Raw genomic sequence first — 125,583 nt, 5'->3', positions numbered from 1 at the left:
CTTAGCCTCCCAAAGTGCTGGGATTACAGGCGTGAGCCACTGTGCCAGGCCGAATTTTTTTTTTTTTTTTTGAGACGGAGTCTTGCTCTGTCGCCCAGGCTGGAGTGCAGTGGCCAGATCTCAGCTCACTGCAAGCTCCGCCTCCCGGGTTTACGCCATTCTCCTGCCTCAGCCTCCTGAGTAGCTGGGACTACAGGCGCCCGCCACCTCGCCCGGCTAGTTTTTTGTATTTTTTAGTAGAGACGGGGTTTCACCATGTTAGCCAGGATGGTCTTGATCTCCTGACCTCGTGATCCGCCCGTCTCGGCCTCCCAAAGTGCTGGGATTACAGGCTTGAGCCACCGCGCCCGGCCTGAATTTTTTTTTTAAGAGATGGTGACTTGCTATGCTGACCAGACTGGAGTGCAGTGGTTATTCACAAGTGCAACCATAGCTTACTACAGACTTGAACTCCTGGGCTCAAGTCATCCTCCTGCCTCAGCCTCTCAACTAGCTACAGGTGCACGACACCTTACCTAGCTAAGGAACTTTTATTAAAATATTCCAATGGCCGGGCGCGGTGGCTCAAGCCTGTAATCCCAGCACTCTGGGAGGCCGAGATGGGTGGATCACGAGATCAGGAGATCGAGACCATCCTGGCTAACACGGTGAAACCCCGTCTCCACTAAAAAATACAAAAAACTAGCCAGGCGAGGTGGCAGGCGCCTGTAGTCCCAGCTACTCGGGAGGCTGAGGCAGGAGAATGGCGTGAACCCGGGAGGCAGAGCTTGCAGTGAGCTGAGATCCGGCCACTGCACTCCAGCCTGGGCGACAGAGCAAGACTCCGTCTCAAAAAAATAAAAATAAAATAAAATAAAATAAAATAAAATATTCCAGAAAAATCACTTCTCAGGTATATTCCGCTGAAGCTGCTTTACACCTTACCCCATGTTCCTGTATTCTGAAATGTAGATCTCTTATTCTATATGACCCTTCGGAATTATTTAAGTGAGTTAAACATTGACTTAAAAAGGATAATTGTCATGGCTGGGTGAGGTGGCTTATGCCTGTAATCCCAGTGCTTTGGGAGGCTCACCCCAGTGAGACCAGGAGTTCGAGAGCAGCCTGAGCAACACAGTGAGATCCTGACTCTTCCAAAAAATAAAAGAGAGAAATTTGTAATGGAATTTTTTTTTTTTTTTTTTTTTGAGACAGAATCTTCCTCTGTCACCCATGGTGGAGTGCAATGGCATGATCTCGGCTCACTGCAACCTCCACCTCCTGGGTTCAAGCAATTCTCCTGCCTCAGCCTCCCAAGTAGCTGGGATTACAGGTGCCCACCACCACACCTGGCTATTTTTGTTGTTGTTGTTTGTATTTTTAGTAGAGATGGAGTTTCACCATGTTGGTCAGGCTGGTTTCGAACCTGACCTTGTGATCCGCCTGCCTCAGTCTCCCAAAGTGCTGGGATTACAGGCGTGAGCCACTGCACACGGACAGAATCTTTTTTATTGTGGTAAAAAAAAACCATAAAATTTACCATCTTAAACTTTTTGTTTGTTGTTTGTTTTGTTTTGTTTTGTTTTGTTTTGAGATGGAGTCTTGCTCTGTCGCCCAGGCTGCAGTGCAGTGGTGGGATCTCGGCTCACTGCAACCTCTGTCTTCCAGGTTCACGCCATTCTCCAGCCTCAGCCTCCAGAGTAGCAGGGACTACAGGCTCCTGCCACTACACCCAGCCAATTTTTTGTATTTTTAGTAGATATGTGGTTTCACTGTGTTAGCCAGGATGGTCTCAATCTCCTGACCTCGTGATCCACCCGCTCTGGCCTCCCAAAGTGCTGGGATTACAGGCGTGAGCCACTGCGCCCAGCCCATCTTAACCATTTTTAAGTGCACAGTTCGGTAGGGTTAGGTATATTTACATTGTTGTGCAACCAATCTCCAGAACTTTTTCATCTTGCAAAACTGAAGCTGAACCCATTAAACAACTCCTCTTCCCCACTCTCTCCCCAGCCCCTGGTAAGCAGTCTTATTGGTTTGTTTGCTTTGAATGAACACTGTCTGCTTTCTGTCTCTACATTTTGTCTTTTTGATTTTGACTAACTTAAGGACCTCATATAAGTGGAATCATGTATGTTTGTGTTTTTGTGAGTGGTTTATGTCACTTAGCGTAATGTCCTTCAGTTTCATCTATGTGTAGCATGAGACAGGATGTCTTTTTTTAAGTATTCCATTGCATGTATATACCACATTTTGTCCACTCGTCTGTCAATGGAAATTTGGGTTGTTTTCACTTCTTGGCTGCTATAAACATGGGCATGCGAATGTCTCTTCAAGAGTATCACGGAATCCTATAACAAAAAACCTTGAGAGCTAGAATAGCCTTAGAGTCACAGTAATTTGGTCCTACTCTGTCCTTTTACAGATGAGCACACTGAGGCAGGACCAGTTATGTGACTTACTCATGGTAAAATGATTTGGTGATAAAAATCACTAACACTTTTTCAAAAAAATTTTTTCTTAATTTTTTTTGAGACAGAGTCTCGCACTGTCACCTGGGCTGGAGTGCAGGGGCGCAATCTCAGCCCACTGCAACCTCTGCCTCCCAGGTTCAAGCAATTCTCCTTGCCTCAGCCTCCCAAGTAGCTGGGATGACAGGTGCCTGCCACCAAGCCTGGCTAATTTTTTTTGTATTTTTTAGTAGAGACAGGGTTTCACCATGTTGGTCAGGCTGGTCTTGAACTCCTGACCTCGTGATCCACCCGCCTCGGCCTCCTAAAGTACTGGGATTACAGGTGTGAGCCACCGTGCCTGGTCATCACTAACACTTTAAAAGGATACAGTGAGCCAGACGCTTGGCTGAGTACATGACCTGTAGTATGTTAGTTAGCCCTCACCAATAAAACCTCTGAAATAGATACTAGTACCATCTCCATTTTAAAGATAACAAAACTGAAGTGCAAAGAGATTAAGATTATATATATATATATCTCCACACACATACACACACACATATATATATTCGAGATAAGGTCTTGCTCTGTTGCCCGGGTTGGAGTGCAGTGGCGCGATCTTGGCTCACTGCAATCTCCGTCTCCTGGGTTCAAGTGATTCTCTGTCTCAGCCTCCCGAGTAGCTGGGATTATAGGCAAGCACCACCATGCCGGGCTAATTTTTGTATTTTTAGTAGAGACGAGGTTTCATCATGTTGGCCAGGCTGGTCTCGAACTCTTGACCTTGTGATCCACCCACCTTGACCTCCCAAAGTGCTGGGATTACAGGGGTGAGCCATCGCACTCAGCCAACACTATATTTAATAAGGGCTGGGACCTCCTCTCTGACCCTAGGGTGGAGGAGCAATTAACAATGATTAATTTTCATTCATTTATTCAGATAACATTTCTCAAGTGCCTACCACTGCCACACTGTACTAGATCCTGGACATACACAAACAGAACTGCATGTTTGCCCCCAAAGAGCTGACAGTGTAGGAGAAGACATTGGCTTGTCCACAATTTCAGTGCAAGGTGATTAGTGCTGTGCTAGTGTTTTGCAGGTGCTGCCACTGGGCACGCAGGAGGGGGACTTGTGAGGGATGGATGGATGAGGAGGCTTCCTCTCCAAGACAGCCCTTGAGCTGCGTGTCTAATTGTATGCAGGCGTTTTCAAGCTGAAAAAGTGGAGGGAACAGTATTTGAGGTAAAGGAAACGTATGCAAAACGTATGCAGAGAAATGGGAGTCTGAAGGATTGCTGAATTATTTTGGTAGGCTACAGCAGAGGTGTGTGGGAGAGGGCAGGGGATGGAAGCGAGGGAAGCCTACTCCCTGTGGTGGGGCCTCTAAGATGTCTCAAGCACTTGGCCTATACTGTTCATTTAATTCTCATAATGCTTCTGTTATTCTCTCTCTCTCTCTCTCTCTCTCTCTCTCTCTCTCTGAGACAGGGTCTTGCTCTGTCACCCGGCGAGAGTGAAGTGGCACGATCATAGCTCACTGCAGCCTTGAAATCCTGGGCTCAAGCAATCCTCCTGCTTCAGCCCCCTAGTAGCTGGGACCACAGGTGTGTGTCACCAGCTCAGCTAATTGTGTAATTTTTAGTATAGACAGTTGCAGGGCGGGGAGGGGGTCCGGGGAGGGGGGTCTCGCCCAGGCTGGTCTTGAACTCCTGGGCTATGGCAAAAATCCTCCTGTCTCGGCCTCCCAAAGCACTGAGATTACAGGTGCCGCCACCGAGCCCTGCCCGTTGTCCATTTTACATCAGGAACTGAGCCTCCGGTTAAGAAAAACACCCCAGGTCACACAGCTGCAGACAGACCGGAAATCTGAGCTTCAGACACCACCAAGGTGAGGCACTTGGAGCGGGATCGCGGGGCACCAACGCGGGCCCGAGGACTTGCGCCCTGACTTCTGAGGCACTGGAACCCCATGGAAGGCGTCTATCGGGACTCATTTGCCCCAGTTGAGACTGTTTCCTGAAGGAATGCAAAGGAGTTCAGCTCAGGGCAACAGTCCCAAGAAGGGACTCAGCTGGGACTGTGGAGGAGGAGGCAGCTGTAGGCCCAGGAGCAAGTGCCCGCCGGCCCAGCAGCCCCGCGCGCCCTGGAGACCCCAGTGCTCCTTCCTGGGATTTCTCCTGTTGTGCCTTCTGGAAGAAGGTGAAAATAAGAGGCACCAAACAAGGACACGTAGTGGTTTGCGAGCCTGCCTGAGTCCCCAGTTCCCAGGGTCCCAAGGACATCAGGGATGTGGCAGAGCTTGTATCTGCCCCCCGGCTCCGCCTGGGTGTCCTCCAATTCCTGTCCTTGCTGAGCTGTGACCGGAGCCAAAGGATATGTTTTTTTTTTTTTTTTTTTTTTTCTCAGCGGGAAGCTGGTGGCTGCATCACATGATGGTAGTGATTTTTTACCTGGTATTTGGGTAGATTGAAGAAAAAATATGTTTGTGTCCAACTAATTATTGACTTCATGTGTCCTTCCCAAAGCAAGGTGGTGTTTATTTTGAAAAGACACTCCATGCTACTATGCGATAAGATTTAAGATCAAAGCGTTCCCAGGGAGAAAATAAATGGCCTCAGCCTACAGGCTAAACTGCCTTTAAAATTCAGAGCCTGCTAACCAAACACCAGCAATGAGCTTCTCTGGGCAACATGCGAGATCCCAGGAAGACAGGACCAGAAGGCTGACCTTGGCCCACGTCCCATGGCTCCCAGCGCCTGCAGCCAGTTCAGGGCGAGGCCCTCCTCTTCATCTGCAGGAACCTGCCTCCGGGTCCGGAAATGCAGTAGTGGCATTTGCTCTCAGCGTCTCTGTTTTTTTGGTGGTGTGTGGTGTGTGTTTTGTTTTTGTTTTTGTTTTGAGATGGAGACCTTGCTCTGTCACCCAGGCTGGAGTGCAGTGGCGCAATCTCAGCTCACTGCAACCTTCACCTCCCAGGTTCAAGCAATTCTCCTGCCTCAGCCTCCCAAGTAGCTGGGATTACAGGCGCCAACCACCATGCCCGGCTAGTTTTTTTTTTTTTTAGTAGAAATGGGGTTTTGCCATGTTGGTCAGGCTGGTCTTGGACTCCTGACCTCAAGTGATCCACCTGCCTTTGCCTCCCAAAGTGCTGGGATTACAGGCATGATTCACCACACCTGGCCATCCTCGGACATCTGTTTACTGAGGATTATTATTATGTATAACATAGCACTGGGCACTGCGTGATGGGAAGGGTGAGGAGAAAACAAACGTCTGGAACATACAGGCCTGGCTCAAAGAGCATGGAGAGGAACACTGAATTCAACAGAAACTATGGGTGCCTGCCATGCGCTCAGCACTGGGGAGTTCATGAGAAGTAAGACACTTCAGTTAACAAAGATCACAAAACACAAACATTAGACATCAGTCTTAGATCTAATATAAAAGCAAAAGCCAAAAATCTTCTAGAAGAAAACACAAGAGAATTTCTTCATCATCTTAGGGTAGGAAAAGATTTCTTAACAAGAACACAAAACCATTCACTATAAAAGAGAAAAATGGGCCAGGCACAGTGGCTCACGCCTGTAATCCCATCACTTTAGGAGGCCAAGGCGGGCAGATCACGTGGTCAGGAGATCCAGAGCATCCTGGTCAACGTGGTGAAACCCCGTCTCTACTAAAATACAAACAATTAGCTGGGTTTGGTGGTGCGTGCTTATAGTCCCAGCTACTCATGAGGTTGAGGTAGGGGAATCACTTGAACCTGGGGTGGCAGACGTTGCAGTGAGCCAAGATCGCACCATTGCACTCCAGCCTGGCGACAGAGCAAGACTCCATCTCAAAAAAAAATAAAAGATAAAAAAAGAGAAAAATAGCCGGGCGCGGGGGCTCAAGCCTGTAATCCCAGCACTTTGGGAGGCCGAGACGGGTGGATCACGAGGTCAGGAGATCGAGACCATCCTGGCTAACACGGTGAAACCCTGTCTCTACTAAAAAATGCAAAAAACCAGCTGGGTGAGGTGGCGGCGCCTGTAGTCCCAGCTACTGGGGAGGCTGAGGCAGGAGAATGGCGTAAACCGGGGAGGCGGAGCTTGCAGTGAGCCGAGATCCGGCCACTGCACTCCAGCCTGGGCGACAGAGCGAGACTCCATCTCAAAAAAAAAAAAAAAAAGATATCATTAAGCAAAATGAATAAAATAGTCTCAAAACATGCATCTAACAAAGAAGTTGTAATCAACGTGCATGCTGGTAATGCGACATGTTGAATTTTTCATCTTAGGCATGACTCATTACAATGTCTCCCACTATACAAGGAAAGAATTTAACTTTTTTTTTTTTTTTGAGACAGGGAGTCACTGTCAGCTGGGCTGGAGTGCAGTCATGTGATCACGGCTCACTGCAACCTTGACCTCCCCAGTTCCAGCAATGCTCCCACCTTAGTCTCCCTAATAGCTGAAACCACAGGCACATCATGCCACCACACCCATCTATTTTTTTTTTTGTAGAGACAGGGTCTCACTATGTTGTGTAGGCTGGTCTTGAATTCCCGGGTTCAAATCATCCTCCCGCTTCAGTCTCCCAAAGCGTTGGGATTACAGGTATGAACCACCGCGCCTGGCCAACTTTAACTTTTAATCCCTCTGTCCCCAGTACTCGCGCTTGCTGTTCCCATCCTTCCACCTTCCTAATACAGTGCTGTCATAATTTTGGTGAAATCACCAAATGCTTTTGGTGCAGCATTCTCCCCATAGCTTTCATCACACCCTATGCGAATGGCTCGCCGTCTCCCAGAGGTGCATAACTGCTATTCTGGATCGCCCCCACAGCACCACTGGGATGCTTTCCTCTTCTCTTGGATACCATTTCTTGGACCTCATGTCTTCCTCCAGCTCAGTTTGTTTGCTGATTGTTATTTAGCTTTTATTTCTTTTTTGTTTTTCTTTTTTTGAGACGGAGTTTTACTCTTGTTGCTCAGGCTGGAGTGCAATGGCGTGATCTCAGCTCACTGCAACCTCCACCTGCCGGGTTCGAGCAATTCTGCCTCAGCCTCGCGAGCAGCTAGGATTACAGGCGTGCACCACCACACCTGGCTAATTTTGTATTTTTAGTAGAGACTGGGCTTCTCCATGTTGGTCAGGCTGGTCTCGAACTCCCCACCTCAGGTGATCCACCTGCCTCAGGTGATCCGGGAGGTGGAGGTTGCAGTGAGCTGAGATGGTGCCACTGCACCCCAGCCAGGGAGACAGAGTGAGATTCTGTCTCAAAAAAAAAAAAAAAAAAAGCATTATCCCCATACATGGACTTGTCACCAGTGTCATGATGGTGTGTGAAACCATAAATCCTAGCACATAAATCCTGGAATAATTCTGTGAAAGCAGATCTTATAGCCAAATCCTTTCTCTTTTTTTTTTTTTTGAGGCGGAGTCTCACTCTGTCGCCCGGACTGGAGTGCAGTGGCCAGATCTCAGCTCACTGCAAGCTCCGCCTCCTGGGTTTACGCCATTCTCCTGCCTCAGCCTCCCCAGTAGCTGGGACTACAGGCGCCGCCACCTCGCCCGCCTAGTTTTTGTATTTTTAGTAGAGACGGGGTTTCACCGTATTAGCCAGGAGGGTCTTGATCTCCTGACCTCGTGATCCGCCCGTCTCGGCCTCCCAAAGTGCTGGGATTACAGGCTTGAGCCACCGCGCCCGGCCAGAAATCCTTTCTCTTGAGGGCTCAGAGCGTGAAAGTTTTCTGCTTATATCATTGGAACTGCTATCTTTGGAGCTTTGTCTGCAAACAGCTTGGAGGAAATGAGTCCCAAGGGCTTGACAGCAATGCCTGGGAACATAGTGGGGTTGGCCAGGTGCACTTTCTCACACCTCTAATCCCAGTATTTTGGGAGGCCAAGGTGTGAGGATCACTTGAGCCTAGGAGTTCAAGACCAGCCTGGGCGACATAGTGAGACCCTGTCTTAAAACACACACACACACACACACACACACACACACTGGAGTTGACCATGACTGCTGACAGGGGCCTCTGGATGGTGTTGGCATCTGCAAAAGCCTCCATCGTGGTTTAACCTCTTAGTTTGGTGGAGCACATCTTCCAATAGCTTCCTGAAAATGTTTTGAATTTCGGAATGTCTCAAAATGTCTTTATTTTACCTTCATACTTAATAACTTATCTGGATATAGAATTTTGAGTCAAAAACAATTAACTTTACACATTTTTAAATGCCTTGTTTTATTGTTCTGTAGTGTCTAGAGTTGAGGTAAATATAAAGCCATTCTGATTATTGAACCCGGGAGGCTGGAGGTTGCAGTGAGCCCAGATCATGCCACTGCGCTCCAGCTTGGGTGAAAGAGTGAAATTCTCTCAAAAAAAAAAAAAACAAAGAAAAAAAAAAAGCGAGAACATAATATACCCCAAGAATGGTAGACAATATTTGCAAACTGTATTTCTGATAAGGCATTTATATCCAGAATATATACAAAAACTTTTACAACTCAATAGCAAAAAACAAATAATCCAATTTTTTAAACGGGCAAAGGATTTGAAGAGACATTTTTTTTAGAAGACATAAAAATGGCCAATAAGCACATGAAAATAGGCTCAACATCGTTAGTCTTTAGGGAAATGCAAATCAAAACCACAATGTAATATCACTTCACAACTGCTAAGATGGCTATAACAACAAAGACAGATAAGAACGAGTGTGATGGCCAGGATCAGTGGCTCACGCCTGTAATCCCAGCACTCTGGAAGGCCAAGGCGGGCGAATCACTTGAGGTCAGGAGTTTGAGACCAGCCTGGCCAACATGGTGAAACCCCGTCTCTACTAAAAATATAAAAATTATGGTCAGGCACGGTGGCTCACGCCTGTAATCCCAGCACTTTGGGAGGCTGAGGTGGGTGGATCAGGAGGTCAGGAGATCGAGACCATCCTGCCTAACACGGTGAAACCCCATCTCTGCTAAAAATACAAAAAATTAGCCAGGCGAGGTGGCAGGCGCCTATAGTCCCAGCCACTCAGGAGGCTGAGGCAGGAGAATGGCGTGAACCTGGGAAGTGGAGTTTGCAGTGAGTCGAGATCGCGCCACTGCACTCCAGCCTGGGTGACAGAGCAAAACTCCGTCTCAGAAAAAAAAAAAAATTAGCCAGGCATGATGGCAGGTGCCTGTAATCCCAATGACTTGGAGGCTGAGGCGGGAGAATCTCTTGAACCCGGGAGGCAGAGGTTGCAATGAGCCGAGATTCTGCCACTGCACTCCAGCCTGGGCAACAGAGCGAGACTCCATCTAAAAAAAAAAAAAAATAATATAAGTAAATAAATATGGTCAGAGTCACCTAAGGAAAGCCTGCAGCATGAAAGAGAAAGTTTGAAACAAACAAGCAGAAAAAACAAAGATAACAAAAAGCAATCCAGAGGAAGTACAACTTAGGAAGTAGAAGAAAAAAAAAAAAAAACTCTTGAAACAATAACTTCAGAGAAATAAAGACAAATATTGAAGACATAAAAGAAGAACAGATTGGCCGGGCGCGGTGGCTCAAGCCTGTAATCCCAGCACTTTGGGAGGCCGAGACGGGCGGATCACGAGGTCAGGAGATCGAGACCATCCTGGCTAATACGGTGAAACCCCGTCTCTACTAAAAATACAAAAACTAGCCGGGCGAGGTGGCGGGCGCCTGTAGTCCCAGCTACTTGGGAGGCTGAGGCAGGAGAATGGCGGAAACCCAGGAGGCGGAGCTTGCAGTGAGCTGAGATCTGGCCACTGCACTCCAGTCCGGGCGACAGAGCGAGACTCCGCCTCAAAAAAAAAAAAAAAAAAAAAAAAAAAAAAGAGAACAGATTGATTAGAGACCAAGAACGAGCTCTTAGGAACTAAAAAGATAATGGCTGCACCTAAAATTTTAATATAAAACCTGATGAAAAAGTCAATGAAACTTTCCAAAAAGTGGAATAAAAAGAGACATGGATGATAGGATATCAACAAATACCAGCGGGTCCATTGAGGAGATCAATATCCAACCTATAGAGACTGGAGAACAGCATGAGGAAATGGTTAAAGAAGTAATGGAGCCCGGCGCAGTGGCTCAAGCCTGTAATCCCAGCACTTTGGGAGGCCGAGGCGGGCGGATCACGAGGTCAGGAGATCAAGACCATCCTGGCTAACACAGTGAAACCCCGTCTCTACTAAAAACACAAAAAATGAGCCAGGTGTGGTGGCGGTGCCTGTGGTCCCAGCCACTCGGGAGGCTGAGGCAGGAGAATGGCATGAACCTGGGAAGTGGAGTTTGCAGTGAGCCGAGATCGTGCCACTGCACTGCAGCCTGGGTGACTGAACGAGACTCCGTCTCAAAAAAAAAAAAAAAAAAGAAGTAATGGAGTAACACGTCTCAGAACTGAAAGCCACAGGTCTCTAGGTTGAAAGCTTTGAGAGTGATGAGTACGATAAATGAGAACAATCTATATCAAGAAACATCATCATGAAATGTACAATACTGGGTACACAGAAATGATCCTAACTGCTTCTAGAAAAAAAGAGCAGGGGGATCGCTCAGACAGGCTCGAGAGTCAGGACAGCATTAGACGCGCACAGGAGCACTGGAAGCAGGTAAGTAAAGCACTGATGACTTCAAAATGCAGGGCTAGTTTTTATCCTAGAACTTTATGCCCTCTCATATTTTCAGTCAAGTAGAAGAGGAACATTTTCATACAAGCAAGAATTCAAAAGAATTCAGAAAGTTTCCAAGAGTAAATCACGAAAAAGGAAGATACAGCACTTGACAGCATTTCACAAAAATGCACTCCAATACAGAAAAGTGACAAAGAGAACTCCCAAGGTGACAGCTGTCTGTCAGGTTTGGAGAGCTGCCAGTGCAGACTGCAGGAGAAGGCGGATGGCATCTGCGCTCCTGGAAAACAGCCTGCTGTTTGACAGATCCACTGTAAAAAATAGAAAGAAAAAACCCCTTGTAGTTTCAAAGAAATCAACGCAAATGAAAGAAATAAGGTAAGCCATGTGCAGTGGCTCAGGCCTGTGATTCCAGCACTTTGGGAGGCTGAGGCAGGTGGATTATCTGAGGTCAGGAGTTCGAGACCAGCCTGACAAACATGGAGAAACCCTGTCTCTACTAAAAATACAAAAAAATTAGCCAGGTGTGGTGGTGGGTGCCTATAATCCCAGCTACTTGGGAGGCTGAGGCAAGAGGATCCCTTGAACCTGGGAAGCGGAGGTCGTGGTGAGCTGAGATCGTGCCATTGCACTCCAGCCTGGGCAACAGAGCAAGACATACTATCTCAAAAAATAAATAAATAAATAAATAAATAAAAGATAAAAGAAATGAGGTAAAAAGTCCAAGAGGAAACAAATTTTGTACAAATAAGAAACAAGAAACTATAATCACAATCTATGATTTGGTTCAAAGACTACTTTAGCAGTCAATAATAATTACATTGACAATTGACTTAACTAAAAACTGTGATAGAACTACATAGGGAAATAGAACTTGGGGCAGGGAATGTAAGAGAATGACCACAATGGCTGGGTGCGGTGGCTCAAGCCTGTAATCCCAGCACTTTGGGAGGCCGAGACGGGCGGATCACGAGGTCAGGAGATTGAGACCATCCTGGCTAACACGGTGAAACCCCGTCTCTATTTAAAAAAATACAAAAAACTAGCTGGGCGAGGTGGCGGGCGCCTGCAGTCCCAGCTACTCGGGAGGCTGAGGCAGGAGAACGGCGTAAACCCGGGAGGCGGAGCTTGCAGTGAGCTGAGATCCGGCCACTGCACTCCAGCCTGGGCGACAGAGTGAGACTCCATCTCAAAAAAAAAAAAAAAAAAAAGAGAATGACCACAATATGACCATATGGTCAGAACAGGTGGTTCTAGTAGGTACCATATGGTCAGAACAGTGAGGCAGGGAAGGACTACAGCAGTGAGGCGGCTGAGCCACCGTAGGTATTGCCGACTCCGATCCCTAAGGAATACAGTGTTCTCTCTATTGCCCAAGCGTCACATGACACCTAAGGGAGAGATGAAGACTACTTGCGTGAGTCCCAGAATTCAGCAAGATGCTTGTCAGTACAAAGATTCATGCCAAACTTGAAGACTACCCTCCCATGCCTGTGCTATCCCATATGGTAGCCATTACCACATGTAGCTACTGAGCATGTAAAATGTGGCAGGTGTGACTGAAGAACTGAATTTTTAATTCAATTAAATAATTAATATTTTTGAGACGGAGTCTCACTCTGTCATCCAGGCTGGAGTGCCGTGGGGTGATCTCGGCTCACTGCAACCTTTGCCTCCCGTGTTCCAGCGATGCTCCTGCCTCAGCCTTCTGAGTAGCTGGGACTACAGACTGGAGTGCCATCACGCCTGGCTAATTTTTGTATTTTTTAGTAGAGATGAGGTTTCACCATATTGGCCAGGCAGGTCTCTAACTCCTGACCTCGTGATCCACCTGCCTCAGCCTCCCACAGTGCTGGGATTACAGGCGTGAACCACCACGCCTGGCCTTTATTTGTTGTTTATTTTGAGACGGAGTCTGGCTCCGTCGCCCAGGCTGGAGTATGATCTCGGCTCACTGCAACCTTTGCCTCCCAGGTTCAAGTGATTCTCCTACCTCAGCCTCCTGAGTAGCTGGGATCACAGGCATGCGCCACCACGCCTGGCTAATTTTTGTATTTTTAGTAGAGACGGGGCTTCACCATGTTGGCCAGGCTGGTCTTAAACTCCTGACCACAAATGGTCCACCCACCTTGGCCTCCCAAAGTGCTGGATTTACAGACGTGAGCCACCATGCCTGGCCTGAATTTTGAATTTTAACTATTAATAGTTGCCATTGAAATTGAAATTGAAACCCACTTCCACTTCTAGGAAGATAGAGTGCGTGTACTGCTCCTTATTTCTCCTGCTAAGTACAACTAAAACTCCTGGATATTACATATAAAACGAAGCTCTCACTGAAAGGTGGAGAGAAGGCAGACCATTTAGGAATCTCAGTAGCTAAGGAATTACACGGTGGCGAATTTTCCCTCTAGAACACTCTCCACCGTGTAATTTGTTTTTGCCTCAATATCCCAGACTTGGAATAGAGACACTGGAAAATCAGAGATAGCAACAAGCAGACAAAAAAAAGTCCATATGAAAGACTGCTTTCTCTAGCCAAAGGATGAGGAAAAACGTAGACTAGCCAGGCAGCTCTTGGACAATTACTGCTGTACTCCAGGCAATCACCACAGAGAAAACTGTGGCTCCACCCAACCTGTGCCAGGAATGACTGAGTGAGGAGCCTAGGATTCCATCCTTGTAAGGCTGCAATAAAGCACCCTGATGTTCCTGCCTAAGTGATGTCAGAGAACTCCTGGTAGGGAGCTGGGATTTTCCTCCCCATTGGCTGGTGATACCTTTCCTGCCCTGTGGGGAGCCTGGACTTCTAGTCTACCAGGTAGTTATGAGATGCCCCTCCCACTCCCTGCTAGGGCAGCAGCAGAGGAGGCCCAGGAGAGTCAGGACTTCACTGACCATTGCCCAGTGGCAATGAGGCCACCCCATGGGGTGAACACAGCATGGAAAGCAGAAACTCCCACCCAGGCTTAGCAGTAACAAGCAGCCTCCCCTGACCCGGAATGTCCAAAGAGGCTGAGTGGGGACTTTACGTTCCTAGGGAATAATGAGGCAGCATGTCCACTTTCCCTGCCAAAGCAATGTCAACAAGTCAGCTACAACAAAAGATAAAAATTATCCAGGTTTCCATCAAGAATCATTCATCACACCAAGAACCAGGAAGATCTCAAAACTAAGTTAAAAAAAAAAAATACCCAATAGAAGCCAACACTGAGATGACAGAGATGTTAGAATTATCCAAAATCAGCCACAACAGAAAGGCTTTGATAAGCAATTACAAACACTCCTGAAACACAAGATAAAAAGCATCAGCAAAGAAACAGAAACTAGGAGGAAGAAATGGAAATTTTACTTTGCCTTTTTTTTTTTTTTGAGAAAGGGTCTCACTGTGTTGCCCAGTCTGGAGTACAGTGTTGCAATCACAGCTCATTGCAGCCTTGAACTCCTGGGCTCAAGCGATCCCTCTGTAACCGAGTACCTCAGTTTAAAAAATATATTTTAGGCCGGGCACGGTGGCTCAAGCCTGTAATCCCAGCACTTTGGGAGGCCGAGATGGGCGGATCACGAGGTCAGGAGATCGAGACCCTCCTGGCTAATACGATGAAACCCCGTCTCTACTTAAAAAATACAAAAAACTAGCCGGGTGACGAGGCGGGCGCCTGTAGTCCCAGCTACTCGGGAGGCTGAGGCAGGAGAATGGCGTAAAACTCGGGAGGCGGAGCTTGCAGTGAGCTGAGATCCGGCCACTGCACTCCAGCCTGGGTGGCAGAGCAAGACTCCGTCTCAAAAAAAAAAAAAAAAAAAAAAATATATATATATATATATATTTTAATCACTCACTTTCTTTGTCTTCCTTCCCCTCTCACCACTTCATTCCTTCCCTCTCTACACTGCCCTCTGGCAGTGCATGCTTATCTAATTACATTCTTGTTTAAGAAGCCCCAGAGGCTAATCTCAAACAAACCAGGCATGAAGCCCCCACTGCAGAATCTTCCCAGTTAGGGGGAGTCATGACAATTAGTCCACCACCACCAGGATGAAGTCAAGATAACGCCAATCAGACCTTTGGACAGGTAATTACCCAAGATAGCCACCAGAACAAGACACACAGGACCCTGTACCCTGCACCATTCCCACATTTCCCCTACCAAGTTTCCCTTTGAAAACCCAGTGGTAAATGTTAAAATGTAAGCCAGTATTTTAGAATGCTATTGCCATCTTCTTTGTTTGCTGGCTCTCCAGTTAAAACTGCTTTTCTTCCCACCTACCCCAACTCTTGTATTCTGGCTTTTTTCTTTTTTTGGAGAGTCTTACTCTGTCGCCTAGGCTGGACTGCCGTGGTGCCTAGTTGGCTCACTGCAAACTCTGCCTCCTGGGTCAAGCAGTTCTCGTGCCTCAGCCTCCCAGGTAACTGGGATTACAGGTGCGCACCACCATGCCTGGCTAATGTTTTGTATTTTTAGTAGAGATGGGGTTTCGTCATGTTGGCCAGGCTGGTCTCGAATTCTTGACCTCAAGTAATCTGCGCACCTCAGCCTCCCAAAGTACTGGGATTACCGGCATGAGCCACCACACTTGGCTTCAAAAATGGAAACTTTAGAACTAAAAGATGGCCGGGCATGGTGGCTCATGCCTGTAATTCCAGAACTTTGGAAGACTGAGGTGGGCGGATCACCTGAGGTCAGGAGTTCGAGATCAGCCTGACGAATATGATGAACGTCCAACTCTACTAAAAATAAAGAAATTAGCCAGTGTGGTGGCATGTACCTGTAGTCCCAGCTACTCAGGAGGCTGAGACGGGAGAATTGCTTGAACTTGGGAGGCGGAGGTTGCGGTGAGCTGAGATCGCGCCATTGCATTGCAGCCTGGACACCAAGAACGAAACTCCATCTCAAAAAACAAAAACAAAAAACAAAACAAAACAAAAACTAAAAAACTGAAATGAAAAGCTCAGTGAATGGGTTCAAGAGCAGAATAAAAGGGCCCGAGGAAAGAATTAGTGAACTGGAAGCTAGAACAATAGAAATTATCCAATGTAAATAACTGAGAAAAATGGAGGGGGATGTGGAGGTGGGAGAGCCGAGCCTTAAGAATTATAACAAAAGATCTAGTATTTGTATCAGTAGAGTTGTGGAAGTAGAGTTCGAGAGGAGAGGTGCGAATGAAAAACTTCTGGATGAAATAATGCCTGAAAACTCCCCAGACCCCAAATTTGGCCATAAAAATAAACCTACAGATTCAAGAAGCTGAGTGAACCAAAAACAGTAAAAACCCAAATAAATCTAAGCCAAGAATCTCTTAATTAAACTTCTGAAAAGTAAGCAAAGAGAAACGCTTGAAAGCAGCCAGAGTAGACGCCTTTTCTATGCACAGGGGAAAATCATTAGAATGGCTACAGATCCGCTTGAGACACCACGGAGAGCAGGAGGAAGCGGCACAGCATGTTTCCAGTGCTGAAAGAAAACTATCAACCTAGAATCCTGTAGCCAGTGGAAATACCTTTCAGGAAGGGAGGGGACATGAAGACATTTTCAGGTGAAGGAAACCTAAGGGAACGTCACCAATAGACCTCCCCTAAAAGAACGGCTAAAGGAGGTTCTCTAAAAAGAAAGAAAAAGATAAAAAGAAAAAGCCTTAGCACATCAGGAAGAAAAGAAAGACACATGGTAAGCAAAAATATCAGTAAATATGACAGACCTTCCTTCTCTTGAGTTTTCTGAAATGTTTGATAGTCAAAACAAAAAAATTATAAGTGTCTGATGTGAACTGAAAAGAACAACACTGCCATTTGAGTGGTTTTCATTCTAACAACAGCCTCCAATCACTTTGTACTTTTTAAGCATGATGATTGGGTTTTCACACTCATGTGGGATGTGTCTCCCTCAAACTGTTCCATTGGCACATTACTCATCTGATGTGAACTTAGGAAAAAACTCACAATAACCCATATGCATTTCATCCCAGTGTCCAATAAGATTTTTCTTTTCTAAGGTGAATAAGCTAATTTTGTCCACTCAATGTAGGCTTCTGTTGGAAATGGAAAATGCTCTTGTAAAGGAAAAGCTTTTTTACTGATGGAAAAAGATGTAATGGGATTAATACTACCAGCATAAGGATCACTTAAGCCCAGGAGTTCGAGACCAGCCTGGGCAACATAGGAAGACCCTGTCTCTACAAAAAATAAAAAATAAAAAAATTAGCCAGGGATGGTGGTGCGCACCTGTGGTCCCAGCTACCCAGCTCCTTGAGAGGCTGAGGTGGGAGGATCACTTGAGTCCAGGAGGTCAAGCCTGCAGTGAGCCATGTTCATGCTACTGCACTGCAGCCTGGGCAACAGAACAAGAACCTGTCCCGAAAAAAAAAAACAAAAAAACAAACAAAAAACAAAACCACAAAAACCTAGCATAGTACTACTTACAAATATTGACTTAATATCAAAGATCTTTTTGATTATGCTTTTTTTTTTTTTTTCCCCCAAGACAGAGTCTCGCTCTGTAGCCCAGTTTGGAGTACAATGGCACAATCTCGGCTCACTGCAACCTCTGCCTCCTAGGTTCAAGCAATTCTCCTGCCTCAGCCTCTCAAGTAGCTGGGATTACAGGCATGAGCCACCATGCCCAGCTAACTTTTGTATTTTAGTAGAGATGGGGTTTTACCATATTGGCCAGGCTGGTCTTGAACACCTGGGTTCAGGCGATCTGCCTGCCTCAGCCTCCCAAAGTGCTGGGATTAGAGGCATGAGCCGTGGCGCCTGGCCTTCCCTACTTTTATAAGGCATTAAATTAGCCTGTTCTTGAGTGGAGAGGTCCCCAACCTTTTTGGCATCAGGGACCAGTTTCGTGGAAGACAGTTTTTCCATGGACGGGGGAGAGATGGTTTCAGGATGAAACTCTTCCACTTCAGCTCATGCATTAGACTCTCATGAGTGCACGACCTGAATCCCTCACATGTGCAGTTCACAATAGGGTCCGGCTTCTATGACAACCTAATGCCACTGCTGATCTGGCAGGAGGTGGGACTCAGGCAGTAATGCTCACTCGCCCACCACTCTCCTCTTGCTGTGCAGACCCGTTCCTAACAGGCCATGGACTGGTACCAGTCAGCAGCCTGGGTGCTGGGGACCCCTGCTTTAATGGATGCTGAACTAAGACAAAGATTCCTGGATCAGAGACAAAGGACTTTATTTTTCATAGCACAGCAAGCAGCATGACACATGTTTGCATCAGTTTCCCCTTGTTCTCAAGTCCCACTGGGGCAAGGGGGAAGACCCAGATGATTCTGCTGAGGTATACCAAGCTTGGGGAATCTTTTTTCTGTCAAGCAGCAAGCAAACTTGCTCTTTGTCTTGGAGAGAGACATCATCTTACCCCTTAAAGTTGCTCCCTACAAATCCAATCCTGAGAAATGGCTCAGATAAAGAGCAGTCAGGCCTTGCCTTCTTGGCACATTCAGCAAAGTGTGCAGGAGGGAGCTGGGGAGAAACTGCTCACATCTGCACAGGGCAATGTGGCAATAAACCTTGCAAATACACCTTACTTTTCACCCGAGAGTTGCACCTCTAGGAATCTGTCCCACATAATTACTTTCACATACACAAATGATGGTTATAAGAGGTTATTTATTCTAACACTGTTTATAATCAGAAAAGGTCAGAAACTATATGTCTATCCATATGGGACTGGTTTGATTATAATACCCTCACAATGGAATACTACGCAGTAAGAATAAAAAAAAAATTTCTTTTTTCTTTTTTTTGAGACGGAGTCTTGCTCTGTCGCCCAGGCTGGAGTGCAGTGGCCGGATCTCAGCTCACTGCAAGCTCCGCCTCCAGGGTTCACGCTATTCTCCTGCCTCAGCCTCCCAAGTAGCTGGGACTACAGGCGCCCGCCACCTCGCCCGGCTAGTTTTTTTGTATTTTTTAGTAGAGACGGGGTTTCACCGTGTCAGCCAGGATGGTCTCGATCTCCTGACCTCGTGATCCGCCCGTCTCGGCCTCCCAAAGTGCTGGGATTACAGGCTTGAGCCACCGCGCCCGGCCGATAAATTTATGAGCTGCTATATAGCGTGCCAAGACATACTGCCAAGTGAAGAAAGCAAATGCAGAAAAATATGCCTAATATTCTCTCATTTCTGTAAGAGGCAAAAAGTATATATAATTTTTTCTTGGACTGTGTACACATAAACTTTCATTCCTCTAAGAATGCCCAGTAAATTATTAATAATATCATTTGTTGTCTGTGGGGAGGTGAATTGAATGACTGGAAATGAAGGAGAGTTTTTTTGTATATCACTTTTATGTTTTTTTTTTTTTTGAGACAGAGTCTTGCTGTCGCCCGGGCTGGAGTGCAGTGGCGCAATCTCAGCTCACTGCAACCTCTGCCTCCCGGGTTCAAGCGATTCTCCTGCCTCAGCCTCCTGAATAGCTGGGATTACAGGTGGCCACTACCATGCCCAGCTACGTTTTGTATTTTTAGTAGACATGAGGTTTCATCATGCTGGCCAGGCTGATCTCAAACTCCTGACTTCAGGTGATCTACCACCTTGGCCTCCAAAAGTGCTGGGATTACAGGTGTGAGCCACCATGCCTGGCCAGTATGTTTTGATTTCTAACCATGTAACTGTACCTATTTAAAGTATACAAACTCTTTTAAAAATTTTCCAGATTTCTTAATATCATCAATCTTTATCACCTATCTATCTATCTTCTTTGAGACAGTCTCTCTCTTTTTGCACAGGCTGGAATGCAGTGGCACGATCTCAGCTCACTGTAACCTCCACCTCCTGGGTTCAAGTGATTCTCCTGCCTCAGCCTCCCAAGTAGCTGGGACTATAGGCATACACCACCCACGGCCGGCTAATTTTTTTGTGTTTTTAGTAGAGACAGTTTCACCATGTTGGTCAGGCTGGTCTTGAACTCCTGACCTCAGATGATCCACCCGCCTTGGCCTCTGAAAGTGCTGGGATTACAGGAATGAGCCACTGCACCCAGTCTAATTTTTTAAGATGGAGTTTTGCTCTGTCACCCAGGCTGCAGTGTGCAATCTCAGCTCACTACAACCTCTGCCTCCCAAGTTTAAGCAATTCTCCCTGCCTCAGCCTCCCAAGTAGCTGGGATTACAGGTACCCACCACCCCACCCAGCTAATTTTTGTATATTTAGTTATTTAGTAGAGACAGGGTTTCACCATGTTGGCCAGGTTGGTCTTGAACTCCTGACCTCAGGTGATCCGCCAGTCTCGGCTTCCCAAAGTGCTGGGATTAGAGGCGTGAGCCACCGCACCCGGCCTCACCAACCATTTAAAATGAAAGGTCAGGAGCTATAACTGTCCCCTCAGTTTAACATATTATGCTGGGGAATGAGCTCTTATTCATGATTTATTTGATCACCCACCATATTTACTTGATATCCCACTTAAGCCACTTAATAATCCTAATGAGGCATATTTTGTTCCCATTTTACCTAAGTTGGTCACAGAATCACAGCCTGATTTGGACTCTGTGTGTCTACCTGGAAAGCCTGCTTTTCCACACCCCCAGCCATTCCTGAGACAGCCCTGTCTGTGCTGTGCAACCCTGGCTCATGTGTGTCACAGGGGAAACGTGGGGGAGTTAGAACATGCTGAGAGAGGCAAGGACTTACAAACTCCAGTAAGACATGACACCAACTACGGGATTTGGATTCAAAATTTTAATAATAAATTGTGCCAGTAGAAGCTTTTCAAAGGCAATGATATATCAATAAATAATAGTTAAACTGAGTTCCTGAGAAAGAACCTACCACATGAAAGTATGTCAGAGTGCTGTGAGTAACAACATGGCACGACTATAAAATAGCAAGAATACTGACAGTCATGACGACAGGCACAGCAGACTTCGGAGTATGCCACTCACACAAATGTAAACCAGTACACAGGAATCTTTATTTTTTTAGTTTAGACATTGATAAACTTCTAAGTGTTGTTGCCTAGATATATACTAAGTAATGGATACATTATGCTAAGAACTTCAAGGAAAAATATGTGGAATAATATAATGAAAATTATGAAGCATCAGATTTTTTAAAAAGCAAAAAAGAATCGAACTTTTTACTCAAATATAAATCACTTTAAATAGGAATCATACTAATTTGAAATAAGGAATAGTGTGTGTGTGTGTGTATACACACACACATACATCTATACTTCTAAGAAAATATGTATGGCTTATTTTTTTATTCCAATGTCATTTTGAAGAATCTTTGCTTTTTTACAAAGGCTAGAAATATGTATTGTTTAAACCAAGTTAAGATTTGACACTTCAAAGCACACTAAAATAAACAAACAAAAAAAGTGAGAGAACCGTTAGATCGCTCAGTTTCCTGATGGTAACAGAAGAAAACAGGAATAAGAACGTTCACTGAAGCTTTCAGTGTGGGCAGCCTGTCAGTAAAAAGCTAAGTAGTAGGGTCAGAGGTATGGCATTCCACATACCAGCTCTACCAAGAATGAAAGAGCATATGGACTACAGAAATGGACGTGTGTCCATGATTAATTTAAAAATTTTTGGCATAGCTGTATTAATCCCTTTTGATGTATATAAGTTCAGTATATGACAAATGTTTCAGTTTCCCACCCCACAAAAGAATCCAATCACACCCAAGACACACACACACACGTCACTTCTCAGTTACACATCTGCATTTCTTTAACAAAACAGTAAGAGATACAATCATAGCGAAGAGGTCACCCGCACAATACGTTATCAGCACACTGTCTACAACACCTCATGTAAAGACACTCAGTAAAACGTATTCACAGGACCTGCTGTCCACACAATACGTTATCAGCACACTGTCTGCAACACCTCATGTAAAGACACTCAGTAAAACGTATTCACAGGACCTGCTGTCCACACAATACGTTATCAGCACACTGTCTGCAACACCTCATGTAAAGACACTCAGTAAAAACGTATTCACAGGACCTGCTGTGAATGGCAAGATACGGTAATTTTATAATAGAAAAACTCTGCTCATGCAGTACTCTGTACACACCAGACGTCGGAAATCACAGCCACATCACCTTGCTCACACTTCCTATTATACTAGAATATGCAAAAAGCCAAAAAAAAAAAAAGCAGCTTTTAACATTATATCACAATGTTGAAATGTGGGAAAAAATAAAAAACAAAAACCACTGTGTGGATAAAATGGTCTCCGTGACACTGAGCAGAGGGTTATCTTTTTTTTTTTTTTAACATTATTGCACAGAGATTTCTTATCAAACGTTCTTCAGTTTTTATGTCTCTTCCTAAATGTGAATAAGTGCTATGGATAAAATACAAATGTAGAAAATAACAGCAGCATGATTTGTCAAAGTTAATCCCTATAATTTAGTAAGAAAAAATGGATATAAACAAAATAAGTGCTCTTTCTAAACTGTACTAAATTTTCAAAAATATTGTTTTAATGCAGTGAAGGTCCTGAAAAGCCTATTGAAAGCAATGCTGAGTTCTGTTTTCAAAAGTGTCTTGTTGTTTGGGTTTTCTTGGTGAAGACCAGAATTTCAAGTGAAGTAATCGACGGACTAATTTAAAACAAAACAGCCCTCGGCTTCCCTATTGGCCTGTTAGGGCACCGGCTCCGGGACCCTGACATGGGAGGCAGCGAGTGGTGGGGGTGCCTGGCCCCCATCTACACGTACACAGGCTGGCAGCCTTCAGTCTGATCCACCAGATCAGAGGCTTCTAAATCTGAGTTCTCAGACTGTGAAGCTTCTGCTCCTGAAGGCTTTGGACATCGAAAGGGGTAGCCATTGTCATCAAAGAACCGCCGGAAGGTGAATTCGTAAAACGCGTGCTCAGGATGCTTGTTACTGGGGGAAGTGAGCGTGTCCCAGGCCTTGGCGCTACCTTCGCTGGCATCATTCCAAGGGCTTTCTTCATCGACGGGGTCGAAATTCGAGGTGTCCATGGGGTGGCTGATGGTGGGAACGTAGGGGGCTGGCTGCTTCCGGATGTCACTGGAGAAGTCCATAGCGCTGAAGAAGGGGTGGGCCTTCAGATCGTCAGCCCCATTCCGCCCCAGGCGGTGGTCTGCAGAGCAGCACAGCTTCGTGATGAGGTCCCTGGCCTCAGGGCTCAGTTTCACCTGGGCTGGAATGTGGAGCGTGTTCTCCCAGTTTATCACCTGAGGAAACAGAACCAACGTGTTAGGTTCTCCTCACATCTTGGGCAGTTCTGGGACAGCATGTGATGATGTGACTTTCAAATAAGTTTAGTTTCACAACAGGAGAGGAGTTAGAATAGACACAGAAGCAGCAGTTGTTGATCTCAGCAGCCATAAAAAGTCAGTGTCATTTCAGTCGATGGCTCACAGCCTGAGGCCAGGATGACCAGTCAAATGCAGACAAAAAGATACTGATTTTCTTCTATCAGAAATACTGTTTAGCCAAAGAATTTTGTGCTTTCCATAAAAATGAAGAGAACGATGGTCTACGAGTTATTTATTTTATTTATTTATTTATTTTTATTTTTTTGAGATGGCGTCTCGCTCTGTCACCCAGGCTGGAGTGCAGTGGTGCGGTCTTGGCTCACCGCAACCTCCACCTCCTGGGTTCAAGGGATTCTCCTGCCTCAGCCTCCCGAGTAGCTGGGATTACAGGAGCCCACCACCACACCCGGCTGACTTTTGTATTTTTAGTAGAGACAGGGTTTTACCATGTTGGTCAGGCTAGTCTCGAACTCCTGGCCTCAGGTGATCAGCTAAAGTTATTTCTTTAGCTATGGCAATGGGTTTTTTTTTTTTTTGAGACAGAGTCTCGCTCTGTCACCCAGGCTGGAGTGCAGTGGCCAGATCTCAGCTCACTGCAAGCTCCGCCTCCAGGGTTCACGCCATTCTCCTGCCTCAGCCTCCCGAGTAGCTGGGACTACAGGCGCCCGCCACCTCGCCCGGCTAGTTTTTTGTATTTTTTAGTAGAGACGCGGTTTCACCGCGGTAGCCAGGATGGTCTCGATCTCCTGACCTCGTGATCCGCCCGTCTCGGCCTCCCAAAGTGCTGGGATTACAGGCTTGAGCCACCGCGCCCGGCCGGGTTTTTCTATTTTTCTTGAGACAGAGTCTCGCTCTGTCGCCCAGGTTGGAGTGCAGTGACGTGATCTTGGCTCACTGCAACCTCTGCCCCCAGGGTTCAAGTGATTCTCCTGCCTCAGCCTCCCAAGTAGCTGGGACTACAGGTGCCCGCCACCATGCCAGGCTAATTTTTTGTATTTTCAGTAGAGACGGGGTTTCACTATGTTGGCCAGGATGGTCTCGATCTCCTGACCTCATGATCTGCCTGCCTCGGCCTCCCAAAGTGCTGGGATTACAGGCGTGAGCCACCGCACCCGGCCTTACTAGATGGTTTTTCTAATTAAGGTTATTAATTTCGGCTCCTTGGTGATCATGGCCACTAGAACATGTGACAACTCCTAGGACTGTGTGTCAGCTGGTATGTCCACTGAAGACTGCAGATTCTTAATTCTAATTCTCAATTCAATCCTTAGTAACTCATTTCAGAAAGCAAATGGCTGCCATGTTAATACTAATAATTTAGTATTAAGTGAATGACAGGTTTAACTACTTTGAATATTAGGAATATGCACAACTAGCCTGACCACACAGCTGACAGTCTGCAAACAATGATATCATATCCAAATAAAGAAACTGATTTCTTTAGATATACAGTTGACCCTAGAACAACAATTTGAGGGTCACTCACACTAGCATTTTCTTCCACCTCTGCCACCCCTGAGACAGCAAGGCCCATGCCTCCCCTTCCCCAGCCCATTCCACCTGAAGATGACAAAGATGGAGACCTTTATGATGATCCACTTTCAATTACTAAAATAGTAAACCTATTGTCTCTTCCTTACGATTTTTTTTCTTTAGAAAGAGTCTCCCTCTGTCACCCAGGCTGGACTACAGTGGTGTGATCACGGCTCACTGCAACCTCTGCCTCCCAGGTTCAAGCGATTCTCCTGCCTCAGCCTCCGGAGTAGCTGGGATGACAGGTGCACACCACCATGTTGGACTAATTTTTTTTATTTTTAGTAGAGATCGGTTTCACCATCTCTTGAACTCCTGACCTCAGGTAATCTGCCCACCTTGGCCTTCCAAAGTGGTGGGATTATAGGCATGAGCCACTGTGCCCGGCCAGCATTTTCTTTTCTCTAGCTTGCTGTATTTTAAGAATACAGGATCTAATACATATAACATACAAAATATGTGTTCATTGACTCTTTATGTTATTAGTAAGGCTTCCAGTCAACAAACTATTAGTCAAGTTTTTGGGGACTCGAAAGTTCTATGCTGATTTTTGACTGTGCAGGGGGGTTGGCACCCCAACCCCTCCACTGCTGAGGGGTCAACCATAGTTCCTGGAGTTCCGTGTGTTCTCTGCAGGGCAGGTGTGGGGCAGGGAGATGGTGGGTCTCCAGCACACCTTTGCTGACCCTCACTGTTCTTGCCTGGAAATAACAAGGTGGCAGATGGCCAAGGGTTTAACAGAATTTCAGATATTAAAATGGGCCCAATTCCATGGCTTTGCTTAACAAAATAGAAAATTTTAAAATAGATAATAATTTAAAAGGTAATGAGATTACTTTTAAAAATCCCATCATATACAACTGTCATTCCTACCCTACTCAGAATAAGAGGGCGAATGCTGACCAAAGATTCATGGGGACATGAGAAAATCAGATGTCTGCAGCAAGCAGGCGCGTAGTTCCTCTCACATTACCTTCAGCTGGGTTTCTGTGGGAGTTGGTGCCAAAAAGGGCGGCTGTCCCACCAGCATCTCGAAGAGAATCACTCCAACACTCCACCAGTCACAGAGCTGAGTGTACCCTGCAAGACAAAGTTCACTCAGCCTCTACGCAGGCACGAACTCTCCTCCAAGGCGAGTTTCAGAAGATGGACCTTTGTAAGTACCTGGATGCTAACGGGTGGGGGCGGCAGCCGTGGCCGCTTAGGTTTTTGTATTTTTAATCATTGTAATAGGAAAATACTTTTTAATTTAAAAAGATTATTTTTAGTGTTCGCAACTAGTTACTAGCCAGAATTTTATGTTCTTAAAGATCACAGACAGAGGCACCCATTAAAATAACGGAAACTGAAAACCATAAAGTGCTGTAGCCCGTGAGCAGTCAGGCGAGGGTCCGGGCAGCTTGCTGGGGCTTCTACACCAGTTTTGGATGAAGCTGAAGACCATGGAGATGAGGAGGGCATGGGCAAAACCCACCGGACAATTCACTGTAAGCCGAACGCTCCTTGTGTGAGGCCCCCATGGAGCTAGGCCTCCCTCACAGACTCCCAGCTGTGCCGGGTCAGGGCTGGCCTCTGGGAGGCTGTAGGCTGAGCTCGTTTACCTTTCATTTTCTCCCACTTTTCCTTCAGGGCCTCATGGCCCATCAAGCCAGGCTCCTCTTGATGTCACCTAATCCTTGCCAAGTATAAACTGGGATGTTAAGAGGTCAGCCCGGGGGTGCCTGCAGCTGCATATGCCAGGGTAGCCCCCTCAGGCCCCTCTGTTATCTCTCCGTCCCACCTCTTCCTGCCCAAGTTTGGCACCAGAGGCTGCAGAAAAACCCCAAGCGATGGTTCTGTGGGAATACTGCACGTGGCAGAGGGAAGCAGACCCTCACTGGGCACCAAGGTTATTCACAGCCTCTCAAGGTCATTATTGCTATGTCTGTGGTCTGAGTAGTTAAGTAACTTGTGCTGGATTACCACAGCTAGCAAAGAAAACCCAGACTTGAACTGGGTCTGGCTGGCTCCAAAGACTTTAAACAACGTGTGGCAGCAGGGGCTGCCTGTCTCTGGATTAATTACACAGAATCAGATGAACACCCGCCGTCACTGTGGACCATGCAGGATCACTGAAGGAATCCTCGTCTACTGAACCAGATGTTGTATCTGATAGAATGGAGCATCCACCCAGGAGGCAAATTTTATGAGCACTGGTCATTTGACATAACTGGCACCTGCCACTGTTGCTATGGTCTGGCAGGGAGAATGAGAGAGAAAGGACCTTCCAATGCTGTCACATAAGCACCAGCTGCACATGGCACAACTCAGCCAGGAGCCTGGGACAGACGTGAAAGCCAGAGCCCGGAAATGTGTGGTCTGGGCAGACTGAGCAGAGGTCCCATGGCCCTCAGAGTGGTTTCCATCATTTGACTGTGAAAATGAGGCCTGGAGTCATTCCCTTGGGTCTAGGTAGAGACTGAGGGCCAGGAGACACTGTCTAATGCTGCATGTCTTCCAACCCCCTGAAGCAAGAGCATTTCCAAGGCAGAAGGGAGGCCTGTCATGTTGTGGAAATAAGTAGTTTTCAGGCTTCCATGAGGACAAAAATATGACTGGAAGCATCAGGTCCTTGGAAAGCTAGAGCTAAGGAGACTCAGCTCACAGGTCTGAAGAGACGGAGACCTCCCGCGGGGCAGCTGGCTGTGGCACACGTACCTTTGCGAAGGAGAACCTCGGGTGCGATGTAGTTTGGAGTCCCCACCAGTGAATGTGCCAGGCACCTCTGGTGCTGCTTCCGCGCCCTCTGCTCCAGGGTCTTCAGCCTGTCCCCACACCGACAGTTAGACACATCGTCCCAGAGGTCGCTGGGCTCCATGCTGTCCTGCCTGACATGGCTCCCTTCACCCAGGAATCGGGGTGGTGAAAGAAGAGAACAAAATATAAAGTGAATTTTCACTCTTCAACAACTCAACGTATCCATAGCTTAAAACAGCAAAGTCATTCCAATCAGCTCCTGCCATATCAGGATAGAGAATCCCCGCCGAGCTGCTCCATACGGGCAGTCTGCTGTCTGTAGTTCAGAGACACACATGGTGAGGTTGGCGCTAGCACCAAGGTGGAAACAACGGTGAAGACTCATAGGAAACCACGCACCGTGCTGAGCTGGCAGGAAGGCACTGAGGCAGGAGAGGCTGGAAGAATGGCGGGGACAGCACCCCTAGCACTTAGGCCATAATCAAAAGGTAACATCTGCCTGACACGTTTGAAGATGAGAATGGAAAACTTAGGAGGATTTAAACAACATGAACAAAGGTTACTTCAATGCCAGAAAATGAGAATGAATTACATGATTTAGAGTTAGTTTTGAGTTAGAGAAACAAGACTAAGTGATGATATTAAAATAACTATTTCAAGAATCTGAGCCATGAAGAAGATAACAACCAGCTGTTTTTGGCTTTTCCAAATGGCAGAACGATAGGAAATGGAGTTAAATGATACACTACGCAGATTCAGGATGGCTATAAGAGAGGACTTCTTGGGAGGCTGTGACTCTTTTATTTATTTATTTATTTTTGAGACAGAGTTTCACTTTTGTTGCCCAGGTTGGAGCGCAATGGTGCGATCTTGGCTCACTGTAACCTCTGCCTCCCGGGTTCAAGTCATTCTCCTGCCTCAGCCTCCCGAGTAGCTGGGATTACAGGCATGCATCACCAGGCCCAGCTAATTTTATTTTTAGTAGAGAGAGGGTTTCTCCATGTTGGTCAGGCTGGTCTTGAACTCCTGACCTCAGGTGATCTACCCGCCTTGGCCTCCCAAAGTGCTGGGATTACAGGCGTGAGCCACTACGCCCGGCCGAATCTTTTATTTTTTAAGGCTTGCTTTAATGAGGCAGGTGATGGTTCCCCACAAAGGCCCTGTAACACCTTGTAGCCTATTGTCTTAAAGATATGGTAGGCCAGGTGCGGTGGCTCACTGCACCTGTAATCCCAGCACTTTGGGAGGCTGAGGCAGGCGGATCACCTGAGGTCGGGAGTTTGAGAACAGCCTGACAAAAATGGAGAAACCCCGTCTCTACTAAAAATACAAAATTAGCCAGAGGTGGTTTTGTATTACAGTACGTGACTGTAATCCCAGCTACTCAGGAGGCTGGAGACAGGAGAACCACTTGAACCCGGGGGGCGGAGGTTGTGGTGAGCTGAGATCATGCCATTGCACTCCAGCCTGGGCAACAAGAGCAGAACTCTGTCTCAGAAAAAAAAAAAAAGTAAACCTGAAATCCACTAACTTAAAAAAAAAATTCATATATCATACTATTCCTTTTGGAAGGGAAGGCTGTCACACCCATTTATAAAAGAATGGAGTGACAGATAATTTCGAAATGATTAGGAGCCACTAGGATGGGATATTGAGTTGCTTGCCATGGGGTGAGTGACATCTACACATAAAAAATGCATGCGGCACACTGAAGACAATACCTTTCTGGTAATATTTGGAATTGTGAGTCCACCTGAACCCAGTGCAGAGGCCAAAATCGGTGAGTTTAATGTGACCATCCAGATCTATCAAAATGTTATCAGGCTTGATGTCTCGGTGGATAAAGCCCATCTTGTGGACGCTCTCAATGGCCAAAGTCAGCTCTGCGACGTAGAACCGGGCCAGGTGCTCGGGGAAGACCTCCATCCGGATCAGCAGGCTCATCATGTCCCCACCAGGGATGTAGTCCATCACGAAGTACAGGCTGTCTTTGTCTTGGAAGGAGTAGTACAGTTTGACCACCCACTCATTGTCTGCCTCGGCCAGGATGTCCCTCTCGGCCTTGACGTGGGCCACCTGATTCCGGTTCAAGACATCCTTTTTCCGTAGGGTCTTCATGGCGTACAAGGCATGAGTGTCCACCTTACACGCCAGGCACACTTCCCCAAAGGCACCGATACCCAGGGTTTTGATTTTGACAAACATAGACTTGTCCATCTTGGCCCTCTTAAGCCTGTTGTAATTAGACTCTTTCTGGTAGAGGATCTTCCGCATCTGTTCCTGCTCAGCTTCACAGAGTCCAGCCTGTGTAGAAGGAAAGGAAGGAGGAAGAATCACATTGGAGAAGTCCCATGATAACATATGACTGGGATGGGGATGCCCTGGAACCTAACTCATTTTACAGAAAGGAGAACAGAGAAGAACGGGTCTCATATACTACAAAGCAAGGTAACAACTGGTTTTGTTTTGTTTTGTTTTTGAGACAGAGTCTTGCTCTGTCACCTAGGCTGCAGTGCAGTGGCACAATCTCAGCTCACTGCAGCCTCCGCCTTCCGAGTAGCTGGGACTACACGCGCCCACCATCACGACTTGCTAATTTTTCTATTTGTAGTAGAGACAGGGTTTCATCATGTTGGCCAGGCTGGTCTTGAACTCCTGACCTCAGGTGATCTGCCTGCCTCAGCCTCCCAAAGTGCGGGGATTACAAGTGTGAGCCACTGTGCCTGGCCACTTTTGTTTTTTTATATCCATATATAGACATGAATTTGGAATGAAAAATTAAGACAGGCCAGGTGCAGTGGCTCAAGCCTGTAATCCCAGCACTTTGGGAGGCCGAGATGGGCGGATCACGAGGTCAGGAGATCGAGACCACCTTGGCTAACACGGTGAAACCCCGTCTCTACTAAAAAATACAAAAAACTAGCCGGGTGAGGTGGCGGGCGCCTGTAGTCCCAACTACTCGGGAGGCTGAGGCAGGAGAATGGTGTCGATCCGGGAGGCGGAGGTTGTAGTGAGCTGAGATCGGGCCACTGCACTCCAGCCTGGGCGACAGAGCAAGACTCTGTCTCAAAAAAAAAAAAAGTTAAGACAAAAAAGAGAGTTCTTTCTCTAGGAGACTTTTGGCTCTAAAAACTAAGGGAAACCTCTATTAACAAAAATCTGTGGGAAAAGGGACCACAGCAGTCCTAGAACTCCAAGAGCTATCTAATCTTTCAGTAACTTAGGGAAAATGGAAAAGCAGGAAGAAAAGTCAATGATCAGCATACAAAAATCAGTAGCACGTATTAGACAGACTTGTATATGGTGAGAGACAGGGTCTAGTTTCATTCTTCTGCATGTGGATATCTGGATTTCTGTACACCAATAACGAATACCATTTACAACAGCTACAAAAAAAAATCTAGAAGCAAACTTAACCAAAAGTGAAAGAGCTCTACAAAGAAAACTACGAAACACTGACGGAAGAAACTGAGGACACAGACAAATGAAAAAAGATCCCATGTTCACCGACAGAAAGATTTAATATTGTTAAAATGACCATACTACCCAAAGCAATCTACCAATTAAATGCAATCCCTACCAAAATACCAATGACATTTTTCACATTAATAGAAAAAAACAACACTAAAATTCATAGGGAGCCCAAATAGTCAAAACGATCCTGGGCAAAAAGAACAAAGTTGTTACCCAACTTCAAAATATATTACAAGCCTAGAGTAACCGACATGGTACTGGTATAAAAACACACACACAGACCAATGGAATAGAATAGAGAACCCAGAAATAAGTCCATGTATTTACAGCCACCTGATTTTTGACAAAGGTGCCAAGAATGTACACGGAAGAAAAGACAAAACTAGACATCCATATGCGGAAGAATGAAACTGGAGCCCAATCTCTCACCACATAGGAAAGTCAACTTAAAACAGATTAAAGACCTAGAAACAAGACCAGAGGCTACGAAAATATACTCTAGGACAGTGGTTTGAGCAAAGATTTTTATGGATAAAATCTCAAAAGCACAGGCAAAAAACCTCAAAATAGACAAATGGGACTATATTAAGCTAAAAAGCTTCTGCATAGCAAAGGAAACAACAGAGTAAAGAGGATACCTGTGTTGAACAGGAGAAAATATTCACAAACTATTCAACTGACAAAAGGCTATTATTCAGAATATACAAGGAACTCAAACAACTCAACAGCAAAAAAAAAAAAAAAAAATCAAATAATCCCATTAAAAAGTAAGTCAAAAGGCCAGGCGCGGTGGCTTATGCTTGTAATCCCAGCACTTTGGGAGGCTGAGGTGTGTGGATTACTTGAGGTCAGGAGTTTGAAACCAGCCTGACGAACATGGTGAAACCCCGTTTCTAGTGAACATACAAAAATTAGCTGAGCGTGGTGTCGCACCCCTGTAGTCCCAGCTCTCAGGAGGCTGAGGCAGGAGAATAGCTTGAACCCAGAAGGCAGAGGTTGCAGTGAACCGAGATTTCATCACTGCACTCCAGCCTGGGTGATAGAGCGAGACTCCGTCTAAATAAATAAATAAATAAATAAATAAATAAAAAGGTCAGGCGATGTGGCTCACGCCTGTAATCCCAGCACTTTGGGAGGCCAAGGCAGGTGGATCATCTGCGGTTGGGAGTTTGAGACCAGCCTGACCAACATGGTGAAACCCTGCCTCCACTAAGAATACAAAATTAGCTGGACATGGTGGCTCATGATTGTAATCCCAGCTGCTCGGGAGGCTGAGGCAGGAGAATCACTGGAACCCGGGAGGCGGATGTTGTGGTGAGACGAGATCGCACCATTGCACTCCAGCCTGGGCAACAAAAGTGAAACTCTGTCTCAAAAAATAAATAAACTAATTAAAAAAAAAAAAAAAAAAAAAAAAGGTGAGCTAATGACCTGAATAGACACTTGTCAAAGGAAGACACACAAATGCCTAAGAGGTGCATGGAAGGATTCTCCATTAACCATCAGGGAAATGCAAGTCAAAACCACAATGAAATATAATCTCTTCCCAGTTAGAACAACTATTATCAAAAAGGAAAAAAAAGAAACTAAAAATAGAACTACCATATAATCTACCAATTCCACTATTGGGTATTTATCTAAAGTAAAGGAAATCAGTATATCAAAGGGTTACCTGCACCCCATGTTTACTGCAGCACTCTGCACAATAGCAAAAATATGGAATCAACTTAAGTGTCCATCAACTGATGAATGGATAAAAAAAATATGGTCTGTGTACACCGCGGGATACTATTCAGCCATAAAAAAAGAATGAAATCCTGTCATTTGGAGCAACATGAATGGAACTGGAGATCATCATGTTAAGTGAAATAAGCCAGGAACAGAAAGTTCAGTACACACGTTTTTACTGATATGTGGGAGCTAAAAGAATTAATCTCATAGAGGCAGAGAGTAAAATGATAGTTAGCAGAGGTGGGAAAGGGTGTGTGTGTGTATGTTGAGGGGAGATGAGAGGTTAATTGATGGAAACATACAGCTGGACAGAAGGAACAAACTCTAGGGTGACTACAGTTAGTAAAAATGTATTCTATATTTCAAAATAGCTAGAAGACAGGACTTGAAATGTTTCCAACACAGAAATGATAAATACACTGGGCATACCTTGACTTGATCATTACATATCCTATGCATGTAACAAAATATCACATGTACCCCACAAATACACAAATACTATGCATAAATAAAAAATGAACTGCTGGGCGTGGTGGCTCACGCCTGTAATCCCAGCACTTTGGGAGGCCAAGGCAGGCAGATCACCTGAGGTCACGAGTTTGAGACCAGCCTAACCAACATGGTGAAACCCCATCTCTACTAAAAACACAAAAAAATAGCTGGATGTGGTGGTGGGCACCTGCAATCCCAACTACTTGGGAGGCTGAGGCAGGAGAATCGCTTGAACTCAGGAGGCGAGGTTGCAGTGAGCCAAGATTGCGCCATTGCACTCCAGCCTGGGCGATAGAGCAAGGCTCAGTGTCAAAAATAAATAAATAAATAAGCACATATAAATGAAAGGTAAATATTTAAAAAGTCAATGAATATGGGACACTGCAAAGAACACAAATCTGGTTTCTACGCTTTGGAATTACTGGCTTTGTATGATTTAAATGTTACATTTTAATTTACATAATTTCACCAATAATTACCTTCTTCAGCACTTTAGTGTCAACTAAGGTATACTTAAATCATTAGTTACTAATTAAACACTTAAAAAGAATAAATGGAATCACTACTATATTTTTCTTCCAAAATCCCACAATACCAATTTACAAAACCTTAAACTTTGTTTCTACTCATTCAAAATGTTCTATTATTAATCCATGATGAATTTTGTTAAGTGACTACATACCTTAAAACTCAATTTGCTAATTTACCTACAATGTAAATTGTAGATTATCTACATGACGCTGGCTACATTATGCACAGCTATCTCTGATTCTTCAGAAGAGTCAAGGGGAAAAGAGAAAGGGAGGTCACACGATTTGCAACTTCTCCAAGTTGTTGGCCCCAGAACCAGACTGTCGCCCGTTAGCCGTGTTGACGACAAGGGGTATACAGTCGAAACAGAAAAGGGTTTGTGCGTGCTTCCTATTACCAGTAGAGGGAAGAGCCGGGAACAGGAAAAACAAAGTGGGAAATTACTTTGGCCATTTCTTGCTCCAGCTGCAGCCTCCGGTTAACCTTCTGCTGGTAGGTTTTGATGACATTCTCCACGTGCTGCTCCATGAAGAACTTAAAGGCGTAGGGCGAGTAGCTCTTGATGCGTGACTCTCTCTTCTCCTCGTCTCTGCTGTTTTTGCGGACGGGAACGGGAGAAGTCTGGATCTGCTTTTTGTCCTTCCCGCCTTTGTCCCCCTTGGCGCTTTTGCGGCTCTTCTCACCGCCCTCGGGCTCGCTGGGGCCCGCGCGGAGGCTCTGCTCCACGCCCGCGCACAGGCTGTCCAGGTCGTACTGCTCGGACTTGCTGCGCAGCAGCAGGTGCCTCGGGTACGGCGGAGGCGGGCACCTCCGGTCTGGGCCTCCGTACTCCACGTCCAGCGGGTAGGCGCCTGCGCCGCCCAGTGCCAGGGCATGCTCCTCCTTGGCGTCCAGGCCCTCCGTGGCCGGGGCGGGGGCCGGGGCAGGCGCGGGCACCCAGGCGGGGTGCGAGGGCCCCACAGCCGTCTGCGGCTCCGGCCTCAGCACACGCACGCTCTTCACCGGGTGCAGGATGTGCGCGGCCGTGACAGCCGTCACGGTGTTGGGGGCGGGCAGGGAGGGCTCGGCCTTGCCGGGTGCGCCCGGCCGCGGCTGGTGGCTGTTGAAGGAGTTGGTCCTGCTGGGCACCGGGCAGTCAGGCCGGAAGGCCACGTGCGCGCGCGGCGGCGCCTCCAGGCCCGGCTTCTGCAGGGAGTCCCGGCGGGCCAGGGTGGCAGCCGGCCACTGCTGGACGGAGGTGCTGCCCAAGTCATACAGGTCCACGTTGAGGCTGTTCCGCGAGGGAGTGAGCAGGCTCTGCGGGGGGCTGTCGCTGGCGAACACCTGGCTGCGGGAGCCCAGCACATGCAGCTGGTGGGCCGTGGGGCCGGCCTGCTTGTGGTGTGGGTGCGGCACGTAGAGCCCGGCGGTGGGGGGCGGGAAAGCGAGGCCGGCGCCTGGTGGGCCCCCCTGGCCCTTGGTGGGCAGGCTGGCGTAGCCCCCGGTCTCTGGCGGCGTCTTGCTCTGGAAGGAGGGGCTGCGCTGCACTCCGTAGCCCAGGGGCTCCCCGTGCACCAGCAGGTGCGGCCGGCCGTAGTGCGCGCCCTGCAGCGGGAAGTGTGCCCCTGCTGCCTCCACGCTGGCGCCGTAGCCCTTGGGTGGGTGCTGGTGGTTGGGCCCGTGGGGGCCGACTCCGGGGAAGAGGTAGTCCACGTACGGCCGCGGCACCTCCTCCAGCGCAGTGGGGCCGTCGGCGCCGAAGCTCGGGCCCTCGTAGGGGGCACCGCTCAGCTGGTGGTAGGACGCGAACGAATCGCTGGTTCCTTCGAAGCTGGGCCTCCGCGTCACAGGGGCTGGCATGAGCCCCTTTCCTGCCGTGGAAAACACAGGAAGACAGCATCAGAGCGGGTGTGATCAGTGGGTTCCGGCACTTTCAGGCTGGTCCCCACTCTAGCGCTGCTCTCGGGGCTGAGGGTCTTGAACCCTGGGCCCTGACATGCTGCATTCTGCCCAGCACAGGGTCGGCGGACTCCCCTCTGCCCTGCCAGCAGGACCAGTCGCCCTAATGTGTTAAGAGAGTGGAGACCAGCTGGAGGTCAAAGGGCACATGGGAGGGCCAAGGGCAGGAAAGCCCGGGCCCGCAGGCTGAGGTGCACCCTTGCCCCCTGGGGACAGCACTGGGGTCACTCTCCTGTCAGGCTACGGAGCATCTGCATAGCCAGCTTTGTTTTCAAAACCCCATCATGCCCAACTTGTGGGAAGCTGGGTTTACCCCCGCACGGTTCCCAAAGCGCGGTTCCCTCACGGAAAGGGCAGGCCTGTATCCACTGTGCAGCAGCTGCTCCACTTTTCTTTCACCTTTTTTCCAAATTAAAAGATTTTCTAGTTTTTTTGGTATTAAAACAAAGCAACATATGCACAACAAAAACCACACAAAACCCCTCTACAAATATCCAGATTGATTTCATCTGCTCCTACCTTAATCCTGACCTCCATTTTGAACATCTCATCTGAAACAGACACCGGAAGGAAGGACAAAGGCTCCTTTCACTTCTTTAGGCCAACTGCTCCACTTGGCTCGACTTGGCAGAGGGTGCCGAAGAGTGTGCCTTGCCCACAGGAAGACCACCCCGATATGTGGCAGAGTGAAGGCCCTGACAGCCTGGCACTGAGCAACAGTCACAGGCAAACCAAGGCTTCATTTTCCCTGGGCTCAGAAGACATCAATGAACACACACACCAAAGGCAAGTGCAGAGGGAAATCAGCATGGAACAGGGGCCTAGCCTTCCCTTTGAGCTGTGCTCTGAGACCTCAAAACTGGAAGAATCCTGACATGGAAGGCCAGCTGGAGACTATTTAAGGAAGCTCCTTCTCTTAAGAAGAAGACAAAAATGTGTGTCCTCTTAACAAGGGAGATGCAAGTTACAAAGGTGAGATTTTCTCACCCACCACATGCAGTAGGTTTTATCCAAGGTCTTCTACAAAATAGGGAAAACTCTTGATAATTACTATGATTTTTTTTTTTTTTTCTGAGACGGAGTCTTGCTCTGTCGCCCGGGCTGGAGTGCAGTGGCCGGATCTCAGCTCACTGCAAGCTCCGCCTCCCGGGTTCACGCCATTCTCCTGCCTCAGCCTCCCGAGTAGCTGGGACTACAGGCGCCCGCCACCTTGCCTGGCTAGTTTTTTGTATTTTTTTAGTAGAGACGGGGTTTCACCGTGTTCGCCAGGATGGTCTCGATCTCCTGACCTCGTGATCCGCCCGTCTCGGCCTCCCAAAGTGCTGGGATTACAGGCTTGAGCCACCGCGCCCGGCCTATTTTTTTTTTAAATAGAGATGAGGTCTCCCTCTGTTGCCCAGGCTGGTCTCCAACTCCTGCCTCCAGCCTCTGGCCTCAGCCTCCCAAAAAGTTGGGATTACACAAAACAAAACAAAACAAAACAAAACAAAAACAAAACAAAACCAGACCAGACAGTGCTGGGATTACAGGCTCGAGCCACTGTGCCTGGCCATGAACCCCTTTACCACACCCCAGAGGCCTCAGGTACCAATCACGGGGCCCATGTGCTCCGTCTTGGGAAAGTAACATTCCCCCATAGCCAGTAAAAAGCAGGGGTTTGGTGTGGTGCCTCAGGCCCTTCACAGGGGATGCTGAGGGGGGCCCAGCGCTCTGCCCACACTGCCTGCCATTGAGCAGCCACTCTCGGAGGCTACAATGTGAGAAAGGTGTGTTTAGAATTGAGGAAAGAAGCCATCCTTGTCAAAGATCCCTCCACAGGCCCAAGAGAAAGTGAAAAGACCATTTTTATGCCCACTTGGCTGACTTTTTTGATCTTTCATAAAACAAGCACACACCGTTCCCTAGGTAGGAAGTACCAAGGTAATCTCAGACAAGGCTGGACGGGGCAAGCGCCAGGCATGTCCCATGGTTTACTACTTGGGGCTGCTCCCACTAGGGCCTGGCTCAGGACAGGGCAGGCTCAGCTTGCCCATTACCTGAACGAGGCAATGTGACAGGAGACTGGCTCCAGCCAGGCCAGGCTAGACCCTCTGCACATGGTTTTGTGTCCTTAAGCCACAAACCATCTTTGTCCCCCACGCTGCGGGCCTGGGCTCACCTGGGGAGGTTTGCTTAATGACCCGCACGATCTGCTCATTCCTGGGGTCCAGGTAGCCCATCTTGCTAATGTACTCCAGGGCAGCCTCGATGCTCCTGCTGCCAGTCTGCTTGAGAGCTCGGCCAGCCATCTCCTAGGAGGGAAGTAAGGGAGAGGTAAGTGCACGTCATCCTAAAACAAAGCCCCCAGGGACTCCCGTCCCCACTCTGTGCTGGGACACTTTGCCTCTGTAGCTGCTGAGAACCTGCGACGCACTGCAGGAAACCCTCAGAATGAGTGGTGGCTATGTGCCCTGCAGGTGACTGATGACAAAAGCCTAGCACAAGCCACACCACGGACTACATTTAGCCTTACGTCAAGGACATATGGGAATTTTGATGGGCCTGAGAGAGACTTAAATTCTGCTTCTCCTCAGAAAACTTTTGTGGTTGGACTGGTGAGGTCAGGATGAACCTAAAACGAGAAACGTTTCAGGGGAAGAACTGTGGGAGTCAGGGAACCTGGCTTTAACCTCGGCTCACCTCCAAGCTAACTTTGGGACTAGGAAACCTGTCCCCAGGGAAAGGGTGCAGCTGCACAAGAGTCATACATTACATGCCTGTTGTTTACAATGCCCCGTGGTGGCTACAGCAGCAGAGGACTGGCCCTCAGAGATGTGACTTGTAGAAGAAAAGACAGACACACCGGCCCAGGATAAGTCCCTCAAACTGCTTGTGGGAAGAACACAGAGACTGGTGGCCACCACAGGAGAGGGCAGGTAAAACGGATGAGGGCCAGAGGAGAAAGCCTCCTTCCACTCGAAAGATGAGGTGGTGGCATGGCTAGCTGTTCCAGACTTTGGGCAGGTAGAGAGCCCTGGGAGAGAAAAGGCATTCCTGGCAGATGGGACAGCCAGAGCAGAAGCCTGGGGAAAGATGGGCCCATGACAGCAGCACGCAAGGGTAGGTGGAGATGGGGGGATGGACCCACGGATGGGGGCCAGGCTCTCAGGGTTTTGCTCCTGTCTGCAAGGAGTCAAGGAAGCTTTCAAACTGGGACATGCAGCATCAGCAGGTCAGGCTGGGGGCGGCTGTGGGTGCAGAGCTGGAGGCACTCAGGTTGGGGAGACAGAACAGGCAGGAGGGTGCACAAGAGATGCAGCCCAGTGGGGCAGGGCAGTGAGGCTCTGATGACAGCGCCCCCTTCACCTTCAAGGACAGCTCCACAGAGCTATAGGCAAACAGGGAGGGTAAGCAGAGAGAAAAGACCGCCACTGAGGCGGGCTCTGGGACAAGGGTGGAGCACGCAAAGGCCACAGAAAGGGCTTTGGCAGGAGAAGGGAAGGCTGAGCCCTCTGAAGGTCGGAGAAGGGAAGGCTGAGCCCTCTGAAGGTCGGAGAAGGGAAGGCTGAGCCCTCTGAAGGTCGGAGAAGGGAAGGCTGAGCCCTCTGAAGGTCCATGAGGAGGGCGGCCAGGCAGGAGGACACTGAAAATGCAGAACCGGGAGCTCCGGAAAGGAGTCCACAGTTACCAGACAGCAGAGAAGAAAGGGGTGGAGATGGCTGGGCGCGGTGGCTCACACCTGTAATTCCAGCACTTTGGGAGGCCAAGGCGGGCGGATCAAGAGGTCAAAAGATGGAGACCATCCTGGCCAACATGGTGAAATCCCATCCCTACTAAAAATACAAAAATTAGCTGGGTGTGGTGGTTTGCGCCTGTAGTTCCAGCTACTCGGGAGGCTGAGGCAGGAGAATCGCTTGAAACCTGGGAGGTGGAGGTTGCAGTGAGCTGAGATCACACCACTGCACTCCAGCCTGGCGACAGAGTGTGACTCCATCTACAAAAAAAGAAAGGGGTGGAGATGCAGAAAGACCCCGTGGGGGAGGCCGTGCAGGGCTGCTCTGCAGCAGGAAGCCTGGCCGTGGTCCCAGAGCCGCTCTGCAGAGAGAGACGCAGCACTGAGTGTCCCCCACCTCTGGACAGGGCACTGCGGTGCCCATGACCTGAATCACACTCGGCTGTGCGTCTGTGGTTCCCTTAGGACAAGAAGAACCTGGCAGGGCCTGAAACCATGTTACTCATGGCTGCATCTGCCCACTTAATACAGCGCCTAGAACAAATTCAGCACTTATTATCCATATATGATGGTCTAATACGGAATCAAGCTTTCCAGTCCTGGCCATATGCCAGCAGGTGGGCAGGACAGAAAACACGGGCTGTAAACTGCCTGGGTTCTTAGTGATGCAGGCATGGGATGGCAAGATGGCAGGACAGGGAAGGGCTGCAGAGGAGCACGAGGTGGAAGGCCGGGGGAGGGGCCGCCACAGGGGCAGGCCACGTTGCAGTTGAGGGACATGAAGTGACAGATTGGAACATGGGAATAAGAACAGCCCTGTTTGTGAAAGCGGTGCCTGGACTACCAGAAAGGGCAAGTGTTTCCAACCTGGAAGAGCCGCAGAGAGAAGGCAGCAGTGGTCAGAAGGGAAGCACTTCCTGGCCTCACCTGGGATGGGAGATAAGACTCCCACCGCCTACTTCACAGCTGTGCTATGCGATGAGATCACGTCTGTAAAGACTCAACAGCTTGGAGGAAGACATGATAAGACCACATCTTTGTGGGATCACCCTGGAGCTTTCGGCACCCATTAAAAAAAATGTGCCAACTGGGGCCGACTCTAACCGCAAACCTTCCCATCAGCACTAAGCGTTCAATCGCTTCGTCTGAAACGTGACCAACGCTCTGTCTCCTGCGGGGTGAATCACCAGCCTGCGCTCATTAACCCAGTACCTGCCGACTGCCAAGGAAGGGCAGCTCCAGGACAGACTAGGTCAATGTGGATGTTCTCAAGCTCTCTGTTTGTGGAGCACCCACTACTCAAGACGTGTGTGTCTCTTGGGCATCAAATCTAGGAACTCAGAAAAATCGGCAAGGAGACCACAAGTGAAGACTCGTGTTCAACGGGAGTTTCAAGTCCTAAAAGGGAACCGCACTCCTGAGCCAGCTTGTTTATAAATACCCCACACCAGTTGAGGCTCGTCCTTGTTACCTGCCCATCAACCCTTCTTTAGCAAGTAAGTAGTTCCTATCTACACATTAACTCTCAGAAGATGCTACTGTACATACACATACAGCTATGTTTTAAACATTGAAGGAAATGGGAATGCACTTCTGAATCCATCAGAAATACATGACCTCTAGGCACAAAGTACATGCAGAGTCACAGAGTGAAGGCAAGCGCACAGTCTGGGGAATGGCAAGAGGTCGGAGCCAGGACATGGGAGAAGCGTGTCAGAGAGATGCAGCTGAAGCCTGGCCGAGGAGCTTGGCCACTCACCTTCCTTTCTTAAGAATATATGGAGACCAAGCTGGATGTGGTGGTTCACGCGTATAATCCCAGCACTTTGGGACTGAGGCGGGAAGACTGCTTGAGCCCAGGAGTTTGAGGCCAGATAGGGCAACACAGTGAGATCCCGTCTCTAAAAAAAAAAATAGCTGGGTGTTGGTGGCGCATGCCTGTAATCCCAGCTACTCAAGAGATTAAGGCAGGAGGATTGCTTGAGCCCAGGAAGTAGGGCAGGCTGCGCAACAAAGTAAGAATGTGTCTCAAAAAAGAAAAACAAAAAGAGTATTTTTTAAAAGAAGAATGTACAAAAATCATCATTTAAGAGTCCTTATCTAGAATCGTAGGTGGCTATACCCACACCCCTGGGTTCACCCCTCCTCTCTGCTGCTTAGCAGCTGTGTAGCCTTCAGCAAATCATTTCCCTGCTTCGAGTGCCCTTTTCCTCATCTGGGAAATAAGGCTAACAGGTTGCTCTAGGGATGAAAGGAGGTGTCATGTTTTGGCATCAGCATCATTTAAAGGTTAGCTGTTACAGTTCACAAAGGTATCTTATGTGTTTCTGGGAGAAAACATAAAAACTGCAATTGCAGGTTTTATGCATGTTTGATATTTAATGGCTCTAATGTTTTACTATGTATTCTTACAATAATTATAGAAAGAAATGTGATGAGTTCTTTTCACCAAGCCTCAATAGACACCTCCAGTCTCTTCCAGCTTACCTCAGGCTGCTGTGTAAACATTATCCACGTCTTACCTCAGGCTGCTGTGTAAACATTATCCACGTATATGCATGCCAACATGTGGAAAGGCTGAGCAGCCCTGCCCCAAAGCACGAGTGAAGCTGCAAGCCAACTGAAGGCGAGGACAGTTCAGGTATGTGTTCCAGTGTCTAGCGCGTAGAAAGAGAGCAGCAGATATTTGTTCAATGAATGAGTGACTGAATTAGACTGTGACATAGGATAGATGAAAGGAAGAAAGAGCTACAAGCAGGGAGTGAGAAGATACTGCCTGTTCCACTGGGCAGGCTGCCCTGGTGTGTGGAAGATGGAGATAAGGTACACAGCAGAGATGCACCAAGCACAGACTAAAGGGAATTTCAAATCAACATTAACAACAGCAGCAACTTCCAAGTTGTACTCCATTATCTAGTTTGCACACGTGCCATTCTTCAGGACAGAAGTTCACAAAATCTTAATGCTCCTTGAATGTGTGTGTCATGCACTTACTAGTTATTTACAGAGTAATGTGGTAGGCTAACAAGACTTTGATGACTTTGTGTCACCTAGCCACGTGCAACAAGAAAATCCTACACACATTAAATTTTTCTCCTGAAACACTCAAGAAAGCTCAATTTAGGATTGCTTAATGTCTCACAGAAAAAGGATGCTAATCCTTTGAACTTGGTTACCACGCCCATAAGTTAAGCCTTCTCTTCTAGACAGGTATCAATGCTGGAGTTGAAGCCATCATATGAGCACCAGATTTGGCACAAGATACCTGCAGTGTTCAACACTTGCTTCATCAGTGACCACTCCATGCCACCTGCTGCAAGAGTAAGATGACTCAACATGGGCAAAACCCAATCTCCTGCCTCTAACTCACCTGTTCTCTCAGGGCTCCCAATCTTGGAAGCATCTTGACTTTGAGATTTCATTCACATCTCACACCCAGTCCAGAAGCATTTTTTTCCTACTTACATTAGAGTGGTAGAAGATTCTGTTTTCTTTCCTTCTTTTTTTTTTTTTTTTTTTGAGACAGAGTCTCATTCTGTCCCCCAGGCTGGAGTGCAGTGGCTCACTGATGAAATATTGGCTCACTGAAATTTCATCTCCCAGGTTCAAGCAATTCTCCTGCCTCAGCTTCCCTGGGATTACATGCATGCACCACCATACCTGGCTAATTTTTGTATTTTTAGTAGAGATGGGTTTTCGCCATGTTGGCCAGGCTGGTCTCAAACTCCTGACCTCAGGTGATCCACCTGCCTCAGCTTCCCAAGGTGCTGAGATTATAGGTATGAGCCACTGCGCCTGTGCTGATAGAAGATTCTGGATACTTTGAAGGCAGAACTGCTACGATTATTCACACTCCATATCAAATTCAGCAAAACCTAACATGGCATAAACTTTACGCTTCACAGTCTGGGGAGCCACAGCGGTTAGAAAATAAGAGTCTGACGGGCTCTTACCTGGAGCCTTTATCTGCTACCCTGTGGGTTATTCTTGCAGATTCTTAAATATTCAATGAAAAATTATTTTGTCAGACTTGCTGCAGAACAGAAGCTAGTAGGGCTAAATACTACGGCACAAAGGGCGTGCCGAGGGGCCTGGCAGCCTCACCGCTTCTGGAAAGCAGTGACATGCACTGCAGTGGGCTATTCTCAGCTTGGGGTGGTGGCCCTGGACCTGACAGAGGGAATTCTTCCCACTCCATCCAAGCAGAGCTCCTCCAGAGGTTTCTGCCTCTCGGCTAAAACAAAGAGATTGGGGAGGGATTGAGAAGGGCAAGACAAACTGAGGTTTCACTGCCGCTACTGACAGCTCGTAAAACTCCACTTCAGGTGTGTGAATTACATATGAATGAAGCGGTTTTGAACATCTATACCTTCGGTATCTTTCCCAAGAGATTTCTCCTCTTATATGTTGTCAACAAATTGGTGTTCACTTAAAACCGGACCTAACCACTATGAGGCCTGGAAAATGTGAGATTTGCCCATATGCTATCTGATATAGAAAGGACTGCAAAAGAGGCACTTTAACAAAATGGCGAGGTGGTGGAGGTGTGGGACACCTCAGGCCCTGCCAGTATCTTGAGGCTGGTCCTCTCAATTGCAAGGACCACACCCCAGCTCCAACGCTCCCCATGGGATGATCCAGGCCTCTGTTGCAGGTACATCACCATTTAATGGTCTTCTCTCCTGTTCCTCAGGGAAGCTGCCCTCACCCAGCTCCCCAGCTGCTGACCAGCTGCCAGGCAGCCCAGCATGGGCTCCTGACACACCCTCTGCTCTCCGGGCTTGGTCCCCCTCTAGTAGGCACAGGGCTTATGAGGACGGGTGGGAACTGGAAGATGTTCCTTCAATCTACCGCTCAGCTCTTAGCAAGGCAGGAGCTGGGCTCACAATGTCTAAGCAGCAGAAGTATTTCACGTGCATTGCCATGTGAATGCAAGTAATTTAAATACAGTGACAATTATTATGTATGAGGGAAGGAATTTCCTATGGAGGTCCTCCCCCTCTCAGCCCTTCCTGGTAAGGAAGCATTTTTCAGGCCTTAGCAAAACCATATCCTAAAGTTTTAACATTCCAACTATGAGGTTTGGCTGAAAAAGTAGAAACAAGCGCTCTGGCCCTGTGGGGTCTGCGTGGGCCTGTCTGTGTCTGCCTGTCTCTCAGGCTTCCTCAGGTAACCTCCACTTCAGTCGTAGCTGACGCCTGTAATCCCGGCGCTTTGGGAGGCCGAGGTAGGATCGCTTGAGGCCAGGAATTGAAGACCAGCCTGGGCAAGACCCCCATCTTTGTAAAAAAGTAAGAAAATTAGCTGGGCATGGTGGCGGGTGCCTGTAGTTCCAGCTGCAGGGGAGGCTGAGGCAGGAATCACTGGAACCTGGGAGGTGGAGGTTGCAGTGAGCTGAGATCATGACACTGCACTCCAGCCTGGGAGACAGAGCAAGAGAGCGTCTCAAAAATAAATATATTAATTAACTCATTAATTAAGCAAAAAGGAGGACTGAGGGGAGAAGAGGAAGAGAGGGGCCAGTTGGCTGGCAGAAGAGACTGCACTGTCTGGTGGATCCTGTGCTTCCTTGGAGGATTGCCAGCGGGCTGGTCTTCAAAAGAATCTCTAACCCAAAGGCCTAGATTTTTTGACGAGAACATAGGAGCCGAGAGGCTGGAATTTCCAAAGGGTGTTCCAACTCCACCCCACGGACAGGCGCCTGGAAGAATGAGGCCCCTCCGGGCCCAGGGCTCCTCTACAGGCCCCGCTGCGAGCCCCTCCCCCGAGCGCGGTGCTCCCAGGCCCATGACCTTGTCCATGCGGGCGAGGCGGGGCCGGTTCGACAACCCTGGGCTGGTGGGGTAGAGGCCCATGACCTTGTCCACGGGGGGCGAGGACCGCAGCGACACTGTGCACGCGGGGTGGGGGTCCTGGCGACCTTGCGCACGTGGAGCAGGGGCCCCGTGACGTTGTCCACGACCTCGTCCACGGGAGTCAGGGGCCCCGGCGACCTTGTGCCGGCGCAGCACGTGCCGTGTGCGAGCCAATTGTGACTGGAAAACAGGTGGAGGACAAACGGAAGAAGCGGCCTTTGGAGTTTAAATGTCTGTGCGCTTGAGGAAAACGAGTCGCTACCTTGCAGGGATGCAGCCGAGGCTCCAGCCCACACAGTGCCGGCCTCCGACTGCTGGCGCGCTGCGGGCCCCGGAACCTTGGTACACCAGACTCGCGCCCAGAGGACAGCTGCTGGGCACATACAGGTATAAACATGTCTTTTGGAAAGGAATGAAGAAGAAATTTGGCATAATGTTTTGTTTTTGTTTTGTGTATTTTTAAGGGCCATGCTAATCTCTGTATCATTCCGATTTTCCTATCTGTGCTGTGCAAGTGAGCACCTTTTTTTTTTTTTTTGACTTTTGCTCTGTCACCCAGGCTGAAGTACAGTGGCTCGATCAGGGCTCATTGCATCTTGGCACTGCTGGGCTTAAGCATCCTCCCATCTCAGCCCCCTGTAGTCAGGAGCCAGTATGCTTGGCTAATTTTTTTAAAAATTTTATTTTTGTAGAGATGGGCTCTCACTGTAACCAGGCTGGTCTCAAACTCTGTAGGGCAAGCCATCCTCCCACCTCAGCCTCCTAAAATGCTAGGATTACAGACATGAGCCAGGGCGCCTGGCCTTAAATTTGTCCTAAAATAAAATGAACATGAAAAATCCTTGGCCTTGCCAATGATCAGGAGACCAGCCTGGACAATGTGGTGAAACCTCATCTCTACTAAAAATACAAAAAAAAAAAAAAAACAAAAATTAGCCAGGCGTGGCGGCACATACCTATATAGTCTAGCTACTAGGGAGGCTGGGGCAGGAGAATGACTTGATCCTGGGAGGCAGAGGTTGCAGTAAGTCAAGATCATGCCACTGCACTACAGTGTGGGCAACAGAGCAAGTCTCCATCAAAAACAAAACAAAACAAAAAAAGAAACACTGATAAAGAGCATTTTATAACTATTGTTAGCACCAAAATAAGGTCAATAATGATAAAGATAGGCTGGGTGTGGTGGCTCATGCCTATAATCCCAACACTTTGGGAGGCCGAGGCGGGCAGATCACAAAGTTACGAGATAGAGATCATCATGGCTAACACAGTGAAACCCCATCTCTACTAAAAATACAAAAAAATTAGCTGGGAGTGGTAACATGCGCCTGTAGTCCCAGCTACTTGGGAGGCTGAGGCAGGAGAATCACTTGAACCCGGGAGGCAGAGGTTGCAATTGAGCCGAGATTGTGCCACTGTACTCCAGCCTGGGTGACAGAGCAAGACTCTGTCTCAAAAATAATAAAGTAATAATAAAGATAAATGGGCTGGTAAAACTATTCTTGGTCATGTATAAACCAAAAATATTCAGGGGTGAATATTTATTATCAAAAGTTATTAAATTTTTTGTATCCTGATTTAACAATTTTACTTCTTGAAATTTATCCTCAGGCTAAAATAATTCAGTTTTTAAAAAATGATTTCCATAATCATGTCTGTCAGATTTAGCTATAATACATCAGCCTCTGAAATAGTAAAGTGTGGGATGGGAGTTAGAGACCACGTGGCCACTACTAAACAATAATTATAATTAATATAGTTCTCAGAATACACTTACCACAGCCAGAAATAATACTTTCTATAAGTAAAACTCTAACAAATCTACCACTGTTCTAGATGCTGAGTATGTAGCAAAAATAGGCAAAAACAAAATAGGCAACTTTCAATAGTGTAAACAACATGAAAAAATGTTGATTGTATAAAATGTTATGTCTCGGCCGGGCGCGGTGGCTCAAGCCTGTAATCCCAGCACTTTGGGAGGCCGAGACGGGTGGATCACGAGGTCAGGAGATCAAGACCATCCTGGCTAACATGGTGAAACCCCGTCTCTACTAAAAATACAAAAAACTAGCCGGGCGTGGTGGCGGGCGCCTGTAGTCCCAGCTATTGGGAGGCTGAGGCAGGAGAATGGCGTGAACCCGGGAGGCGGAGCTTGCAGTGAGCTGAGATTGCACCACTGCACTCCAGCCTGGGTGACACAGCAAGACTCCGTCTCAAAAAAAAAAAAAAAAAAATTTTATGTCTCTTAGTAACTATGTACACAAATCAGTTATGCCTATGAACAAGGGCTTGATTAGAACATGAAAAATTGAAGTATGACTTAATTTTACGATGAAAGAACAATAATTTCTTTTTGTTAAAGAGAGCATGACAGGCCGGGCGCGGTGGCTCAAGCCTGTAATCCCAGCACTTTGGGAGGCCGAGACGGGCGGATCACAAGGTCAGGAGATCGAGACCATCCTGGCTAATATAAAAATTTTTTAATATAAAAAAAAAAAAAGAGAGCATGACAATAAGATGCTTACACATATATCAGATTCCATTACAACGAAACTGCCTATACTATCTAGCTACATAATTGTGGACAGATCACAAAAATTCTCCGGATCAGTTGTGTCCAATAAAATGGCAAGATATGAATATACAAGTTAATCCCAAAGTTCCTTTTATCTGTAAAATTCCAGGATTTTGAGGGATGTTTGCTAACACAAGACTTAATTTTTGTCACAGTTGAGATAGGTGAACAGAGGCGAGCACAATCCACAGAAACCTAACCAAAAATTCCCTATTAGTTTACACACACACACACGCACACACAAGGCATGGTTTCAGGGGTCCTGGATCCTATATTTCTATTCATGTGTAACAGTGCTACCAAAAAATGGGCACTAATAATTTCTCCCATCCCTGTATGTACAGGCTGCAGCTCCCAGTACGAAGCGGAATCTACTTCCCCTCCCCTTGAATATTGGCTGGCCTGTGATTTGCTCTATCAATGGAATGAAGCAGAAGTGCTGCTGTGCAAGTTCTGAGCCTCACCCTTAAGAAACCTGGCTGCTTCCATTTTCACTCCTCAGATCCCACCGTGGCTGGAGACAGATCCAGTTAACTGTGTTGCAGTTCCAACCCATGAGTGAAGCCCTCTTGGGTATTCAGCCCCAGCTAAGTTCCCGGTGGAATGAGCTACATGGAACCCCAGCAGATACCACATGGAGCAGAAGAACTGCCCAGCTGAGCACAGCCAACTCACAGAGCCATAAGAAATAATAAGCCATTATTTTGCTGGCACACACCTGTAGTCCCAGTTACTCAGGAGGCTAAAGCAGAAGAATTGCTTGAACCTGGCAGACGGAGGTTGCAGTGAGCTGAGATCATGCCACTGCACTCCAGCCTGGGCGACAGAGTGAGACTCTGTCTCAAAAAATAGTAATAATAAAATAATAACAAATGTAAAAAGTCATTATTTTTAAGTCACTAAAAATTCTGGGATGGTCTGGGATATTGGTTACACAACAGGAGATAATTGATAACTGGCTCTACTTTGCTCTCTGCTATGTATAATCTGGACAAATGCCCATCTTCTAAAACATTAATTAATTAACTTTTTTTTTTTTGAGAGGGTCTCACTCTTGTTGCACAGGCTGGAGTGCAGTGGTGTGAAAAACGACTCACTGCAGCCTTGACTTCGCAGGCTCAGGTGATTCTCCCACTTCAGCCTCCAGAGTAGTTGGGACTACAGGTGCACACCACCACACCCAGCTAATTTTCTGTATTTTTAAGTAGAGATGGGGTTTCACCATGTTGCTCAGGATGGTCTGGAACTCCTGAGCTCAAGCCGTCTGCCTGCCTCAGCCTCCCAAACTGCAGGGATTAAAGGTGTGAGCCATGGTGCCTGGCTATTTTTTTTTAATTTAAAATTTATTTTTTAGAGACAGGGTCTTGCTCTGCCACCCAGGCTGAAGTCCAGTGATGCAATCAAAGCTCACTCCAGCCTCTAACTCCTGGGCTCAAACTTCCTGCCTTAGCCTCCCAACTAGCTAGGATTACAGGTGCAGGCAATCACACCTGGCTAACTTTATTCTTTAATTTCTTTTTCATTTTTAGAGACAGGGTCCCACTATATTGCCCAGGCTGGTCTCAAACTCCTGGCCTCAAGCAAACCTCCCCACCTCGGCCTCCCAAAGTGTCGGGATTATAGGCATGAGCCACTGCACCCGGCCTATTTTATCTTAAATTCTGAGTGGTTTGGTCTCCTCAGCTTTTGTCCAAATAAACTCAATTGTTGTTAAGATCATAAAGTTTTCCAAAAAGTTAAATTTTCAAATAGGTAAGATGACAATTATTAACAAAGATTTAACAAAATGCTTAGAAATAATATTTCTTCAAAAAATGAGATTGTTCCATTATTGATTGCTGGTGTGACAGTGAATTTTGAGAACCTAAATAAATATATTTTTAAAAATGTATTATCATTATTATTTTTTTTTGAGACGGAGTCTCGCTCTGTCACCCAGGCTGGAGTGCTGTGGCCAGATCTCAGCTCACTGCAAGCTCCGCCTCCCGGGTTCATGCCATTCTCCTGTCTCAGCCTCCCGGGTAGCTGGGACTACAGGCGCCGCCACGTCGCCCGGCTAGTTTTTTGTAGTTTTTAGTAGAGACGGGGTTTCACCGTGTTAGCCAGGATGGTCTCGATCTCCTGACCTCGTGATCCGCCCGTCTCGGCCTCCCAAAGTGCTGGGATTACAGGCTTGAGCCACCGCGCCCGGCTTATCATTATTTTTGAGAGGGGTCTTGCTCTGCTCTGTCGCTCAGAGTTCGGGCTGGAGTGCAGTGGCCCAATCTCTGGTCACTGCAAACCCTGCCTCCTAGGTCCAAGTGATCCTCCTACCTTAGCCTCCTGAGTAGCTGGGACTACTACAGTTGCGCCACCACATACAACTAATTTTTGTCTTTCTTTTTTTTATTTTTTTCTTCTTTTTAAAAGACAGAGTCTTGCTCTGTTGCCCAGCCTGGAGTGCAGTGGCATGATCTTGGCTCAATGCAACTTCCACTTCCCAGGCTCAAGCAGTCCTCTCGCCTCAGCCTCTCAAGTAGCTGGGGTATACAGGCGCCCGCCACCACGCCCAGCTAACTTTTGTATTTTTAGTAGAGATGGGGTTTCACCATGTTGGCCAGGCTGGTCTTGATCTCCTGACTTCAAGTGATCCAGCCACCTTGGTCTCCCAAAGTGCTGGGATTACATGCATAAGCCACTGCACCTGGCCTAATTTTTGTCTTTTTGGTAGAGACAGGGTTTCACCATGTTGCCCAAGCTGGTCTCGAACTCCTGGGCTCAAGCGATCTGTCCATCTCAGCCTCCCAAAATGCTGGGATTACAGCCATGAGCCACTACGCCTGGTCAGGAATGTCTTTTTAAATAATTTTATATCGCTGGGCGCGGTGGCTCAAGCCTGTAATCCCAGCACTTTGGGAGGCCGAGACGGGTGGATCACGAGGTCAGGAGATCGAGACCATCCTGGCTAACAGGGTGAAACCCCGTCTCTACTAAAAAATACAAAAAACTAGCCGGGCGAGGTGGCGGGCGCCTGTAGTCCCAGCTACTCGGGAGGCTGAGGCAGGAGAATGGCGTGAACCCAGGAGGCGGAGCTTGCAGTGAGCTGAGATCCGGCCACTGCACTCTAGCCCGGGCGACAGAGCGAGACTCCGTCTCAAAAAAAAAAATTAAAAAAATAATAATTTTATATCTAAAGTATATAAGGCTCTAAAGTAAATAATTGTTTGGGTTAATATTTGACTACAAAATTACTTTTATTAATGTTTAATGTTTAAATGCTTTTGTTCTTAAAGTGTGCTAAACTCTTAGCTATGGCTATTATTACTAGGTCAAATCTCCCTGTGAGAAAAACATACTCCAACTTAAAAAAGTAGCACACAAAGACACTTTAAAATGAATATAACATACAAAAGAACATAACATTCAAAAGTACTTTAAAATGCTTCTGTAATGGTGGCCGGGCATGGTGGCTCACGCCTCACCAACCCAGCACTTTGGGAGGCTGAGGCAGGAGAATCACCTGAGGTCAAGAGTTTGAGACCAGACTGACCAACATGGTGAAACCCCGTCACTAATAAAAATACAAAATTAGCCAGGCATGGTGGTACATGCCTGTAATCCCAGCTACTTGGGAGGCTGAGGCAGGAGAATCGCTTGAACCTGAGAGGCGGAGGCTGCAGTGAGCTGAGATCACGCCATTGCACGCTAGCCTGGGCAACAAGAGTGAAACAGTCTCAAATTTAAAAAACAAAAAGCTTCTGTAATGGAAGGGAGAATCAAGCTTTCACAGTATGCGTCCTGTTCAGTCCTAGTGTTGTGTACAGCATTGCTGGGCACTGACCAGCACACGCGTGTGTCGGCATGAACTTGCGTGTGCACACAGCATGCTGTTCTGGGCGTAGGAAACCAGCACTGCAGTGGGCTTCCTGGCCCCCTGCCTCCAACCTGGCAGGCACACGTCTGCTTCAGCAGGAAGCGCTTTGCTCTAACAGCACCATGGGGCTGTTCAACAGTATCCCGAATCCAAGGGGTCTGTGAGCCAAGCCCAATATGAGATTGCACAAGAGCTTCACGAGGAAAGATTTTCTGTCTCCTTCCAAAACCTATACCAACGAGGACACTGCTGTCTTTAAGGATAACTGGTCCACTAAAATTTGGTTTGTACAAGTCACCAGGAAAATAAGTACGTAAAATCCACAGGGGGAGTCATCATGCGCCAGGCCATGAGCACGACTCCAAGGGACAGAGACCAGCCCCAGCATTCTGAACGCTTGGGGAAAGAAGCATAGCCAGGAAGCCTTCAGCAGACAGCACAGGAATGGGATACTCCATGGGAAGGACCATGGTGGTCCCACAGAAGATGCAATTCTAGGAAAATTCTGGGAACCATCAGTCAAGAGGGCTTGGCATCATGACTAGGTAGAGGCCCATGTTTTCCCAACACAAAAGGCAGCCCAACACTAAGTCAGAGAGATGCCCACTTTAAAAGAATGAGCTGAAGGTGGTCAGATGGAGGGCAGGGCTGGGGCTGGCGTAGGACTCAAAAGGAAGCTCAACAAACTGCCTGGTGAACAGAAAAGACTGCACACAGAGAAACTGGAGAAAGAAGATCACTTGACCTTGACAGGGTGTAGTGTAAGCCAGAGGGATGCTGGGACCCAGAGCCGGCCTCTGGCACTCCTCCTGGGCAGGGCTCATGCTGGCCAGGGCTACACTGACCCAGGAAGAAGTGGGGCTTTCTCTGCCTTCCAAGGTAGGTTCAGGTCCAGGGTCATAAAAGGGCTTGCCAAGTTCATCTGCAAGCTTCATTGTGAACTTCCAGTGTTTTTTCTGACAGGAAGAGTGATAAGATACGGGTAAGACAAAGCCCTGTCTGCTGGAGCTCTAGCAACAGAATTAAGAGAGGAATTAGGCCGGGCGCGGTGGCTCAAGCCTGTAATCCCAGCACTTTGGGAGGCCGAGACGGGCAGATCATGAGGTCAGGAGATCGAGACCATCCTGGCGAACACGGTGAAACCCCGTCTCTACTAAAAAATACAAAAAACTAGCCGGGCGAGGTGGCAGGCGCCTGTAGTCCCAGCTACTCGGGAGGCTGAGGCAGGAGAATGGCGTGAACCCGGGAGGCGGAGCTTGCAGTGAGCTGAGATCCAGTCACTGCACTCCAGCCTGAGCGACAGAGCGAGACTCCGTCTCAAAAAAAAAAAAAAAAGAAAGGAATTAGTTGGGGTTTTCATTCACACTCTTGCTGGCAACACTACCTTAGGAGGAAAAAGGTCTTCATAAAGGAAAGGAAAACCTGTAATCCCAGCGCTTTGGGAGGCCAAGGCAGGAGGATCACGTCAGGACAGGAGTTGGAGGCTGCAGCGAATTATGTGCCACTGCACTCCAGCCTGGGTGACAGAGTGAGACCCCTACTCTATTTTTTTAAAAAAAAGGAGGCTGGGAGCAGTGTCTCATGCCTGTAATCCCAGTACTTTGGGAGGCTGAGGCGGGCGGATCACCTGAGGACAGGAGTTCGAGACCAGCCTGACCAACATGGAGAAACCCCGTCTCTACTAAAAATACAAAATTAGCCAGGTGTGGTGGCACATGTCTATAATCCCAGCTACTTGGGAGGCTGAGGCAGGAGAATTGCTTGAACCCAGGAGGCAGAGGTTGTGATGAGCCAAGATCATGCCATTGCACTACAGCCTGGGCAACAAGAGCGAAACTACATTTCAAAAAACAAAAGAAAAGGAAAAAGGAAAGCATTCAGTTTCTGCCCCAGCTTATAATGTGTGAGGGAGGAAAAAAAAAAATCACAGCAAGCAAGGTGGTGGGCCACAGCCTGCGAGGGGCTGGAAAAGCTGTCATTAGTAAGCAGAGAAGAAGACCAGGCCCAAGACACACGGGCAGCTCTCACAGGTGGCCACCCTCCGGCCCTGGTCTCCAGCGCCCACCGTGTACATCCTTGAAAAAAGTGAGTCGACAGCCAGCTTAGCCCTACAGAGACTTGTTGTGCCACCGAAGTTACATGCTATGATGAGACTGAGTTTTTAAAGTACTAACTTGTACCATAATTGAGCATTAAAAGTTAGCCAAAAAATAAGTCAGAATCATCAGAGCTGAAGCATTAACAGCTTAAATGTGACTCTGGAAAAGCAGACTTTTTCTGTTTGGGCTCCAAGCCACTACCTGGCTCCTGAAATTAAGTAGGCTGAATATGTGTGAAGACGCTGCTCTTCACTTCCAGATGAAGGCTGCCTGGAAAATTCTGCCGTTGTCTCCATCAGAAAGATCCACTTACTCGACAATGGCATATAGGCCTGCCTCACTGCACACACCTGTCTCCGACTGTGGGACTTCAGGAGAGTAGCTGTGCATGTTTGGGGAGTTTCTGAGAGTAGCTGTGCATGTCTGGGGGCTCTGGGGCTGTCCGTGCCTCCCACAGCTCGCTCTGCTGGGGATAGGCAGCCCGTGAGTGTCCAGGGAAGGGGGCATTTGGATGCAGACTGAACAGAGCTTGCTTCCCTGTGGTTATTTTTTAAATGCTGTCAAGTAGGTTGGAAGATCTGGCAAATCACAGGTTCACCCAGGAAAGAAGACAGTAATCTGCTACTTTCACAAAATGCCCTCAAAGAGTCACTGACAAGGTAATTTGGTAAAGTATACAAATATTTTAGTTATGAAGTATGGTAGCAAAAAGTGAAATTTCCTGCCTATGCAGTTTTTATGTATTTTTCTGAAAAAGCTACAGTGTAACTTTGAAATAGATATATATTATGGGTTTAATTTTTAAGTTATATTTCCAAAGGCTCAGAATCTCTGTAATAAGTTTCCATTTTCGCCGGGCGCGGTGGCTCAAGCCTGTAATCCCAGCACTTTGGGAGGCTGAGACGGGCGGATCATGAGGTCAGGAGATCGAGACCATCCTGGCTAATACGGTGAAACCCTGTCTCTACTTAAAAATACAAAAAACTAGCTGGGCGACAAGGCGGGCACCTGTAGTCCCAGCTACTCGGGAGGCTGAGGCAGGAGAATGGCGTAAACCCGGGAGGCGGAGCTTGCAGTGAGCTGAGATCCAGTCACTGCACTCCAGCCTGGGTGGCAGAGCAAGACTCCGTCTCAAAAAAAAAAAAAAAAAAAAGTTTCCATTTTCCAACAATGCTTTAAAATCCAACCGTTTTGTTTAAAATTTGGCTGTTACCCCACCAGTTAGAATTTCTTCTTTTAGTCTATGTTTCTGACAGTGGAATGTCAGGACATGCATCCTCCAAACTGATTATAAACCAGCAGGCTTTTTCTTTCTAAAAGCCAAAAATTGTGTCTACAGACCACAGCCTGTTTTCCAGGCACTGAGATATAAGGAGGCTGAGCCAATAATCAGGTTTCTTCCAATCAGAGCCAAAGATAAGGGAAGGAGTAGTTAGTCATAGGGGATATATATACACACATTTTGAGATGGAGTCTTGCTCTGTGGCCCCAGGCTGGAGTGCAGTGGCGCAATCTCGGCTCACTGCAGCCTCCACCTCCCTGGTTCAAGCAATCCTCCGGCCTTAGCCTCCTGAGTAGCTGGAATTACAGATGTGCGTCATCACACCCAACTAATTTTTGTACTTTTAGTAGAGACAGGGTTTGCCATGTTGGCCAGGCTGGTCTCAAACTCCTGACCTCAAGTGATCCACCAGTCTCAGCCTCCCAAAATGTTGGGATTACAGGCGCGAGTCACCGTGCCCAGCCCTGACTTCTGTTTTAAAAGGCCCACTCTGGCTCCACCTTGGGGAGCCAGGTACAAGGGAGAGGTGCGCGAGGAGCTGACAGGCCAGCAGGATGCCGCAGAGGCGCAGTGGTGCTTGCTGCTGCATTGCCAGCTACTGTGGGACAGATACTTGGGTGGGTGCTGCATCCAGGGGTGGGCGGCTCTCCCAGGACTTCTGCTGGGGTTCTCAAGAGGTGCCCCCTGCTCTCACAGGACCTCTTTGTCTCCTGCTGCTCCAGACTACAGCCTTGAGCGGGGGTGGGGGTGGGGGGGGTCTCCTCAGCAGGGAGGGGCAGCCCGCTGGGCGGTGTTGGTAGAATGACTTCAGACTGAGACACTAACAGCCAGGAGCCATGCGCGTGGTCCTTCCTTCTCATAGTAACTCGACGTAGGTATTTATGTTTCATCAGAAGACTGGGGCTCAGAGACGTAACCATTCCCCAAGTTCATAAAGGCAGTGGTACAGTCTGAATTCAAAACTTAGTCACAAGAAGCCCAATGTCACCAGCAATCATAGAGCTTCACTGAAAAAAACAAGGGAGCATTTCACACCCATTAGATTGGCAAATACTTTAAATGTCTGACAACAGCAAGTGTTGGCAAAGTGAGACACTGCATTTTGATAAAACTGAGGAAAGGTGTGTAAATTGGTACAATCACACAGGAGAATATTTTGACCATATCTAGTAAAGTTAAAGATGCTGAAATCCTACAACCAAGATTCTACTTCCACCCCCTAGGTAAGCTCCCCAACTATGTAAGAGGAGACATAAAGAAGAATACTCATTGTACTCATGTCTGTAGTGGAAAACTGGAAACTATCTAAATGTCCATCACCAGGAAATCGCAAAACCCATAATGCATGAAAAAAGCACGTTGCTAAATCACATTGTATAGAGTTTTAACAGTACAACAAAGGCCCAGGTTGTTCGTCCCCCACCCAAGTTCTTTCTTCACAGTCTTGCCCCCTTGTCCTGCCAGCGATTTGGGCCAGAAACTGAGTGCATATTCACTGTGTCTGGCAAACAGGAACTGCTCAATCTCCTGTGGTGAGTGATGAATGAATGAACGAACAAATGAATGAATGAATGAAGAAGCAAATGTGCAAAGGCACAGCTCTTTCCTGCCTTTGCTTCCCCACCACGTGGTCAGCTTTTGGAAGGCAGGAGCAAGCATGCTGCCCGTCTGACTTGGAGCACTTTGCAAAGTGCTGAACAGCCATCTCTCCCGGACACCTGCTCCTCTCCTCTCCTCTCCTCTCCTCTCAGAAGCTTTGCAGAAACTGTTCCTGCAAATTGAATCCAATTTGCTGCTGGACCATTGGTCCCAAACGATTCCTACTCTTAGCGCCCAGCGAGTCATGTCTGGGAATTTATACTTATCCTAAGGGTAAGCTAAAACAATTAACAGACTGTTAAGTAAAAACACAACAACAAAAATGTAGGTAACAAACACATATATGTGGGATTTCCAGGTCTATGTGGTGCATCAGCCACACCAAATCACTCTTGTTACTCTTAATTTTTCAGCATAGCTGTTACGTAACAATCACAGTGTAAGAAGAAAATTCAATACCTCTTTTTTTTTTTTTTTTTTTTTGAGACGGAGTCTTGCTCTGCCACCCAGGCTGGAGTGCAGTGGCCGGATCTCAGCTCACTGCAAGCTCCGCCTCCCGGGTTTACGCCATTCTCCTGCCTCAGCCTCCCGAGTAGCTGGGACTACAGGCGCCCGCCTCGCCGCCCGGCTAGTTTTTTGTATTTTTAAGTAGAGACAGGGTTTCACCGTATTAGCCAGGATGGTCTCGATCTCCTGACCTCGTGATCCGCCCGTCTCGGCCTCCCAAAGTGCTGGGATTACAGGCTTGAGCCACCGCGCCCGGCCTTCAATACCTCTTAAAATACAGAAACCAGATGGAGGAACAGCTGCTACCTCCACATAACAGACAACAATACACCAAGTGCATGCTGTGAGCCCACAGGGCAGTGAGGATGAGGTATGGGTGGAAAAAGAGGCCTCCCTGGAGGTCTATATGAGATCACCTGCGTCCTCCGGTGTCTCCAGGCCCCCACCCCAACACCAAATCAGACTATAACACAGTGAGGGCAGACAGCATAGAAATAACACAAAAGGGCCGGGCGTGGTGGCTCATGCCTGTAATCCCTGCAATTTTGGGAGGGCGAGGCGGACAGATCGCCTAAGGTCAGGTGTTCAAGACCAGCCTGGCCAACATGGTGAAACCCTGTCTCTATTGAAAACACAAAAATGAGCCGAGCGTGGTGGTGTGTGCCTGTAATCCCAGCTACTCAGGAGGCTGAGGCATGAGAATCAGTTGAATCTGGGAGGTGGAGGTCGCAGTGAGCCAAGATTGTACCGCTGCACACCAGCGTAAGCCATGGAGTGAGACTCCATCAAAAAAAAAAAAAACCCGACAAAGGAATAACACAGAGGGTTAAGTGAGCATGGAAGTACTAAATCAACCACACTGGCTTCAACCCTCCTCCCGTGCCAACCTCCCACACACACTGCAGATCGGAAGATCTCTGGTAAAACCGAAGGGCCCCAGGGACAAGCCTCCAGACCCAGACACTGGTGGGTGCTCAGTGAAGCCTCTGGCCGTCCACCTGGTCACCCTACAGCAAATCCCCCACTCTACAGGCCCCACCCGATAGTCCTTCCAATCAGCTTTCAGTACATCACTCCCAAACACGAACAGCCAAGAGTGCTGAATATTCAAGGAAGTTTTCCAAACAAAGCCGGAACAAACAAAAAATCAAACAGTGCATATAACATGACTGTGTTTTCATAAAATTACAGCATTAAAAAAAGCACTGTCAAAGACACTGTGAACTCCGGAAGAGCCAGTCCCTCAAGATGAATCCTGAGCAGCTAACTGGGCCTGAGTTCAAACTAGAACCAAGTGGCCATTTGCTGACTAGCAGTCACACAGGTACTTTGAATTCCTGGAAAACCCACACCTCTGCTTAACTTTGGGACTTTCACAGCTGCCTGTTCCTGTTTACCCCGCCTGAACCAATCAATACGGTGTGACCAATCAGAGCTCAGCAAACATCAACCAATCAGAACTAAGCAAGTTTGACTCCTTCATTTGCATAAGTGGACTTGAGTGAGAACACGGACAGAAACTTTATAAAACACAAACACTCCTTAGATTCTCTAGAATGTACTGAAGGCTGTAGATCCCTGGTTTGCAAACTGCTCACTGGAGTAAAGCCTTTTTAAATTCCTTTCCAGAAAACTTTTGTTCACACATATATCAACATGGTAATGGTAGCTTCCTCATAGTGATGGTGGCATGATGATTTTTGCAGAAATGCATGCCAATTAACCATCAAATCATCTTATATCAGGACCATGGCCCTTCCTACCTCCTCCCATCTCTTTCTTGGCTGCTATTTTGAAATACTTGCTTTTCCTCACTTGTCCTGAATCAAAAACTGAAACTCGCTTCTAAAGACGGTGAGTATATATCAACTTCTGGATGAAAGTTGGGATCCAAAGATCCCCTCCACCCAATCCACACGCCTTAGACCTCCGTGAAATCTGGACTCTGATACTTTGCTACAAATGACCTAGAGGTATATTTCTCATGGTAGGAAACTCCTGTCTTTAAACCTGTCGCTGTACCCACAAGTGGCAGAGGCAGTAAACTAAAAAGCAGAAATTACACTTTACAGGTCCTCAGGGCCAGCAACACTTTCTCTGAGAAAATGGTCATTTTGCATGGCTGAGTGACACCATGTGATGGATGACTGAACAGTGTTCTCATCACGTGCTACTTACTGGTGGAGACTTTGCCTTGGCCTAGGAATTTAAAAAATCTATTCTGCTTCTTTCCTGACTCTGGAAAATATAGGGGCAAAAACACCAGCTGGCTGTTGTAGACTTAACAGAGTTTCAAAAATGATAGAATGTATTAATACAGTCATGCATTCCTTAAATATGGGGATATGTTTTGAGAAATTCATCATTAGGTGAATTCGTTGTTGTGTGACCACCACAGGGTGTACTTACACAAACCTAGATGCTACAGCCTACTACACACCTAGGCTACATAGTATAGCCTATTGTTCCTGGGTACAAACCCTGTACAGTCCTCACTTAATATCGTCATTATGTTCTTGGAAACCTGCAACTTTAAGCAAAGTGATGTCTAACAAAACCAATTTTACCACACAGAGGGAGAATGTGCAAACTCCACACAGTGCCCTGGCCAGGAACCATTTTTTTTTTCCCATCAATGCTATAACAAAATGATTTTAAATGAAGCCACATTATTCAAACACCTGTTGCACAGCCTGAGATTGTAGTGAATACTGTAGGCAACTGCAACAGAATAGTGTTTGTGTATCTAAACATCTCTAAACATAGAAAAGATAATGTAAAAATATCATATAAAAGATTTTTAAAATGCATGTTTATACAGGACACTTAACATGAATGGAGCCTGTAGGGACTGGAGGTTGTGGTGGGTGAGTCAGTGAGTGAGTGGTGAGGGGATGTCAAGGCCCAGGACATTACTGGACACTTTATAAGGCTGGCAGCACCCAGGGCTGTAGGTTTGTTTATACCATCATAAACCACACATGCATGTATGAGTTGGGCTATGATGTTACAGCTACAAAGTCATCAGTTAACAGGAATTTTCCAGCTCCATCACAATTTCATGGGTCCATCACATACATGTGGCCCATGGTTGCCTGAAACATCGTTATGCGGCACTTGACTGTATCTACCAGGTGCTTCATTCACCTGAGACTTTTTCTAGTTTTCTTTTTTTTTTTTTTTTTTGAGACGGAGTCTTGCTCTGTCACCCAGGCTAGAGTGCAGTGGCGCGATCTCGGCTCACTGCAAGCGCCGCCTCCCAGGTTTACGCCATTCTCCTGCCTCAGCCTCCCGAGTAGCTGGGACTACAGGCGCCCACCACCTCGCCGGGCTAGTTTTTTGTATTTTTAGTAGAGACGGGGTTTCACCGTGTTAGCCAGGATGGTCTCGATCTCCTGACCTCATGATCCGCCCGTCTCGGCCTCCCAAAGTGCTGGGATTACAGGATTGAGCCACCGCGCCCGGCCATGTTCCTATCTTATGATTCTTTTCTCCTAGAAAATGCTATTCATGGCTCTGTCGGATGGTAAACAAGTATAGTATAAGCTCTTTGTAGATTTTTTAAGGGAAGGAGCAGAATGAGAGGAAGATGGAATGAACAGTGCCAGCACAGGGCAGGAGCTGTGTGTGACTGGGTGAATCCCGGCCCCACCGCCTCCTAGGAAATAAGGGTTCCTAACCACATTTCAAAGATGAACAAACTGAGACTGAAATAGATTAGCTTTTTACCCAAAGTCACAGAGATCACATGGATGGAAGAGGAGAGGTAAGGAGGTGGGAAGAGAAAATGCTCGAGGTACTTGTTTCTATTGCAAAGCAACTAGTTAAGGTATCGAGACCTTTCCCAACTCAGTAAACTTCATGGTCTCTGCTGTAATATTTCCGTCATTCAGAACTGGGGCTGAGGAACATCAAGCCGTGTAAGGCTCTGTTCCAGGCACTGGGATACAGTGGTGACACAGCAGACGAACACTCTGTGCTCGCGGGCATGCCACCCTGGTGCCAGGGTATGTTCCCATAGGCAAGTTCTCGTGTGCGCGCCCATCCGCTGTGGGGACCGTGAAGCAGGCTGCCTCCCGGGTTCCCAACAGCTGCTCACCAGAGTTACAGCCTTGCATGTTCTGCCCAGTTGGACCTGACAGCTGTCCTGGCTCAGTACTTATCCTGGCTCGATGCCTAATAAGAATCTCATTTCTTGGACTACTGTGCAGGAGGGATACTAATGATCATACCTTATAAAAGTAAAAATGAGTGTTTGCTGATTCCAAAGTCTGTGGGAAAAGTCCAATTTTCTGTAGACAAGATCCAAATGGCCAGGAAAGGCAATGGTAGGGTTACTTGGAAAGCTGCACCCAGCAAGGTAGAAAGTCCTGGCCTTTGTTTAAAGGGCTTGACAGAGTTCCATGTTATCTACATCCCTTTCCCGTTTATGTTGGAACGTTCTCTTTATTTACTCTCTGAAATGTCCTTTCTCTTGTCCTCCCATTAGATTTGTACAGAGCATTTAAAAATAAAATAAGGGCCAGGCGCAGTGGCTTGAGCCTGCAATCCTAGCACTTAAGGAGCCTGAGGCAGGAGGATCACTTGACACCTGGAGTCTGAGGCCATCCTGGGCAACACAGCAAGACCTCGTCTCTACAAAACAACTTGAAAAGGAATTAGCCATGTGTGACCACACATGCCTGTGGTCCCAGCTACTCAAGAGGCTAAGATGGGAGGATCACTTGAGCCCAGGAGGTTGAGGCTGCAGTGAGCTATGACCGCACCACTGTACTCCAGCCTGGGCAACAGAGCAAGACCCACAACTCTGAAACAAAAGAAGAAGAAAGAGAAAGAAAGAAAGGGAAGGAAGGAGGAAAGGAAGGGAGGGAGAAAGGGAGGGAGGAAGATTAAAATGCCAAAGAATGTAGGGAAAACAGATAAAAATATTTTTAAAAAGAACAAGAACAGGGTAATACGAGTCGGGGGCAGGGCGAAAGGTGTGCAGGTCACTCCTAGGTCACGCCAGATGGAAGACAGGGTTCTCCCAAACCCAAGGCCTTTCCTTCTTGTTCTCCCACAAATGACAGCAAACCGGGGAGGAAAATTAGCAATGCAGCTGGCCACTCTCTCAGGCTAAACCACATCTCAATACAGAGACACATGAGCCAAAGACAGCCCTGACAATCAGGGTCAGCAAACCAAAGGACCCTCTCCTCACTGCCACCGTGGTTTGGCTTAGCTGATCCTGAAGTATGAATAAAGCACAGCCTTGGCTAAGGAACTGCCATAAAGGAAGTATTTCTGAGTGAAATGCATACGCTAGGTAATATTTTTTTAGAAAACTATGCACCAGGAAGGTTTTATGGCAATGCTGAGGATGGATGCTAGGAGAACGTGAGAAGGAACGACGCTGATCATCCATGCAGCAACTCAAACAAGCTCTGCTGATTTCACTGAAGTGGAAAAATCTGTTTATGCAGCCAGCTCTGCTGCCATCAGCCTTAAAGTCCAATGTGAGCAACAAAAATAAACATCACAGGGTCAAGGAAAGAAGAAATATGATACCTTTTTAAAAAAGAATGTTTGTTGAGTGGTTAAGTTTACAGATTCAACCAAATGGAAACTCCTTTCTCAAAATTCACAAATACCATGCAACATTCTTTTTCCAGCTGGGATGATTTAAACTATTCTAAGATCTTGTCTGTTTTATGATAAGTTAGTTTTGAAAGGAGGTACTGACAGCATGTTTGCTGGCAGGTTGATGAGCCTCAACTGTGAACCCCGGGAGGGCAGGCCAGGCCTACTGCACTCACCGCCGTATCCCTGGGGTCCAACACAGGGCCTGGCACTGCTGGCACTCACATGTGGGTGAGACAATGACTAACACTGACTCAGAATTCCTCTTGAGTGTCACATGTACAGCGTTCCAGGGAAACTGTGTAACTCTCTTGGTCCAGTAATATTTAGATTCCTATTGAAATGAACTATCCTGTACTTTGTCATGAATGGTTAGATACACATTTTCTTACTCTTCTTCCATCATCAAATCTTTTGTTCTGAAGGATTTTGCCATCAGCCTCTGGTGTGAGTGGGATCTGGGCTGTTTAGTCGTGAATGTCAGGATCCCGCCTGGGAGAAGGCCCACACTGCAGGCACAGGAAGGACCAGGACCTTAGTGGGGACTGGACATCACACTCCCTTGTGGTACTGTTTCTGCAGTGTATTCAAAGACATGTCCAATACCTAGTTAAGAACAGCTGACAGTACAATTATCCATACTACACACACGGATTCACCACAAAACCCAAGGAAAACTTACTTATAAACTTGTCATAAGAAGATAAGCAATATAATTTGGTTTCACTAATGCCCAACTTTTAAAAGTTTCCTAGGTAGTTGTTTTACATAGGATTTGGGGAATTGTCAAAAATTAATTTGATTTTTTACAACCAGCAGTTTGCAAAAAGCTCCATTTACCTCTTTATATCAGTTCATCCCTTATTTATTTATTTATTTATTTTATTTATTTTTGTCGGTGGTTACTGGAGGTGACCAGCCATGAACAAAGCGCCTGGTACTTCAATGGCAGCCAGCACAGTGAGATAAAACGAAGGATGGCCGTTATCACCCAACTGTGCAGAAAAAGTTAGTCTTCTATCTAGAGCTGTGTTTTACGGATGTTTGGTAGTTTTCTTCTTTTCTACTATGACTCACAATTTCATAAAAACACTGTCGCCCAGGCTGGGATGGCCGTTATCACCCAACTGTGCAGAAAAAGTTAGTCTTCTATCTAGAGCTGTGTTTTACGGATGTTTGGTAGTTTTCTTCTTTTCTACTATGACTCACAATTTCATAAAAACTCTGTCACCCAGGCTGGGATGCAATGGCGTGACCTCAGATAACTGCAACCTCCACCTCCTGGGTTCAAGCGATTCTCTTGTCTCAGGCGAGAGAATCAGTAGCTGGGGTTACAGGCACCCGCATTATGCCTGGCTAACTTTTATATTTTTGTAGACACAGGGTTTCACCATGTTGGTCGGCTGGTCTTGAACTCCTGACCTCAGGTGATTTGCCTGGCATGAGCCACCACGCTTGGCCTGTTTTTATTTTTTTGAGACGGACCCTCGCTCTGTCGCCCAGGCTGGAGGGCAGTGGTGTGATCTCGCCTCATTGCAACCTCTGCCTCCTGGGTTCAAGCGATTCTCTTGCCTCAGTCTCCCGAGTAGCTGGGATTACAGGCACTCGCCATCAGGCCCGGCTAATTTTTATATTTTTGTAGAGACAGGGTTTCACCATGTTGGCCAGGCTGGTCTTGAACTCCTGAGTTGAGGTGATTCAACCACCTCAGCCTCCCAAAGTGCTGGGATTACAGGCGTGAGACAGCGTACCCGGCCTATTTTTATTTTTATTTTTGAGATGGACTCTTGCTCTGTCACCCAGGCTCAGTACAGTGGCACGATCTCGGCTCACTGTAGCCTCAGCCTCCCGGGTTCAAGCAATTATCCTGCCTCAGGCACATACCACCATGCCTAATTTTTGTATTTTTAGTAGAGATAGGGTTTCACCACGTTGGCCAAGCTGGTCTCAAACTCCTGACCTCAAGTGATCTGCCCACCTCGGCCTCCAAAGTGCTGGGATTACAGGTATGAGCCACTGTGCTCAACCAGTTCATCCCTTTAAAAATGGCCAGAAAGCTCTCTAAGAGATTTGATATGAAATTTCTTACACTTCACCCTAGCCAGCGCCCAGGAAACAGCAGCACTCTGCCGCAAATACCGAGGCGCCAAGAGCAGCCTCTCAGGCAACCCAGAGCAAAAACCAAGTGTTTCTCCAAACCAAGGGCAGGTGACTGATTTGTTAATTTCCAACTGCGAAATTCATCTGAAAACCTCTCACTTATAAAACTCCACAGAACACCCAATTCTTTATCATGGGCAGAGTCCTTAACTGCCTACCTTGTTCCCATTGTTCAGTTCAGTTCCGTAAAGATAAGGAAAACCAACTTGCCCGATCCATGGCCATGTATCTGTTCTCAGACATAAGAGGGATTACACCATCAAATCACTTATGAGAAAAAAAATTCGTAACAACTCCCACAGAGGAAAATATGGCGGAATCAGAAACAGATTCATCTTCATTACTGCTTCTTACCCAGATTTCTAAGGACTGGGAAGCATCTCAGCGGTGGTTACTGGAGGTGACCAGCCATGAACAAAGCGCCTGGTACTTCAATGGCAGCCAGCACAGTGAGATAAAACGAAGGATGGCCGTTATCACCCAACTGTGCAGAAAAAGTTAGTCTTCTATCTAGAGCTGTGTTTTACGGATGTGTGGTAGTTTTCTTCTTTTCTACTATGACTCACAATTTCATAAAAACACTTCCCTTACATAGAGGTGATGCGATCCTTTTTCTTTTTTTTAATTTTCGTAGAAATGGAGTCTAGATAGGTTACCCAGGCTGGTCTCAAACTCCTGGCCTCAAGTGATCCACCAGCCTCAGCCTCTCAAGGTACAGGGATTACAGGCATGAGTCACCACGCCCAGATGATTCTTTACATTGTTACGTGCAACCCACAAAACTGATTATTTGATCTACTCAAGGATCTCACTCTGTAGTCTGAAAACCACTTCACTAAAAAATGCTTGGATGTCGTCAGCAACCAGCACCTTCCCTTCAAAAGATGACTCATTCCCTCATTCATTCCCTCTCCTTTTCCTCTCTCTTCCCTCTCCCTTCCTTCGACGGAGTCTCACTCTGTCGCCTAGGCTGCAGTTAGTAGCACTATCTCGGCTCACTGCAACCTCCGTCTCCCAGCGATTCTCCTGCTTCAGCCTCCCAAGTACCTGGATTTACAGGCGCCCAACCAGCACACCCGGCTAATTTATATATTTTTAGTAGAGATGGGGTTTCATCATGTTGGCCAGACTGGTCTTGAACTCCTGACTCCAGGTGATCTGCCTGCCTTGGCCTCCCAAAGTGCTGGGATTACAGGCGTGAACCAGCACGTCCAGCCTGATTCATTTCTTCATACTAATAATGTGAGACTATCCCTTCAGTTAGGTGCCATGGTTTTCTTTATATCCTCTAAATTTAAAGCTATCATGTGGAAGTGGGAAATGTTAGGCTAATTTAGTTTCATTTTTCTGAATCAATGTCACTCAGCTTCAGTAACACATAGGATCAATGGCTAGTTTTGATCTGAGACTTTTAGGTAGAATATTTGTAAAGTGACAGTTCAAGGTCTCTAAAACCTAGGGCATTCCTTCAGGCAGGTGTAAAATACTTAGAATTTACTTAGAAAGTAAACACTTATTTAAAAAATACTCTGGCCGGGCGCGGTGGCTCACGCCTGTAATCCCAGCACTTTGGGAGGCCGAGGCAGGTGGATCACGAGGTCAGGAGATCGAGACCATCCTGGCTAACAGGGTGAAACCCCGTCTCTACTAAAAAATACAAAAAAAAAATTAGCCGGGCGAGGTCGCGGTGCCTGCAGTCCCAGCTACTCGGGAGGCTGAGGCAGGAGAATGGCGTGAACCCAGGAGGTGGAGCTTGCGGTGAGCCGAGATCCGGCCACGGCACTCCAGCCTGGGCAACAGAGCGAGACTCCGTCTCAAAAAAAAAAAAAAAAAAATACTCTACGAAAATAAGTGAAGGCAAGTTTCCTTCAGACTTGGAACAGACCACACTACCCTACACAGGACATTTGTGACGTGTGGGTGTTGGGCGAGGCATGTGGCAATACTGAGGGGCGTGCTACTGTCCATCTGGCAAGATGAGGAGACAAGGCGTTGACATGGAAAAACAAAATTCTGCCCTGGGGCAGATGAAAAGTACTGCATGAGGCAGCGAGAGTTCAGAAAGGGAAAGGCTGGCTCCAGCTGGGGCCACCTGGCCTTTGATGAAAGGACAAGCAGGACCACACTGGCAGACCACACCCTGCTTGCGCAGCAGGGCCAGGAGGACTGTGGTCACTTCCCTGATGTCCTTCACCCAGGTGCCTGAGAGTGACATGCTGTTTCACACCAGGACTCTCAGAGCCTTCTTTTCTCAGAGTCTGTCTTTTTTTTTTTTTTTTTTTCTGACACGTTGTCTTGCTTTGTCACCCTGGCTGGAGTGCAGTGGCTCGATCATGGCTCACTGAAGCCTCCGCCTCCCAGGTTCAAGTGATTCTTCTGCGTCAGTCTCCTGAGTAGTTGGGATTACAGGTGTGCAGCACCATGCCCAGCTGAGTTTTGTATGTTTAGTAGACAAAGGGTTTCACCATGTTGGCCAGGCTGGTCTTGAACTCCTGACTCAAATAATCCGCCTGCCTTGGCCTCCTCAAGTGCTGGGATTACAGGTGTGAGCCACTGTGCCTGGACCCAAGTCCCTCTTTATGACTAATTTTCCTTTCTAGTCTTCTGCAGCCACCGTCTTAACGCCCCTGTCCTGTAAGTCGCCCAGCAGCTCTGTGCGTGGGAACCAGACGTCCTAAGTTTGAATCCTGGACCAGCTGCCTTCTCCCTGTGTGGTCTAAGGGAGTTCCCTAATTACTCTGTGTCTCCATTTCCTCCTGTGTAATTTTTAGTACACCTTAAGCACTTAAGACAGTGCTTGTTACCTGGTAGGCACCCAGTAAATGTTAGCTATTATAGTCACAATGTACGGCTGAAAGGTTTTAAAAAATGAATTGTACATATTAAATCACTTTGTATTCTCACTTAGATTTGTTGTTATTATTATTATTATTATTATTATTAGAGATGGAGTTTCACTCTTGTAGCCCAGGCTGGAGTACAGTGGTATAATCTCAGCTCACTGCAACCTCTGCCTCCCAGGTTCAAGCGATTCTCCTGCCTCAGCCTCCCAAGTAGCTGGAACTACAGGTGCGTGCCACCATGCCCAACTAATTTTTTTTTTTTGTATTTTCGTATTTTTAGTAGAGACGAGGTTTCACCATGTTGGCCAGGCTGGTCTCAAACTCCTGACCTCAGGTGATCTGCCTGCCTCAGCCTCCCAAAGTGCTGGGATTATATGTGTGAGCCACCGCGCCCAACTGGTTTGTTATTATTTTTAATTTCTCAAAAAAAAAAAGAGGAGGCTGGGCGTGGTGGCTCACGGCTGTAATCCTAGCATTTTTGGAGGCCGAAGCAGGTGGATCACCTGAGGTCAGGAGTTTGAGCCCAGCCTGGCCAACATGGCAAAACCCCATCTCTACTAAAAATACAAAAATTAGCCGGGGGTGGTGGCGCATGCCTGTAATCCCAGCTACTCGGGAGGCTGAGGAAGGAGAATCGCTGGAACCCAGGAGGTGGAGGTTGCAGTGAGCTGAGATCGTGCCACTGCACTCCAACCTGCGTTGTCAGGCGCGAGACTCCATATTTTTTTTTTTTAAAAAAAGGCCCTAAACTCATTTGTCTTCTCATTGGCATACTTTTCTAGAGAACAGGGAACACAGATTTTCATGCAAATGGCTCCCCGCTTTACGAAAGTGGTTGAGGGAGAGTGGATGTACATCCTCTCCTTTCTAGACAGCCCCTAAAGTCAGTCAGTCTACATAAAATATACCTGAAAACACACCACCAGTTCCCACTGTGACACAGGGAAGCCTGGCAAGATTCCTCATCAAAGCAAGGAGCTTCCGACGTGAGCAAGTCTAGCTCTACTACATCAGCCAGATGAAGATCTGAAAGTACATGCCCCCTTTCAGAGCTTGAACAATTCTATTACTATTCTATTATTTCCCATTAAAAGTAATGAAAAAAACCTCAATTGCTTTTGCAGCAACCTAAGACAACCAGAAACAAAGCCAAAGCCTCACTGCACTGCCTGTAGGCCCAGGGCAATTTACCCAGGAAGTACCCAAGGGAAGTCATGCCAGGAAGTAAACTTTTGTAACCAGAACAGCATTTTTAATTTACGAGACCTTACTTCTACTTATTAAGGAATGTTAAGGGACAAAAAAATCACATTAATTCCTCTCAAGTACTAGCTAGATGGCCACAAATGTTGTCCTGCTTAAAATGCAAGACTTCAGACTGCCTGCATGTAGTCAGAATTCCTGCCATCCATCAAAATAGCCAGGCCAGGTCTGCCTCTCTCCGTGTAGGGACGCTGTCTGTCCAGGGGCTAAAAGGTCGAAAATGGCTTTTTTTCCACTAGGAAGGCTGTGGGGACACGAGCTGCCATCTACCCTACCTGGAACAGGCAACCCTGTCACGCAAGCTGGCCTCTCCCAAAGGCACCGCCATCCCTGCCATCGTGTGGCACAGATGAGCCCACCTGCCACGGTACAGTGCAGTGCAGCCAGGCCAGACTGGACCAAGGACACGCTCTTAGCCTTCTCTTCTCTCCCAATTCACTTCATTATCTTTAAGCCACACATCCGTGGTTGGGAAGGTGTCCTTGATTATCTCCTGACATGCTGCTGGAATTTAAGAATCTGAGAGGAGGAGACGTGGGGGCGGCGAAGATGAAACAAGACAGGCCGTGTGTGGGTCCCTGTCAAAGCTGGTCAGTGAATATCTAGGAGTTCATTATTTCATTGTGGACTTGCAAATACGTTAAACATTTTCCATAATTAAAAGCTTTCTTGGTCAGACGCAGTGGCTCACACCTGTAATTCTAGCACTTTAGGAGAGGCTGATGCACGTGGATCACTTGAGGTCAGGAGTTCAAGACCAGCCTGGCTAACATGGTGAAACCCCGTCTCTACTAAAAACAGAAAAATTAGCCGGGTGTGGTGGTGCGTGCCTGTAATCCCAATTATTCAGGAGGCTCAGGCAGGAGAGTTGCCTGAACCCGGGAAGCAGAGGTTGCAGTGAACTGGGACTGCACGCCACTGCCCTCCAGCCTGGGCAGCAGAGTAAGACTCCGTCTCAAAAAAAAAAAAAAAAAAGCTTTGTAAAAGCATTTCTGATATGCACATTTAAGTTTAAGTTTCCGGCGAAAACAAAACCCTTTGCCAAGTTCTTACCCCAGTGTGTTTAAATTTCACATTGTTACGACGTTTGGGTTTCTTGTCAGCATCGATCAAAGCTGCCCGTGGTCAGCAGCTTAATTTCTGAAGAACTGAGGACACCTTCCCAACCACTGATGTGTGGCTTAAAGATAATGAAGTGAATCTGCAGAGAACAGCGAAGCTAAGAGCCTGCCCTTGGCCCAGTCTGTTGTGGACAGCGCTGCTCCTGGGTCCACGCTGCAGTTACGCACCGTAGCCCTCACAGAGCCCCAGGGCACCTGCCACAGTGCCACAGAGGCCAGTTCTGTCACCAAGCAGCACAGGATGAAAGCTCCTCAGACTTGTCAGCTCTACAAACTGTTCTGACAGAGAAAAAAACAAAAATCTTTACTTGGACTATCTGTTTCCACACTTTCTTCCTTAGAGGAGCTGATTATTTTGTGACTGAACCGAAAGTATAGCGGGCCCTGTGTGAAATAGAAAGATGAAACAGGAGAGATTATTTTCGTGGGTTCTCAAACTTGTGGAGGAGCTTTGAAAAATACCCAGAATCCACCCTGGACCAATTGAATCAGAACTTCTAACAGATGGGTATGTGTGCCTGTGTGTGCATACATGTGTACACGTGTGCACGTACGTGTGTGAATATGTGCATGTATGTGTGCCTATGTGTGTGGATGTACGTATATGTGCACATGCATGTATTTGCATGCGCATATGTGTGAGTGTACCTGTGTGTGAATATCTGTATATGACTAAGTGCCTGTACTGAGTCAGGATTGAGAACCATTGTTCAAGGCCATGCATCTATCTAGATAGTCTCAAATTACTCAAACACAACCCCCACTAGCCCCAAAGGCCTAAAATCCCTGACATCTCATTTTTGGCTGTACGGTTAGAAGGTTATTCCTGTATCCGGCAAAGATTGGTCTAGGTGGACTTTGTACCCACTGGCCCTTGTTCGAACCACACAAAACATATCTTGTCCCTCATTCAAAATGTTTGAAAGATCAAATGAACTGTACCCAAGTCAGAGGAAAGCTTTTTGTTTACTGCCAGCATGCTTTTAGGAATCCCTCGTTTACTGCCTGAGCCACAGAAATGGAATACTGAAGAGGGAGAGAGATGAGGGCTATGAAGCAAACACACACAAGGCCAATTTAGATATGAGAGTGGGGATTTATGTGTTTTCATAATACTGGAGTGGGTATAAACAGAGCTATCCATCCTGAGAGAATAAAAGATCCTCATTATGTTCATAAGGGGATTTTGCAGATGCTTTTTTGGGGGGTGGGGGAGGAGCACAATGTCCTGCTTTAAAGGAAGTAATCGTGTTTCCCGGAACACATCTATAATCTTGATCATATACAAATAAGCAATAAAGATTCCCCTCTTCACTCTCCAGCTAGATGCCTGGGCAAGGGCATTTTGATTTTCTCTGATTAGCCAGGAGAGGGGGTGTGGGGGAAGGTGCCTTCACCCCCTAGTCCAGCCCGGCAATCCCACTGCATGCACCCGCAGAGCCCCAGGGGGGCAGTGTCCCTAAACCCAGGGACTCCTTTCCACAGATCGCTCCCTGCCTCTATATAGCGCTGCATCAAGGGCTCCGAAGGCCGGGGAGTGGGACCAGCTCCCACACAGGAGAGGCAGCTCAGCTCATTCTGCCTTGCCAGGAACGCTAAAAACCCAATTTTCTTAATTCCTTTTTTTTTTTTTTTTCTTTTCAGAGATAGGGTCTCACTAAGTCCCACCCTCCTGCCTCAGACTCCCGAGGCACTGGGACCACAGGCGCTCGCCCCCGCACCAGGCCCAATTTTCAGTGTGAAAGCTCTTGGTTCTTAAATGTTGGAAACACATTTTTAAAAAACATGTTAGACACTGTGTGGGTAGAATAGCACCCAACTGCAAGTACACGGACCCCCGCACTTCCTGTCCTTGGCCTCTGTTCGCGAGGCGGGGCGGGACTCTCCACACTGCCGGAGAGCCTGGACAGCGCCTGAGACAAAATCAACAACACCGCAAGGTCTTAGGATTTCAGAAGGATGGGAGGGAGGGCCACCGAATGACACATTTTCTATGATTGGCTTAAAAAAAAAAAGAGGCCAGGGGCGGTAGCTCAAGCCTGTAATCCCAGCACTTTGGGAGGCCGAGGCGGGCGGATCACGAGGTCAGGAGACTGAGACCATCCTGGCTAACACGGTGAATCCCCGTCTCTACTAAAAATACAAAAAACTAGCCGGGTGTGGTGGCGGCGCCTGTAGTCCCAGCTACGGAGGCTAAGGCGGGAGAATGGCGGGAACCTGGGAGGCGGAGCTTGCAGTGAGAGAGCTCGGCTGGGTACAGTGGCTCACGCCTGTAATCCCAGCACTATGGGAGGCTGAGCTGGGTGGATCACCTGAGGTTGGGAGTTCAAGACCAGCCTGACCAACCTGGAGAAACCCCATCTCTACTAAAAATACAAAATTAACCAGGCGTGGTGGCGCATCCCTATAATCCCAGCTACTGAGGAGGCTGAGGCAGGAGAATCGCTTGAACCCGGGAGGCGGAGGTTGCACGGAGCCGAGATCGCACCACTGCACTCCAGCCTGGGCAATAAGAGCAAAACTCTGTCTCAAGAAAAAAAAACAAAAAACCCAGGGGCCTTTGGAAAACAAGCAGGCATCCTCGGGGAGGGATGTTTACAGACTTTCCCCAGAAAGGTTAAAGTGTCTTGCTGCGGAAATTAAAAAAAAAAAAAAAAAAAAATCTTGAAAAATAACAGGAATGGGCCGGGCATAGTGGCTCACACTTGTAATCCAAACAGTTTGGGAGTCTGAGGCGGAGGGATCACTTGAGGTCAGGAGTTCAAGACCAGCCTGGCCAACGTGGTGAAACCCATCTCTAACAAAAATTTTTTTAAAAAATTAGCCAGGCGTGGTAGCGCGTGCTGTAATCCCAACTACTGAGGAGGCTGAGGCAGGAGAATCATTTGAACCCAGGAAGCGGAGGTTGCAGTGAGCCAAGATCATGCCACTGTACCCTAGCCTGGGTGACAGAGTGAGACCCTGAATGATAACAATAATAAATGATAATAAATAATATAAAAGTTAACCCTTTTTAGGTTGGCTGAACTTTCGGTGGGGTTCAGTGGAGGTTCTGGCCAGCGCATATCTGAACGTTGAGGATGGCCCTGTGGGGGCTCTTCCTGCATAGGGGCCTCACTGATGACATCTCACCTTGACGGTCACCACTGACCAGCACCGAGCCATCCCACAGAAATACAACTTGAGCCACATGTGGAATTTTCCATTGTCTTATACCCACATTAAAAAAAAAAAACAAAGAGTGCTGATGTTCAAAGATGTGTATTTCAACCCGATACATCCAAATACTAACATTTCAACAAGTGAGCGATGTTAGAAACACTGACATTTTATTCTCTTTTTGGCACTATGTCTTCCAAACTGGGTGTGTGTCCTATACTCACCGCACACTTCAATTGAGATCTCACCCCATCTCAAGGCCTCCACAGCCATGCATGGCCTGCGGCCGTCCCCACAGGCTCAGCCAGGCCCACAGACATCCACATCTATGCACAGCCCTGCGGACCAGGCTTCCCCCGTAACTTTTTGCCTGGTTTTGTATTTTGATTCATGGATTTTTATATATTTAACAGGTTACTATCAATTATAATCAGTATTCCTGGCCAGGCGTGGTGGCTCACGCCTGTAATCCCAGCACTTTGGGAAGTTGAGGCGGGCGGATCGCAAGGTCAGGAGATCGAGACCATCCTGGCTAACACGGTGAACCCCGTCTCTACTAAAACTACAAAAAATCAGCCGGGGAGGTGGCGGTGCCTGTAGTCCCAGCTACTCGGGAGGCTGAGGCAGGAGAATGGCGTGAACCCGGGAGGCGGAGCTTGCAGTGAGCTGAGATCCGGCCACTGCACTCCAGCCTGGGCAACACAGTGAGACTCCGTCTCAAAAAAAAAAAAAAAAAAATCAGTATTCCTTTATGGCTGATGTACTACTTGCTACTCCCACGAAGTCTGTAAGACCCTTTAATGAAGTATAATTTATGGTCATGGGGCCAGGTGCAGTGGCCCACACCTGTTATCCTAGCACTTTGGGAGGCCAAGGTGGGTAGATCACCTGAGGTCAGGAGCTCAAGACTAGCTTCGCCAACATGGCAAAACCCTGCCTCTACTAAAAAAAAAAAAAAAAAAAAAATTAGCTGGGTATGGTGGCAGGCACCTGTAATCCCAGCTACTCAGGAGGCTGAGGCAGGAGAATCGCTTGAATCTGGGAGGCGGAGGCCGCAGTGAGCCGAGATCACACCACTGCACTCCAGCCTGGGCAACAAGAGTGAAACTCCGTCTCAAAAAAAAAAAAAAAATTATCGTCACGAGTGAGGAAGAGTTTCTGGTTGGCATCTGAGGGGGTCAGACATGGGATCATTTTCAGGAAGACCTGTGGAGGGTTTCTTAAAAGGAACAGTACCAGCTTGTTCAATAACTACCTTTTGGTGTCATGCAGGATGGATCACTTCGGTTTTATCCCTATTCATGACGCGTGAGGTAGTATGCCATGAAATTCTGTCTGACTGTCATTAGGTCTGCACTCGTTGACCCAGAAAGGTTCAGATCTTGACTGACACTGCTCACAACATTATCTGGACATACTAAATTTATGCTGGTCAGCTGGTTCACACGTGGTGAGGTCTCCCGTCCTCAACACAGAGGAGGAAGTGAAATTATTGCTGTGACCCCTTAGTGTTCCAGGCTACACAAAAGTAGAGCTGTAGAGATGCTACTGATGGCCATGCGGCCCTATAAGTCTGGGGTGATTTTTTCACCAACTGTGACTTTCTGACTAGGACTAGATTAGGGACCCCTGCTATAAGGTTTGTTTAAAGTACAGGCTGGTTTTGGCCTTCTTTTGCCTGATGTTTTGGAAGACGCTCTCCACCCAAGACCTAGCCTGACCATCCTTAAGCCACCTCTGAAAGCACTGGCCATAAACAGGGCTGCCCGTGAAATCAACACTAATCCCTGGAATACTCATCAGATGCCCCACCCTCCTCTAGGCATAAGAAAGAAGAGAAGGAAACGAATTATTCGCATCAACTGTAACTGGACCGTTCAAGTATGAAAGATGTATACACCAGTAAAATCACCATCACAACGAAGATACAGAATATTTCCATCAATCCCCAAATTTTCTTAGTACCCCTTTTTGTACTCCCTCCCTCCACCCCACCCTACGTAACTCATTATCCACTTTTTGTCACTATAAATGAGTTACCATTCTCTGAACTACTAAATAAATAAAATCGTGCAGTGTGCGCTTTTTGTGTTCAGCATCTGTCATGCGGCATGCTTCTGAAGCCCACTGATGCTGTTGTATAAGTGGCCCCTTGGGTTTCTTTGTTTTGGTTGGTAGTATTCTATTGCAGGGATGTGCCAAAATCCATCCATTCAACTACTGATGGACACTGGGCTCGTTTAGTTTTTTGCTATTACAAATAAAACTACTACAAATATATACGTACAAGTCTTTTTGTAGACATGTTTTCATTGCTCTTAAGTAGATACATAGGAGAGGAGTGACTGAGACATATGGTAGGTATGTTTACTTAACTTGTTTTGGCCTGGCACCATAGTTCATGCCTATAATCCCAGCAATTTGGAAGACAGAGGCAAGAGGATTGTTTGAGCCCAGGAGATGGAGACCAGCCTAGGCAACATAGCAAAACCTCATTTCAATTTTTAATTTAAAAAATATTAATAAGCTGCTTTACATTTCTATGTGAATTTTAAGAAAATTCCAATTGCTGCACATTCTCACCAATACTTAGTATTATCAGACCTTTATACTTTAGCCTTTCTAATGAGTATATAATATCTCGTTGTGGTTTTAATTTGCATTTCTCTGATGATGAATGGTGTTGTGTATCTTTTCATGTGCTTATCTGACATTCCTGCATATTTTCTTTTTTTTTTTTTTTTTTTTTTTTTTGAGACGGAGTCTCGCTCTGTCACCCAAGCTGGAGTGCAGTGGCCGGATCTCAGCTCACCGCAAGCTCCGCCTCCCGGGTTCACGCCATTCTCCTGCCTCAGCCTCCCGAGTAGCTGGGACTACAGGCGCCCGCCACCTCGCCCGGCTAGTTTTTTGTATTTTTTAGTAGAGACGGGGTTTCACCGTGTTAGCCAGGATGGTCTCGATCTCCTGGCCTTGTGATCCGCCCGCCTCGGCCTCCCAAAGTGCTGGGATTACAGGCTTGAGCCACCGCGCCCGGCCGGTTGTAAGATTTTATCCTATGCTTTTTTCCCCAACGTTTTTAGCTGTAAGTTCTATATTTAGTTCTACAATCTATTTTGACTTAATTTTTGTGAATGGCATGAGGTCAGAGTAAACATTAATTTTGACTCATCAGGCTATCCAGTTGTTGTAGCACCATTTGCTGAAAGAAACAAACAAAAAAACTCAACCTCTGCCATTTTCCTCATTGAATTTTCACGGTACTCATGTTGAAAATCAATTGTAGTAAGTCCCATATAAGTGTGGGTCTGTTTTTGTACTCTGTTCTGCTTACCTGTCTTTCTAGTCTTATGCCAAAGCCACACTGTCTTGCTTAGCTTTAGAGACTACCCACAAGAGTTTAGTCCAAAGTCAGGACTAGCGGTTTTGAAAGTAGGTAGTTTAAGGACTCCACCTGTGTTCTGTTTTAAAACATTGCTTCTGCTATTCTAGGTACTTTGCAGTGCCATATGAATTTAGAATCAGCTTGTCAATTTCAATTTTTTTTAAAAAAACAAACCTGCTGAGATTTTATTTGGATTCTGCTGGATCCACAGATAACTGTGAGAACAGACGTCTTAACAGTCTTGAGTCTTCTGATCTGTGAACGTGCTCTCTCCATTTACTTTGATCTTTAATTTGATCAGCAATGCCTTGCAGTTTTAAGTGTACAGATCGTGCACATATTTTGTTAAATTTATCCCTAAGTATTTTGTATTTCTAAATACTACTGTAAATGAAACTGCATCTTAAATTTCAACTTTCTGGAGTCTCGTTCTGTCGCCAGGTTGGAGTGCAGTCGCACGATCTTGGATCACTGCAACCTCCACCTCCCAGGTTCAAGCAATTCTCCTGCCTCAACTTACCGAGTAGCTGGGACTACAGGCATGCGCCAACACGTCCTGCTAACTTTTGTACTTTAGTAGAGACAGGATTTCACCATGTTGGCCAGGATGGTCTCGATCTCTTGACCTTGTGATCCGCCTCCCCAAGTACTGGGATTACAGGCGTGAGCCACCGCGCCCGGCCAAATTTCAACTTTCAAGTGTTCACTGCTAGTTCACAAAAAAAAAACTACTGATTTTTGCATACTGACCTTGTATCCTGTGACCATGCTAAATTATTAGAGGAAATTATTAGTTCTGGTAACTTTTTAAAATGGATTCCTTAAGGTTTTCTATAAAAAGGATCATGTCAAATGCAAATTGTTTTTCCTCTTTTCCAATCTTTGCACTTTTGTTTCTCTCCTTTCCTTACTGCAGCAGCTAGGACCTCCAACGGAGGATGAAGGAGGACATCACACTTTATTACTAATCTCAGAGGCAAGTTACTTGCTTTTCCACCATTACATGTTGATGTGACCTGTGGATTTTACACAGATGCCCCGCAGCAAGTTGAGGAAGCTGCCTTTTATTCCTAGTTTGGTGATAGTTTTTGGTACAAATGGTTGGTGGATTTTTCTGAAATGCTTACTGTATCTATTGAGATGATGAAATGGTTTTTATTCTTTATTTTGTGATACGATGAATTACATTGATTTTCTAATGGTAAATTAACCTTGTATATCTGGGATATATTCCAGTTGATACTGATGTATCATCTTCTTACCAAATGCCATTTACTAATATTTTGATAAGGATGTTTGGATTTATATTGCATTTATAAAAGATATTGGAATGCCGGGTGTGGTAGCTCATGTCTGTAATCCCAGCACTTTGGGAGGCCAAGGCAGGCGTATCACGAGGTCAGGAGTTCAAGACCAGCCTGGCCAATATGTTGAAACCCCATCGCTACTAAAAATACAAAAATTAGCCAGGTGTGGTGGGGCACACCTGTAGTCCCAGCTACTCGGGAGGCTGAGGCAGGAGAATCACTTGAACTTAGGAGGCAGAGGTTGCAGTGAGCCAAGACTGCACCACTGCACTGCAGCCTGGGCAACAGAGCGAGATTCTGTCTCAAAAAAAAAAAAAGATATTGAGGCTGGGTGTGGTGGCTCATGCCTGTAATCCCAGCATCTTGGGAGGCCAATGTGGGCTGATCACGAGGTCAGGAGATCAAGACCATCCTGGCTAATGTGGTGAAACCCCATCTCTACTAAAAACACAAAAGATTAGGCGTGGTGGCAGGCGCCTGTAGTCCTAGCTGCTCGGGAGGCTGAGGCAGGAGAATGGCGTGAACCCAGGAGGTGGAGCTTGCAGTGAGCCAAGATCGCGCCACTGCACTCCAGCCTGGGCAACAGAGCGAGACTCCGTCTCAAAAAAAAAAAAAAGAAAGAAAAAGGTATTGGAATATTAGTCTCTAGTTTTTTTTATGGTGGCTTTGGCAAGTCAATTTCAGAGTAATACCAGTCTCATACAGTTTGGCTAGGATTATTATTACTTCCTCCTTAATTGATTCGATTCACCAATGAAACCATCTGAGCCTACTGTTTTCTTTGTAGGAGGATTTTGATTATGAATTTCACATGAATTTCGTATCTTTAGTAGATACTGGGCTATTTAGACTTTTCTATTTCTTCTGGTGTCAGTTTTAGTAATATTCGTCTTTCAAGATATTTGTCTATTTCAAAGTAGGCAAATGCATTGGCCAACAAATGTGTTGTTTGTATCCTCCCTTATATTCTTTTAAATGTCTCTAGAATTCATAGTAGTGTCCCTCCACTTACTCCTGAAATTGGTTATTTGTTTTCACTGTGCGTTTGGGTTTTTTTTTTCTTCCTTCTTTCTTTCTCTCCCTTTCACAAGTTTAGCTAGAAGTTTATTAATCTTATTGATCTTTTCAAAGAACCTAATCGACGTTCTCTAGTTTGTTCTCTTTATTTCTTTTCTTTAGCCAAATCACTTTAAAGTGTCCACCAATTTACCCAAATCCCAGAAATTTTAATGTATATTTTAATTATTCAAATAAAAATATTTCATAATTTCTTTTGTGATTCCTTCTTTGATTCATGACTTACTTGGAAGTGAGTTAATATCCAAATATTTAGGGCTTTTGAAAATTCTTTCTCTGGCTGGGTGTGGTGGCTCACACCTGTAATCCCTCCCAGCACTCTGCGAAGCCAAGGTGGGAGGATTGCTCGAGCTAAGGAGTTTGAGACCTGCCTGGGCAACACTGCAAGACCTCCTCTCTGCTAAAATAAAAAAAAAAAATAGCCACACATGGTGGTGCATGCCTATAGTCCCAGCTACTTGTCGTGCTGAGGTGGGAGAATCGCTTGAGCCCAGGATGTCAAGGCTGCAATGAGCCGTGTTTGCACCACTGCACTCCAGCCTGGGTGACAGAGCAAGATCCGGTCTAAAAATAAACAAAATTATTTTTTATAATTTCTTTGTGGACAAAGAACATATTCTGCAAGATTTCAATCTCTGAAAATCTACTGAAACTTGTTCTATGCCTTTTTTTTTTTTTTTTTTTTGAGACGGAGTCTCGCTCTGTCGCCCAGGCTGGAGTGCAGTGGCACGATCTCGGCTCACTGCAAGCTCTGCCTCCCGGGTTCACACCATTCTCCTGCCTCAGCCTCCCGAGTAGTTGGGACGACAGGCACCACCACCACGTCCAGCTAATTTTTTTTTTATATGTTTAGTAGAGACGGGGTTTCACCGTGTTAGCCAGGATGGTCTCAATCTCCTGACCTCGTGATCCACCCACCTCGGCCTCCCAAAGTGCTGGGATTACAGGCGTGAGCCACCGCGCCCGGCCAAGTTTTGTATTTTTACTAGAGACGGGGTTTTCCCATGTTGGTCAGGCTGGTCTCAAACTCCTGACCTCAGGTGATCCACCCGTCTCGGCCTCCCAAAGTGCTGGGATTACCAGCATGAGCCACTGCATCTGGCCCACTTGTTCTATATATTATAGTCTGTCTTTCTGAACATTCTATGTGCATTTGAAAAGAATGTGGGGTGGGAGGAGTGTGAAGATCAGAAAAAGTAACTATGGAGTACTATGGGTGACGAAATGGTCTGTACATCAAACCCCCGAAACAGGTATTTTCCTGTATTAATGAACCTGCATGTGTACCCCTTAATCCAAAATAAGAGAGAGAGTGATGGAGAAGGGGCGGGAAGAGGAAGGAAGGAAGGAGGGAAGGAAGGGAGGGAGGGAGGGAATAAGGGAGGGAGGGACAGACTGTATTCTTCACATATTGAGTGTGGCCTTTTATGGATGTCAATTAAATAAAGTGGCTCATAATGTTGTTCAAGTCTCCTATATCCTTACTGATATTTTTGTCTACTTTTCTATCAACCATTGAGGGGGATATTAAAATTGCCAAGTATGACTGTGTATCTACACATATCTCCTTTAGCTCTTGCTACATATACTTTGCTTCATATAATTTGAAGCTTTGCTTTTAGGCATACTCACTACTACATTTTCCGGATCTGCTGACCCTTCTATTTATGAAGTGCCCCTCTTTGCCTTGAGTAATACAGTTGTTCCTAAGCATCTATGAGGAATTGGTTTCAGGATCCCTGCCAAATACCAAAATCCCAGAATTATCAAGTCTCATATAAAATGAAGTAGTATCTGCATATAACCTACATATATCCTCCCATATATTTTCAACCATGTCTGGATTAGTTATAATACTGAATATAATGTAAACACTATGTAAATAGTTACAATATACTTTTTTTTTTTTTTTTTTTTGGTTGTACTGTTATCTTTTGTTGGTGGTGGGGTATTTTTTTTTTTTAATTTTCTATCTGCAATTGGTTGAATCTGCAGATGCGAAACTCACAGATATGGAGGGCCAACCATATTCCTCATCTCGGAGGGTACTGTCTGATATTAACATTGCCACTGCATGGCATATTGTTTTCCAGCTTTTTACTTTCAGTCTATTTGTGTCCTCGTATTTAAAATATGTCTAATGTGGACAGCATATACTTGCACTTAGCTTTTTATTCACTCCCATATTCTTTGCCTTTTGATTAAGGTGCTGAATCCCTTTGCAGTGAATGTTACTATTTAGGCCTGCTATTCCTATTTGTCACGTATTATTATTATTATTTTTTTTAGTATTCCATTTTAACTCCTCTATTGGCTCTCTAGCTCTGTCTCTTCGAATTAGATTTTAGTGGTTGCTCTAAAGATGGTAATACACTTTTTTTTGAGACAGGATCTGGCTCTATGGCTCAGGCTGGAGTATATTGGCACCATCATGGCTCACCGCAACCTCCACCTCCCAGGCTCAAGCCATCCTCCCACTTCAGCCTCCCAAGTAGCTGGGACTACAGACGTGCACCACCATGCCTGGCTAATTTTTTTTGTATTTTTTTGTAGAGATGGGGTTTCACCATGTTGCCCAGGCTGGTCTCAGACTCCTGAGCTCAAGTGATCTGCCCACTTCAGCCTTCCAAATACTGAGATTACAGGTGTGGTAATAAACACTTTTAACTTACTACAATTGTATTAGGCCATTCTTGCACTGCTGTAAAGAAATACCTGAGGCTGGGTAATTTATACAGAAAAGAGGTTTAACTGGTTCATGGTTCTGCAGGCTGTACAAGCATGGTACCAGCATTTTCTCGGGTTCTGGGAAGGCCTCAGGGAGCTTTTACTCATGGAGGCAAAGTAGGAGCAGACACATCACATGATTAAGCAGGAACAAGAGGGCAGGGGGAGGTGCCACACACTTTTAAATAACCAGACCTCATGAGAATTCACTACCTTGAGGACAGCAGCAAGAGGGTGGTGCTAAACTACTCGTAAGAAATCTATCCCCATGGCTGGGCATGGTGGTTCATGCCTGTAACCTCAGCACTTTGGGAGGTCGAGGCAGCCAGATCACCTGAGGTCAGGGGTTCGAGACCAGCCTGGCCAACATGCTGAAATCCCGTCTCTACTAAAAATACAAAACTTAGCAGGGCATGGTGGCACACACCTGTAATCCTAGCTACTCAAGAGGCTGAGGCAGAAGAATCGCTTGAACCTGGGACGGGGAGGTTGGACTGAGCTGAGATTGAGCCACTGCACTCCAGCCTGGGCGAAAGAGCTAGACTCTGCTTCAAAAAAAAAAAAAAAGAAAGAAAGAAAGAAAGAAATCTACTTCCATGATCTAGTCCCACCACGCCTATCTCCAACACTGGGGATTACATTTCAACATGAAATTTGGGTGGGGACAAATATCCAAACTATATCAACAACCTAATTAAATGTTAATTTCGAGTTACACTAGAAAAGGAACTCAGCAATAATATATTTCCACTTAACTCTCCCAACTCATAGTGTTGTATATCAGATCTATAGGTATGATAAACCTATCAATAAAGTGTTTTTACTTTAAATATTGATGTCTTTTAAAGAGATTACAAGAAAATGAAAAATAAATTAGTATTTTATACTTATTGATGGCTACTATTTTTAGTGCTCTTCATTCCTTCCTGTATATCCTTTAGCATTTCCCCCCATACCCCACCCCTTTAGTATTTCTTTTAATACAGGTCCCCGGTAACACATTTTCTCCGATTTTTGTTCCCCTGGAAATGTCTTTACAACACTTTCATTTCGGAAGGGCGGTTTTGCTGGATATAAAGTACTTGGTGCCCTTTTTTCTTCAGCTCTTTGAATGTGTCATTTCAATATATTCAGCTTCTATACCGTCTGATGAGATGTGAGCTTTTGATCTTAGCATTTTTCTGTACGTAACGTCTTTTTTCTCTGGGTGCTTTCAAGGTTTTGTCTTTACCTTTGGCTTTTGTTAGCTTAAATATGCTAGGCCTAGGAGTTGCTTCCTCTGTGTTCGTCCTGCTCTTGGTTTATGAAGCGTCTTAGATCTGTACATGAATGCTTTTCACCACATTTGGGAAGCTTTTCGCTATTACTGTGTCAAATGTTTAGGTATTTCCTTTCTATTCGTCTTTTTGGATTCCAATTTCACATATACTGGACAATCTCATATTATCCCACAACTCACTGAGATTTCTGTTCATTTCTGTTCAATTTTTTGCTATGATTTTTGGATTGAGTAATTTCTACTAATTTACATTTCAGTTTACTGGTTCTTTCTATTGCCATACCTACTGTTATGTTGATACCATGTAGCCAGTAAAATTTTTTTCACTTATTTTACTTTTCAGCTTAGAGTTTCCATTTTTGTAGCTGCCATTTCTCTGTAAAGATTTCCTGTCTGGGGCTGGGTGTGGTGGCTCATGCCTGTAATTCCAGCACTTTGGGAACGGGGGCGGTGGGCGGGGAGCAGGGGATCACTTGAGCCTAGGAGTTTGAGATCAGCCTGGGCAAAACAGTGAGACCCTATCTCTACAAGAAAGTTAAAAAGTGAGCTGAGCATGGCAAAGCGTGCCTGAGGTCACAGCTATTTCGGAAGCTGAGATGGGAGGACTGCTTGAGCCCAGGAAGGCTGCAGTGAGCTGTTATGGCACCCACCGCACTCTGGTCCGGGTGACAGAGCAAGACCCTGACTAATAAAAGATTTTCTGTCTGTGCATTCACTAACCCTGTATTTTCTCTTAATTCTGATACACTCCCCTTTCATTCTCTGAACATATTTTTAATAGCTTTTTTAAAAAAATTGTTTCAAAAACTAACAAAATTTGTCATTTTAACCATTTCATGATAGCTGTTTAAATGTGCTGTCTGCTAAAGCCAACATCTGGTTCCTCCCAGTGCTACTGACTGCCTTAGTTCCTAAGGTCTCACTTTCCCTGTTCTCTCCATGTGCAGTAATGATGGCTAAAAACAATACTGCTGATAATACGTTGCAGCAACATTGCATTCTGATGGGTTAGGTACTCTGTTTTACAGGTGAGAGCTATGTGCTGCAGTTTGACTAGATTCACACACAAACTGATCTCTGCTCTGCTCTTATGGCTTACCACTTTTTATTCATTTTTTTGAGACAGAGTCTCGCTCTGTCTCCCAGGCTGGAGTGCAATGGTGCGATCTCGGCTCACTGCAACCTCCGCATCCTGGGTTCAAGCAATTCTCCTGCCTCAGCCTCGTGAGTAGCTGGGATTACAGCGCCCATCACCACGCCTGACGAATTTTTGTACTTTTAGTAGAGATGGAGTTTTGCCACGTTGGCCAAGCTGGCCTGGAACTCCCAGCCTCAAGCAATCGCCTGCCTCAGCCTCCCCAAGTGTTGGGATTACAGGTGTGAGCCATCACGCCCGGCCTTTTTTTTTTTTAAAGCTCATCAGCTATCGTTCGTATTAGTGTATTTTATGTGTGGTCCATGACAATTCTTCTTCTATTGTGGCCCAGGGAAAAGACTGGACACCCCTAAATAATCCCTAAGATGCTGAGAGACCTACCACAGTTCCCTGGAGGATACTGACACAAACGGGAATTCAGAAAAGAAAGAACTTAGCAGGCACTCGGATGAATGGCTCTACAATGCCACAAGGATGGGTCGTGGAAGTGGGACTCGAAGGGTGGACCATGTCTGGCTGGGCAGTGCACTCTGGGGGGCAACAGCATGAGTGAATCCGGTGTGGGAGATAACCTCACAGCCTGGTGGCAGGGGAGGTGCAGAGGGCAGACCCAATGAGAACAGGGAGGCTGGGCCGGTACGAGAAATAAGTGGAGATCAGATTGGAAGAGGACGGTGAGGACAGTAGTTACCAAGGGACTTGCCATTCAGGAAAAGTTCACCGGGGGAATTACTGGTCAGGGAGAATCCAGGTATAGCAGAGCAGGGTGTTAGCAGCAAAGACACAATAAAAAAAAAAAAAAAGGCCACTGAAGAAAGGACTCATTAACAGAAAGACTGGAAGTGGAGCCTAGAGCCAGAGACAACGTGAGCTAGGAACCTTTTGTTAGAAACGACTCCCAGACCGGGTTGAGAAAGAGAAACGGGGAGGATGGGAGAGAATAAGGGACGGGGGCGTGGGGGGAAGAGAACACACCTTCCTGGTGTAGAGAAAGAATTTGGAAACTACCAAGGAAATCCTGAAAGGAAGGGTCAGCGGAGTCCCTGCTGATTCGATTTCTCTTTCTACTGTGACCTCAGACAGAGAGGAAGAGATGTGATGGGAAGACTGGAAGGAAACACACCAAGTTCAGTGCAGAAAGACCCAGCCACAGGGCGGGGCTTCTTATAACATTTCCAGCCTCAAACTCCAGAAAAGTAGCAGAAACGCCAAAGCAGCAGAGCTGAGTTTAGCCATGTGGCATGGAGAAGAAACAGAAGGTGACAGAGCGCACACACGGTATCACTGAAGGCTCTTCTAAGCGTCTCCAATGTTGACAGCCGGCACAGAGTACAATTTGTTCCACTACACTTGGCCACATTCTTGGGCCTCCTAGATGCCAAATGCCACTAGCTTTGCAACAGCTCTCTGCTGACTAAAAGCTTTTATAAGCCAAATGAAGTTACTTCCAATTTACATTAAAAGTGTACTTCTTCGCTGGAGAAATTTGTCACTGTTAATCATTTACTTTTGTACAAAAAAACTTTTATTTCTATTACATGATTAATAATTCTTCTAATGTCAAAACCACCCAAATATATATCAAAACCACAAGGACACACACATTCCACAAGTTTGAGCAAATCTTCTCCATGTGATTTCTGTGGGACAGGGGCCCAGTCGCACCCAGGCTGGTAGGACAACGATCTTATTATTTCAGTAAAGCACGTCACAGCACCAGGAAGCCCAGCTCTCCAGCATCTTCACAAGTTTCTGAGCACTAATGACACATGGCACTGTGGTCGGACTGCCACCTCTGCATACCAATCACGGGCCAGTTACTTTACATTCTTTCTGGTCAGCGGGACAACTCATAACACAGGAGCAATTATCATCCCAAGTGTGTGGATGAGGAATCCTGAGGCTCAGAAGGTGCATGGCAGGCCCTGGTAACACAGCCAAGGTGACACACGGCTACACTATGGCTTTCTAACCAAGGTCCAGCCTCCCTTTCTTCCTTACTAACAGTGACCAGTTGCATTAGGGGTGGCCATATGCCCAGCTGAAGTACACATTTCCAAAGCTGCTTAAACTCCCGTGACCAAGTAACTGGGTCCTGACCGGGGAGGTGTTGGGGAAGCTCCCTGACAAACAGCCAGAGCCAGCGCATCCTTCCCTGGTTCAGACCTGGAACACCACTGCAGAGGTGCCACCTGGTGCACGCCAAGATGGAGTCGCTTGCTAAGGGTGGCAGAGAGAGAGAGAAGGTGCCTATTCCTGATGACACTGTGGACTGCCGTGCCACCACAGCCCGCTCATCTCCAGCATCCTTCTTATTCTACCACTGAGGGTTAGGCCTCTGCGGTGGGATCGGCTACCAGCAGCTTGATTTAGTGCTTCTGTCTGCTTCTGACACCTGGGGCCGCTGCGGAGCCTACACAGCTAGGCTCGTTGCTGGGGGAGGGTACAGAGGGGAGAAGAATTTCCTGCCATTTCCCACAGTACAGGAAAGTCATCAAGAACTCTTATGGAGGCCGGGCGCGGTGGCTCAAGCCTGTAATCCCAGCACTTTGGGAGGCCGAGACGGGCGGATCACGAGGTCAGGAGATCGAGACCATCCTGGCTAACACGGTGAAACCCCGTCTCTACTAAAAATACAAAATAATTAGCCGGGCGAGGTGGCGGGCGCCTGTGGTCCCAGCTACTTGGGAGGCTGAGGCAGGAGAATGGCGTGAACCCAGGAGGCAGAGCTTGCAGTGAGCTGAGATCCCGCCACTGCACTCCAGCCTGGGCGACAGAGCAAGACTCCGTCTCAAAAAACAAACAAACAAAAAAAAGAACTCTTATGGAAAAAAAGGTATCCACTAACAAATGAGTCAATTACAGAAGATTACAAATTGTAAAAATTTAACTATGAAAATAATCTCCCTTCTAAATACAGTACTACAAAAATAACTATATCTAAGATGGGGCTGAGCACAGTGGCTCACACCTGTAATCCCAACACTTTGGTAGGCCAGGGCAGGAGGATCACTTGAGGCCAGGAGTTTCAGACCAGGCCGAGAAACACAGCAGGACTCCATCTCTATTGACAAGAACAAACTAAAACAAAACAAAAAAAAAGCAAGAAAAGAAATCTAAAATGAGTAAAACCTAATATATAAAAAACTGCATGATGAATGTAGTTTCAATTCAAGAGCTATGAATTTCTGGCCAGTAAATTTTAAGGTCAAAATAAAGAGATGCTGGGTAGTGACTATGATAATGGATGTGGCATTTTTTGTTGTTGTTGTTAATTTTGAAATTCATCATAATCCTATTAAAAGTAATTCTAAAAGAGAGCATTGTTAAATGTCATAAAACATTCAATATCCTTGTTGGTTTTTCCCCTGTTTAGATCCTTGTTGGTTTTCTCTATTTACATCCACAAATGCTTTGGCAATGACAGAAACAGTTTAAATGAAGCCCCCACAGAGAACTGCATGCAGACTGGAGACCCAGAACTCAGAGCCCCTCTCCCAGGACCCCAACCATCAAGCCAGGCAAAGCTGGGGTTCCAGGCAACAAAAATCACCAATCTTGACTGTACACAACTTCCCGCCTAGATCTCTACAACCACATGACAGCAAATGAACTCAGCAGTAAATCGTTTGGTGTGACACAACAGGCATTAAGTGAACAATACTTATGAGCTCCAATATTTTTCACGTTACAGCCCACATAAAAAATGCTAAGATCTGTACTGCACACTGGGATAGAAGAGAAGGCTGCTGGCAGTGGAGGGCAAAGAGCTGCAGGGACCAACACCACAGCACGTGAGTAGCCAGTGATTCTTAGAGTCCACCTAGGGCCTGCGCCACTCACAGAAGTCAGTCACTCAGGGAGCAGAGAAAAGGTATTTCCTCAACAGCTCCCCTCCCCCTTTTCTGGGGGAACAGAGTCTTGCTCTGTCGCCCAGGCTGGAGTGCAGTGGCGCGATCTTGGCTCACTGCAACCTCTGCCTCCCAAGTTCAAGTGATTCTTGTGCCTCAGCCTCCTGAGTAGCTGGGACTACAAGCGTGTGCCACCACGCCTGGCTAATTTTTAATAGAGACGGGTTTCACCATGTTGGCCAGAGTGGTCTTGAACACCTGACCTCAGATGATCCACCCCCCTCAGCCTCCCAAAGTGGGCTTTGTATTCTTAATTGCAGCAATGGATGTGTGTGATAATAGAAAGTGGTAATGGTTTTCCAGCTTTAAGTACCAGAAAGCTCTCATTTTGGAGGTGAGTGGGGAGGCTCTTATTAAGTGCCTGAGGCTGGACCCACTTTCATGTTAAAATGGGCTTTTGGCCTGGCGCGGTGGCTCACGCCTGTAATCCCAGCACTTTGGGAGGCTGAGGCAGGTGGATCTTGTGAGGTCAGGAGTTTGATAACAACCTGGCGAACACGACGAAACCCCGTCACTACTACAAATACAAAAATGAAGCCAGGCGTAGGGGCTCACGCCTGTAATCCCAGCACTTCGGAAGGCCGAGGCGGGTGAATCACGAGGTCAGGAGTGCAAGACCAGACTGGCCAAGATGGTGAAACCCTGTCTGTACTAAAAATACAAAAATTAGCCCGGCATGGTGGCTGGCGCCTGTAACCCCAGCTACTCAGGAGGCTGAAGCAGGAGAATCGCTTGAACCTGGGACACGGAGGTTGCAGTGAGTCCAGATGGTGCCACTGCACTCCAGGCTGGCCGACAGAGCAAAACTCTGTCTCAAAAACAAAAAATAAAAACAAAGCCAACTATTAAACTGACAGTTGCTTCTAGTTTTTAGTAGTAGTAGTGATAACATTCTTTGTTGGCAGGTTGGAAGTATAAATTCAATTGAATGATTTTTAAAAACCCACTTGGCAATACAAATAAGAATGGTAAAAATGCTCTCAACATTTACCCTAGTAATTCCATTCCTAAAATGTATTCTAAGGAAATCAGTGATATCCATAAGATTGTATGTAGAAAAATGTTCATGACCAGCTCTTTGCAATAAATTGTGGGACATCTATTTGAACAATGGCATACAATGCAGATGTTAAAAATCATATTTCAGGGCCCGGTGTGTTGGCTCAGGCCTGTAATCTCAGCACTTTGGGAGGCCAAGGCAGGTGGATCACCTGAGGTCAGGAGTTCAAGACCAGCCTGGCCAACATGGTGAAACCCCATCTCTACAGAAATACAAAAATTAGCCACACATGATGGCGGGTGTCTGTAATTCCAGCTACTCAGGAGGCTGATGGGGGAGAATCGCTTGAACCCAAGAGGGGGAGGTTTCAGTGAGCCAGATCGTGCCACTGCACGCCAGCCTGGGCAACACAGCGAGACTCCATCTCAAAAATAATAATAAAAAATAAATCATATTTAAAAAGACTATTTAATGGAATGAAAATGTTTATGACGTAATGCTTGTCTCTGTGCTTGTCTGTCACGGGTTTTTGAGAGCTTGCGCAGTTCTAGGTCTCAGAAAGTGGCGACTAGAACAAAGTCACTGTCTCACAGGCCTTAAAATCTACACAGGGAGACACACAACTACTAAACACTGGGGGAGAAAATTATGGTATCATGGGAGAGAACAGAGGGACCTAATTTTGACTAGGGGCTCAGAAAAGGCTTTTCTGAATCACAGACCCAAAGATGAGCCCTGAGGGAGAAGTGGACCTGGTCCCGCAGAGGGGCCAGCACTGGGCAGCCTGAGAGACAGACAGAGTGGGCAGGGCCAGGGCAGGGAGGGCCAGGGCAGGCAGGGCCATGGTGGTCAGGACCAGGGTGGGTAGGGCCAGGGTGGGCCTGCCAGGAGGTGGGATCCTGCGGCTACAGGTGGGCCCTGCCTGCCAGTTCCCGGGCACCATCTCAAGGCCAGAGAAAAGGTTTCCAGAAGGGAAATGATAGAATCTTCCCTTTTCAGAATGAGGGGGGCCAGCCACGGTGGCCCACGTTTGTAGTCCCAGCTACTTGGGTGGATTGCTTGAGCCCAGGAGTTCGAGGCTGCAGTAAGCCATGATCATGCCACTGCACTCCAGCCTGGACCACAAAGCAAGACCCTGTCTCAAAAAACAAAACAAATCAGACTGAGGTACTGAGGACGGTACTGTGCAGGGAAAGTTGGAGAAAGACGCAGGAGGGGCAGCCAGGAGCCACCAAGATCCCAGGAGCAAAGGTGGAGCCTGTACTGGGGGGCAGGAGAGGCCAGTGCATGAGGTGCTTCCGAGGAGAACGGACTGGAGTGATCTGATGGGCCACAAGCCCTCAACTCTGTTACACAAAATGTGTGTGTGGGGTATATTATATAGTTTAATATATAATTCCATCTTTTTTTTAAATTAAAAAAATAGACAGGGCCTTGCTATGTTGCCCAGGCTGGCCTTGAACTTATAAGCTCAAGCAATCCTCCTGCCTCAGCTTACCAGAGTGTTGAGATTACAGTTGTGAGTCACTGCAAGCCACCTATTATATCTCTTTTTCTTTTCAGTCTCTGTAGAGACTGTCAAAAATTGCCAGTGCTGACTACATTTCAAGTTGTCATGGTGGGGTATTGGAAAGTTTCCAATTAGCAATAATTGCACCTTGGATAAACCTCAATGACTATGACACTGCCACTGTGCAAAGCTTTTTATCTATTTTTGTAATTAGACAAAAGTTGTCCAGTTTTATACCAACACGTTAACAGCAGTCTTACTGGGATGCCGAGGCGGGCGGATCACCTGAGGTCGGAGTTCTAGACCAGCCTGACCACCATGGAGAAACCTCATATCTACTAAAAATACAAAAAAATTAGCAGGCCATGGTGGCGCATGCCTGTAATCCCAGCTCCTCGGGAGACTGAGGCATGGTGGATCGCTTGAACCCGGGAGGCGGAGGTTGCAATGAGCTGAGATCCCCCCACTGCACTCCAGCCTAAGAACAGAGCGAGAGTCCATCTCAAGAAAACAAAAACAAACAAAAACTAGAAGCTTCAGGTTGGGGGCGGGGATTATGACACAGAGGGGTATGCTTTGCTTGTGTTTTGTGAAAGTAATTTAAAACCCTCCATTAAAAAGGTACGTGGTGTGCCTTATGGAAGAGCCAAAATTAATGTGAAAGTCACTAAGAAAAAGAAAAGGGAAAAAGGCAAGGAACTGCTACACCCAAAAGCCATTGTAATACAATTTCCTGTTACATGACCGACATTCCTAAACTTAAGTGTTTCTTTCTTCCTTCTCCTCTTATTAATATGTTCAGTAACACCAAAGGGTGGTTCCCTTTCAAGAGGAAGGGAGAAAGAGAAAATGTACATGTTATCTAAATTCCTTTTATCTTTTTCATTAGCAAACTATCTTTATCACAATGAAGCAATCCTGGGGCAGGATCTTGTCACCAAGACAAAGGGCTGGGAGATTAGTGTTACCATTTCTCTGTAGCTTTCTTGGTGATGCATGTTGTTAGAATTAAGTCAAATAGGCCGGGCGCGGTGGCTCAAGCCTGTAATCCCAGCACTTTGGGAGGCCGAGACGGGCGGATCACGAGGTCAGGAGATCGAGACCATCCTGGCTAACACAGTGAAACCCCGTCTCTACTAAAAAAATACAAAAAACTAGCGGGCGAGGTGGCGGGCGCCTGTAGTCCCAGCTACTCGGGAGGCTGAGGCAGGAGAATGGCGTAAACCCGGGAGGCGGAGCTTGCAGTGAGCTGAGATCCGGCCACTGCACTCCAGCCTGGGCGACAGAGCGAGACTCCGTCTCAAAAAAAAAAAAAAAAAAAAAAAAAGAATTAAGTCAAATAAAATCCCGAGGAGATCTGCACTTCTGCTTAGCATCTTTTCCAGGGTCTGACAACTGAGGTGAGGGTTTTGGCTGGACTAGTACACAGAACCTTCACTGGTCAGCAAGCACCGAGGAGCACACGCTCTGCAGCGTGGGAGGCCTTGTGGGCACAGACGGATAAACTCCCAAGATCCAGGCCCCCAGAGACGCTGCCTGAGACAGGGAAACCAAGACTGGAGCGCGGCAATCTGACAACACAATGCCCAATCTGACAACACAATGCCCAATCTGACAACACAATGCCCAATCTGACAACACAATGCCCAATCTGACAACACAATGCCCAATCTGACAACACAATGCCCAATCTGACAACACAATGCCCAATCTGACAACACAATGCCCAATCTGACAACACAATGCCCAATCTGACAACACAATGCCCAATCTGACAACACAATGCCCAATCTGACAACACAATGCCCAATCTGACAACACAATGCCCAGCGCATGGAGCATCCTTGGGGCTAGAAATAAATTTCTGAGACCAGGCGAGGCGGCCACACTCACACCTATAACCCCAGCACTTCAGGAGGCTGATGTCAGTGGATCCCCTGAGGTCAGGAGTTCAAGACCAGCCTGACCAACATAGTGAAACCCCATCTCTACTAAAAATACAAACTTAGCTGGGCGTGGCGCCGCACGCCTGTAATCCCAACTACTTGGGAGACTGAGGCAGAAGAATTGCTTGAATCTGGAAGGTGGAGGTTGCAGTGAGCCGAGATGGCGCCACTGCATTCCAGCCTGGGCAATAAGAGTGAAACTCCATCTCAAAAAAAAAAAAAAAAAAAAGAAAGAAAGAAATTTCTGGCTGGGCATGGTGGCCCATGCCTGTAATCCCAGCACTTGGGAGGTTGAGGCGGGCGTATCGCTTCTGACTAGGAGTTCGAGACCACCCTGGGCAACATGGTGAAACCCCGTCTCTACAAAACATAGAAAAATTAGCTTGTGATCTCAAGTTACTTGGGAGGTTGAGGCAGAGAACTGCTTGAGCCCAGGAGGTCAAGGGTACAGTGAGCCGAGGTTGCCCCACTGCACTACAGCCTGGGCGACAGACGTTGTCTCAAAAAAACAAAAAAAAAGAAAAAGAAAAAGAAATGTCCCTTACTATGGAAGTTTGAATAGGAACAGCTCGTATCCAGGTGGAAGAGCCTGTGTAAAAAGGAATCTGAGTGGAATCACAGCAGATACTAGAATCCAGATAGGTGGGGATACTTCCAGCCAACAAAATCATGCGTCAGAGAGCCCCAAAGCAAGCAGGTGGGAAGAGCTGTCTGGGAGGCCATGCTGTGTGGCGGAGACACTGCAGAGAGCTCCTCTGTAGAGGGCAGCATGTGCGGAGGATAAGACCAGGGCCTGGGAGGCCCTGGAAGCTGCAGCAGAGCCAAGGCGGGAGTCGGGCTGGCCAGCTGCCAGGGACGTGGCAGGCAGCCATGTATGGATGCCCAGGGAATGAGAGGAGAGGAGAGGGACCCTGAGAAACCCCATGCCCCACAGACCTGAGGGGAAAGAGAAGCAACCTCTGTGAGGATGGAAATGAGAAAAGAATTCTTATCTGAGGAATCTGGAGTCCTTTCAAATTACTGGGCCCAGAGAAACATTAAACCGAGAGAACAATCACATTCTACTTCCCCCTTGAGGCTTGTGTTCACTTTTTTTTTTTGGGCGGAGTCTCACTCTGTCGCCCGGGCTGGAGTGCCCTGGCCAGATCTCGGCTCACTGCAAGCTCCGCCTCCTGGGTTCACACCATTCTCCTGCCTCAGCTTCCCGAGTAGCTGGGACTACAGGCGCCCGCCACCTCGCCCAATTTTTTTGGCTAATTTTTCTGTATTTTCAGTAGAGACAGGGTTTCACCGTGTTAGCGAGGATGGTCTTGATCTCCTGACCTCATGATCTGCCCATCTCAGGCTCCCAAAGTGGTAGGATTAGAGGCGTGAGCCAGCGCACCTGGCCACGTGTTCACCTTTTGAAACTGCCTGCTGTTGCCACAAGTAGCTATAAATTAACCTAATAATGCCACACTGGACACTATAACCCACACCCTACAGCTTGACAATGTATAGCCAATCACTAAATCAATGTTATTTGTGTAAGCCAATGAGAATTCCTCACAAACAACTTTGTTTCAGCCCACTCCCTGCCCCCTTTTTGCCTTTATTTATATTTATTTATTTGTTTTTTGAGATGAGACCTCACTCTGTCACCCAGGCTGGAGTAAAAATTCACCTGTAACTGCGGCTCATCACAGTGTGTGTCCAGGGCAACCTGAATCTATGCTCCAGGGTTGCAGTCCTCAAGCTTGGCCCAAATAAACTCTCTACTTCTATTAATTTTGCCTCAGTCTCTTCCTTTTAGGTTGAAATATCCATGGAACTTAAAAAGGCAGCAGCAGCTATCCAGCGATGAGCTAGCAATACACACACTGGACATCAAAGATGGAGAGCGAAATGGCCACTCTGCGGAAGTACTGAACTCCTTCCTCAGACCTGTCGCTCGTTCTGGATGTGTGAAGGGTACACATCTGACAAAGACCCTGCATGCAGGTCAGGAAGGGCTCCAGGAGGCAGGGGAGACCTTGAGTCACCTGCCTGACACGTTTCCATGCCCTCAGCCAGTTTCTTCTAAAACACTAGGCCAACTAGAACCCATCTCCCACTGCTGTACTGTTCTGAGGAGATGACACATGGCAAATGCTTAGGACAGTGTCACACACAGGGCCTCTGCCAACACCAGTCCTCATTCCTGTGAGACCCCACGTGCCCCAGAGGGTCTCACCCCTTTGCAGTGCTATCTAGGTTGGCAAAGGCCTGGGTCTGCATTTGTATGGTGAGTGGAGAAGGCTTGCTTTTTCTGCACGTTTTGGCTTGAGAATGTGAAGAATTCAATCCCTTTTCTTATTAAGCAGATTGCCCCTGATTCACTGACAGGCTGGCATGGCCACTGTTCTCAGGAAGCCTGCCTCTCAGTGCACATCCTGACCACTGGCTGTCTTCTTTATGCCTTTCCTTATTTGGTCTAATATAATCAGTTTATCTGTTTGTTTATTTACATTTCTTCCCTACCCTCATTCCATTGAAGTTTTAAATCACTTAAACATGATAAAGTGGGGGAAAGAACTGGATTAATCAGGATTAGGAAATTACAGCTGACACGATATTCAGGACCAGGACAACGTATCAACGCTGAGCCACAGACTGGGCACGCCTCAGCAGATCAGAGGAAGGGTGGACAGGCAGGATACAGGCCGGCCACAAGAAAAAGCACTTGCCAGTTTCTCAAGGAAAGCAGAACCCTTTCCTAGTCCTCGCATCCAAAGGAAGTCCCCACTCGCATCCAAAGAAAGTCCTCACTCGCATCCAAAGAAAGTCCTCCCAGAGGGCACCATGTGACAAAGTGCTTTGCTATTCTGAGGGGTCCAGGGGCCATGGGCATCCCCTGGGAGTTACTGAATTGGAAACTCATTCTCACAGGACTCATAGGCACCATCCTGAGGGCCATAATTAAGAGCAGGGAGTGCAGTGAGCTGATGACACCCCCCTACCCACACCACGCAGATGCTCCACTGCAACCGAACAGAGAAAACAAGTCCCAGGCTTCCGTGGAACAGAAATGTTTTGCATACTTAAATGCAAACTTAAATGGTCACTTATGCCAATAACTGTCCGACGCTCAAAATATGATACCCATAACGAAAAGACTTACCTTTCCGATTCCTTAAATCTATATTTAAAGAGCAGCTCCTCCCATAAGAAATATTAATCTAGTGGCCTAGTTTTTATTCTACAGGAATTTTCTTAAGTCTTCAGTAATTTATGTGCAAAAGATTAATAAACATATCATTTGACATACACGTTATAACCTTACACAGAAAATACCCTAAGTTTTTTACTTTTTCCAGAAATTTCCATTTCAAAGTATTTTAATTAAAAATATACTCAAACGGCCGGGCACGGTGGCTCAAGCCTGTAATCCCAGCACTTTGGGAGGCCGAGACGGGCGGATCACGAGGTCAGGAGATCGAGACCATCCTGGTTAACACAGTGAAACCCCGTCTCTACTAAAAAATACAAAAAACTAGCCGGGTGAGGTGGCGGGCGCCTGTAGTCCCAGCTACTCGGGAGGCTGAGGCAGGAGAATGGCGTAAACCTGGGAGGCAGAGCTTGCAGTGAGCTGAGATCCGGCCACTGCACTCCAGCCTGGGCGACAGAGCGAGACTCCGTCTCAAAAAATATATATATACTCAAACAGGCTTAGTTACATGGGTGGGTTTAATACGTGAAAATTCACTATGCTGTGTGCTTAGAAATTGTGTACTTTTTTTAAAGTAAATTTTACTTTAATAAAAAGTTAAGGCTGGGTGTGGTGGCTTGAACTTATAATCCTAGCACTGTGGGAGGTTAAGGCAGGCAGATCGCTTGAGTCCAGAAGTTCTAGACCAGCCTGGGCAACATAGCGAGATATCATCTCCAGAAAAAAATTTGAAAACTGGTCAGACATGGTGGCACATCTGTAGTCCCAGCTACTTGGGAGGCTGAGGTAGGAGGATTGCTTGAGCCCAGAAGGTCGAGGCTTCAGTGAGCAGTGACCTCACCACTGCACTCCAACCTGGGCAATAGAGCAAAACCCTCTTAAACAAGACAGTAGGAGTGGTTGGGCGTGCGTGGTAACTCACACCTGTAATTCCAGCACTTTGGGAGGCCGAGGCTGGCAGATCACGAGGTCAGGAGATTGAGACCATCCTGGCTAACACCGTGAAACCCTGTCTCTACTAAAAATACAAAAAATTAGCCGGGCGTGGTGGCGGGCGCCTGTAGTCCCAGCTACTCGGGAGGCTGAGGCAGGATAATCGCTTGAACCCGGGAGGCAGAAGTTGCAGTGAGCCCAGACCGTGCCACTGCACTCCAGCCAGGTGACAGAGTGAGACTCCATCTCAAAAAGCAAAAACAAAAACAAAAAACAGTAGGAGTGACAGGGGGAAAAGATGCAACAATAAGAACTCTCAGCCAGACGTGGTGACACACGCCTGTAATCCCAGCACCTTGGGAGGCTGAAGCAGGCAGATCACTTGAGGTCAGGAGCTTGAGACCAGCCTAGACAACATGGTGAAACCCTGTCTCTGCTAAAAATACAAAAATTAGCCGGGCGTGGTGTCGTGTGCCTGTAATCCCAGCTACATGGACTCGGCGGCAGTGAGCTGAGATGACGCCACTGCACTCCAGCCTGGGCGACAGAGCAAGACACCATCTTAAAAAAAAAGAACTCTATCTATTATACTGAATTCAAATCATCTTTTTAACAGATACATACAACTCCAAAGGTACTGTTATCTTTTTCTCTCTTATTAGTTGGGTTCACATAATGACTTTCCCACCTGAATTTTCTGAAAGCAAATGCATTTTTTATCCAGACCAAGAAGTGGGAGTTGGAGGGGAAAGGTGGCACAGCTGTTTTCAGTTATCAAGTAACACCACACACCAAACTGACTGAATTATTTCAAGGGCATTAAATATGGTAAATGGAGGCCTTTCTGCTAGCAATTAACACAAATTAGATGCTGATGGAAACTTCATCGGGGTCATGATCCTTACTTTTATTGTATGTGTGCTTCTGTATTGCAAACAGCCCTGGCTTTATTACTTCTTGCACTGTAATTATCACTAATGGATTTTACCTACTAAGATCCCACCTGCATTTGGGATTATTTGCCTGACTTGTTTCTTTTTCTCACAGTTGAAACACAACCGCAAAGAACACAGGGGCTCGGCTTTGCCTCCTTCGCCTGCGAGTGATTTACAGGAGAAGCCTTTAAGCTCTGCTGTTGGCCCGAAAGTTTCTCTGCAATCTTACTCCAGATTTCCCCAGGACTGCTCCTTTTCTACTTTCAAAACTGCTGGGTTCTGTATGTCAAGGGATGGTGCCTGGCAGCATATTTAACTTCATGCTTTCACAATGAGCATGGCGGTGGCTTTGCTGTCAGCTTCACTGCTGACACACTCTGCACCACATTACTCACGACCCTGTGCTTTATCAAAGCAGCTCAACAGAACAACACTCACTACACACAAGTTAATCCCAGTATGGCCCAAAGTAGCAGGGAAGCCCCCTACAAAATAGCAGGATTCATTTCACAAACATCTCCTCTGAGAAATGTAAGGTCTACGGTAATAAGCTACCAGAGGACTGAGATTGGTTTTGGAAATAACAAATAACACTGTCAGCCTTTTCCTACGACTGCAACGCCAGGAGTATGTAATTAGGTTATTTCTTTTTTTTTTTTTTTTTTTGTTGAGACGGAGTCTCGCTCTGTCGCCCAGGCTGGAGTGCAGTGGCCGGATCTCAGCTCACTGCAAGCTCCGCCTCCCGGGTTTACGCCATTCTCTCGCCTCAGCCTCCCGAGTAGCTGGGACTACAGGCGCCCGCCATCTCGCCCGGCTAATTTTTTGTATTTTTTTAGTAGAGACGGGGTTTCACCGTGTTAGCCAGGATGGTCTCGATCTCCTGACCTCGTGATCCGCCCGTCTCGGCCTCCCAAAGTGCTGGGATTACAGGCTTGAGCCACCGCGCCCGGCCGTAATTAGGTTATTTCTAAGAAACCGGCAGTGCTTGGGCCATTCTAACGTGCTTTGAGCATGAAATCTTACTACTTTTCCAAGGCACCAAAAATACTTAGCTTATTTCTGCTTCATGCAACTATAATTTTTAAGATGACAGATTGTAATAAAGCACTGGCTTTCATGAATCATTTCATAATGCAATTATGTTTTTACCTGTTACATTTCACTAACTACATTTTTACCTGGTTGGACACTAGTTCCATTTTATATGGTCCTGTCCCTGAACTTGGATTTTATTCAGGTATATGAACTGCTAAGAGATCATAAATGTATGGCTATGAGGTGTGTGGCGGGGGGGTGTGTGTGTGCATGTTTTAAACAGAGATAGGGTCTCGCTCTGTTAACCAGGCTTGGAGTGCAGTGGCTATCATGGCTCACTGCAGCTTCAAACTCCTAGGCTCAAGCGATCCCGCCTGCCTCAGCATCCCAAGTAGTTGGGACTACAGGTGCACACCACCACGTCCAGCTTTTTATTTTTTGTAGAGACAGGGAGTCTCGCTATATTGTCCAGGCTGGTCTCAAACTCCTGGCCTCAAATGATCTTCTTGTCTGGCCTCCCAAAGTGCTGGGATTACAGGTGTGAGTCACCACACTCATTGCTGTAAGTTGTGTATTAACATACAAACTGGTGCCATCTCCACTAATGTATCCTTTACTCCTAAACAACTAAAAAGTGAGACTGTTGCCACAATTCTGACGATTTCTCAAGCTTTTTCTTTCTAGTTTTTTCTCATTTCCTGAACATGTTAATAGTTACACCCCCTGTAACAGCACATACACTATATTTTTAAATAGGAGAAAACTGAGTCAGAGAATATCCAATGCATGTTGCTCAACCCTCCCATTTCGAGAAAAAAAAAAAATGCACAAACCAAAACAAGAAAAGCGAAGCCAGTCTCTTTCCACAACAGCTCAGAATAACCCGAATAAACACCCAAAAAAAGGGGGCTAAGCATGAAAGCCCTTTTCATCTCCACAAGAACAGAACAGATAAATACACGTTACAATTTCAGGAGACCTCAGCAACTTCTGGATCTTGCCTGAAAAGGAAAAGCAGCTCAAAAGACCCTTTTAGAGAAAGAAGATAGAGAACCTTCAATTGTGAGTTCAATTATGTGTTAAAAGGGCCTTGGATTTTTAACCTAGAAACACTTGTATAAGTAGTAACCAATTCAAAGCCTTCAAGTAGTTGCCAAACCATTCTGACCGCCCCAGCTGTCCCATAGCTGCCTCTGCACATGGCCTTGTGGAGGTCTGTACCCACCTGGTCGCATCCTGCGTTCACCAGTTCCTGCAGCATTTGCCGGTTCACTTCTGCAGCTGCAGAGGTGCCTGATTCATTAGCAAAAGGCAACAAGGAATATCTGATTTCCCTCAAGGCTTTCTGATAAGGTCCGAACTTTGGGGTGGCTCTCATCTGCTGCTGCTGTCTGGCGGCATCTTTGCTCCCCAGGACTTTGGCATCCAGGGAAGTGTCACTGTTTGGGCCCACGGGTAGCCCCTGAGCCGAAGACTTGGATGGCTGCTTTAACCCCTCACGGATCTCCTGCAGTCGCTGCCGGCTATTTCCAGAATAAGTTGTGGCAGGAAAAGTCTTTGGCCTCATTGTTAGTCCAGTTTCCTTTTACCATAAATACAATCTTCTTAAAGTGTTTTATTATTTTTTTAAGAAAACTGTCAATAGTATCAGTTTGTTGTAAACATACTTTCAAAATAATTTCCTTTTGAAAATGTTCTTTCCTTCAATTTTCGTAGTTCCTATGGAGAACCTAAAATTTTCCAAAGTCTTCATTTTGAAGATCATCACTCTCTGAAAAAGAAAATAAATGGGAGAGAAATGTTCATTTGTCGTTTTCACACAATGTTAATGCTATTTTTCAGAAATGAACAGTGATCGCGGAAATATACCACTTGGAAAGAAAAGAAAGAACGCATCACCTCTCAGAAATGGCAAAAATACTGTTCAACCATGGTTAGAGCACATGACAGCTAGGGCTGTCCCAAAATGTTTCCTGTAATACGTCATCTGCAACAAAGTAAATCGCTATAAATATTCAACTCAGGGCAAGAACAGTAGTATTAACAACTGACAGCTCATTCAAAATATTTCTTTATAATAGAATTTTATTTTGAAACCCACAGCTTGAGGAGTATTTAGAGTTAAATGTTCTACATGGGATCTTGGATTTCTGGCTTGTTCCTAATAACCAATCAACTCCTTGTCCTTCATCCCCATGGCTTTACTAACCTCTCCCCTCACATGAGATGTGGTCCTTCCATATCTTTTTAGAAAACTTTCTGAACTTCTCCTTATAAAACCCTCCCAATTTCCTAAAAGACACCCCAAAGTCTGTCACATTAATAGAGTCCTATGTTGCAAATGTTTCAATTGCAGTTTCTACACACACATTATGATTCTACACACACACTACTTCCTTGATTTTCTACAAAGTGGCCACTTACCAGCATTTGGACCTAAATAGTAAAATTAAAATATCTTTCTTGTAGCAACTGATACTGACATGGAAGCGGACTGGTAACAGCATGTAGGCAACGTCTCAGAGTGCACTATGGCCACACGAACGTCCAATGATCATGTGGATAAGAGTTATGAGTCCAGAACTACGACTTCAGCATGGAAATGGCCTTGTTATACGGAATGTGATGTCACAAAGGCACCTTCCAATAGTAAATTCTACCTACCCCAGGCCTAGTGCACGGCCTACTCTGCTGTTCTTTGATTCAGAAAGCAAAATCCAGCCCAAGTTGACACTGCCCTCAGCAGCCAGCACAGGTCACTTGTCACAAGGCTGGGTGACCCTGGACCAGTCCCTTGGCCGCCCTCAGCCCCACACTCCCTGCTACGTAATAGAGACGGATGCTTCGGACAGTGGTGAGCACCGGGTCAGATGACAAGGGTACCAGGTCCTGCAGTACTTGGGACATACAACACTCTCCCTATTCTTCACCCCGTGGCGACTGTTTATCTTACCAGCTGCCCTAGCTCAGGCAAGGTGCCCGCTGGTGGGAAAGGCAGAGCCAACACCCCACACCGTGCCAAAGCCCTTAGTAGCTGCCCCTTCCCTCACCCAATCCCCTTACTCCACAGAACTCAACGAGCAGATTTCAAAGGATAATCATTTTGAGTTCTAATAAAACGAAGAACAACTGATCCAAAAAGAGTACCCTTCAAACGGGGATGGGCAGAGGGATCTGGATGTTTAGCTTACGTAAGGAACTTTCTAACTGTAAACCGCGACCCAGCATCACAGACTTTTTCAAGTGGATTAAAAAAAAAAAAAGGATAGCTAATATTCACCCACACTTACTATGTGTCAGGTGCAGTTCCAAGAGTTAATCTACATAGATCTACTGCACAACCATACGCAATAGCAAACACTAAGAGATGACATTTGAATTCCTAGTCCTTGCTTAGATGGGAAGACGACTGTAAGCATTGTAACTATGCCCTTTCTCAATGTAATTGTGAGAAGAATCCATTTAGAAGGTAAAAGAGAGACTAAACAAATTTCTCAACATGAAATCTCTATTTTAATACACAATATAATGTAGTAAAGTCATTAAAATGACTGTGTTAAGACTGTGCAGATATCAAGCTATTAGATTCAGGGACAGCCCAGATCCCCTGGGGCCTGTACTGGCCACATACCAGAAGCCCAGAGCGCTGCTTAATTGGTGTAAAATGGGGCATATTGCAGCCACACTCATTTCAGTGACTTTGTGCTCTAAGCATCTGTTTTGAAATACCTAACTTTGTAAAACCACAGCTTCACATTCCAACAAAAACGGAGAGGTTCTCAAGGTGATGCCATCCAGTATGCAGGATGCTAGGAGTGATTCAGTACATCTGGAAAGAGGCAGAAGAGTTCTTTCTTTTCCTATAGGAATTCACACAAATCACTTTGTTTCCAATCTTTAGTTTTCTTCCCTTTCTTTGAAAACTAAAATAGAGAAAACACAGCCATACTATCTTCACAAGAACGATCAATGCAAGAGAGGGCCTGACAATATGCGGAGAGTTTCTTCACGCTCAGAACATTCACTCGGCCACCTACTCATCTAGCCCATCCACCCTCTATCTACCCTACAAACATTTATTAAATACCTACTCAAGGCCGGCGTGGTGGCTCACGCCTGTAACCCCAGCCACTTTGGGAGGCCAAGGCGGGTGGATCACCTGAGGTCAGGAGTTTGAGACCAGCCTGGCCCACATATAGTGAAACCCTGTCTCTACTAACTAAAAATAAAAAAATTAGCCAGGCATGGTGGCAGGTGCCTATAATCCCAGCTACTCAGGGAAGCTGAGGCAGGAGAATCACTTGAACCAGGAAGGCGGGGGTTGCAGTGAGCCGAGATCGCACCATTGCACTCCAGCCTGGGCAACGAGAATAAAACTCTATCTCAAAAAATAATAATAATAAATAAAAGCAAAAAAAACTTACTGAATCTCAGGCACTGATAGGATAAATGAAAACAAAATCTCGGCTTCAGCAAGTTTACTGTCAAGTGAAAGCTGGGGTGAGGCAGACAAATAAACAGCTTCAAAAAAAGATAGATACCTGGAGAATAAAAAAGAAAGAGCTCTGAGATAGAAATAATTAGACCTGAGTGTCAGGAGGAATGGAAATCCAGCTAGAGGGAACAGCATATGCAAAGAAGCCTTTAGGCTCCACCCACCACGTTCAGGTATGTGCAGTTCAGGCTCTTCCTGGAGATACAGGAGGTCAAAGGACTGGGGGTAGGGCGAGGCGGGAGGGGTTGGAGGGGCGTGTGGGATGAAACCATGGAAGTATCCAGAGGCTCAATTCCCAGCCATGGTGAGTCTGGACTCAGTGCCGAGGATGGGCAGCCACTGTCTATGGTTTAGCTAAGGAGTGACACGGCCTGAGTGGAAGGTGGGCTAGAACGGACAAGTGCAGCACTTCCTGGGTGAGGAGCAGCAGCCCCGGGGAGCAAGGGGAAGGGGTTTCAGGTCTGGAATGAAAGGCACAGGTGCGGGGTGGTGGGGAGGGGGTGCTGGCATCTGCGTATGGGGCATTTGCCCGGCCAGTGGCCTGCCTGCTCAGCCATGAAATGGAGCTACCAGGTGAGTGGATGGCTGAAGGCTCTCCTGGCTCACTCACACTCCTTACAGGAGCAGCCATCTGTGATATGTCTCTTTTTACCAGCAGTGACATTAGCAGGGCACAGAAGGGGCAAGCGGCTTTTCACTCAGCTACGAAAGGGCAAGAGCCACAAGAGACAATCCAGACTGAAGAAAAAGAACCATGAGAAAGTTCCATGTTAAAGCCAGGATGCAGGGATGTCCTCTCCCCCATCACACGGGCAGACAGAAGGGAGCTGGGGGTGGCTCAAGGAGGTCCTGGTTGACTCTGAGGCTGGAAAGCTCTCTCTGAAATCTGCTCGAAAGAAGGGAAGCTGGCCGGGCGCTGTGGCTCACGCCTATAATCCCAGCTCTTTCGGATGCTGAGGTGGGCAGATCATTTGAGGTCAGGAGTTTGAGACCAGCCTGGCCAACATAGTGAAACCCTCTCTCTACTAAAAATACAAAAATTAGCCGGGTGTGGCGGCACACCCCTGTAGTCCAGCTACTCGGGAGGCTGAGGCAGGAGAATCCCTTGAACCCAGGAGGTGGAGTTTGCAGTGAGCTGAGATTGCGCCACTGCACTCCAGTCTGGGTGACAGAGGGAGACTCTGTCAAAGAAACAAACAAACAAATAAATAAATAGAACGAAAGCTGCTGAAAGCCAGGAGGAACAGTAAGGCTTTTGGGGGTGGAGGAGGTAGTGGCAATCCACTTACTTAACATATATTTTTTAAACTGCACAGACTGTAAGACTGACAAATGTTCACCGAGAGAACACACTCTGGTAAACAGCGTCCAGATCAAGAAGTGTATCATGACAACCCCACAAGTCCAGGCCCCCACACACCAAGGGGGACACTCAAGGGGAGACAGCTTCGTGACATCTAACACCAAGGATTAGTCTGACCAGTTTTTGAACTGTATATCCAAGGAATTATGCAATCTCTACTCTGCAGTTCAGCACATTTCATTCAACACTGTATTTGCATATTCATACACGTGGTGTATAGCAGAAGCCTGTGGGTTGTCATTGCTGAGTAATATCCCCTTATAACTTATGCATCCATTCTACCTAATGGACGTTTAGGTTGCTCCTGGTCTGGGCTATTATAAATGGCGCCGCTGCCATTCAGGCTGCCATGGCTCCAGGCCCAGAGCTGTGAGGAGCTGCAGCGTGAGTGCCCAGCTCAAGGCCTTGCTTCCACCGCCGTGCCAAATACTTCCCAGTAAAAATACTTGCTGAAGAGTGACTAGCAGAGCCCCTGAAGAGACTGTAAAAAGGCACCCCTTCCTCAAGAAGTTTTTTGTGACTATATTATTGTACGGCACCAACAACTCTCCCTGGGGAGCTTTCCGGAGCCCGGTGGGCAGAGGCCCCGGCCCACGCATAGACATGCCTTGATACCACAACCACGTGAGGTGGGCGGGAAAAGGCTGAGTCAAATGGAGGGCGGGAACAGGACCCCTGAGGCATAGGAGAGAAACAAACAGTTTTAGTGCAAGTCACAGAGGAGGGTGATCACGTGTGCCCTCTAGAAGACGTGTGACGCATATGCTGTGTCAGGGGAGGTGAGTCTCTACTGTCACCCAGGTCTTCTGTGAGTGGCTAAAAGTCTCCAAGTAGATTGCACATACCCTCATATAAATGTGTATACATGTGATGTGAGACAAGCCCTCTCATATGTAGGGCCCTTGAGCAGTGCACGACCTGAACGCCCACACAAGGTGTTCCTGTTACTTGGTCCTGAGGATGCAGAAAGACTGATTTGCCTCTAACTTTAAGGAGCTAATAGCTCAAGATGAGAAAACAGAGGAGAAAATCAATTACATAAATACGCTATACCATGTGTCATAATGGAAGTCTGCCCAAAGAATTATGGGGATATGAAACAGAGAGTAGTTACAGGATAGAGAAAAGTGGGTGCATTTGGCCGGGCGCGGTGGCTCACGCCTGTAATCCCAGCACTTTGGGAGGCCGAGGTGGGCAGATCACGAGGCAGGAGCTCGAGACCATCCTGGCTAACATGGTGAAACCCCGTCTCTACTAAAAATACAAAAAATTAGCGGGGCTTGGTGGTGGGTGCCTGTAATCCCAGCTACTTGGGAGGCTGAGGCAGGAGAATGGTGCGAACCGGGGCGGCGGAGCTTGCAGTGAGCCGAGATCACGCCACTGCACTCCAGCCTGGGTGACAGAGCAAGACTCTATCTCAAAAAAAAAAAAAAAAGACAGAAAGAAAAGTGGGTGCATTCAATAGCACTAAGAGGTAGAACCCACAGGAGTAAGTGATGCTCACTGGAAAGGACTGTTAAGAAAGATGAGCCCAAGTTTCTGGTTTGAAAACTGGGGCCAGTGGTGGTGCCATTCTCTGAGCCAGGAAACCTCACCTTGCTGGACAATGCGGCCCACCAGAGAGCAGCACCAGTGGTGGAGGAAGAGGGCAGTGACCAGAGGGGAAAAAGCACAGGGCAGGCTGGGCTCAGTGGCTCACACCTGTAATCCTAGCACTTTGGGAGGCCAAGGCGGAAGGACTGCTTGAGCCAAGGAACTGGAGACCAACCTGGGCAACACAGGGAGATGGCGTTTCTAAAAGTAATTAAATATTAGCCAGGTGTGGAGACACACCTATGGTCCCAGCTACTCAGGAGGTTGAAATGGGAGAATCACTTAAACCCAGGAGGCAGAGGCTGCAATGAGTCACGGTCGCACTATTGCACTCCAGCCTGGGAGTCAGAGCGAGACCCTGTTTAAAGAGCACAGGGTGGGGAAGCTCACTGAGAAGTGGGTGTGCAGTGTTAAAGAAGTGGCTGGAGGTGGGAGGCCCGGGTCCTTCCCCCACTCTGGCACTGATGGTGTGGTCTGAGCCTGTCACTTCACCTTGCTGAGTTTCCAGCTCCGGCACAGTACCAAGGGTCTAACACCCGCCACTGTCTACCTGACAGGCTTGCCCTGAGGATCACAGTGTGCTGTGTGTGACAGCAGGCTCAATCTGTAATGTATGATATGCTGATCAGTTATCACCATTACCAATTAAGGATTTATAATAAGTTAGACAAAAAAGATTTAATAAGGCCAGGAGATAAGACCACGGAAAAATTACCAAACTGAACACAGAAACAGGTATTCCATGCTCGCTCCAAGTGACTCCTTTTTATATTTTATTTTATTTTTTTGAGAGAGTCTCACTCTGTCGCCTAGAGTGCAGTGGCTCAATCTCAGCTCATTGCAACCTCCACCTCCCAGGTTCAAGCGATTCTTGAGCCTCAGCCATCTGAGTAACTGAGATTATAGGCATGCACCACCACACCCAGTTAATTTTTGTATTTTTAGCAGAGACAAGGTTTCACCCTGTTGCCCAGTCTGGTCTCGAACTCCTGATCTCAAGTGATCCACCTGGTTCAGCCTCCCAAAGTGCTGGGATAACAGGCGCAGGCTACCGCGCCCAGCCAAGTGACTCCTCTTTAAATCAGTGTTTGAGAATGATGCTTAGAAAGTTAAAGTAGCAGGGGAAGAGGAAAATAAGGCAAGAATATAGAACACAGAATGTATATCGGGGGTGACGACTCTTCCTTTTAAGACAAAAATTATCCTTGTCTTAATGAAGGACTGAGAGAGAGAGAGAGAGGAGAGTGTGTGTGTGTGTGTGTGTCTGTCTACATACTGTAAAAATAGAGACAGTGTTAAACTGAACTTTTTAAATTTAATGAGTTGCTTGTACTTAAGAAAATAAAATTACATGAAAATTAATGTGAAGCAGTAAATAGAGGTCAGTTCAATAAATGTCTGTGTTGGCTAAAAAAAAAAAAGAAAGTTAAAGTAGCTTTCTTTTAACTGTAAAGATAGAAAAGCACAGAGAAGAAAACCTTAAGTCATTCCTTTCTGAAATGTGCCTGCAGCCAGGCGCCAGGTTGCTCAGTTCTGAGCAGCGTCTGAGCCTCAAGATGCTGACCTCAGCTCAAATGCCAGATCTGGGTTGACTCTGTGATCCTGTGCATGTCAAAGGCACCAATGCATCCTGTCCTCCCCACCTTGCAAAATCTTTCTTTCAGCTAGAAAAATCTGACCCTGGGCCAGGCACAGTGGCTCACGCCTGTAATCCCAGCACTTTGGAAGGCTGAGGCGGGCAGATCACAAGGTCAGGAGATGGAGACAATCCTGGCCAACATGGTGAAACCCCATCTCTACTAAATATACAAAAATTAGCCGGGCGTGGTGGCACACGACTGTAGTCCCAGCTACTCAGGAGGCTGAGGCAGGAGAATCGCTTGAACCCAGGAGGCGGAGAATGCAGTGAGCCGAGATCATGCCACTGCACTCCAGCCTGGCAAGAGAGTGAGACTCTGTCTCCAAAAAAAAAAAAAAAAAGCAAACCAAAGCAAAGCAAAGCCCAACCCAACCCCACCTGCCTGGCTCACTCCTACTCCTAGAACCTCAGCCTAGGATCCCTCCCACAGAAGGACCTTCCTGACCTCCCCAATCTAAGGGACCACACATGTTCACTCCCAGCCCTTCCCATAGCACCATCACTGGCTGGTGTCTTTCTCTTGAAGAAACTGATAGCACCATGAGGGCAGGAGCATCCTGTTTGGTTTACCCCCATCTACTCCCAGGGATGTGCACACAGGCCCACAAACATCTGTTGAAAGACACAGGTAGTCACTTAGCCACGAGTCTGCGTCCTCAGTTCCACAATGAGGACAAAGCCTGCCAGTGCCACCCCAAAGGTCTAAGGTGATGAGGAGAACGAAGCCTCAATCAACAACAGTGCCTTCTCTGAAGTTTAACATGCAGGTCTAAATGAAATGTGCCCGAGGGAGGTTCATAGAACAAAAGTCGCAGGACTATGGTATATTATTCAGCTATAAAAAGGAAGGAAATCCTGTCATATGCAACAATAAAGATGAACCTCAAGAACATTTTGCTAAGTGAAATAAGCCAAACACAAAAAGGAAATATTGTATGATTCCAGCTATGTGAGTTACCTCCAGTATGCAAATTCATAGAGACAGAAAGAAGAGAGATTACCAGAAGCAAGGCGAACAGGGAATTTTTATTTAAGGGGTACAGTCTTTGGGATGATGAAAAAGTCTTATATATAGACAGTGGTGATGTTTGCAGTAATGATGCATTTAATGCCACTTAACTGAACTGTATACTTATGAATGGTTAAAAGGATAAATATTATGTATATTTTTCCTCAATTTTTAAAAATGGGGAAAAAAGTCTCCTAACTACTCCTGTTGAGCAAACTCGTTGTCTGAACAACAGCTCCCTTTTTAAACATAGCTATCTGGCTGGGTGTAGTGGCTCACGCCTATAATCCTAGCACTTTGGGACCCGGAGACAGGCAGATCACTTGAGGTCAGGAGTTCAAGACCAGCCTGCCCAACATGGCAAAATCCCCTCTCTACTAAAAATGCAAAAATTAGCTGGAAATCGCTCGAACCTGGGAGGCAGGGGTTGCAGTGAGCCGAGGTCATTCCACTGCACTTCAGCCTAGGCAACAGAGCGGGTCTCCATCTCAAAAACAAGCAAAGAAACAAACAAATAAATAAATAAACACAGCTACACAACGAGAAGACTGGACCTAGGGACTGGGTAGGACATAGCAGGGCAAAGTCTCCACATGAAGCCCAAACCCCAGGGCAGCTGCACCTCCCCACCCCACTGGCCCTCCACCACACAGACACTGACTCATAGCAGAGCTGCGCTCCTAGGGACACTTGGGGTGTTAAGCATCTGTCGGTGCCCCAAACATTCAAATAATAAAATCAACCAGGGTGGTCAAGTCTGGACACTTCTATCTCGATGTCTATTTATATCTGAGCTAAGAAATACTAAGTGGTGGCCGGGCGCGGTGGCTCAAGCCTGTAATCCCAGCACTTTGGGAGGCCGAGACAGGTGGATCACGAGGTCAGGAGATCGACACCATCCTGGCTAACACCGTGAAACCCCGTCTCTACTAAAAAAAAAAAATACAAAAAACTAGCCGGGTGAGGTGGCGGGCACCTGTAGACCCAGCTACTCGGGAGGCTGAGGCAGGAGAATGGCGTAAACCTGGGAGGCGGAGCTTGCAGTGAGCTGAGATCCGGCCACTGCACTCCAGCCTGGGCGATACAGCAAGACTCCGTCTCAAAAAAAAAAAAAAGAAATACTAAGTGGCTGTGCCCTTAAACAGAAGCCAGATCAGGAGTCCTGGTTTTTCTTTCCTTTTCCATTCCCTCCTCAACATTTGCTTATGAAAAATTTCAATCATACAAAAAGGATGAGAGGATTATTCAGTGACATCCCCAAACCTACCACCTGATTCTGTTTGGTACGTTGGTAGGGGGAGGGCCCCGGGCCCCACACCCTGTTCTGATTTTTTCTCCATCTCCCACCATAGTGAGGCACTAGTCCAGGAACACCACAGGGGCTGTCCTTGTCTTAAGTGAATATGCAAAATAGTACCTACAGATAAACTGTGTTCTTGCCTCAGTACTTTAGAAAGGATGAAACTTTCCGGCCGGGCGCGGTGGCTCAAGCCTGTAATCCCAGCACTTTGGGAGGCCGAGACGGGCGGATCACGAGGTCAGGAGATCGAGACCATCCTGGCTAACACGGTGAAACCCCATCTCTACTTAAAAATACAAAAAACTAGCCGGGCGACGAGGCGGGCGCCTGTAGTCCCAGCTACTCGGGAGGCTGAGGCAGGAGAATGGCGTAAACCCGGGAGGCGGAGCTTGCAGTGAGCTGAGATCCGGCCACTGCACTCCAGCCTGGGAGACAGAGCCAGACTCCGTCTCAAAAACAAAACAAAACAAAACAAAACAAAAAAAACAAAAAAAAAAAAGAAAGGATGAAACTTTCCTTCAGTTTCATAAAGAATGAAAGTATTTTTTCAGCTTGAGACTGTGTATTTTAAGCTTTAGTTTGAAGACAGTTGACTTCATGACCAAATTATGAACTTTTGAAAGAATTTTCATGAGAATACTCATCAGTCAAGACTGCAGCTGGAAATGAACAACTCTGACACACTACTATACCATTTTAATGAGACTTCACATATGGGAAATTTTTCTTTCATCAAGAGTTTTATAAATATGATCCTCATCGATGTGGACTGTAAAAAATGGGGATATCAAGCAAAGTAAATCTAACTTTGGAAATTTCTTTGGCACCACCAATTGATTTAAACACACTTTAAATAAGAAACCACAAACACGAATTTTAAAACTGTAACAACTCACAAAACAAAAACACCTCATTCTCTAAATCCAGAGCTGAGACAACTACTAAATCCCATGCTTAATATAGGTGACCTGTGTAAACAATGTGAGAGCAAAATTTTAAGCATGCCTTTAATTTGGTCCTTCCAAACCCAATTCCAACCCGCAATCCAATCCTGGAAAACGCTATCAGATGTTCAGGAATTTTTATTCTAATTTATCCTAGTGCTTCACAAACCCACACTGGCTGCCAAACACACATCAAGCACCAACCAAGGAACCAACCAAACCAATGTCTCATGGGACCGGCACTAATGACACACGTTGGCATTTTCTGAAGCAGGATTTCTTGGACCTAAAATTCCAGCTATTATTTAAATCATATCCCTACTATAATTAACTAGCAAAGCTGAAACTAAATCAGGCAGATGGGCCAGGCCTCCAGCCAGAAGCTAAATGTCAGAATCATAAACCACTATGTGGACGTACCACTTCAGCACTGTCCAGGCCAGGAAGGCACAGGCCAAGGGCTACCTCTCATAATGAGGGTCTTTGAAGAAGGCAGTGATTGCATTCCTCTGGGGATCCAGGAAAACACACTTTAGAAGAATTCCCACTCTCCAATAGCAGCATCATCACAAGGCCTCAGAGGGTTTGGCATGGCCATATGTGCACTGAGCACTGTGCTGGACTCTATGAGGTCTCACCCAGGTAGAATAGGGTCTATTTTGGGGGTGGGGGGGCGGTGGGGGCAGGGTCTTACTCTGGTTGCCCAGGCTGAAGTGCAGTGGCAAGATGTGAGGGGAAGTTTTACCATGAGATGGGGTTTCGCCATGTTGCCCAAGCTCATCTCGAATTCCTGGACTCAAGCGATCCACCTGGCTCGGCCTCCCAAAGTGTTGGAATTACGGGCATGAGCCACCATGCCCAGCCAGGGTCTCACTTCTACATAAGCTTACAGTCTAGGGGAAAAAGATGCCATCACATTCTCTATTAGACAGCTTTGTACATGATATTTTTATGATATTCATTATGCAAATATAAATGGCATAAAAAAATTGAGCTATAGAAGTCTGTACTGAAGATATCTCCACGGAGTGACCAAGTTGCAGATACATTATTAGTTCTTTGCAGCATTCCTAATAGCAAGCGACCCAACAGGATGGGCCATCTTACATTCAAGTTCATAGCCCAGCAGGGGTTCTCAATCTTTAAGAAAGCCTTGCCTCCTCTGTGCCCCTCCAAGTTTTGGATATGCTCCAGCTAGGGAGTCAGAACACCCCTCCCATTTGAGAATCACTGCTATGGACTTAAGTAATAAATACTGTGACTGTCCAAAGAATCCCTGCCTACTTCCATGGAGCAGCACAATTCTTCAGGGAGGTGTTGAGATTATTTGGAGAAGGTATCTTAGAGAAAGGGATGTTTCACCAAAATCAGAAAGGTTGAAGGGCTATGATTTGATGGAGAAAGTGTGAAGCTATTCTTGGAGGATGGAACTTCCAATGAAAAGGTTCAAATGTGGGAGAGAAAGATGAACACAACAACCAAAAAATGTTGGGGAGGGGGCAGGTGTCGTGCGGGTACATTTAATGAGAAAACAGGAGTGAGACTCCCGAGGAAGAATGGAGTTAACTAGTAATGAACCATGTTGGTGCTTAGCATTCCTGCTCAAGATAACTGCCTAGAGGCAGGAAGGTCACTATTCCAGAGGCCCACTTCTTTCAAAATCCAGCTTACACTCTTAAGATCCTTACCATCCTAACTGATCAAGGGTCTCTAGGATCTAAACTACGCCACAAGATTCTAACAATCACTGTTAATAAGAAATACAAACCATGGCTACAAAATACGGGATTTTTTCATTTTCCTCCCAGAAAAATTCCCATGTATGTCACATATTGTCACACAAACAAAAAGGATTTGTGAATTAACTTAAAACACTTGTCACAATTAACTTGACATGGTCTAGATGATAACCAACAAAGTCTTCCCAGGGTGAATGGCAAACATTAAACAATGCCAAATTTCCATTCTAATTTTAACATCATAACCAATGTCTTTATTTCCAATATTACCTTGCTTTTCTCATACTTTCAAAATATAACTAATAATCATGTAACACTAGCCTTAAAAATACTGAGCGAACAGCTGACTAACAGTGAAACGCATAGCCCAAGCAGGGCTGCCCTCACACTGGGGCCATCACAGGGCACTCTATGTAATAAAGCCCATTACAGAGAGCAGCAGTGACCTAGCATACAATGGGAACGATGCCCTGGACTTGTGTAATTTGAAGGCCAATTCCTTCTAGAGGAATTACTAAGCAGTAGACTTTTTAAAAGAAGATTCAGAGACTGTTTAGAGCTAGAGGTCAGTCACTTCAATCAAGCCTTACCCGTCTTTCTGTTCATCAGAATATTTCGGTACTTTTTAGAACAGATTTAGTCAAGACAGAGTCAATGCATTTGAATTTATCTTCTGTATTTCTTCACGCCGTTTTTTAAGTCAGTAAGAAATACTGTTTAGAAGTTTCACATGATTTTTAAAAAATATAAAAGCAGCTTTTCAAAAATGGTGTTGGTATGGTTTTTCCAATACAAAAAAGAACACCTCTCCCCTAAACCCAGCTTCCCGAAATCCTTCCTCTGTTTATGGTCAATTTATCAGCTTCAACCCCATGCTACCCCACCCCTCGGCCGAGTTTAGGAGCCCAGGGCTGGCTATTTACAACACAGCATTTAAAATAACAAGGAATCTTATTGTAAAAGCATTCCCCTCCTACCAAAAGAAAGCCCCTCCCACCAACCCTGTGATTTGCTAAGGAACATGTACAGTTCCAATTTACAGTATTTAAACTATTTCAAACTTGATGAAGAAGCCAGAAGAATCCCTTCCAGTTCTATAATTCATTGCTTCTAGTAATTCACCTTGGTAATTTTGCAAGACAGGATAGCCTCAGCTCAGATACCTTACACTGCCTGCCTGAGATTTGGAAAGTTATTAAATGTTCACCAACTTATTTTCAAACGAATGCCAGTATATTCATTATTCTATTATTATTGTTACATTCAGTGCCTTCCATACCTGCATGAGACAAAATTTTGTAAGACACTGAATAACACATCTTGCTAATTACAATTAAATAGGCCTCTAAACAGTTTATACACTCTCATTTTGGAATATTTTTTCTGTTACTACCTTATTACAACGGTTGTTTCAGAAAAAAAAAAACTTAAAACATACAAAGCAGCTTACCAAAAATATACAAGATTTAGTACAAATTTCCTAATAATCAGCCATGAGGGAAGGCCCCTCATCTTCTTTTTTTTTTTTTTTTTTTTTTTTTGAGACGGAGTCTTGCTCTGCCACCCACGCTGGAGTGCAGTGGCCGGATCTCAGCTCACTGCAAGCTCCGCCTCCCGGGTTTACGCCATTCTCCTGCCTCAGCCTCCCGAGTAGCTGGGACTACAGGCGCCCGCCTCGTCGCCCGGCTAGTTTTTTGTATTTTTAAGTAGAGACAGGGTTTCACCGTGTTAGCCAGGATGGTCTCGATCTCCTGACCTCGTGATCCGCCCGTCTCGGCCTCCCAAAGTGCTGGGATTACAGGCTTGAGCCACCGCGCCCGGCCGCCCCTCATCTTCTAAGTTAAAATTTTAAGCAGAGCACTTGTGTAAGATCACACACATTTTGTGATTTCGCATTCAAATTTCAGTATATTTGTTTCTTATTAAAATATGGGCAAATTTTCCTCTAAAAATGTACATATTTGTTGAATACTTTGTGAAAAGAGCTGTTCAGCTATTAATCTGAATTATTTACCGGCCAAACGTATACTCTATGGCTTAGTAGTTAAGGTGAAATAATTTTTTTAACGCTATTACATTAAAAACACTCTTGGCTGGGTGCTGTGGCTCTCGCCTGTAATTCCAGCATTTTGAGAGGTCGGCGGATCACAAGGTCAGGAGATCGAGACCATCCTGGCTAACACGGTGAAACCCCGTCTCTACTAAAAATACAAAAAACTAGCTGGGCGAGGTGGCGGGCGCCTGTAGTCCCAGCTACTCGGGAGGCTGAGGCAGGAGAAGGGCGGGAACCCGGGAGGCGGAGCTTGTAGTGAGCCGAGATCCGGCCACTGCACTCCAGCCTGGGCGACAGAGGGAGACTCCGTCTCAGAAAAAAAACCAAACAACAACAAAAAAACACTCTTATATGCATCCTAGAGAAGCGTGAAAATGTAAAAGTTCTTGTTCAAAATTCTTGTCAGGTGGGGCGCGGGTGGCTCACGCCTGTAATCCCAACAGTCTGGGAGACCAAGGCAGGTGGATCACCTGAGGTCAGGAGTTCGAGAGCCAGCCTGGCCAACGCGGCGAAACACGTCTCTACTAAAAATACAAAATTACCTGGGCTGGCGGCGGGCGCCTGTAGTCCCAGCTACTTGGGAGGCTGAGGCAGGAGAATCGCTTGAAACTGGGAGACAAAGGTTGCCGTGAGCCGAGATCGCACCACTGCCCTCCAGCCTGGGAGACAGAGTGAGATCCTGTCTCAAAACAACAACAAAATTTTTGTCAACAGAATTTGAAAGTTAAGTTCTTTCATAGTTATCCTCGCAAAATAGCATTTCTCATCCAAAGGCCTCAGAACAGCCGCCAGCCGCCGAGTTCACTCGGGACCCTGTTACCGGCTGCTTGGCGCCCGGGTCGGGTGGGTTTTACCTTCTTCAGGGTCCATTCCTCGCCTCGCCTCCCGCTCCCACCCCTCAGGACACTGGAAACTTGGACTTTACAAACGGGCTTGCTCCAGGCCGCACTCCGCCCCCGAGGGAAAGCTCCGCAGAACTTCTGGAGTTGGGCAGCGTGGCAAGATGTGAATGATGCCAGAATCCCCATCTCCAGAGTCCGCCCGGAGCTAAGCGCAGGTGAGCTTGCATCAGAAGAGAAAGCCAAGCCCCCGACACGTCGCTAAACTAGGGCACGGGGATGGCGTGTTATGCAACGGCCGCCGCTCGCGTGGCCACGAAAGCGCTCCTGCGGCTCGGGCCGCGTCCCGCCAAGGCCGTGAGCAAACTCGCAGAGTCGGCGCGGCAGCCGGTCGGGAGACGCCGATCAGGGCCTCTGCGGCCGGGAGGAACGGCGCCCCCAGGGTCCGGAGGTCTCTGAGCGGCGGACTGGCCCGCGGGCTGGCGGCGCGACCGCGGGGAACGGGGTTGGGAACGTGTGGCCGGGGCTGAGGCGGCGCAGCCACGGGGGCTGAGGAGAGGCGTGGCCTCGGCTGCCGCACGGCCGTGGGTCTGTCGGCTCGCGGGACGACGGGGCGGCCGGCGGGGGCGAACAGGGCGGGCCCCGAACGACTGATTGGCCCGTGGGACGATGGCGCGGCCGACAGGACTGCCCCGGCTCCGTGGGACCGCTGCGCGGCCGGACGCGGGGGTCCCGAGGCTGTCAAGGGCGCCCGGCCCGGCGTCTAGTGGAAAGCCGAGCCCCCGGGGACGGCGGAAGCAGAGGCGCGCCCGGCGCTACGGCCTTTCGGCTCTGGGACACCGCCCCCGGCCCGCACCGCCCCTGCCCCGCCGGGATCCCGGCCGCCCCCACCGCCGCACAACAAAGCGGCGCAGCCCCGCTGCCCCCGCCCGACGCCGGCCTCCAACTTCCCCGGCTCCTCCGGAACCGGCTCCGCGGGCTCCGCACGGCCTGGACGACGCGCCGCCGGGCGGGGGCGGCTCCGGGCGGGCGCGGACCGTGGGGGTAGGGCGCAGGGCTCCGTCCGGACAAACTTCCTCGGCCGCCCCGCTGGGCGCCCTTCCCGGAGCCTCGGCCCCGTGGTGGGTGCGCGGAGCCGCAGGGCTCCACCGCCTCGCGGAAACTCTCGCCACCCTCCCGGCGGCCGCCCCGACCCCAGCCACCAGCCCCCTCACCTCCAGGGGCGCGGTCTACACCCTCGGGGGCGTCCTGGCCCGCGGCTCCCGGGCCTCGCGCGCCGGGAGACCGGGCACTGGTGGCTGGAGCTGCTGCTGGCCCCGCAGGGACGGGGGAGCCCCGGGCGGCGGCGGTGGCGTGGACGGCGACTGCTCCATCTTCCCGGGGCGCTCACGCCGCGGTTCCAAAGCGCAGACCCAAGTGGGACATTCGCTACATTGTTGGCATTCCACGGGCGTCACGTGACCCCGCCTCCCGCGTCACTCTCGGCCGCATACCAGCCCGGGCGGGGCGCCTGCGGCCCCTGCTCCTCCGCAGCCGCTCCGCCCAGCCCCGCCCGGCCGGGCTTCCTGCCTCCGGCCTCGACCGCCACCTGCCCGCGGCCTCCCTGCTGGCCTGCGGTAGCTCGCCGGGGCCTCTCGGACCTGTTTGACTCTCTGCTAGCCGCCCCCAAACTTGAGTATTTGCCCTCTCGACTGCACTTGTATTAAAAGTTGGTAACTGTTGTTAAAGCCACTATTCTGGTGGCCGGGCGCGGTGGCTCAAGCCTGTAATCCCAGCACTTTGGGAGGCCGAGACGGGCGGATCACGAGGTCAAGAGATCGAGACCATCCTGGCTAACACGGTGAAACCCCGTCTCTACTAAAAATACAAAAAATTAGCTGGGCGAGGTGGCGGGCGCCTGTAGTCCCAGCTACTCGGGAGTACTGAGGCAGGAGAATGGCCTAAACCCGGGAGGCGGAGCTTGCAGTGAGCTGAGATCCGGCCACAGCAATACAGCCCCGGCGACAGAGCGAGACTCCGTCTCAAAAAAAAAAAAAGCCACTATTCTTAAGTATCTCATACCAGTCTTGGTGGGGGGAAAGAAAAAGCAGGCCTGAAAGATCCACCAAGTTACCAACTAGGGGCGGGACACTAAAAATAGAGGCAGGAAAGGACAGACGGCTATTGGGACAGTGGAATCAAACAATTAACAAGAACGTCTGCCAGGAGCGGTGGCTCGCGCCTGTAATCCCAGCACTTTGAGAGGTTTAGGCGGGCGGATCACCTGAGGTCGGGAGTTCGAGACCAGCCTGACCAACATGGAGAAACCCCGTCTCTACTAAAAATACAAAATTAGCCAAGGGTGGTGGCGCATGCCTATAATCCCAGCTCTATGGGAGGCTGAGGCAAGAGAATCGCTGAAACCCGGGAGGCGGAGGTTGCGGTAAGCTGAGATCGTATCACTGCACTCCAGCCTGGGCAACGAGCGAAACTCCGTCTCAAAAAACAAAAAAGAACGTCTGATGCACACCCAAATTTAATCTGATTTAATTTAATCAACCTCCCCTCCCCGTGTATATTTTGTTTCTGATAAGTGTTTTCTGGTGTAGGAAATAGTACAGTACTATACACACTAGCAAGTGAGGTCGTGAGTTTTGAATAGCTCCACTATCCATTTGAGGACTTTGGATCTGGTACAGGGACAAAAGCAGGGATTGTGCATGCAAAGATTCAGAGTAGAAATAATAGACTGGAAGCCAAATACTCAATCTACTTCTGGCTCTCCTAACATCGTACTTCTTACCACGTACTTCTGTGGCAAGTGATGCTGAGGGTCAATATAGTTTTTAAAGTCAACTCGATTTCCTCTTTAATTGACAAATTATTGTGAAATTTTTAAATTTTACTCTCATGGGAAACAGTAATAAAGGTCATTATCTGTGCGCTATTTTGACAGTCTCTCCCAGCCTTCAGTCCCTGGTCCATCCTCCTCCCCTCCTTCCTCTCTTTCAGTCTCTTACGGCCTCCGCTATCCCAGGGAATCTTCTCAGATCTGTTTTCTCTTCTTTGGGCTCTGATAGTCAAACTGTAATCCCTTCCTGCCAGCAGAAGTGTGCAAAAAAAAAGAAAAAAAAAAGAAAAAAAAGAAAAAAAGATACCATTGTGCAGCTTAGAATTCAATTTCGTTTTTCTATAGTATCTTGTATGCTACCCAGATATCTTGCACAGTACTAGGAGCAAAATAAGTCTCCAGCCAATATTCCGCAATTGAGCTCTACTGGCATTACCTATGTACCTTTCCACATTTTTTCCTTTTTTTCTTACAGACGGAGTCTCACTCCGTTGCCCAGGCTGGAGTGCAGTGGCACAATCATAACTTACTGCAGCCCACATCAGCCTTGAACTCCTGGGCGCAAGCCATCCTCCTGCCTCAGCCTCTAGGGTGGCTGGGAATACAGACGCGCACCACCATGCTTGGCCTTGTTTCTACTCTTAAGCTGACTATACTTTCTCCACCCCAACCCCAAGTCACATGGCTGCTAATCTTTTTTTGTTGTGTGTTTAAAGATCCTGCCCCTGCTGTGCCTTCAAAGATGTAAACATAATTTTAGAAACACATGTGGAATGAAAAATATTATAAAATAGATTTAATGGACTTTAAAATTTGTGCATAAAATACCTAATAAAAATGTTGCAGTTACAATGATCATTTCAGCATTGTTTGCAGTAGTGAAAAATTGAGAAAAACCCCAAATGTCCCGTCGAGGGGTAGGAAAATAAAAGGTAGATATCCAAATGATGGAATATACACAGTAATTAACGAACTAGCTCTGTAGTTGTAAAGGATAAATGACGGTAGAAGAATTCAAAAGCGGTGTGGAGTGAAAAAAACAAGTTGCAGAACTATATATACATTGTGATGCCATATTTATAAATCAAAATCCCACAGAACCTAAAATGATCACATACTTTATGTAAGTATAGACATAGAATGCAATATCACACACCAAATTCATGACAGCTGTTGCTTATATTAGAGGGAAGGAGGGAACTTGAGCGGAGAAAAGAAATGAAGACTTCAACTTTACAATGCTTTCTTTTATTTAAAAAATGGAAACAAAACTGTCAAAATCTTAAAAGTTATTGGTTCTGGGTAGTTGGGTTCAATAATGTGTGCTATATTATTCTTTGTGCCTTTTTTTTTTTTTTTTTTTTGAGATGGAGTCTTGCTCTGTCGCCCAGGCTGGAGTGCAGTGGCCGGATCTCAGCGCACTGCAATCTCCGCCTCCCGGGTTCACGCCATTCTCCTGTCTCAGCCTCCCGAGTAGCTGGGACTACAGGTGCCCACCACCTCGCCCGGCTAGTTTTTTGTATTTTTTAGTAGAGACGGGGTTTCACCGTGTTAGCCAGGATGGTCTCGATCTTCTGACCTCGTGATCCGCCCGTCTCGGCCTCCCAAAGTGCTGGGATTACAGGCTTGAGCCACCGCGCCCGGCCTCTTTGTGCCTTTTTAAAAAACATTAAAAATTTTAAATTTTATACATATATTTATATATATATATGAGAATAGAGACCAATTGAAAACAAGTAAGCTTCCAAGATAGGGGCTTGGTTGGGAAAGCCGACACACTCACATGGAAGAATGTTGTGATTAATGATTTGTGTTTATTAACATGGAGTCATTCGTTCCTTCTCATTTTTGTTTGTTGTTGTATGTTTGGGTTTTTGTTTTGTTTTGCTTTTTTCTGTTTTGTCATAGGTACTTGCTATGAGCCATGAGCTAAGATAAATCATACACGGGATAACATGGTGAGCAAAATCACAAGATTTATCCCCTGGTGGAGTTTATAGTGTGGTAGAGGTATTCAAGGAAAACAACATGCGGGGCATGGTGGCTCCTGCCTGTAATCCCAGCGCTTTGGGAAGCTGAGATGGGTGGATCACTTGAGGCCAGGAGTTCGAGACCAGCCTGGCCAACAGAGTAAGATCCCAACTCTACTAAAAACAAAAAAAAGGAAGGAAGAACAGCAACAATATAAGTTTATTTTATATGTATATACAATGAACTATGTACATATATATATTTTTAAAACTATTTTTAAAGCCCAGAAAATTGCACAGCCAAATGTTAACAGTGGTAGTTTCTGGATGTAGTGTAGTGATTCTGGGTGATTTTGTCTTAGAATTCCTGATACTTCTATAGTAGGATAGTTAATAGAATTTTTGAGATGGAGTCTTGCTCTGTCGCCTAGTCTGGAATGCAGTGGTGCGATCTCAGCTCACTGCAACCTTGCAACCTCCATCTCCCGGATTCAAGTGATTCCCTTACCTCATCCTCTGGAGTAGCTGAGATTGCAGGCATGCTCCACCACGCCTGGCTAATTTTTGTATTTTTATTAGAGATGGGGTTTCACCATGTTGGCCAGGCTGGTCTCGAACTCCTGACCTCAGGTGATCCGCCTGCCTTGGTCTTCCAAAGTGCTGGGATTACAGGCTTCAGCCACCATTCCTGGTCCAGAAAATGTTTTAAAGTTAATCAGTTAAATAAACACATCTACATAATGTATCTAGCTGAGAAGACGAGAAAAAGAGACAATACAAGATCAGCTGCGCATAGAGCCAAGAGTAGTGACAAAATTGGAGTGTATAAATTAACTAACATAGTTCATACATATGTGTATGTGTGTGTCCTTATTCTATACCAAGGATTGCTCTGAATTTGTATATTAGCTCATTTAATTCTCAAAACGACCATGTTATTCAACCCATTTTATAAAAGAGGATCCTGAAATGCAGACAGCTCAAGTAACTTGCCCAAGATCAAAAAGCGGAGATTCAGACCTTCATAGATCTAACTCCAGAGCTTGGAAACACTGAATTATAATGCCCTCTCTAGGTAATCTCAAGAAGTAATGAGACTGGGCACGGTGGCTCACACCTGTAATCCCAGCACTTTGGGAGGCCAAGGCGGGTGGATCACGAGGTCAGGAGTTCAAGACTAGCCTGGCCAAGATGGGGAAACGCTGTCTCTACTAAAAATACAAAAATTAGCTGGGCGTGGTGGCAGGTGCCTGTAATCCCAGCTACTCGGCAGGCTGAGGCAGGAGAATTGCTTGAACCCAGGAGGTAGAAGTTGCAGTGAGTTGAGACCACACCACTGCACTCTAGCCTGAACAACAGAGCAAGACTTCGTCTCAAAAAAAAAAAAAGGTCATAATTACAACATACTCATAAGTAAGGAAACTGAAAACAAATTAACTCCCTTATGCTTCCTCTGAAAGAGGAATGGACTTTGTGGAGTGAGGAAGAGGGGAACTCGAAGACTTGTGTCTCCAGCCTCAACCAAAGCAAAGAACGATTCCAGGCCTAGCAGACACAGAGAATCCACTTGCTCAGGAGGCCTCTGCAGTTGTGAAGCCAGGATAGTGAAGGGGTTCTCTTCCTGAGGCTCCTATAGAATATCACCTATGGCCAGGTACGGTGGCTCACACCTGTAATCCCAGCACTTTGGGAGGCCAAGGTGGGCGGATCACTGAGGCCAGGAGTTCTAGACTAGCCTGGCCAAAATGGTGGAACCCTTTCTCTACTAAAAATACAAAAATTAGCCGGGCATGGTGGTGCATGCCTGTAATCCTAGCTACTTGGGAGACTGAGGCACGAGAATCGCTTGAGCCCAGGAGGTGGAGGTTGCAGTGAGCCAAAATGGCGACACTGTACTCTAGCCTGGGCAACAGAGCCAGACTCTATCTCAAGAAAAATAAAATAAAATCTGCCTAACTACAGAAGAATGTTCTGTATGGCAGTAGCATAAAAATAGAGTAGGATCAGACCATGCAAGACCCAGACAACTGAGAAGAAGGTACGCTACAATGACTTGTTTCATTTGTTTTAGAGTCGTTTTATATCCATATACAGTACTTTATGTTCTTAACTAAATTATACATTCCTTAAGAACAGAGAAGATATTCTCCCCTAAAAACCATATGTAAAGAACATTTTAATGCTAAAATTCAAGGCCATGTGTGGTGGCTCACACCTGTAATCCCAGCACTATGAGAGGCTGAGGTGGGAAGATCACTCCAGCCTAGGAGTTCCAGACCAGCCTGGGCAACATGGCAAAACACTGTCTCTACCAAAAATACAAAAAAAATTAGCTGGGTGTAGTGACGCATGCCTGAGGTCCCAGCTATTCAGGAGGCTGAGGTTACAGTGAGCCATCATTGCTCCCACCGCACTCCAGTCTAGGTGACAGAGGCCCTGTCTCAAAAACAAAACAAAACAAAACAAAAGGTGCACTTAATACATTCAATTTAACAGTTTTAGGTTTTTCTTTTTTTTTTTTTCTTTTTGGTCTGTTTGTTTTTGTTTTTTTTGTTTGTTTGTTTTTGTTGGGTGGGGGAGAACATAGGTGTATGCCATCACACCAGGCTAATTTTTTTGTATTTTTTGTAGACATGGGGTTCTGCCATGTTGCCCAGGCTGGTCTTGAGTGTCGGGATTACAGGCATGAGCCACTGCACCAGGCTTTGTCTGTGTTTTGAGGAATTGTTGTTGTTGCTGTTGTTAGTTTTTATGAAATGTATATCTATCAGTTTGTGCCTCCAGTTCCTGAAACAGAGCTCTTAATACCCTTGTATGTAGGGGCACTAGGAGAATCTTCTGTTCTAATACTTGGTCTTTGACACCAATTCCTGACACAGAGCTCCTGAATCCCTCAGAATTTCCTGGGCGATAGGAGCATCTTTGTTCCAATCCGGTGACTGTTGGTGGCTCCTGGGTGGGGACTGGTTGCCAGAAACACCAAGTCATGATTAGACTCTTGGAACTTTCAGCCCCATCTCCCATCCTCTAGGAAGGGGAGAGGGCCTGGCGATTGAGTTAACAATCAATCCTGAAAATATCATAAGGCCTCCATAAGCTGCAATGTTCAGGAGCCTCCTGAACTGCAGTGTTTGGGAGCTTCTGGGTTGATGAATATATCTGCATGCTGGAAGGGTGGGTGGCAGACTCCAGCTCCATGGGGACAGAAAGTCCAGCACTCAGGACTCTTCCAGACCTCAACCTATGTATCTCTTCTGTTCATCTGCATCCTTATAGTATCTGTTATTAACCTGTCACCAGTATAGGTGACAACCTACTATTGACATCCCAAATGGAAGCAGTTTTCTAGGACTGAGCCCTTAACATATGAGGTCTGCAGTAACTCCAGGTAGATAGTGTTAGAATTGAACTGAATTATTCTAGGACATCCAGTTGGTGTGTGAGGGGAAAAACCCACACATTTTGGTGACCAGAAGTGTGTTGAGTGTTGAATGTGAATGTAGAAGAAAAAACTTTTTCCTTAGTTGGTTTTTCCTTTAGAGTTATTTTGTCTCTGTTAGGTAATCAGGTATTTTTTTCTCTGCTATTAAGAGTCTTTAGTAATATATCACACCTTATTAATTTTCAACTTTTAATCTGCTATTAGCAAAGAAATGTTGCTTAGCTTATTAAAATTATATGTAAAGTAAAACTAATAGAACTTCTTATCCCTAAAACCTTTTTTTTATGCAGAGAACTAGAACTTTCTGACAGCTATTTCAAGTATCAAAAGACCTTTTGCTCCCTCAGTTCCTAGACATTTTCCATAGAGTTTATAATATTGGAAGTCAGATTTAGGGAAAAGTGGAGTATTACTATTTTGTTTGTTTTTGCTTTTTTGAGACAGGGTCTGGGTCTGTCACCCAGGCTGGAGTGCAGTGGCACGATCACGGCTCACTGCAGCCTCAACCTCCCAGGCTCAAGGGATCCTCCTACCTCAGTCTGCCCATTAGCTGGAACTACAGATGCATGCCACCATGCCTGGCTAATTTTTGTCTTTTTTGTAGACACCGTATTTCGCTATGTTGTCCAGGCTTGTCCCAAACTCCTGGGCTCAGGTGATTTCCGCCTCTCAAGGTGTTAGGATTACAGGCATGAGCCACCTTGCCCAGCGAATATTATTATTATTATTATTGTTTGTGTGAGACAGAGTCTCACCGAGGCTGGAGTGCAGTGGTGCAATCTCAGCACACTGCAACCTCTGCCTCCCAGGTTCAAGTGATTCTCCTGCTTCAGCTTACCGAGTGGCTGGGACCACAGGCCTGCGCCATTACATGCGGCTAATTTTTGTATTTTTAGTAGAGACAGGGTTATGCCATGTTGGCCAGGTTGGTCTCGAACTTCTGAGCTCAAAGTGATCTGCCTGCCTCGGCTTCCCAAAGTACTGGTATTACAGGTGTGAGACACCACACCTGGCCTATCTTGTATTTTTAAAGAGCCTTTATTTAATTAATTTTGCCACTAGTTTTCTTTCTTAAACTGTATTTTTAAATTTGTGGTAAAATATACATTATATAAAATTTACCATCTTAACCATTGTAACCATTACAAATTCTCATTTTGTACAGTTATGAAAATAATTTGGATACCAGGGGAGAAAATCTTCAGTATTAAATTTCAATTCTTATGCATGTTTTCCAGTATTAAAATCATGAGACTGTACATTTTCCTCTGATTTTAATTTATTTCTAATTGCTTTGCTTTTAGTTATTTTGGAAAACTGAATCTCCAGGAAAATACAGCAGCAGCCTCTAATGCATAGTTAGGGAAGGCCCAGGGTTCCAGCAACTTTCCAGGGCAACCACCTGACCAGTCCCCGCGGACCTCCCTTTCCAGCCACCTCCGGAGACTCCAAGTGTAGCTTCATTCTCCAAATAGCCACTCTGCTTCTCAGATGAGTAATAAAGTATGTGGTTGCGTAAGTCAGAATTGCTCAATAATTTGAGAAGATTCATTCCCAGAAAAGCTCAAAGATATACTATGAAGATACAAATCACAT

The 125,583-nt window shown here is 46.8% G+C and overlaps 1 protein-coding gene, 1 long non-coding RNA gene, 1 other non-coding gene and 1 pseudogene across 5 annotated transcripts; 2 read left to right on the top strand and 2 right to left on the bottom strand.

Annotated features, from left to right (window-relative positions):
• The first annotated feature begins 16,875 nt into the window (after positions 1–16,875).
• LOC117063775 lies at positions 16,876–16,972 on the top strand (annotated as a pseudogene).
• Positions 16,973–20,727: 3,755 nt separating this feature from the next.
• Positions 20,728–117,129, bottom strand: LATS2 (large tumor suppressor kinase 2). Of its 3 annotated transcripts, XR_004428873.1 has the most exons (9): positions 116,960–117,129; positions 99,997–100,542; positions 37,898–38,030; positions 34,246–35,651; positions 29,295–29,877; positions 27,535–27,717; positions 25,811–25,917; positions 21,978–23,220; positions 20,728–21,815 (listed from the first exon to the last, which is right to left on the bottom strand). XR_004428873.1 is itself a non-coding variant. In XM_033177021.1 (8 exons), the coding sequence occupies exons 2-8, from the start codon at positions 100,336–100,338 to the stop codon at positions 22,726–22,728; spliced, it is 3,249 nt and encodes a 1,082-aa protein (XP_033032912.1). In that variant the 5' UTR covers positions 100,339–100,542; positions 116,960–117,129; the 3' UTR covers positions 20,728–22,725. The 3 variants fall into 3 exon arrangements, 2 of the variants coding, with proteins under 2 accessions (XP_033032912.1, XP_033032913.1); XM_033177021.1 differs by having other exon boundaries at positions 20,728–23,220; XM_033177022.1 differs by lacking the exons at positions 20,728–21,815; positions 21,978–23,220 and adding an exon at positions 25,332–25,538 and having other exon boundaries at positions 116,960–117,097.
• LOC117063346 lies at positions 39,790–42,947 on the top strand. Its single transcript, XR_004428880.1, has 3 exons — positions 39,790–40,947; positions 41,979–42,092; positions 42,658–42,947. It is a non-coding gene; the product is annotated as an uncharacterized LOC117063346 (long non-coding RNA).
• On the bottom strand, positions 90,789–90,927 carry LOC117063787. The gene has a single exon (XR_004429073.1). It is a non-coding gene; the product is annotated as a U4 spliceosomal RNA (small nuclear RNA).
• Positions 117,130–125,583: the final 8,454 nt, after the last annotated feature.

The sequence above is a fragment of the Trachypithecus francoisi genome, unplaced genomic scaffold (assembly GCF_009764315.1).
Source record: "Trachypithecus francoisi isolate TF-2019V2 unplaced genomic scaffold, Tfra_2.0 Lachesis_group18, whole genome shotgun sequence".
Lineage (NCBI taxonomy): Eukaryota > Metazoa > Chordata > Mammalia > Primates > Cercopithecidae > Trachypithecus > Trachypithecus francoisi.
The sequence above is the reverse complement of the archived record's forward strand: the minus strand, read 5'-3'. Positions and strand labels throughout refer to the sequence as shown.

What these genes read in the sequence shown, in the direction of transcription:
- LATS2 (XM_033177021.1), bottom strand. Translation starts at nt 100,338, where the DNA reads ATGAGGCCAAAGACTTTTCCTGCCACAACTTATTCTGGAAATAGCCGG. An exon ending in TGGAGCAAGAAATGGCCAAA is followed by an intron (nt 29,878 to 34,245) that starts GTAATTTCCCAC and finishes CCTTCTACACAG; the next exon opens with GCTGGACTCTGTGAAGCTGA. An exon ending in CCACAGAAACCCAGCTGAAG is followed by an intron (nt 23,221 to 25,810) that starts GTAATGTGAGAG and finishes CTGTTTCCTCAG; the next exon opens with GTGATAAACTGGGAGAACAC.